At 48.7% G+C, this 119870-nt stretch overlaps 1 long non-coding RNA gene across 2 annotated transcripts; it reads right to left on the bottom strand.

Moving 5' to 3' along the window:
* Positions 1 to 17871: 17871 nt before the first annotated feature.
* On the bottom strand, positions 17872 to 62704 carry LOC147123032 (uncharacterized). Of its 2 annotated transcripts, none has more exons than XR_015073157.1 (4): positions 62066 to 62704; positions 35369 to 35511; positions 32634 to 32791; positions 17872 to 18227 (listed from the first exon to the last, which is right to left on the bottom strand). It is a non-coding gene; the product is annotated as an uncharacterized LOC147123032 (long non-coding RNA). The 2 variants fall into 2 exon arrangements; XR_015073156.1 differs by having other exon boundaries at positions 35369 to 35514.
* Between the last annotated feature and the right edge of the window lie 57166 nt (positions 62705 to 119870).

Consider the following 119870-nt stretch of genomic DNA (forward strand, 5'->3'; position numbering starts at 1 on the left):
CCCTTCCCTTTCAGCATTCCGAAGGGACCATTCCCTCCGCGACACCCTGGTCCATTCCTCTATCACCCCTAACACCCACTCCCCTTCCCACGGCACCTTCCCGTGCAAGTGCAGGAGATGCAACACCTGCCCTTTTACCTCCTCCCTTCCCACCATCCAGGGCCCGAAATACTCCTTCCAGGTGAAACAGCAATATATTTGTACTTCTTTCAAATTAGTATACTGTACTCGCTGCTCACAATGCGGTCTCCTCTACGTTGGGGAGATCAAACGCAGATTGGGTGACTGCTTTGCGGAACACCTCCATTCAGTCCCCAAGCTTTCGGACACCTGACATTTTAGTTCTCCGGGCCACGCCCACTTTGACCTCGGCCTCCTACCACTGTTCCGACGAAGCTCAACATAAGCTCCTGCCAGACATACTGCATTCCATAAGGTCTCTTTTGTGTACAGCGACGAATGCCACCTTTCATGAAAGGATGTTTAGTTTCCCAAGAAAAGCTACTAACGGAGTAATGTTACCCACATGGTTGACGACCACGGGCCCTGTGTTGTTGCGCAGACATGTGAGAGGCCACAAGACTGATCCACTGGTGGAGGAAGTCCAACTCCTCCATGCTAATCCCCAGTATGCGTATATTCAATATCCGGATGGGCAAGAGGATACGGTCTCTATTAAAGATCTTGCACCTGCTGGAGCTCGAAAAGAGTTCGACTCTGAGAGTAGAGTTTTCAATCGTGGTATTGGACCTTCAGAGACACAAACCCTCAGTGTGGAAAATACTGATGATTCTGGGAATTAGAATGAACCGGAGTTAGTACTCCGGGAAGAGCCTCAGCAAGAGTTACGTCATTCCCAGAGGATTATCAGACCTCCTGACAGACTGAATCTATAGCAGGGGGTGAATGTGATGAAATAACTCTGTGTTCTGGCATTTGTATTGTTGTTGTTGTACTTGTTAATGTCTGGAATGTTTCACCGGTGTAACCACTAATGCTCCTCCCTAGACCTGCCCCTCTTCTGGAATGTTCTACCAAGGGCTGGGTCGGTGATGACTGTGTTAACTTGATGCCATGTTCTTACTTAATAAAAGCCTTTAGTCTTAAGCTTTAACCTCATGGATTCAGGCAGTTATTTGGCACATCAGATGCAGGTAGTAGAAGTGCTTCCTGAAGGCCATAGGTGGGTAAGGCCTCCTGCCTGAGGGCCCCCCTACCCCCTCCTCCTCCTCCTCCTCCCTCTGTGAGCAGCTTGTCTTCATCTCCCTGTCATGTTGCAGTGCGTGGGGGTCTGCAACTAAAGCCCCCATGACTGGGAGCAAGTGGTGCACTCAGAGGCCTTCCAGTAGCAGCCAATGCCTTCCAAACATCCAGCGGCACTCCCTGCACACTTTAACAATGTTATAAATGTCTTCCAGCAATCCAGTATTCATATAAACTCTGTAAGAGCCAGTACAAGAGAAATAATCAACTTGCCTGCAAGTTGGATGTATCCCTTTTAAGTAGCGCTGGTGGGGGGTCCCTCGTGCAGCTGAACGCATGTTCATGTATGCATGTTTAGGAGCGGGCGTTGTTTGGAACAACGAAGTCGAAAATGGTAGGTCGTGCATCAAATTAGCGTTACACGTTGACTGATGTCACGATCTGCCGACTCTGCATACTACCGGCGCATGCACGTCCCGCCCGCGCTATCGCCCTCACTAAGATGGCGACCAGCACCGTAAGTGGGCAGAAACGAGACAGCTGTCATTTTCTCTCCACACTGGCCTTAACTGCCAGCACTAAGGTGCCGAATTTCGCGGTCAGTATCACAGGTGGTAACTGTTGGGAATTGCAGGCAACACAAACAGAACAGTGCCTCCTCTCCACTCCAACAGCTGCTCTGCCAGTTGGGTTATGTGTATCTATGAATGCTGCTCATTCTCCTTCCATTGCTCATTCTCTTCCTCATTCAAAAAAAAAATCACAAGATAACAATAGATGAGCAAGGCCATTTAGCTCGCCTTGAATCAAGTGTTGATCCCTCTTTGTGTGATATCATTTCTACATTTGAATCAATGTTTTCTCCTACACTAGTGATTCTCCTTGTGCCTTTTCTCTGCACTGGCCACAGCACATCAGTAGCTCCCTTATGCCTCAGTGACCAGCACTGCACAAGGGAGTGACAGTGTAGTCTGAGCAGCAGTCTGTTCACAACTTATTTTGACATAAAGGCCTGGACTTTCCTTCTGAAACCTGACCATTTCTGGGTGATGGTCTGGCAACACAGATTTGACCCAGAGTCATGTCTACTATGTTGAAACAGCTGTTTCTGAGCAGTCAAAGCTCTGGGATCCATCCAGTAATATCTGCTCTGTGTCAATAATACTGCCTCCCTGAATGGGTGCGTCTGAACTATTGCTTGAGTAAAGAAGATGCCATGACAGAATGGATGGATCAGGTGCAGGAAGGGTCCTTCGAGAGGCACCAGGTTGCTCAGATGCTTCTTTCTCTAAGCATTCAGCACCTTTCAGGGGTGCAAAGGACAACCAACTGACTTGTGCATCATAAGGTTGTGCTGCTCTTCAGCATCGCAGTGTTTCCCTGCACCTCATCGAGAGCTGACTGCTGCCATTGTAAAGCCTTTACTGTGATTCTCACAGAATTCTGACCTTTGCCCACCCAGAGGTGGGTGGTAATCGTTCAAGTGTGATGCACCAAGGTACGAAGAGAACTCAGTCAGAAGGCACAAAACTAGTTCTGTGGCCAGACAGAGGAGCAGTGCAGCAGCTATTTCCCTGGTTTGGGGATGACTAAACAGACAAGCAATTGAATGAAATAACAACAGAAAATGCTGGAAAAACTCAGCAGGCCAGGCAACATCCGTGGAGAGAAATTAAAAGTCGACGTTTCGGGTGAACCCCTTTTCAAAGCTGGAAAGGAAATAAAATAGATTGAAGCAATTGAATGAAGTAGCTATGAGGCCCGGCCCCACTCCATAGAGGGCTGCATGGCGCTAATTTGTGCTAGTCATTGTGAACCTGGAGTCACGCACGGCACATTATCAGCATGATCTGTAAAAACTCCCACAAACCTCCCGTCTGCTGGGGGAGTGAGGATTAGTCTTTAACCCTGATCATGTAATAAGCATGTGTAGTTCATCTAGGAGAAGCAAATATTCTTCGATACCCTCTGTAGCCAGCAGCAAGTCGTCTACATATTGGAGCAAACAATCAGACGTGAAAAAGGCTTGAGGGCCGCCGCCATTCTTTGTGAAATATAGGCGGGGTATTGTGGAAGCCCTGTGGCAAGCAGGTCCAGGTGTAGCTTTGGTCTGCAAAAGTAAAAGTGAATTTATACTGATCGTCTTTTCGAACTGGGATGCTCCAGAAGCAGTTGGAGATATCAAGAGTCGTGAAAACCTTGGAGTTAGTTGGGATTTGTGACAGCAGAGTAGGGGTTTCCCTTACTACCGGTGAGCAAGCTGGAGTTACTGAATTCAATTTTTGATAGTCAATGGTTAGCTTCCATCTGGCTTCTTTATGGGCCAGGCAGGTGTATTGGTTGTGAAAGTGGCAGGTCTAAGAACACACTGCTGAACAAGAGACTGAATCGTGTCTCGAATGTACGGGTGGCTTTCTCTCGGATAGTGTACTGTTTGGTGAAGGCGTGAGGGGACCCCTCTATTGATTCTTCCCCCTCCATTTTCCCACAGTTATGCTTGCTAGTGGCAAAAACTGCCAGGTACTTTTCAATAAGTCATGTGACACGCTCGTCCCCATGGTCGGGGGAGTCATAAACGGACGTTTGTTTGATAGCAAACACTGAATGAGCATCTGAGATCTCTACTGTCTCGCCCCCAATTCCTGACCCTATCCACACACAATCACGATTGTAGTCAATTATCGCCCCATACTGATTGAGTACTTCGGTCCCCAAAATACCTTTACCATCGGGAGTCGACATTAATATAGGTGAGGGAACCTTGCAGGTGAGACCTCCCATCTCAGTTCGGAGGCTTTCCCTGCGTAGGCAGCAGTGGTATCTCCATTAATGCCTTTAAGAAGCAAACAACCCTTGCCTGCCGTGGCTTGGCATTCAAGGTGTGGGGTGTGAATGATGGTAATGGCAGAGCCGCTAATCTGCTGCCGGCTCCTCTCCAAGACAGCGAGGACAACTGGATGCCCGTTATCGTCATGTCGGAACCCCACATCCAACCATTCTAAGGGGGTCAAACCCCTTCATGCGGAACCCTCATTGGAGTTCCCTTGTGGAGGTGCAGATGGTTGTGTGACTGAACATACTGTGGAGCTCTGACCTCCCATGGTTATTTGGGCCTGTATCAAGGAAATTAGCTTTGCCAATTGCTGCTCCATCCCAGAGAGCTTATAGTCGTCCCTTGGGGTGTATCGGAGCGGTGGTTCCCCCCAGAGATTGTGACGTCATCACCATGTATAGCACCCCGGACCCAAAATTGACTTTCGCACCCTGCAGCAGTGCCGGTCAAAAACACCAACAGCTGCAGGAGGCGTGCATCGGGTGGCAGCCACTTCAGGGGTGATAATTAAAGGCGAGGCGGCCGAGGTAAGTCAAAAAAACCCGTACCTTTCTTGTTGCAGTTTTTTCCACAGGTTCCTGACCGCGATCGATCAGCCCGGCACTCTGTTTGAATGCTGGGCTGATCGCGCAGGATTGAGGCTGCCTTGGTGGTCCAGGTAGGTACTTTTTATATTGCAGAGCCTGCAGCGATGGCCCTTCCCTTTAAGGGAGGGAAGGAGCCATTGAAAGCGGCTGTGCTGCACGGCCCAATGTGCAGCGCTGCTGAAGTCTCCGCCCCGTCTGCTGCCGATTGCGCTCCAAGAAGGAAGTGGAGCGCTTGATTTAGTGCTCCACTTCCTTCTTGGAGCGCAAAACCGAATTTTTTTAAAGTTTAGAAACATTAGCGCCTGGCGCTAATTTTCTCAACTTTTAAAGTGTTAGTGCCCCAAACGGGGCTCTCCCAAATTTCTCCCCCTATGTAACTCTGCAAAATCACATGAGGTTAACGCCCCAAGAGTCATGAAGATGCTATTAATACACCAGCCAACTAACCCCTGATTCAAGTCCTGATCAAAAAATCTGCTCCACGTTTCTTTCTGAATCCTTCTAATGTTGGGACTATTCCTCCAGTATTGAATTCGACAATGTTCACTAGATTGCTAAATAATTTTTAAAAATTTAACTTGTATTTATTCAAGGGGGTGAGGTGATGCAGGTGAGCCTGTGCCCCAACGGTTAGGGTCTGTTGGTGTCTGTTATGTTCCACCTTGTCCTGCAAGAGAAAGGGAATTGTGTCAGTGAGTGTGGTGTAATGTGTTTGGGTGGTTGAATAGCTGAAAGTGTGTTCAAGCTGTGAGATTTGGGTGAGTCTTGCAGTGGTAAGTGTGTGCAGGTGAGGTGAAGCTATGAATGTGAGGTATGTGTTGTGTTTGGTAGAGATTGTTGATAGGCAAGTGGTGCATTGAACAGTGTGTGAGGCTAGTGGTGCAAATGGTGGGATATGGCATTTGACAATGAATTCACTGACCTTGACCACTCATGTGAGGTCATTAAACTTCTTCCTGCATTGAGTCCAGGTCCTCGCCGGTATACTGCTGGCATTGACCACATTGGCTATCTGCTCCCACTGTGGTCTTTCTTGTCTGTTGCCTGGAGGGCCTCTTGACCCTCTGTGGGAAGAGGACCTCTCTCCTGGACTTGACCTCCTAGACCAATGCCTCCAGTGCTGCATCAGAGAATCTTGGAGCACTTTCTCTGGCCTGTTGAGCAATTACTGAGTCTTTTTTATGATAGTAACTCCACAAGAACATCCAGCAGCTGTTGCAGGCAGAAGGCAACTCCCCTTTAAGAGGTGTGTAGAGCCTTTACGTTGTGCAGGCTAGCTTTAATTGGTGCTAGCCTCGCACAAACGTGGGCCCCCTGCTGAGCGTTCAGCCACTCAGCATTTTACGTGCTGCCTGCGGTCCTCCGAACGGGCACGGATTGCTATCGCAGCTCGATCCCCGCGCCCATTTTCAGGGGATACTGTATTTCTAGGCCCCGGCTTCTTCTTAAACGAGCTCAGTGTCTGGCTTCATTTACACTTCCTGGCAACTGGTCCCAGCTGCTAATCATCCAGAACAACCCCAAAATAAAATCATAATTGGGCAAACTTCAATTATTATTTTATTTATTTATACAGAGCAATCAATTTAGCTACTAAACTGTTAGTTGAATTTCATGACTAATTTGATTCTTTGTTGATCATCTGTGACAAGTTATCAGACTCATTCCCAGCAAGCTTTATTTTGTTCACATCAGCAGATCTCATGCTGTTACTCATTGTGAGTCACTAACGTTGTCTCCCAAATGCTCTAACCTCTGTGAACACATTCCTCTGACAGGAACACATAGGATTACATAGGATGTACGGCACAGAAACAGGCCATTCGGCCCAACCAGTCAATGCCAGCGTTTATGCTCCACTCGAGCCTCCTCCCGTCTTTCCTCATCTAACTCTATCAGCATAAGCCTCTATTCCCTTTTCCCTCAGCTGCTTAACTAGCTTCCTGTTAAATGCATCGATACTATTCGCTTCAACCACTCCCTGTGGTAGCGAGTGCCACATTCTCACAAGCAGAAGTTTCTTTTGAATTCCCTGTTTGATTTCTTGGTGACTATCTTATATTGATGGCCTCTAGTTTTGCTCTTCCCCACAAGTGCAAACACTCTCTACTCTATCAAAACCTTTCATAATTTTAAAGACCTCAATTTAAAAAAATGCCCCAACCCATTCAATCTTTCCCGATAGCTGTAATTACTCAGTTCTGGTACCATCCTTGTAAATCTTCTTTGCACTTTCTCCAGTACTTCTATATCCTTTTTATAGTGTGGAGGCCAAAACTGCGCACAGTACTCCAAGTGTGGCCTGACCAGGGGCCTATAACAAGTTTAACATAACTTCACTACTTATGAATTCTATGCCCCTAGAAATAAATCCCACTGCTTCGTTAGCATTTTCACTTGCTTTGCTGACCTACGATGCTGCTTTTAATGATTTGTTCGAGCCATGGTCTTTGCATTATACCATTGTTGTCCTGAATACTTGCTCTTGTTGCTGTGTTTGCAGCAGGAGCGTGCAATTCAGGTACTCATTATTATCGTGCCCTCCCTGGAGAGTCAGAAGGGGAAAAAAAAGATGCAAACATCAGGATGGTTGTCAGAATGTTCGGGAAGTTTTCATCCAAAGACAATATCAGGTTCCACTTGTACGCTGATGACACTCAGGTCTACCTCACCACCACCTCTCTCGACCCCTCCACTGCCTCCAATTTGTCATGCTGCTTGCCTGACATCTAGTATTGGATGTGCAGAAAGTTCCTCCAATTAAATATTGGGAAGGCCAAAGCCATTATATATCTAATTCCCTTTTGAAAGTTAATATTGAATCTACTTCCACTACCCTTTCAGGCAGTGAATTCCAGATCATAACAATTCGCTGCATAAAAAATATTCTCATCTTGCTTCTGGTTCTTTTGCCAATTACCTTAAATCTGAGTCCTCTGGTTATCGACCCTTCTGCCAGTGGAAACAGTTTCTTCTTATTTACTCTATCAAAACACTTCATAATTTTGAACACCTCTATTAAATCGCCCCGGAACCTTCTCTGCTCCAAGAGAACAACCCCATCTCCTTTAGTCTCTCCACGTAACTGAAGTCCATCATCCCAGATACCATGCTAGTAAATTTCCGTTGCATCCTCTGTAAGCCCTTGACATCCTTCCTCAAATGTGGTGCCCGGAATTGGACACAATCCTCCAGCTGAGGCCTAACCAGTGATAATGTTTAGCATAATTTCCTTGCTTTTGCACTCCATTTTGGAAGGAGGCCTTTTCTATCCAATTTATTAAAGGCTGCATATAGTGACACCACAAGTCCCAGCCAGAATGGAGGAGATTGGATAATTCCCCCGTCAATCACGTCCAGAGACCATGCTGCTGTAACTGGGATTGATTTTATGCACATAGTTTCTATCCTCTACTCACTGCAGTTTATCCAGCTCTGCCTCCATCCAACTCATTGGCTGACACAGTGGTGTCACTATTAATATCATATATTAAATTATTGCGTTAGTGTGCACTTCCTGTTGTGTAACATTTACTTCCTGTAACTCATTTTTTTTCTGTCAAGGATGGATTTTTTCATCACACCTTTCCTGTCACACTTTGGCTCAAAGTAAACATAGAAGATAGGAGCAGGAGTAGGCCATTCGGCCCCTCAAGCCTGCTCCACCATTCAATGCGATCATGGCTGATCATCCAAATTCAGTACCCGGTCCCTGCTTTCTCCCCATACCCCTTGATCCCTTTAGCCTTAAGAAATATATCCAACTCCTTCTTGAATATATTTCATGAACTGGCCTCCACCACCTTCTGTGGTAGAGAGTTCCACAGGTTCACCACTCTCTGGGTGAAGAAATTCCTCCTAATTTCTGTCCTAAATGGCCTACCCTTTATCCTTAGACTGTGTCCCCTGGTTCTGGACTCCCTGACCATCGGGAACATCCTTCCTGCATCTAGTCTATCCAGTCCTGTCAGAATGTTATAAGTTTCGATGAGATCACCTCTCATTCTTCTAAACTCCAGCGAGTACAAGTCCAATAGACCCAATCTCTCCTCATACGTCATTCCTGCCATCCCAGGTATCCGCCTGGTGAATCTTCGCTGAACTCCTTCCATGGCAAGAATATCCTTCCTCAAATAAAGCGACCAAAACTGCACACAATACTCAAGATGTGGTCTCACCAAGGCCCTGTACAACTGCAGCAAGACATCCTTGTTCTTGTACTCAAACCCTCTCGCTACGAAGGCCAACATACCATTTGCCTTCTTAATCGCCTGCTGCACCTGCATGCTTACCTTCAGCGACTGGTGCACAAGGACATCCAGGTCTTGTTGCACTTCCCCTTCTCCCAATCTATTCCCATTTAGATAATAATCTGCCTTCTTGTTTTTGCCACCAAAGTGGATAACCTCACATTTATCCACGTTATATTGCATCTGCCATGTTTCTGCCCAATCACCCAACATGTCCAAATCATCCTGGAGTTTCTCGACATCCTCCTCACAGCACACACGCCCACCCAGCTTTGTGTCGTCTGCAAATTTGGAGATATTACATCTAGTTCCCTTGTCCAGATCATTTATATATATTGTGAATAGCTGGGGTCCAAGGACCGATCCCTGCAGTACCCTACTAGTCTCTGCCTGCCATTCAGAAAAAGACCTGTTTATTCCAACTCTTTGCTTTCTGTCTGCCAACCAGTTCTCTATCCAAGTCAATACCTTGCCCCCAATCCCATGTGCCTTAACTTTACACGCTTATCTCTTATGCGGGACCTTATCGAAGGCCTTCTGAAAGTCCAGATACACCACATCCACTGGTTCTCCCTTATCTATTTTACTAGTTACATCCTCAAAAAATTCCAGTAGATTAGTCAAGGACAATTTACCTTTTGTGAATCCATGTTGACTTTGTCCGATCCTGTCACTGTTTTCCAAGTGCTGTGCTATTACATCTTTTATAATGGACTCTAGCATTTTCCCCACTACCGATGTCAGGCTTACCGGTCTGTAATTCCCTGTTTTCTCTCTACCACCTTTTTTGAGTAGTGGGGTAACATTAGCTACCCTCCAATCCATGGGTACTGTTCCAGATTCTATCGAATGTTGGAAGATGATCAGCAATGCATCTACTATTTCTAGGGCCACTTCCTTAAGTACCCTAGGATGTAGATTATCAGGCCCTGGGGATTTATCGGCCTTCAAGCCCATCAATTTCCCTAACACCATTTCCCTACAAATACTGATTTCTTTCAGTTCCTCCCTTTCATCAGACCCTATGTTCCCCGACATCTCTGGGAGGTTATTTGTGTCCTCCTTTCTGAAGACAGAACCAAAATTTGTATTTAGTTGGTCTGCCACTTCTTTGTTCCCCATTATAAATTCCCCTGATTCTGACTGCAAGGGACCTACGCTTGACTTCACCAATCTTTTTCTCTTCACATATCTATAAAAGCTTTTACAGTCAGTTTTTATGTTCCCTGCAAGCTTACTCTCATATTCTATGTTCCCCTTCTTAATTAATCCCTTTGTCCTCGCTTGTTGAATCCTAAACTGCTCCCAATCCTCAGGATTATTGCTTTTTCTGGCAAATTTATATGTCCTCTCCTTGGATGTTATGCTAGCCCTAATTTTCCTTGTTAGCCATGGTTGAGTCACCACTTTTGTTTTATTTTTATGCCAAACTGGGATGAACAAATTCTGTAGTTCATCCATGCGGTCTTTGAATGTTTGCCATTGCCTATCCACCGTCAACCTTTTGAGTGACATTCCCCAATCAATCGTACCCAACTCGCGCCTCAGACCATCATAGTTTCCTTTATTTAAATTTAGGACCCTAGCCTCTGAGTCAACTACTTCATTCTCCATCTTAATGAAGAATTCGATCATATTATGATTGCTCCGACCCAAGGGGCCTCGTACAACAAGATTGCTAATTAATCCTTTCTCGTTACATAATACCCAGTCTAAGATGGCCTGATCTCTGGTTGGTTCCTCGACATATTGGTCCAGGAAACCATCCCGTAAACACTCCAGGAATTCCTCCTCCACAGTATTGTAAAACAGTAGCAAATCAGAACTGAAGAGGTAGGAAACATACAAGTGAGGAAATAACCTAAAGCGGACAACGGGAGAAACTACTAATAAAAGAACTGTGAACCAATGAATCACTAAAACATTTTTTGAAGTTAAAAACATCCACCATTAGTATTTGACATTCTAATGTCTAAAATAACGGGTTCAATTTTTCTCCTTCACCCTCCCCACTCAGATGGTGCATTTTTCAAACATATCTAATTTCACCAGCACTGGACCCAGCCAGTTTTCTGGGTTCAGCTAATTTGCATGTGTCAGTCGAGTGTATGTCAGGACTACTGCCCCGGAATGGACACTTACTAAAAATAGGGGGGGGAGGTACTTGTGTGTTACTTTGGCCTGGTGGCTGCTGTCAGAAATAGCAACCAAATAGCCTCCACCCATACAGTGCAGCCCTGCTGCAATAAAGAATTGGGAGGTTGCTCCTTTTCCAACCACAGTAAAGGCATCCCCCAGTCCCAAATGGGGTAAAGGCACAGTTTTACATGTTCCACTCCTAATGCCCAGAAACTGGCACACAAAGGGTGTTGGGAACAGGAAACTCACCCTAAGGTTTTAAACAAAAGAAAACATCAATAAATTATAAAGTTCACAACAATGTGATTAAATTTACCAACTGAATTATCTTTTGTATGCCACCGATGGGATCCAGGTCAGGCAAGAGGAACAAGAGGATCTCCATCGGTGGGATCCAGGCCAGCCAAGTGGCCTGAACCAGTGAAGCGTTCAAATTTTTCTCAGGGTGCCGATTGCCGGGACTAGAGAGAGACTTCAGCAATTCTCCTCTCCACAGGGGGAACAATAAAATAATACTTGTACTTTCCTTCCCCATGTTAATGAGCTGTCCTCCCACAGTCAGTGCTGGCGGGAACAGCTGGGCAAAATCTCAGTGAGTGCCAGGATCATGACATAGGAATTTTGGTGACACTGAAGATTGAATTCTCAAAGCTTTAGTTCAAGTGCCTCACATTTTAAATATAAACAATGACTCCCTTTTTATTATAAAAAACTCAATTTTTATGTCATGAGTCGTGATTTACCTAGACAGCCACCAGAGAGGAACCCAATAATTCAAATTCATCTTCCAGATAAGTTTCCACTGAGAAAAAGAAATGGTTTCTCAACTAAACAATCTGCATAGAATTTTCACCAGGATTCTCCTGATCTTTGGCAAATGATCGGTGGAAACCCCAGAGAAACAGTGTAAACAGCCTTTGACGCTGTTTCTCTGGGTTTCCAACAGACCCCAGCAAACTCCTCAATACTGCCAGAACATGGCCCCTCAAGACCTCTTCCCAAATCCTCCTCAACCCCATGCCCCAGGGCTTCCCTTCACCTGCTGCAATATCTCAGAACTCCCCCCTCTCAGTATTCACAATCCCATCCGCCACCCTCGCAACTGCTCCAAGAATCAAGCCAACCCCAATGCACCCAGACTCCAGGACTTTCCTCCCCTATGGCTCCAAGATCTGTGTTCCTCTCCTAGTGATCCTATATCCCAGACCTGCCCCAATGCTTCCAGAGCTCCTCCTTACAATGCGCCTAAATCCCTTCCCAAAGTTCTACTAGGGGTTGAGGAGTAACGGAAACAGGTTTGGCTTAGAACAGATTAGAACTATTTACTTGTGTGGAATGTAAACACCGTTGTGGACTGCTTGGGCCAAATCGCCTGCTTCTGTGCTGTAACTTCTATGTATTTCTATTTACCTTGTCTCATCCTTTCATAATTTTAAACACTTTTATCATATTGCCATGTAATCTGCATTGTTTTTTAACAAAACAAAAAAAACTTTTCAAGTCTCTCTTCATACTTGCAGTTCCTCATATCAGGCAGCATCCCAGTGAATCTAAGCTGTATTCTCTCTAAAGCCACAATAAAGCATTCATGTAATGTGGAGTCCAATATTGCATACAGTACTCTAACTGAGGCCTTATTAAGGTTTTATATAGGTTCACCATTGGCTATTATGTTCTATAGCTCTTGTGATAAAACCTAGAATTCCATTAGCTTTTATTATGGCCTTATCAACCTGAGGTGTTGCCTTTAATGTTCTGTGAACCTGTACCTCCAAATCCCTCTGCTCTTCCACAGTACCGAGCCTACTTCCATTCAGAGTATAATTACTGCTGTTTGTTTTACCAAAATGCATTACCTCACATTGAATTTTATCTGCCACTTAGCAGCCATTCTCCCATTCTTACCAATATCCCTTTGTACCTTCCTTTGGTCTTCTAAGAAATGAACTACACCCCCTACTACGGTATCATCTGCAAATTTCAACAACATTCCCTCTAGGCCTCGATCCAAATCATCGCTATGAGCAGAAATGGCCTAGAACTGAACCCTATGCAACGTCACCACCTACTACCAACCACACTGAAAAAGCTGTCCTTAACTCCTAAAGGCTGATTTAACTCATGTCAGGAAACAAGAGTGCGGGGGCCTAAGTGAGTGGTAAACCAGCCATGCCCTTAGAGCTTGGAGCCCGAGAGATTTTTTTTTGGTGGAGTGGGGGGTGGTTGTCAGGTCATCACAGGAGACCCACAGAAACAGTCCCTGGCAAAGTAAATACAGATCTGATTGGGGTGGGGGGACGTCTGCAATCAGGGAGCGGGTGAATCTTGGGGCGGGGTGGCCCATGGTAGCCTTGTGGGGCCCAGAGGACCACTCCTACTCCTCCTGGCGTACAAGGAACCTGTAAAAAGTTTTTTTTGAATTACTTACCTGGGCCTCCTGTGGCCAGGATCCTTGCCACTGCCAGCATTCGCTGAAGACTGTATGGGCTTCAGTCAGGCCTGTGGTTAAAATGGCATTGTGTGTAGGTGGTTTGCCTTGATGGTTCGAATCACCTCTCCTACTTAGTTCTAGACGACAGGAATTACGGTGAACAGGACTGGAACACAGACAAGCTTTTCGGACTCAACCGTACGGTGTTTAATAAGGTTAACACACACACACGCCTCCAGTACGTAAAATGCCTGGTGGTGTAAAACAAACAGTACAGCAATACAACTTGGCCCATCGAACAGGCCCGTCTCGTATTACGACACCTAAAATCACACTGTGTTGCTATACAGAGTATAACATGGGCTTGTCCCACAAACCCCGGAACATACACTATATAATACACACAGAACCTCCCCACTAAGCCCCTCTGGATTGGTTGGGACACACAACACCCCCTCACACAGTAACGGTGGTCTTAAGGATGCGTGGGCTTGGACAATGCTCACCCCGATTGTCCGTTTTCTTGCTCGCTGCTTCCCTCTGTAGAGCGTGTCTCCTGGTTCTGTATCCCCGATGCAGTATCCAAGCCCCAGTTTCGAGGTTCGTTCCTACAGTCGAAGAGCAAGGTGAGGTTCTTGTCCCTCGTGGTGGTTTCTTCTCTCTGTCCCGGACGGAGTGCTCGGTTCTTGGTTCAGAGGTGAGGGCACGCGAAGGCGAGAGCAAGCGAAAATGGCCAAAGCTGCCTTCTCTTATACCCTAAAAATTCATTAAGGACTGTGTATTGCAGTGATGTCTATTTAATCACCCTTCTTTGTCTGGTTTCCCGCCTTTCGGGGCTATCTCTTCTAGGTGCTGGTGTTAATGGCAGATGATGGGCCGCAGTTCTCACCCGATCCTGGGTTAAGTGGTTTCCCATTAATTTACAATAGCCCTCCATCTTCTGCCCGTTACCATGAGTCACCTACCCGGGCCCATTGTTTCCCAGAGAACTCTGCTCAGACATTCTCCCGTAATCAGTTTGTAGGCCTGGTTGGAATCTCCTGTCCATCACGAACACCTGGGCCCCTCCCATCTTCTCCAAACAGGCTGCTGGTCAATCAGCAGTAACAATCATACAAAATGTCCGATACAAAAATCCTTGGGGCCTGCGCTGATGCTTACAGGTGACCTGATGGCGTCATTGGGATGCGGCATTGACAATTTAAGTCAGGCCCCCCACTCCTCTGTGGCGGGCGGCCTTCCCGTGCCTGAATTCTGACCAAAAAAATGGTGGAGGGCGTGGGAACATGTTGTGAACATGGTGCGAACCGCCCCCCAACAGCCCCCACCCCTTCCCGCACACACCATTTCCGTCAGTCGGCGGAACGTTGACATTGACACTCTACTCTCTGGTTTCTCCATTCTAACTGATTTTGAATCCAGTTTTCTATCCTCCCCCCAATTCTATATCATCTTAATCTTCCCTAATAATCTCCCAAATTGTGCCTTTGCAAAGGCTTTCCTAAAACCCATGTACGCTATGCCCACTGTATTTCCCCCATTTACTTTCTGATGCGCTATCAATTACTCAAAAGACTGAGGTTAAGCGAGTAACTAACAGGCTTTTATTAACAAGAGAATGAAGGTGTGCCTCGAGTGGTCGACCAGTCCAGAATACAGAGGGACTGTGGAGCAGTCACCTTTATACCTGGACTCGTGGGAGGAGTCAGCCGAGGCATGTACAGACATGTACACAGTGGAATACAAACACCCACACAGGCAGGTATAACAGTGGTTTACCACATTCACCCCTTGTTTAAAAATGAGTCCGGCGGGGTGAAGTGTATTAAAAGTTTGTGTATTGGAGTCTCTCCGGAGGTCTTGTCTGCCGCTGTGATCGACGTGGCGACGGGAGGGGTAGTGAAGCTTCCGGCGTTGAGTCCCGCGTAGGCTGGGGCACTGGTGTGTAGTCCTCGTGGGTATCGAGCGGGTCGCGGGGCCCAGGCGTGCCGTCTGCTGGGGTTGGATATTGGATCGTGGGGGGGGGTGGTGGTAGTGGGTAGTGGGTTACTGGGGCCCCCGAGGGTGCGAGGTCTCGTATGGAGACTGTGTCCTCCCGCCCGTCCGGGTACGCAATGTAAGCATACTGGGGGTTGGCGTGGAGGAGGTCAACCCTCTCGACCAGGGGGTCCGTTTTATGGGTCCTCACGTGTCTTCTCAGTAGGACCGGCCCTGGGGACGTCAGCCATGGCGGTAGCGATGTCCCCGATGTGGACTTCCTTGGGAAGACAAACATTTTCTCATGAGGGGTGGCGTTAGTGGCAGTGCAGAGCAGTGACCGAATAGAGTGGAGCGCATCGGGGAGCACATCCTGCCAGCAGGAGGTCGGGAGGCCCCTAGACTTTAAGGCTAGCAGGGCGGCCTTCCAAACTGTCGCATTCTCTCTTTCCACCTGTCCGTTCCCCCGGGGGTTGTAACTGGTGGTCCTGCTTGTGGCAATACCCCTAGCGAGCAGGTACTGGCGGAGTTTGTCGCTCATAAACGATGAGCCCCGGTCGCCATGGATATAGCTGGGGAAACCGAACAGGGTGAAGAGGTCGTTCAGACATTTAATGACCGTGGCACTGGTCATGTCCGGGCAGGGGATGGCGAACGGGAAACGGGAGTACTCATCAATAATGTTGAGGAAGTACACATTGCGGTCGGAGGAGGGGAGAGGCCCTTTAAAATCAACGCTCAGGCGCTCGAAGGGCCGAGTGGCTTTTATCAGGTGAGCCCTGTCTGGTCTATAAAAGTGCGGTTTGCACTCAGCGCAGACTTGGCAGTTCCTGGTCATGGTCCTGACCTCCTCAATGGAGTAAGGCAGGTTGCGGGCCTTGATGACGTGGAAGAACCTGGTGACCCCCGAGTGGCAGAGGTCATTGTGCAGGGCCCGCAGTCTATCGATCTGCGCGCTGGCGCAGGTGCCACGCGATAGAGCATCCGGGGGCTCATTGAGCTTCCCGGGCCGGTACAAGATCTTGTAATTGTAGGTGGAAAGTTCGATTCTCCACCTCAAGATCTTGTCGTTTTTGATTTTGCCCCTCTGCTTGTTGTTAAACATAAAAGCAACTGAACGCTGGTCAGTGAGCAGGGTAAATCGTTTTCCGGCCAGGTAGTGCCTCCAATGACGCACAGCCTCCACAATAGCCTGGGCCTCCTTCTCAACAGCGGAGTGTCTGGTCTCCGGGCCCTGGAGGGTTTGTGAAAAGAAGGCCACGGGTCTCCCCGCCTGATTAAGGGTAGCGGCCAGGGCAAAGTCGAACGCGTCGCTTTCCACCTGGAAGGGGGTGGATTCGTCCACTGCGTGCATGGTGGCTTTGGCAATGTCTTCCTTGATACGGTGGAAGGCTAAGCGGGCCTCTGCCGTCAAGGGAAAAGAGGTGGACTTGATCAGCGGACGGGCCTTGTCCACATAGTAGGGGACCCACTGGGCGTAATAGGAGAAAAACCCTAGGCACCTCTTCAGGGCCTTGAGGCAGTGGGGCAGTGGGAGTTCCATAAGGGGACGCATCCGGTCGGGGTCGGGACCGATGACTCCGTGTTCCACAACACAGCCAAGGATGGCGAGGCGGGTTGTGCGGAATATGCACTTCTCCTTGTTATACGTCAGATTCTGGACTGGTCGACCACTCGAGGCACACCTTCATTCTCTTGTTAATAAAATTGATGCGCTATCAATTACTCAAAAGACTGAGGTTAAGCGAGTAACTAACAGGCTTTTATTAACAAGAGAATGAAGGTGTGCCTCGAGTGGTCGACCAGTCCAGAATACAGAGGGACTGTGGAGCAGTCACCTTTATACCTGGACTCGTGGGAGGAGTCAGCCGAGGCATGTACAGACATGTACACAGTGGAATACAAACACCCACACAGGCAGGTACAACAGTGGTTTACCACATTTTCTCAAAGAACTCTATGACGTTTGGCAAGTATAGCTGTCCATTTCTAAATGCCCTGCTGTTTACTTCTATCTATTTTGTTTTTACCCAATGGTAATTTCATTATAAATTAGTCTCTAAAATGTTTCCCCACCACAGATATTAAACACAGAGTAATAGCTTAGATTCCAGGTGACTACATTTTAAAGCAAGAGGTTGGTATAGGAAGAATAAAAAATACTTGCTCCTGCCTATGTAACAGCTACAAAAAATAGGTTTAAAAAAATCTCCTGTCTTATAACTGATGTTCTAATTGATGTCGATTTTGTTCAGCCCATACGTGCCAAACTAGAAAACTAGTAAAAGCTGATGCAGGCACAGAAAATCTGACAGCTAAAAAAAAAGCCCTGAAAATATTCCTTATGAAACATGAAGATAAGGAGTTGCACTGAAAGTGCAGTGGCATTTGGGAAGGTCATAACTTAAGCTCAGTGGTAGCACTCTTGCTTCTGAGTCAGAAGGCCATGGATTCAAGCTTAGAATTGGGTTTTAATGTGGAAAGTAGCCAAACATACAAAACAAAGTTACAACAGCAGCCGGTTCGGTTCAGAATCTGGAGCTTGAAGAGCTGCTCTGCCTCGAGATAGCTCGTCCTTCTCCAGTTGCACACATGAAGGTATCAAAAATCTAGAGCCAGCTCACTAAAGCTGTGTGTGTAGTTCACTTGTTTCCAGCAGTGTTACTCGCCTTCACTGTCTTTTTGTTTTGGGTGTCTTGTGACTATCCCCTCTATGGTTACTGGTGGGGATTCAATCCACTGTTGATTCTGCATTTCGAAAATCTTCGCCAGTCTCAGAGTGTTAATGGTTCTTTCGATTTCAATCGCTGGTAATAAAAAAAACTTTTCTAATTATATTTGAATATGTTCTCAGTATTGCTCATCAAGACTACTATTATTAGTCATTGGATATAAAGCTATCAATTATAATGTGAGTCAACACACCTCAAATAATATGAAAAGGTAAACTGGATGGACTTGAAATCAAATCCTGCATACTCAAAGAAACAATTTTCTCTTTAAAAAGTGTTTTACAAGGGAGGTGGGTTGGGGACGGGCAGGTTTCCCGCTGGCCCTGCCAACTTTAATGGCAGGGCCTGATTTGAAATTGAGGCCTCAGATTCCCACCTGCAGCCAGCCAGATTGAGAGGCTGGCTGGCTGCAGGCAGGTAGGCTTCAGATGTGAGGGGTCGGTCCAGGGGAGGGGTCGGCATGGTCGGGGATCTGGGGGTCGCTGGGAGGGGGTTCGGCCGGAGGAACAGTCGGGGGTCAGGAGGGTGTTGAGGATCGGGAGTGGGGTCGGTGATCGGGAGGGGGTCAGGGATCGGGAGGGGGTTGGAGGATCGGCTGAGGGGCGGGGATCGGGGGGTGTCGGGGATTGGCAGGGGGTCGGGGATCGGGAGGGCGTCGGTGATCGGGAAGGGGGGTTGGAGGATTGGGAGGGGGTCGGTGATCGGTGATCGGGAGGGGGTTGGAGGATTGGGAGGGGGTTGGGGATCGGGGATTGGGGGTGTCGGGGATCGGCAGGGGGGTCGGGGATCAGGTGGGCGTCGGTGATTGGGAGGGGGTCGGGGATCGGTGATCGGGAGGGGGTTGGAGGATCGGGAGGGGGTTGGAGGATCGGGAGGGGGTTGGGGATCGGGGATTGGGGGGTGTCGGGGATCAGGTGGGCGTCGGTGATCGGGAGGGGGTTGGTGATCGGGAGGGGGACAATTGGGAGGGGGTCGACAGGAGTGGGGGGGGGGGGTAGCGGAGAGGATTGGGGCCGGCCACCGGAGGACTGCGGCCAGCCTCAGCATATTCGGTGGGGTTGGGGGGAGGCCTCATGGTGGGGATCGGGGGCCTCGTGGTGGGGTCTCCGATCGTGGGGGGTAGGTTTGGTAGGGACCTTGGATCCAGGAGGTAGGTATGAAGCCACATAATTCCTGGGTCCAGCAATCGCTGCCTCGGTTTAACTGTCAGGTTTCCCGTCCACAGGCAGCTAAATTGAAAATGGAGGTGAAAAAAGAGACTGCCAGCCTCATTACAATATTTAAATTGACATACCGCCCCCTGGGTGCGGGTCGGTCGCCCGCCCCTGTACCAGCTCCATTAAAACCAGAAGTGGGTGGGCTGGAGGCGGGATCAGGTCCGGAATCCCATTTTTAACAATTTAACTGCCCCCACGATCCAAACCCACACTTTTCTTTTTAGGGGAAAATTCCGGCCTATGACTTGGTGACACAAATTGTGTCAAAATGATCGACTGCACTGCCAAGATGAAATTGTGCTCCTTAGGTGAGAGATTATAATGAAATAACCTGTAACTGTTTTCCACCACCAGGAATAAGGACAGTGCCTCTTTTAAAAAGAAAATCAGGCTAGCTAAGCCAAACCATCAGAGAATCCTCTTCTCCCATCTCCCGCATCACCACTTGGGAATTACTCTATCCCTTTTATGAACATATACCAAAGAGGACAGGAAAAAAAAGCTAGTCCATCAAGCCTGTCCTATCCTGACGTGGTGCAATCTACACACACCATCAACTCCATCTCCCCACGCTCTCCATACAGTCACACAATCTCCTGGGAAAGCCAAAAGAAAACAAAAAACAGTAGAAAGGTTTAGGAAAAAAGTTTGGGAAGTTCCTTACTGACCCTCGAAGGCAATCGAGCAAAGAGACTACAGCGACTGGTAACACTGGTCCCAGCAAACTCACCTACCTTCTATAACTCAGGATATCATCCACTTGCAGGAACTTGTCTAGTTCCCTTTTGAAGGCTTGTAATAAATCCACATTCACCACACGTACTGGCAACATATGAGAGCATGGGCCTTACACTAAACATCCGTAAGACAAAGGTCCTCGACCAACCTGCCCCCGCCACACAGTGCTGCCCCCCCCGATTATCAAAATCCACAACAAGGCCTTGGACAACGTGGACCACTTTCCATACCTCGGGAGCCTACTGTCAACAAGGGCAGATGTCGACGACGAAGTCCAACACCGCCTTCAGTGTGCCAGTGCAGCCTTCGGTCGCCTGAGGAAGAGAGTGTTTGAAGACCAGGACCTCAAACCCGGCACTAAGCTCATGGTCTACAGGGCAGCAGTGATACCTGCCCTGCTGTATGCCTCAGAGACATGGATCATGTACAGCAGGCACCTCAAAGCACTGGAGAGGTACCACCAACGCTGCCTCCACAAGATCCTGCAAATCCATTGGCAGGATAGGCGCACCAACGTCAGTGTTCTTGCTCAGGCCAACATCCCCAGCATCGAAGCTCTGACCACGCTCAATCAGCTCCGATGGACGGGTCACACTGTCTGCATGCCCGATACGAGACTCCCAAAACAAGCGCTCTACTCAGAGCTCCGGCACGGCAAGAGAGCCCCAGGTTGGCAGAGGAAACGCTTCAAGGACACCCACAAAGCCTCCTTGAAAAAGTGCAACATCCCCACCAACACCTGGGAATCCCTGGCCCAAGACCGCACAAAGTGGAGGAGAAGCATCCGGGAAGGCGCTGAACACCTCGAGTCTCTTCGCTGGGAGCAAGCGGAAGCCAAGCGCAGGCAGCGCAAGGAGCGCATGTCAATCCAAGCACCCCACCCACCCGCCCCTTCAACCACCGTCTGCCCCACCTGTGACAGAGACTGTAGGTCCCGCATTGGACTAATCAGTCACCTGCGAGCTCATTTTTAATGTGGAAGCAAGTCATCCTCGGTTCCGAGGGACTGCCTAAGAAAGAAAGAAGACATATACCTTAAATTGCTGTCTCAATTTTGATTCATGGGCACTGACACCAATACTGGGGATAGAGGGAGCTGTTCCATTGGGACGGTTTTTACTTAAACCAGGTTGGGAGCAGTGTCCTGAAGAATCGAATAACTAGGGCTGTAGATATGGCTTTAAACTAAAAGGGGGGGGGGGCTCAGGTGTGGGTAAATTTAGAACTCTAAAGAGAAAAGTGAAGGCAATAGAGCAATGTAGCGATTTGGGTAAAGATAAGCAGAGTGTGACAGGAAGGGACAGAGTTTAACAATAATAGTGCATCAGCGAATAAGGTGATTGCAGGGAATAATGGTAAAAAGTTCAAATTAAAGGCTCTTTATCTGAATGCACGAAGCATTCATAACATGATAGATGAATTAGTGGCACAAATACAGATAAATGGCTTTGATCTAGCAGCCATTACAGAGACATGGTTGCAAGGTGACCAAGGTTGGGAACTAAATATTCCAGGGTTCTAGACATTTTGAAAAGGCAGGCAGAATGGAAAAGGAAGGGGGTAGCCCTGATAATAAAGGGTGACATAAGGACAGTAGTGAGAGAGAATCTTGGTTTGGAAGATCAGGAAGTAGAATCCGTATGGGTGGAGATAAGAAATAACATGGCACAGAAAACACTGGTGGGAGGAGTTTATTGGCACCCAAACAGTAGCTATACTGTTGGATAGAGTATTAATCAACAAATAATTGGAGCTTGGAACAAAAGTAATACAATAATCATGGGGGACATTAATCTTCATATAGACTGGGCAAATAAAATTGGCAAAGGTAGTCTGGAGGACGCATTCATGGAATGCATTCGAGACAGTTTCCGAGAACAATATGTCATGGAACCAACCAGGGAACAGGTTATTTTAGATCTTGTATTGCATAATGAGATAGGATTAATTAGTAATCTCATAGTAAAGGATCCTCTGGGGAAGATTGATAATATGATGTATTTCACAGTGAAATTCTTTCAGTCCGAAACAAGTCTTAAAATTAAATAAAGCCAATTATATAGACATGATGGGGAGTGAGTTGGCTAAGGTAGATTGGGAAATTAGGTTAAAAGGTATGATGGTAGATAAGCAGTGGCAAACATTAAAAAAAAAATTCAAAATTCTCAATGAATATACATTCCATTGAGAAATAAAAACTCCACAGAAAAAGTGATCCATCCGTGGCTAACTAAAGAAGTTAAGGACAGTATTAGATTAAAAGAGGCTTATTTATGTTGTGACGAATAGCAGTAAGCCTGGGGATTAGGAGAGCTTTAGAAACCAGGAAACAATGCCCAAAAAATTGATTAAAGTGGGAGAAAATAGAATGAGTAAAGCAGCAAGAAATATAAAAACAGATTGTAAGAGCTTCTACAAGTATGAAAAAAAGAGTAGCAAAAGTAAGCATTGGTCCCTTAGAGGCTGAGACAGGTGTAATTATAATGGGGCATAAGGAAATGGCAGAGACTTTAAACAAATATTTTGTATCTGTCTTCACAGTAGAAGATACAAAAAGCAAACCAAAAAATAGTGATGAACCAAGGGGCTAATGAGTGTGACGAACGTAAAGTAATTAATATTAGCAGAGAAAAACTACTTGAGAAACTAATGGGACTAAAAGCAGACAAATCCCCTGGACCTGATGGTCTACATACTAGGGTTCTAAAAGAGGTGGCTGCAGAGATAGTGGATGCATTGGTTGTGATCTTCCATAATTCCCTAGATTCTAGAACAGTTCCAGCAGATTGAAAGGTAGCAAATGTAACCCCACTATTCAAGAAAGGAGGGAGGGAGAAAATAGGGAACTACAGGCCAGTTAGCCTGACATCAGTCAGCGGGAAAATGCTGGAATTCATTATTAAGTAAGTGGTAACAGGGAACTTAGAAAATCATAATATGATTAGGCAGAGTCAACATGGTTTTATGAAAGGAAAATTGTGTTTAACAAATTTATTAAAGTTTTTTGAGGATGTAACTAGCAGGGTAGATAAAGGGGAACCAGTGGATGTAGTATATTTGGATTTTCAAAAGGCATTCAATAAGGTGCCACATAAAAAGTTGCTATGCAAGATAAGGGCTCATAGGGTTGGGGGTAATATATTAGCATGGATAGAGGATTGGTTAACAGACAGAAAACAGAGAGTAGGGATAAACGGGTCATTTTCCAGTTGGCAGGTTGTAACTAGTGGGGTGCCGCAAGGATCAGTGCTTGGGCCAGAGTTATTTACAATCTATATTAATGACATAGATGAAGGGACCGAGTGCAATGTATCGAAGTTTGCTGATGATACAAAGCTAGGTGGGACAGTAAGCTGTGAGGAGGACACAAAGGGCTGGATTTTGTCAATGGGGACGTGATGGAGGCGGGACTCCAACTTTTTGGGTTGTAGTCCCGCCTCTGTCGACTTGTGGCCAACCCACACTATTTTTCCTTGATTGATCTTGTTAAGCCCACCCAGCGGGCTCAGCAGGCCAATTAAGAGACACCTGGTTACGTCAATGATTAACATTTCATCTGTCAAGAGCTTTTGACAGATGAAAAATCAGCATTTGACAGCTCTGTAAAGCTGTCAAACACTGACAATCTGTCTTCTAACTTGAGTCCTTCTACTCAGACTCAGTTAGAGATCTCTCCAGACCAGAAAGCAGAATGCTGCAGCTTTTGACAGTTCATGCGGCCATTCTGCTTTCTGCGCTGGTGAACTGAGGGACTCCCGAGAACTGAAGGAAGGAAGCCTGCAGGAGAAAGTAAAGGTAAGTAAAACTTATTAAAACACTTTACACTTACCTCTGCACACATGCACCCATCACTCACCTGCAGAACGGACATCTCGACCCCTCCAACCCCTTCAGACCGACGGTCCACCTCGCTAACTTGCCATGGTTCGGAGCCGTCAGGAAGCCCACACTTCAGGGCTAAAAATAGGGATTAGGCAAAAAACTGCTTGTTTACTACCTGTTAACAAACAGTTAATTGGCACTAATCCCCTTCCCGCCTCGGGGAGGCGGCTCCCAGCACAGGTCAGATACCCGCCTCCTGGGACATTGGCACAGAGGCGGGTTGGGGACGGGATGGGTTCTTGCCCCCCGATTCTGCAATTTTTCCACCACTCCCGCCTCCATGGGGCTTGGAAATTCGAGCCCAAAGAGTCTGCAAAGGGATATAGACAGGTTAAGTGAGTGGGTAATAAGGTGGCAGATGGAGTATAATGTGGGGAAATGTGAGGTTATTCACTTTGGTAGGAAGATTAGAAAAACAGATGTTGTGAAACTATTAAATGTTGGTGTTCAGAGAGATTTAGTTGTCCTCGTACAGGAAACACTAAGTTAACGTTGGGAACGGTAGCATAGTGGTTATGTTACTGGAGTAGTAATACAGAGACCCGAACTAATGATACCATGAGTTCAAATCCCACCATGGCTGCTGGGGAATTTAAATTCAGTTAATTAAATAAATCTGGAATTAAAAAGCAAGTATCAGTAATAGTGACCATAGAAACTATTCAATTGTTGTAAAAACTCATCTGCTTCACTAAATGTCCTTTAGGGAATTAAATCTACTGTCCTTACCTGGTCTGGCATATATGTGATTCCAGACATCTGAAATGGCCTAGCAAGCCACTCAGTTGTAACAAACAGCTACAGAAAAAAGGAGGGAGAGAGAAAACTGGGAACTACAGACCAGTTAGCCTAACATCAGTAGTAGGGAAAATGCTAGAGTCTACTATAAAGGATGTGATAACAGGACACTTAGAAAATATCAACAGGATTAGGCAAAGTCAACATGGATTTATGAAAGGGAAATCATGTTTAACAAACCTACTGGAGTTTTTTGGGGATGTAACTGGTAGAATAGATAAGGGAGAACCAGTGGATGTGGTGTATTTGGCTTTTCAGAAGGCCTTTGATAAAGTCCCACATAAGAGGTTAGTGTGCAAAATTAAAGCACATGGGATTGGAGGTAATATACTGGCATGGATTGAAAATTGGTTAACAGACAGGAAACAGAGAGTAGGAATAAATGGGTCTTTTTCGGGGTGGCAGGTGGTGGCTAGTGGGGTACTGCAGGGATCAGTGCTTGGGCCCCAGCTATTCACAATATATATCAATGATTTGGATGAGGGAACCAAATGTAATATTTCTAAGTTTGCTGATGACACAAAACTATTGTGAGTTGTGAGGAGGATGCAAAGAGGCTTCAAGGCGATTTAGACAAGTTGAGTGAGTGGGCAAATACATGGCAGATGCAGTATACCGTGGATAAATGTGAAGTTATCCATTTTGGTAGGAAAAACAGAAAGGTAGAGTATTATTTAAATGGTGATAGATTGGGAAATGCTGATGTACAAAGGGACCTGGGTGTCCTTGTATACCAGTCACTGAAAGCAAACATGCAGGTGCAGTAAGCAGTTAGGAAGGCAAATGGTATGTTGGCCTTCATTGCAAGAGGATTTGAGTACAGGAGCAAGGATGTCTTACTACAGTTGTACAGGGCCTTGGTGAGACCACACCTGGAGTACTGTGTGCAGTTTTGGTCTCCTTACCCAAGAAAGGATATACTTGCCATAGAGGGAGTGCAGCAAAGGTTCACCAGACTGATTCCTGGGATGGCAGGACTATCGTATGAGGAGAGATTGGGTCGACTAGGCCTGTATTCACTAGAGTTTAGAAAAATGAGGGGATCTCATTGAAACGTATAAAATTCTGACAGGGCTAGACAGACTGGATGCAGGGAAGATGTTTCTCCTGGCTGGGGGGTCTAGAACGAGGGGTCACAGTCTCAGGATTAGGGGTAGGACATTTAGGACTGAGATGAGGAGAAATTTCTTCACACAGAGGGTGGTGAACCTGTGGAATTCTCTACCACAGAAGGCTGTGGAGGCCAAGTCACTGAATATATTTAAGAAGGGGATAGATAGATTTCTAGACACAAAAGGCATCAAGGAGTATGGGGAGAGAGTGGGAATATGGTATTGAGATAAAGGATCAGCCATGATCATATTGAATGGTGGAGCAGGTTCGAAGGGCCGAATGGCCTACTCCTGCTTCTAGTTTTCTATGTTTCTAAAACAATAAGAATAAAACCGGACGGACCACCCGGCATCGACAATGGCACACCCAGTCCAGTCGTCCCTGCAAAGTCCTCCTCACTAACATCTGGGGACTTGTGTCAAAATGGGGAGAGCTGTCCCACAGACTGGTCAAGCAACAGCCTGACATAGTCATATTCACAGAATCATACCTTTCAGCCAATGTCCCAGGCTCCTCTATAACCATTCCCTGGGTATGTCCTGTCCCACTGACAGGACAGACCCACCAGTGGTTGTGGTACACAGTCGGGAGGGAGTGGCCCTGGGAGTCCTCAACATTGACTCCAGACCCCATGAAGTCTCATGGTTTCAGGTCAAACATGGGCAAGGAAACCTCCTGCTGATTACAACCTACTGCCCTCCCTCAGCTGATGAATCAGTACTCCTCCATGTTGAACACCACTTGGAAGAAGCAGTGAGAGTAGCAAGGGCACAGAATGTACTCTGGGTGGGGGACTTCAATGTCCATCACCAAGAGTGGCTCGGTAGCACCACTACTGACCGAGCTGGCCGAGTCATGAAGGACATAGCTGCCAGACTAGGCCTGCAGCAGGTGGTGAGAGAACCAACACGACGGAAAAACCTACTTGACCTCGTCCTCACCAATCTACCTGTCGCAGATGCATCTGCCCATGATAGCATTGGTAGCAGTGACCACCTGTCGCAGATGCATCTGCCCATGATAGCATTGGTAGCAGTGACCACCGCACAGTCATTGTGGAGATGAGGTCCCGTCATCACACTGAGGACACCCTCCATCATGTTGTGTGCCACTACCACCATGCTAAATGGAATTGATTCAGAACAGATCTAGCAGCTCAAAACTGGGCCATCAGCAGCAGAATTGTATTCCACCACAATCTGTAACCTCATGGCTCGGCAGATCCCTCGCTCTACCATTACCATCAAGCCAGGGAACCAACCCTGGTTCAAAGAGGAGTACAGAAGAGCATGCCAGAAGCAGCACCAGGCATACCTAAAAATGAGGTGCCAAACTGGAGAAGCTGCAACACAGGACTACATGTACACTAAACAATGGAAGCAGCATGCTATAGACAGAGCTAAGTGATGCCTCAATCAATGGATCAGATCAAAGTTCTGCAGTCCTGCCACACCCAGTCGTGAATGGTGGTGGACAATTAAACAACTAATGTAGGAGGAACCTCCATGAATATCCCCATCCTCAATGTTGGCGGAGCCCAGCACACGAATGCAAAAGGCTGAAATGTTTGCAACCATCTTCAGCCAGAAGTGCGGAGTCGATGATCCATATCAGCCTCCTCCTGACAGCCCCACCATCACAGAAGCCAGTCCTCAGTCAATTCGATACACTCCACGTGATATCAAGAAACAGCTGAGCGCACTGGATACAGCAAAGGCTTTGGGCCCTGACAAAATCCCAGCTGTCGTGCTGAAGACTTGTGCTCCAGAACTAGCCACGCCTCTAGCTAAGTTGTTCAAGTACAGCTACAAAACTGGCATCAACCCGACAATGTGGAAAACTGCCCAGGTATGTCCTGTCCACAAAAAGCAGGACAAATTCAATCCGGCCAATTACCGCCCCATCAGTCTACTCTCAATCATCAGCAAAGTGATAGAAGGTGTCTTTGACAGTGCTACAAAGCGGCACTTACTCACCAATAACCTGCTCACCGATGCTCAGTTTGCGTTCCGCCAGGACCACTCGGCTCCAGACTTCATTACAGCCTTGGTCCAAACATGGACAAAAGAGCTGAATTCCAGAGGCGAGATGAGAGTGACTGCCCTTGACATCAAGGCAGCATTTGACCGAGTGTGGCATCAAGGAGTACTAGTAAAATCAAAGTCAATGGGAATCAGGGGGAAAACTCGCCACTGGCTGGAGTCATACCTAGCACAAAGGAAGGTGGTTGTTGGTTGTCAATCATCTCAGCCCCAGGACATCCTTGCAGGAGTTCCTCAGGGCAGTGTCCTAGGCCCAACCATCTTCAGCTGCTTCATCAATGACCTTCCCTCCATCATAAGGGCAGAAATGGGCATAATTGCTAATGACTGCACAGTGTTCAGCATCATTCACAACTCTCCAGATAATGAGGCAGTCCATGTCCGCATGCAGCAAGACCTTGACGACATTCGGGCTTGGGCTGATAAGTGGCAGGTAACATTCGCACCACACATGTGCCAGGCAATGACCATCTCCAACAAGCAAGAGTCTAACCACTGCCCTTTGATATTCAACGGCAGTACCATCGCCGAATCCCCCACCATCAACATCCTGGGGGTCACCATTGACCAGAAACTTAACTGGAGCAGCCACATAAATATTGTGGCTACAAGAGCAGGTCAGAGGCTGGGTATTCTGCAGCAAGTGTCTCATCTCTTGGCTCCCCAAAGCCTTTCCACCATCTACAAGGCACAAGCCAGGAGCATGATGGAATACTCTCCACTTACCTGAATGAGTGCCGCTCCAACAACACTCAAGAAGCTCGCCACCATCCAGAACAAAGCAGCCCGCTTGATTGGCACCCATTCCACCACCTTAGACATTCACTTCCTCCATCACCAGCGTACCGTGGCTGCAGTGTGTACCATCTACAAGATGCACTGCAGCAACTCGCCAAGGCTTCTTCGGCAGCATCTCCCAAACCTGCGACCTCTACCACCTAGAAGGATAAGGGCAGTAGGCACATAGGAATACCATCACCTGCAAGTTCCCCTCCAAGTCACACACCATCCTGACTTGGAAATATATCGCTGTTCCTTCATAGTCGCTGGGTCAAAATCCAGGCCAACAACTCTGTGGGAGTACCTTCACCACACAGACTGCAGCGGTTCAAGAAGGTGGCTCACCACCACCTTCTCAGGGGCAAATAGGGAAGGGCAATAAATGCTGAGCTTGCCAGCGACGCCCACATCACAGGAACAAATAAAAAAATATGCAGGTATAGCAAGCAATTAGGAAGGCAAATGGCATGTTGACCTTTATTGCAAGGGAGTTGAAGTACAAGAGTAAAGAAGACTTACTACAATTATACAGGGCTTTGGTGAGACCACACCTGGAGCATTGTGCACAGTTTTGGTCTTATTATCTGAGAAAGGACATACGTGCCTTAGAGGCGGTGCAAAGAAGGTTCACTAGATTGATCCCTGGGATAAGAGGGTTGTCCTATGAGGAGAGATTGAGTAGATTGGGCCTATACTCTGTGGAATTTAGAATGACAGGTGATCTCATTGAAACGTATAAGATTCTGAGGGGGATTGACAGGGTAGATGCTGAGAGATTGTTTCCCCTGGCTGGAGAGTCTAGATCTAGGGGGCATAGTCTCAGGATAAGGGGTCGGCCATTTACGACTGCGATAAGGAGAAATTTCTTCATTCAGAGGGTTATGAATTTTTGGAATTCTCTACCCCAAAGGGCTGTGGATGCTGAGTCGTTGAGTATATTCAAGGCTGATATAGATAGTCTTTTTGACTCTAGGGGAATCAAGGACATGGGGATCGGGCAGGAACGTGGAATTGAGGTCGAAGATCAGCCATGATCTTATTGAATGGCGGACCAGGCTCGAAGGGCTGTATGGCCTACTCCTGTCCTACTTCTCATGTTCTCTCCTCCTTCACTTCAGTCTCTGTTTGTCTCTCTTTCACTTCGGTCCCTTTCAGCTTTCATTTCAGGCTTTCCTCCTTGACTTTCATCTCTCTCACTCCGCATTCATTTCGGTCTCTCTTCCTCTCTCTGTCTTCACTAAATCATAGAATCATACAGCACAGAAGGAAGCCATTCAGCCCATTGTGCCTGTGCCGGCTCTTTGGAAGAGCTATCCAATTTGTCCTACATCCCTGCAATGTTCCCACTAAGCTGTGCGGCCGTGCAGTCATCTGTAAGATCCCACGCAGGCCACTCACCGGGTTTTACATTGTAGATACTGCGCATGCACAAAAGTTTGAATGGGCCACGCATTGGGGGAGGCAGGCCACACAGGAAGCAGTGCAGAATTAACATTTTAGGTCGCTGATCTTTCCATCAGAACTGAAAGAAGTTAGAGATATAACAGTTTAAAAGCAAGTACAGAGCCAGGGAAAAGGGGCCGTAGAGTGGGGAGAGGAAAGAACAAAAGGGAAGGACTGTGATAGAGTGGAGAACAGGAGTGATTAAAATGACAAAGGGGATGAAGCTCAGGCTTTTGCTGAGGACTGATTGTTCGGGGTCAGAGAGGGGAAGGTCAGATGTGATAGTAAAAACACAACAAAGGGCGAGATTGAAAGGAGGGATGGAGTCAGGAAAATGAAGGGGAAAAGGATCTGGAGGGACGTTGATATCTAAGAGTTGTTGAAGCTTGCTGTCCTTGACACCTGGAAGGAAGAATAAAAGTTTTTTGTTAAAGCGTCAGATGAAGCGAAAGATGAAATGGAACTGCGGACCATGACAACTCTGAAATAGGGTGAGTTGATGCTGCTGAAGAGAGGACTCGAGAGCGTGCATGTGGTGCCGAATGGTGTTGTGCGTGGATCTCAGAAATCCCTTAATTACCCACAATGACAAATAATTGCACTTAGAGCTATTTGCTTGGACTATCAAGATCATAATTATAATTATGAAAAGAGTGTAAATGAAAGAGTGCTTAATTGTTTGAAGTTCCATCTTTCACATGAGATGTTAACCTATGGTTCTGTCTACCTAATCAGGTGAACAGTAATATTTCCATGGCAATACTTGAAAGAGAGTGGGAAATGTTTCCAGGGTCCTGCCCAACATTCATCCCTCAGCTAATACCACCGAAAACAGAGACTTGATTGAGTATTTAAAATGATGAAAGGACTAGACTGAACAGATTATTCCAAAGGGGACATGAGTATATGTTACGTAAGCATAGAACTAGCTTAGATGCCAGAGGGTCATTGACTTTGGAATAGTTGTCTGCTTTTGCAGTGGGTACAGATTTGTTGCAAATGTACAAAAGGGAGCTGGACAGGTTCCTGGAGGCTGATGTATGTCACTGTGCATAAAAGGTACTTGAGATGTTGAGTAATGTACCTCATGATCACAGCTATCTCCTGAAACTCATTTTTGATCAGCTTTGGGAGTCGGAGATGAATTTCCAAGATATCTTTTTTGCCTGAAATGGCCTAGTGTCTTTTTTGTATCTGTTATTTTTCCTGGGAGAGGAAATGGGGGTAGGAGAATATTCGGTGCTGCGTTGCCTTGTTGCAACAGGGCTGAATGGAATAGACTTGATGGACCAGGTAGTCTTTTTCATATTTTTTTAATTCGAGGGTCCGGGGATGGCGGGAGAACATGTCCTTCTTTTGAAGGGGTTGGATCCCTGTGGCCCGCTAGCAATGTGTTATGGCCAGTAAAGTGGCAGTTGAACACTGAGGGCAGCAAGAATCAGACCTGGGAGGTGGATCTCATGCTACTTGGAGGCCCAAGAGAATGGGAAGCGGGGCACCCATGCCAGTTCCAGGCCTGGGGGGCGAGAACAGTGAATTGGGGACAGGATGCATGATGGCTTCATGGGAGATTTGCCAGCATGTGGAGTAGCAAACCAACAAGAGCACAAACTTGTATAATTAGATAGGAGAGAAAATAAACCAGGCAAGATCATCAACTCCCCAACAGGACCACTGGTTAGGCCGCAAACAATTTTCTGACCGTTAGAATCATACAGCACAGCAGGAGGCCATTCGGCCTATTGTGTCTGCGCCAGCTCTTTCGAAGAGCAAGCCAGTTAGTCCAACTCTTTCACCATATTCCTGCAATTTTTTTCTCTTTCAAGTATTTATTAAATTCATTTTTGAAAGCTACTATTGAATTTGTATCCAGCACCCCATCAGGCAGTGCATTCCAAATCCTAATCACTTGTTGCATCAAAAAGTTTTTCCTCATGTCGCCTCTGGTTCTTTTGTCCTCACGTTATCAACCCATCAGCCTTTGGAAACAGTTTCTCTTAATTTACTTATCTAAACCCTTTATGATTTTAAATACCTCTATGAAATCTCCTCTTACCTTTCTCTGCTCTAAGGAGAACAACCCCAGCTTCTCCAGTCTATCCACATAACTGTAATCTCATATCCCTGGAACCATTCCAGTAAGTAGTTATCAAATCATGCAGAGCACATGCCTGAATTTCCGATAAGTGCTCCCAATGGGTGAGTCTCCCTACCAAGAGCGTGAAGTCGAAAATTATCCCATTGTCTCAACCTTCAAACATTCTTTGCCTCAGCAGTACGAAGAAACCTGATTATTCAATGTACTCTTGCTGCAAGGGCAGTGCAATCAACATGTACAATAGCTTCACAAAATATCTATTTATATATGTGAACTCTTGAAAATTTAATTTAGAAAAGAAAAATATAACATTGTTAATAAATACCAGGAACAATCCAAAAGAGGTATTCCAATAGTGTGTGTAACTTACTTTGTAAAGAAATCCTTGGTTTTTCCACACTTTCCACAAGTCTGAGTGAGCAATGATTAAAACATTTTATCTCATTCAGGAATTTTGACTCTTCCATCCTGGCCTTTTGTGCCTCTTTCAATGCCTTTGACATCATTATCAAATTCCAGGGATCCTGACTACAAGAAAATTGTACAGTCTAAATTACAGTTTCAGAAAATGTTAATCCAGCTTTACGGGGTATCAGTTAATTTTCAAGTGGGACATCAAAAATGTATTTTATTATTTACAGAATTACTAGCAAAGGGGAATAAAAGACAATTAGGTAAAAACAGGAAGAATAAAAAGATAAAACTCAACTTTAAACTACAGATGCATACAGGCTGAATTCTACTCAAAATGGGGCAGGATAGTGCCAAAGCGTGATGGAAAAATTCACCAGTGAGGTCTACCACTGCCTCACTACCTTACCAGCACTTCCCTCCTCTCACCCTTGCCAGAACCACCACTGGCTGCTCCTTCCTCGCCTGTAATGCAAATGGTGGTGCGGGGGACTGGACCAGATCCCTGACGAATTTCCCTATCACCCATGATACCGCCACTTCCCAGGGCCACCATGGGGCAGGTGACAGTCGGGGCTCGAGATACTGGATAGGGTAGTGTAGTGGTTATGTTACTGGACTAGTAATCCAGAGAATGTGAGTTGAAATTCCTCCATGGCAGTTTGAGAATATGAATTCAGATTTTTTTTAAATTAGGGAAGTAAAAGCTGGTATCAGTAAAAGTGACCATGAACCTGTCAGACTGTCATAAAAATTCAACTGGTTCACTAATGTTCTCTAAGGAATGAAAGCTGTCGCCCATACCTGGTCTGGTCAATATGTGGCTCCAGTCCCACAGCAAAGTGGTTGACTCTTAGCTGCCCTCTGAAGTGGCCTAGCAAGCCACTCAGTTGTATTGAACTACTTAACACTGTCAGCACACATAGATTGCAGCGGTTCAAGAAAAAAGCCCACCACCACCACCTTCTCAGACCAACTAGTATAGGCAATACCTTGCCAGTGACGCCCACATCCCAGGAATTATTATTCTTTTTTTTTTAAAAAGGCCTAGGAAGCAGCATTAACACTCCCTCCATAGAGACAGAGAGCTTTGTAGTGGCCTCAACTCCCACCACCTCACTGTAATTACCCTGCTAATATGCCAATTTTCTGGCACTTCTGCCCTTTTAACTGTCAGGCATGGCAGACTCCCACTTGGTGGCAGGGAACACATGGTGAAAACTAGATGAACTTCGATCTAGGAAACTGGGCTAGAGATAGAGTTGCCAACCATCCCGGATTGTCTGGAAGTCTCCCAGAATTAAGAATTGATTCACGTACACTGCCGTGAGCAACCTGGGAGAAATAAATTCAAGCTTGCCTGGTGACCACTGCAGTTTGTTCTTGCCTGTCTCCTTTCTGACTTGGGGCAGCTGCTCCCATAGCCAGCTTCTGTCCACACATGGCCACTCCGCTCACAGAATAGAGCAGTTTTAGCAGCGTGGGGAATTGTGGGAATCCGGTACCACTATTGCGACCTTGCTGTTTTTGGTGTAAGAAAGCACTGATCATTGCCTGTTGGCTCGCTCTAGCTGCAATCTCAGAAGCACAGGTACCATAGAAAGTAGACACTTTCATAAGCATTAGCAGTGTATAAATTCATGGTAGCAGGGATCCTCCTTCAATTCCATAGACAGGTCAGAAAGTATTTGCTTGTTGACTCAAAGGGCCCTATTTTCAGGCTGATGGGTTCTGAATTGTGTGATTACTGCTGATTTGATGAATTCCCATATCGCTGCTTTCAGTTTCTTTTCAGTTTGCCCATTACTAGGATTGCCTCCCCCAGTTATTAGTGCACAGGCAAATATTGCACAAAATCACAAGATCATTATGGGCAAAGAAGGCCGTTCACCTCATCTTAATTCACCCACTAATTAGAGTATAAAGTCTTTTATTTTACCAGTCAAGCACAACTATAATTACAACTGAAGAATATTAACAGAGTATCGCCACAAAGATAACTAGACTTCCACATTCTGTAGTCTGGCAAGACTGGATGAAATTACACATTGCAGGGTTGTCTACAGCAGGCAGGGTCAAATTACACATTCCAGACAAACTGTTGGATGGTCTTGACCTCCAAGGGGATCAATCAGAAATCTAATCTTGTCCTTCAAGGGGACCAATCAGAAATCTGGTGTTACAAATAGACGCAACCAACATATTTTACTGTATTTAGATAAAGATCCCACATAGTTTAATTATGACTTCTGCTTTGACACATCCCAATCAACTGCAGTGAGAAAGGTCATTTGCTGGTGAGCTGTGGAGATGATGTATGCTTGGTTGTTCTGCAAAGCTGAAATTTTGACTCTTAGTAGTGAGTGATACCATACAGCTTGCATTGATCTAAAACAGTTTTACCGTAGCGTAATTGGAGTATGAATTCATCCAAATAAAATTTAAGTGGTGTGAGACCACCTCAGAAGGTAAACTCGCACTGCTTCAACTTAACACTGACTGCAATAAAACTGCAACTGGTGCAAAATTTAGAAATGTCCAAGTGGTCCAGTGTTGACTCATTGCAGAAGTAATTGCCTCGATGTCCTACTTTCCTCAATAAACAGTATAAACTGATCAAGGACAATTCTCTTTTTTTCCTAGTCATATTCATTTTTTCTACATTTTCTATTTTCAATGGCATTTATTACTTACAATTTGAACTGATCAGATATACAAAGGACATGTTTTGGCCTAGATGGTTGAAAACCAACTGCATGATTCATTGTGTGACTGCAGCGCTGAATCTCGCTCTAATCACAGCCAGATAATGCTTGTTTCTGACTTTCTTCAGCCACCTGCTTTTTAAAGATATTAAAGACAAAGATTAGGAAATCTGCATTTCAACTTATTTTGTTAAATAACATAGAAGATTTATGATTAAAGAACCAAAGATATATTGCCCAAGTGGTAATTAACTTTGTACTTGAACTTCTTCATACACGGTTAGGAATTCGAGACAATCTCCTTTCCTTTCCTGATGGAGACTGCCATAGGCAGAAAGTGCAATGCACAAAACATTATTGCTGGTATTCTATACAGACTTTTTGACTGATATTGAAGTAGAGTTGCAGCTTCAATGGCCCTGATTTCCTATCATTTCTTTGGGTCTGGTCTGGTCCTGATTTTCAAGTGGAAAGACACGCTGCCCATATATATATATCTCTATCTATTCTATCTATCTATCTATCTATCTATATACATATAAATCGGTCCTTCTGTCTGTCCTTCTGTCTGTCTGTCTGCAGGTGCGCGTCTGGGCGGCTATGCGCTCGAAAGTTACAGGGCGTACCTTCGCGTGCGTTACGTCGAAAGAAAGCTTACCTTTCCAAAACGGTTTTAAGCGGATTTACGTTTCGGCCGAGCTAAAATCGCGCCCGCGGTATCCGAAAAACCTTAACGTTCCGCTCATTAGCATCTCATTATCCGCTCATTAGCGACAGAGTGACCTCGAGCTCGAACAATCGTACGCCGGGTTGCTGGCGTGTGCCGCCGGGCCAATCGGTGCGTGTGTGGGCGGGCCTTATCGTTCTGAACCGAGGTGAGTAGCCGCCATCTTGCTTCCATTCTTTTTCCTGCTTTCTGCGTCCTTCTTTTCAAATATACATTTCCAGCAATATAAAATTGAATTTATTAAATTGTTTTAAAATAAATCACTCATTTGTAAATATTTTATCTAACCTGAAGATTCTTTTTCCTACCTTTCCCCGTTTTTTTCTTAGGCCTGAAAGCCTGGGCCTTTCTTGCCCAGCCAGGCCCGAGCTAGGTAATTGGGCTGCTGCTAAGCTCCTCACCCCCACCCCCCCCGGTGTCACGTTACCCGGGGCAACGGCGTCAGCCACGAGGGTCAGGGTGCGCGCGCAGCAGGAGCAGGTGAGGCTCTGTTCCGCGCTCGGCTTGGGCGGGGGGGGGCGGGGCTCTCGAGAGTGCGGTTCTCGGCCTTGGTGAGCGGGAAGGGTTACCCCGGCAACGGGAGTGCGGGGCGGCTGGGGCTTGGAGAGCGGGGCGGGCTCGGAGAGCGGGGCTCTCGTGAGTGCGGGGCGGGGCGGCTGGGGCTTCGAGAGCGGGGCTCTCGAGAGTGCGGGGCGGCGCGGCAGGGTTACCCCGGCAACCGGGCGTGGCCGTCTCTCAGCCTCAAGCCCTCCCTTCCTCCCCCCCCCTTCCCCTCCCGGCCCTTTCCCCCCCCCCCGCCCTCCCTTCCCCCCCTCCCCCCCGCCCCGCCGCCCCTCCCACCCCGCTCCCCCGCCCCTCCCGCCCTCCGCCCCTCCCCCCGGCCCTCTCCCCCCCCGCCCTCTCCCCCGCCCCCCTCCCTCCCCACCTCCCCCCCTTTCCCCCCCACCCTCTCTTCCCCCCACCCTCTCTTCCCCCCAGTCGCTCTCTCTCTTCCCCCCAGTCGCTCTCTCTCTTCCCCCCAGTCGCTCTCTCTCTTCCCCCCCAGTCGCGCTCTCTCTTCCCCCCAGTCGCTCTCTCTCTTCCCCCCAGTCGCTCTCTCTCTTCCCCCCAGTCGCTCTCTCTCTTCCCCCCAGTCACTCTCTCTCTCTCTTCCAACAACAACATGCCCTCAAAAAAGCCTCGGCACCGCCGGGCACTCCAGCTAGTCTATATATATAAATCGGTCCTTCTGTCTGTCCTTCTGTCTGTCTGCACGTGTGCGTCTGGGCGGCTATGCGCTTGAAAGTTACAGGGCGTACCTACGCGTGTGTTACGTCGAAAGAAAGCTTACCTTTCCAAAACGGTTTTAAGCGTATTTACGTTTCGGCCGGGCTAAAATCGCGCCCGCGGTATCCGAAAAACCTTAACATTCCGCTCATTAGCATCTCATTATCCGCTCGAGCTCGACCAATCGTACGCCGGGTTGCTGGCGTGTGCCGCCGGGCCAATCGGTGCGTGTGTGGGCGGGCCTTATCCTTCTGAACCGAGGTGAGTGGCCGCCATCTTGCTTCCATTCTTTTTCCTGCTTTCTGCGTCTTTCTTTTCAAATATACATTTCCAGCAAAATAAAATTGAATTTATTAAATTGTTTTAAAAAAAACTTCATTCATTTGTAAATATTTTTTCTAACCTGAACATTCTTTTTCCTACCTTTCCCCGTTTTTTTGTTAGGCCTGAAAGCCTGGGCCTTTCTTGCCCAGCCAGGCCCGAGCTAGGGCTTCTGCTAAGCTCCTCACCCCCCTCCCGTCACGTTACCCAGGGCAACGGCGTCAGCCACGAGGGTCAGGGTGCGCGCGCAGCAGGAGCAGCTGAGACGCGGCGTCTCTCTGTTCCGCGCTCGGCTCGGGCGGGGGGCGGGTCTCTCAGCTGCAATCGGCGATCTGGAGGGCAGGGCTCCGGAAAGCGGGAGGGCAGGGCTCCGGAGAGTGGGATGCCGCTGCTTGGGAGGGCGGGGGGCGGGGCTCGGGACATCGGGGGAGCGGGAGGCGGGACATCGGGAGATCGCGGGCCCGGACTACAGATCGGGGAGGGGCGGGGCTCGGGAGATCGGGGGGGGCGACCCTCAGGTGGGGCGGGGCTCCGGAGATCGGAGGGGCGGGGCTCGGGGGGGCGGGGCTCGCGGGTCGGGGCTCCACAGATCGGGGGGCGGGGCTCGGGAGATCGGGGCTCCGGGGGGGGTGGGGCTCGGGATATCGGGGGGGGGGGGCTCGGGAGATGGGGGGGCGGGGCTCGGGTGATTGGGGGGGGGCGGGGCTCGGGGACTCTCCCCCCTCCCTCCCCCTTCCTCCCCGCCCCTTCCTCCCCTCTCCTTCCCCCCTCCCCCTCCCCTACCCCCTCTCCCACCCCCTCTCCCCCCTTCCCTTCCCCCCCTCCCCTTCCCCCCTCTTCCCCCCAGTCACTCTCTCTCTCCCCCCAGTCGCTCTCTCTCTTCCCCCCAGTCGCTCTCTCTCTTCCCCCCAGTCGCTCTCTCTCTTCCCCCAGTCGCTCTCTCTCTTCCCCCCAGTCGCTCTCTCTCTTCCCCCCAGTCGCTCTCTCTCTTCCCCCCAGTCGCTCTCTCTCTTCCCCCCAGTCGCTCTCTCTCTTCCCCCCAGTCGCTCTCTCTCCTCCCCCCAGTCGCTCTCTCTCTTCCCCCCAGTCGCTCTCTCTCTTCCCCCCAGTCGCTCTCTCTCTTCCCCCCAGTCGCTCTCTCTTCCCCCCAGTCGCTCTCTCTCTTCCCCCCAGTCGCTCTCTCTCTCTCTTTCAACAACAACATGCCCTCGAAAAAGCCTCGGCACCGCCGGGCACTTCAGCTAGTATATATATATACTAAATGTTGATGTGAAGTAGGCAATCCTCACCCAGTCAGCTGGTTTGAATGGCTTTAGACTATGTTGCTCCCAAAAAGTGCAGATGAGCTATCTATGTACTCTGTCAAACAGTGTGATAATATTCTCACATATAGGATTATCTTAATGCGCTTGTCTCCAGATTAAGGAAATGTTTTAAGTCTCCTAGAATTACAGGTTTTGTATATTTCTCAAGCCATTTCTATCTGCATTAGTCATAAAAGAAAGCTAAGTGTTTAGATTTCATGCAACAGCGAAACATTTTAATTGCCTCCTGTCTTGCAACTGAAGGAAGTTCCCTCGACATCCCGGCTGTCGTGCTAAAGACTTGTGCTCCAGAACTAGCCGCACCTCTAGCCAAGCTGTTCCAGTACAGCTACAACACTGGCATTTATCCGACAATGTGGAAAACTGCCCAGGTATGTCCTATCCACAAAAAGCAGGACAAATCCAATCCAGCCAATTACCGCCCCATCAGTCTACTCTCAATCATCAAAGTGATGGAAGGTGTCATTAACCGTGCTATCAAGCAGCACTTACTCACCAATAACCTGCTCACTGATGCCCAGTTTGGGTTCCGCCAGGACCACTCGGCTCCAGCCCTCATTACAGCCTTCGTCCAAACATGGACAAAAGAGCTGAATTCCAGAGGTGAGGTGAGAGTGACTGCCCTTGACATCAAGGCAGCTTTTGACCAAGTGTGGCATCAAGGAGCCCTAGTAAAACTGAAGTCAATGGGAATCGGGGAGAAAACACTCCACTGGCTGGAGACATACCTAGCACAAAGGAAGATGGTTGTGGTGGTTGGAGGTCAATTATCTCAGCCCCAGGACATCGTTGTAGGAGTTCCTCAGGGCAGTGTCTGAGGCCCAACCATCTTCAGCTGCTTCATCAATGACCTTCCCTCCAACATAAAGTCAGAAATGGGGATGTTTGCTGATGACTGCACAGTGTTAAGTGCCATTCGCAACTCCTCATATAATGGAGCAGTCTATGCCCGCATGCAACAAGACCTGGACGACATTCAGGCTTGGGCTGATAAGTGAGAGGTAACATTTGCGCCACACAAATGCCAGGCAATGACTATCTCCAACAAGCGAGAGTCTAACCACCGCCCCTTGACATTCAACGACATTACCATCGCCGAATCCCCCACCATCAACATCCTGGGGGGTCACCATTGACCAGAAACTTAACTGGACTAGTCACATAAATACTGTGGCAATAAGAGCAGGTCAGAGACTAGGTATTCTGCAGCGAGTGTCTCACCTCCTGACTCCCCAAAGCCTTTCCACCATCTATAAGGCACATAAATGCATAGTAAGGAGTGTGATGGAATATTCTCCACTTGCCTGGATGAGTGCAGCTCCAACAACACTCAAGAAGCTCGACACCATCCAGGACAAAGCAGCCCGCTTGATTGGCACCCCATCCACTACCTTAACCATTCACTCCCTCCACCACCAGCATACCGTGGCTGCAGTGTGTACCATCTACAAGATGCACTGCAGCAACTCGCCAAGGCTTCTTCAGTGGGAGGAGGCTCCATGAATATCCCCATCCTCAATGATGGTGGAGCCCAGCACATGAGTGCAAAAGACAAGGCTGTAGCGTTTGCAACTATCTTCAGCGAGAAGTACCGAGTGGCTGATCCATATCGGCCTACTCCTGAGATCCCCACCATCTCAGAAGCCAGTCTTCAGCCAATTCAATTCACTCCACGTGATATCAAGAAACGGCTGAGCGCACTGGATACAGCAAAGGCTTTGGGCCCCGACAACATCCCGGCTATCATGCTGAAGACTTGTGCTCCAGAACTAGTCACGCCTCTAGCCAAGCTGTTCCAGTACAGCTACAACATTGGCATCTATCCGACAGTGTGGAAAACTGCCCAGGTATGTCCTGTCCACAAAAAGCAGGACAAATCCAATCCAGCCAATTACCACCCCACCAGTCTACTCTCAATCATCAGCAAAGTGATGGAAGGTGTCATCGACAGTGCTATCAAGTAGCACTTACTCACCAATAACCTGCTCACTGATGCCCAGTTTGGGTTCCGCTCGGACCACTCGGCTCCCAACCTCATTACAGCCGTGGTCCAAACGTGGGCAAAAGAGCTGAATTCCAGAGGTGAGGCGAGAGTGACTGCCCTTGACATCAAGGCAGCATTTGACTGAGTGTGTTATCAAGAATCCCTAGTAAAATTGAAGTCAATGGGAAGCAAGGGGAAAACCCTCCACTGGCTGGAGTCATACCTAGCAGAAAGGAAGATGGTTGTGGTTGTTAGATGCCAATCATCTCAGTCCCAGGGCATCACTGCAGGAGTTCCTCAGGGCAGTGTCCTAGGCCCAAACATCTTCAGCTGCTTCATAAATGATCTTCCCTCAAACATAAGGTCAGAAGTGGGGATATTCACTGATGATTGCACAGTGTTCAGTTCCATTTGCAACTCCTCAGATAATGAAGCAGTCCATGCCCGCATACAGCAAGCCCTGGGCAATATTCAGGCTTCGGCTGATAAGTGGCAAGTAACATTCGCGCCACACAAGTCCCAGGCAATGGCCTCCCCAACAAGAGAAAGTTTAACCACTTCCCCTTGACATTCAACGGCATTACCATCGCCAAATTCCCCACCATCAACAACTTGGGGGGTCACCATTGACCGGAAACTTAACTGGACCAGCCACATAAATACTGTGGCAACAAGAGCAGGTCAGAGGCTAGGTATTCTGCGGCGAGTGTCTCACCTCCTGACTCTCCAAAGCCTTTCCACCATCTACAAGGCACAAGTCAGGAGTGTGATGGAATACTCTCCACTTGCCTGGATGAGTGCAGCTCCAACTACACTCAAGAAGCTTTACACCATCCAGGACAAAGCAGCCCACTTGATTAGCACCCCATCCACCATCTTAAACATTCACTCCCTCCGCCACCGGCGTACTGTGGCTGCAGTGTGTACCAACTACAAGATGCACTGCAGCAACTCGCCAAGCCTTCTTTGGCAGCAGCTCCCAAACCCGCGACCTCTACCACCTAGAAGGACAAGGGCAGCAGGCGCATGGGAACACCACCCCCTCCAAGTTCCCCTCCAAGTCACACACCATCCTGACTTGGAAATATATCGCCATTCCTTCATCGTCGCTGGGTCAAAATCCTGGAACTCCTTCCCTAACAGCACTATGGGAGTACCCTCACCACACGGACTGCAGCAGTTCAAGAAGGCGGCTCACCGCCACCTTCTCAAGGGCAACTAGGGATGGGCAATAAATGCTGGCCTTGCCAGCGATGCCCACATCCCATGAACAAATATTTTAAAAAGACTGAACGTGAGTATGAATTTCCATGGGGGTTCTCCCAATCATCTGTTGTAGCTCACTTTAAAGGGGTAGTAATGGCAGTGACAGAAAAAGCAGACCAATTGTTCACAATGTTACTGCAAAGACACATGGGCAACAACACTCCCTAAGATGTTGAGGATTTAGAGGTCCTGCTGCAGGAGGTACAAAGGAGTACCACTTTGAGGCTGACGACCATCCTCATAAATGCACAGGCTGCAGCTGTATGTTGGGAGGTCACTGACAGAGTCAATACAGGCACCTTTATCCCTGGCAGCAAATGAGAAAGACATTTGCTGATTTAAGGAGGAAAGCAAAACCGAGTGTGTTTCTCACTTTAGCACACATTCCTTGTGGGGCTCATGAAATATGGTACAAGCATATGGTTGGAACTCTCGCACTTTCTGGAAGATAGCACTTCAAATGTTGTGCACAACCATTGCTGTTTTGCTCACACTCTTTCATTGGGGGTGAATTTCCATGAGTGTTCTCGCAGCTGTCTGCTGTAGTTTTAGATGAAGAGCCGTGGAAACTCCGGAAAAAAAGAGAACCCCTGCGGTAATTCACCCCCATTGCATCTATGCCATATGGCACATTTTCCTAGCGATGGGGGCACCGGCCAAGCAACAGCAAATAGATGCTGAGGCGCTCCTCTGGTGTCAGAGGTTCCTCTTTGGGGTCAGCAGCCATAAATGCAGAGGATAGCTCTATTTCCTTAAGAGCCATCTACCCAGTGTTTCTACTCCTTCAAATAATGCAAGCACTATGGACTGTTCACACTGAAAGAATCCTGGCTTCTTCCTGGATAATGACCATTGATATGCATGATTATATTCCTATGACGAAATACCACCTGAATCTTAATTGAGTGCAACCCCTTTCCTTTGGCTTAGTGGCAGGATGCAGAGGGTGATGGTCGAAGGTTGTTTGTGACTGAAAGCCTGTGTCCAGTGGTGTACCACAGGGATCAGTGCTGGGTCCCTTGCTGTTTGTAGTGTACATTAATGATTTAGATATGAATGTAGGAGGTATGATCAGTAAGTTCGCAGATGACATGGAAACTGGTGGAGTGGTAAATAGCGAGGAGGGAAGCCTCAGGCTACAGGACGATATAGACGGGTTGGTCAGTTGGGCAGAACAGTGGCAAATGGAATTTAACCCTGAAAAGTGTGAGGTGATGCATTTTGGGAGGACTAACAAGGCAAGGGAATACACAATGAATGGTAGGACCCTAGGAAGGACAGAGGATCAGGGGGACCTTGGTGTGCATGTACATAGATCCCTGAAGGCAGCAGGACAGGTAGATAAGGTGGTTAAGAAGGCATATGGGATACTTAAATTCTATGCCTCGGCTAATGAAGGCAAGAGCAGGGAGGCTATGATGGAGCTGTACAAAACGCTAGTTAGGCCACAGCTGGAATACTGTGTGCAGTTCTGGTCGCCACACTATAGGAAGGATGTGATTGCATTGGGGAGGGTGCAGAGGAGATTCACCAGGATGTTACCTGGGCTGGAGCGCTTCAGCTATGAAGAGAGACAGGACAGGCTGGGGCTGTTTTCCTTAGAGCAGAGAAGGCTGAGGGGGGACCTGATTGAGGTGTACAAAATTATGAGGGGCATAGATAGGGTAGATAGAAAGGAACTTTTCCCCTTAGTAGAGGGGTCAATAACCAGGGGGTATAGTTTCAAGGTAAGGGGCAGGAGGTTTAGAGGGGATTTGAGGAAAAACTTTTTCACCCAGAGGGTGGTTGGAATCTGGAATTCATTGCCTGAAAGGGTGGTAGAGGCAGGAACCCTCACAACATTCAAGAAGCATTTAGATGAGCACTTGAAACCCCATAGTATACAAGGCTATGGACCAAGTGCTGGAAAATGGGATTAGAATAGATAGGGCTTGATGGTCAGCGCAGACACGATGGGCCAAAGGGCCTCTTTCTGTGCTGTATAACTCTATGACTATTCACGATGGCCTAAGGTTAATATGACAAGCACTGATGCCCATATAGGTAGCGTGTCCAATTTGTTTTTTACACTTGAGAAAATCCTGCCACCCACGGAAAGCTATGCATTCTGTCCAGCCGATGCCTCCTTTACACAAAACAAATTATGAAAGTGTTGCTCCTTACAGACGTAGTGGTTGGCACTTCCTTTGGTACAGATTTCCTGATGTAGCAGATGTCTCCTGGGTGGTTTGGGAAGCTCTAGCAGTAAGTACACTTCATGCTGTGGTAACTTTCTACAAGAACCACCATCCCTGATCCAATGTGCAGCAGATGATTCTGTGGCAGCCTGTGTTGCAAAGCAGATGTGACAGGGCCTCCTTTGACATGTCTAGGTAGTTCTTGGGGTAGTGATGGGTATGCGAAAACGCCTCAGGGGTTGTTGTACCTCACTTTGTTCGCCCTCAGGAATTCCTTTTCCTCATCTCAATTATGCAGCATGTTCGGAACCCCCAAAGAATTACCCATCCTCAATCCTTGTAAGGTGCAAAATTAAAGCCAGCAGTAACCAAGAATAATGAGGAAAAAATACTGACACAGCACAAGCTAACTAATATGCCTGGAGCAAAATGCAGAAAAAACCAACAATCTTAAAAACTTACCTTCTCCCTTTAAGAAGTGTGCTTCAACAGGCGGCGAGGCGCCCATTGTACATGTGAGTCTTGCACTGCAAGTGGAACCGTACCCAAATACGCAGGGAAATTGTGCCCAAAATGCACTTGAAATTGCTCTGTTTAGGTTAGGCTTCAAGTTACCGCATAATCACAAACATAAAATCTTCCATGAACCAGCGCAATCGGGCAGCGTAATGGAATGGAATTGTTTCTTTTTTTTCTTTCCATTAAAAAGTATTCCTTGATGTATTTGACAGTGGGAACCTGGTGCAGTTTTATCAGTACAGCTGAAATTGGATTTATCAGCAAAAATTAACATTTTTAATAAGGGTGTCTAGTCCACAACCTGTGAGTAACCTGATTTAAAATCACTGAAAATTACTTTAAAAAAATATACTGAACCATTTAATAAGTTTCATTGGTGTACACTAGTCAGTTTCTTAGTAAATTAAATGTTTTTTTAAAAACTGTGAAAAGGTGCCTACTGGTGACGGTGCGCCTAAGAAAATGAGCACAACCTGAAGCGCCTTCCCGAACCAGCGCAATTTTGACCGGGAGGGGGGGTGTGGCCAGTTTTATGGGCGCGGCCTGATTCGGCCAAATTAAATCTTAAACCAGCGTAAAAGATCGCGGAAAACACAAATGTAAGTGGTTTGGGGCGTAACTAACTTATATTTAAAATTCTCCGCTCTTTTGCGCAGGTTTGGTTGAACCACTCGGATTGCACTGATAAAACTAGCAGAAACTCAATGTCGTAAGGCTTACCAAAATAACAGAATGTTACATAGATACATAGATACATAGTAGGAGCAGGAGTAGGCCATTCGGCCCTTCGTGCCTGCTCCGCCATTCGATGAGATCATGGCTGATCCTTTAATTCAGTATCCCGTCCCCGCCTTCTCTCCGTAACCCTTAACCCCTTTTGCCCGTAGAAATATATCTAATTCCCTCTTAAATATATTTAATGAGCTGGCGTACACTGCCCTCTGTGGCAATGAGTTCCACAGGTTCACCACTCTCTGAGTGAAGAAATTCCCCCTCATCTCTGTCCTAAATGGTTTAGCCCTTATCCTTAAATTATGTCCTCTAGTTCTGTTCTCACCCGCCAAGGGAAACATTCCTTCTGCATCCAGTCTGTCTAGACCTGTCAGAATTTTATACACTTCTATGAGGTCCCCTCTCAATCTTCTAAACTCCAGTGTGTACATCCCTAAACTACATAGTCTCTCCTCATAGGTCATTCCCGCCATTCCTGGTATCAGCCTGGTGAATCGCCGCTGCACCCCCTCCATGGCAAGAACATCCTTCCTCAGATGAGGCGACCAAAACTGTACACAGTACTCGAGGTGTGGTCTCACCAGTGCCCTGTACAGCTGCAGCAAGGTATCCCTGTTCCTGTATTCTAACTCTTTTGCTATGAAGGCCAGCATACCGTTTGCCTTCTTGACCGCCTGTTGCACCTGCATGCTCGCCTTCAGTGACTGGTGTACAAGAACACCCAGGTCTCTCTGTACTTCCCCCTCTCCCAATCTATTGCCATTTAAATAATAATTTGCCCTCCCGTTCCTGCACCCAAGGTGGATAACTTCGCACTTGTCCACATTATAGTGCATCTGCCATTTATCCGCCCAATCGCCCAGTCTGTCCAAATCGCTCTGGAGCTTCCTGGTCTCTTCCTCTGAGCCCACCCCCCCTCCTAGTTTAGTGTCGTCTGCAAATTTGGAAATGCTGCATCCGACTCCCTGATCCAGGTCATTAATGTAAATTGTGAACAGCTGGGGGCCCAGGACAGATCCCTGTGGTACCCCACTTGTTACTGCCTGCCATTCAGAAAATGAGCCGTTTATTCCAACTCTCTGTTTTCTATCTGACAGCCAGTTCCCTATCCACGCCAAAACTTTCCCCTTTATCCCATGAGCCTCAATTTTCCATGCTAATCTTTTATGTGGGACCTTATCGAAGGCCTTTTGGAAGTCCAGGTACACCACATCTACTGGCTCTCCCCCATCTATTCTACCAGTTACTCCCTCAAAAAATTCCAATAGATTAGTCAAGCACGATTTACCCTTTGTAAATCCATGTTGACTCTGTCCTATCCTGTCCCCATTTGCTAAGTGCTCCGCTATTTCATCCTTAATGATGGACTCCAGCATTTTGCCCACAACTGATGTAAGGCTTACAGGTCTGTAATTACCTGCTTTTTCCCTACCCCCCTTTTTGAATAGTGGGGTAACGTTAGCTACCCTCCAATCCATCGGTACTGTTCCCGAGTCTAATGAATTCTGAAAAATCATCCTTAGTGCATCCGCTATCTCTAGGGCCACCTCCTTCAGTACCCTAGGATGCATGTTATCAGGCCCTGGGGATTTGTCCACCTTCAATCCCTTTAGCTTCCTTAACACCATATCCTTAGAGATATTGATTTGCGTCAGTTCCTCCTTTGCCAATGTCCCTATTTTTCCCGATATCCCAGGGAGGTTTTTTGTGTCTTCCTTCGTAAAGACTGACCCAAAGTATGCATTTAGTTGATCTGCCATTTCCTTATTTCCCATTATATATTCCCCCGTATCTGACTGCAATGGACCAACTTTGGTTTTCACCAGTCTTTTCCTTTTGATATACTTATAAAAGCTTTTGGAGTTAGTTTTTATATTTTCCGCCAGCTTGTTTTCGTAAGCTATTTTGCCCCTCTTGATTATGCCCTTTGCCCTCCTTTGCTCTATCTTAAACTGTTCCCAATCTTCCGCTCTGGCGCTTTTTTTGGCTATTTTATACGCCCTATCTTTGGATTTTATGCTGTCTCTAATTTCCCCTGTTATCCACGGTTGAGTCACCTTTTTAGATTTCCTTTTATGCCAGATTGGTATAAACAATTTTTGCAATTTTGTCATTCTATCTTTAAATGTTTGCCATTGTTTATCTACCTCCAGTCCTCCCAGGAACGTTGTCCACTCAGACCTACTCAGTTCCCGTCTCATGGCATCATAATTCCCCTTGTTTAAATTCAGGACCTTAGTCTCTGAGTCAATTTCTTCGCTCTCCATTTCGAGTGAGAAATCGATCATGTTATGATCGCTCTGACCCAAGGGTCCCCGTACAACAAGATTACTGATTAGTCCCTTCTCATTGCACAGTACCCAGTCCAATATAGCCTGTTCCCGAGTTGGTTCCTCGACATATTGATCCAGATAACCATCCCTCAAACACTCAAGGAATTCCTCCTCCTCATTATTTTTACTGATTAGGCTAGTCCAATCTATATGTAAGTTAAAGTCACCTATGATGACAGCTGTGCTCTTATTGCACGCTTCTCTAATTTCCCTCGTGATGCCCTCCCTAACCTCTATTTTACTATTTGGAGGCCTATATACCACTCCTATTAATGTTTTTCGCCCCTCGCTATTTCTTAGCTCCACCCATATAGATTCTGTATTAACTGAGTTAATATCCTTCCTTTCAATTGCATTTATCCCCTCTTTTACTAGCAATGCTACCCCTCCTCCCTTTCTTTTTTGTCGATCCTTCCTAAATACTGAATACCCCTGTATGTTAAGCTCCCAGCCCTGCTCACCCTGCAACCATGTTTCCGTAATCCCAATTAGATCATAATTATTAACCTCTATTTCCACAGCTAATTCATCTACCTTGTTCCTGATGCTTCTCGCATTAAGGTATAAAACCCTCAGGCTTTTTTTATGCTCACATTTTTTATGAATTAGTTTGGCCCTTTGTTTTTTGTTCCTCACCCTTTTATCATTTATTTCTGTCTGCCTTTCACTTTCCTCTATTTCACTACATAGGTTTCTAGCCCCCTGCCATACTAGTTTAAATGCTCCCGAACTGCTTTATCAAAAATTACCCCGAGAACATCAGTTCCATCTCTGCACAATAACAACTTGCATTTATGTAGTGCCTTTAACGTAGTAAAACGTCCCAAGGTGCTTCACAGGAGCGTTATAAAACAAAATTTTACACTGAGCCACATAAGGAGATACTAGAAAAGGTAGGTTTTAAGATTGTCTTAAAGGAGGAGACAGAGCTAGAGAGGCAGAGGGGTTTAGGGAGCGAATTCCAGAGCTCAGGGTTTACATGCAGAGACTAGAGAAACTGGTGTTTTTCTCCTTAAAGCAGAGAAGGTTAAGAAGAGATCATGAACAGTTTTGATAGACTAAATAAGGAGAAACTGTTTCCAGTGGCAGAAGGGTCAGTAACTAACAGAAAGCGGAGAGTTGGGATGAATGAGTGATTTTCCAGTTGGCAGGCTGTGGCTGGTGAGGTGCCGCAGGGATCAGTGCTGGGGCCTCAGCTATTTACAATCTGTATTAGTGACTTGGATGAGGGGACTGGATGTAGTGTAGCCAGGTTTGCTGCTGATACAAAGATGGGTGGGAAAGCAAGTTATGAGGAGGATGCAGAGAATCTGCAAAGGGATGTGGACAGGCTGGATGAGTGGGCAGGCATTTGGCAGATGGGGTATGGTGTGGGAAGGTGTGGGGGGTTGTCCACTTTGGTAGGAGAGATAGAAAAGCAGATTATTATTTAAATGGCGAGATTACAAAATGCTGCAGTGCAGAGGGACCTGGGGCTCCTTGTGCATGAAACACAAAGTGTTGGCTTGCGGGTGCAGCAGGTAGAATGTTGGCCTTTATTGCGAGGGGGTTGGAGTATAGGGGCAGGGAGGTCCTGCTGCAGCTGTACGGGGTATTGGTGGGACCGCACCTGGAGTGCTGCGTACAATTTTGATCTTGTTTGGGAAAGGATGTACTTGCGTTGGAGGCAGTTCGGAGAGGGTTCATGATGCACTATCAACAACACCAAAGACTACGAGTTGAACTTATACGAAGTAGGCTTTTATTGACTAAGAACTGGAGCATGCCTCTGCTAGTGGATCCATCCTAAGAGCTCCCAGGGGAAGGGTGGTGAGTCACCTTTATACCCGGGCTTAGGGGTGGAGCCAGGGGCGGAGACATGCCCGGACCTGTACAGAGTTAACAGTGGTTTACCACATTCACCCGTTTAAAAAAGAGTCCGGCGGGCTGAAGTGTTTCAAAAGTTCGTATACAAAAGTCTCTCCGGGGGTCTTGTCTGCCGTAATGATCTTCGTGGTGCCGGTTGCGGCGGTTCTTTGCCCGCGGCCGCTTCTCGCATGGGACGGAGCACTGGCGTGTCGTCCTCTCGGGGTAGGGATGGCACCGGCATGTCGTCAGTTCGTGGTAGACACCCCGGTGGTGCGTCGTGGGTAGTGGTGGTGGGTGGAGGTAGTGGATGGTGATCGATGGTGTTTCGGGTGGTACCTGAGGGTGCGAGGTCTCGAATTGAGACTGTGTCCTCCCGCCCGTCAGGATACGCCACGTAGGCGTACTGTGGGTTGGCGTGGAGGAGGTGAACCTTTTCGACCAGGGGGTCCGTCTTATGGCTCCTCACGTGTTTCCTGAGCAGGACGGGTCCCGGAGACGTCAGCCATGGCGGTAGTGATGTCCCCGAGGTGGATTTCCTGGGGAAGACGAACATCTTCTCGTGAGGGGTGGCGTTTGTGGCAGTACAGAGCAGTGATCGTATGGAGTGGAGCGCATCGGGGAGGACACCTTGCCAGCGGGAGATTGGGAGGCCCTTGGATTTTAGGGCGAGCATGGTGGTCTTCCACACCGTTGCGTTCTCCCTCTCTACCTGTCCGTTACCCCGGGGGTTGTAGCTGGTAGTCCTGCTCGTGGCTATGCCCTTCTCGAGCAGGTACTGGCGCAGCTCGTCGCTCATGAACGACGAGCCCCTGTCGCTGTGGATGTAATTGGGGAAGCCAAATATGGCGAACAGGTCGTTGAGGCACCTGATGACTGTGGCGCTGGTCATGTCCGGGCAGGGGATGGCGAAGGGGAAACGGGAGTACTCGTCAATAATATTGAGGAAGTACGTGTTGCGGTCAGAGGAGGGAAGGGGCCCCTTGAAATTGACGCTGAGACGTTCGAAGGGGCGGGTGGCTTTAATCAGGTGTGCCCTGTCTGGCCTATAAAAATGCGGTTTGCATTCGGCGCAGACCTGGCAGTTCCTGGTCATGGTCCTGACCTCCTCGATGGAGTAAGGCAGGTTGCGAGCTTTAATAAAATGGAAGAACCTGGTGACCCCCGGGTGGCAGAGATCATTGTGGAGGGTCCGTAGCCTATCGACTTGTGCGTTGGCACATGTCCCACGGGATAGGGCGTCTGGGGGCTCATTAAGTTTCCCGGGCCGGTATAAGATATCGTAGTTGTAGGTGGATAACTCGATCCTCCAACCGCAATATCTTATCATTTTTGATTTTCCCCCTTTGTCTGTTGTTAAACATAAATGCTACTGACCGTTGGTCAGTGAGCAGGGTGAAATATTTACCGGCCAGGTAATGCCTCCAGTGCCGTACCGCCTCCACTATCGCCTGCGCCTCCTTCTCGACTGAGGAGTGTCGAATTTCGGGGCCCTGGAGGGTCCGTGAAAAGAAGGCCACGGGTCTCCCCGCCTGGTTAAGGGTTGCGGCTAGGGCGAAGTCGGATGCATCGCTCTCCACTTGGAAAGGGATGGACTCATCCACTGCGTGCATTGTGGCCTTCGCAATGTCCTCTTTTATGAGGGTGAAGGCCGCACGGGCCTCTGCCGTCAGGGGGAAGGAGGTTGACTTGATGAGGGGCCGGGCTTTGTCCGCATAGTTGGGCACCCACTGGGCGTAGTAAGAGAAGAACCCTAGGCATCTCTTCAGGGCTTTTAGGCAGTGGGGGAGGGGTAGTTCCAGGAGGGGGCGCATTCGGTCGGGGTCGGGGCCGATGACTCCGTTTTCCACCAGGCAGCCAAGAATAGCGAGGCGCGTGGTGCGGAACATACATTTTTCTCTGTTGTATGTCAGATTCAGCCGTTGGGCCGTACGGAGGGATTTTTCTAGGTTGGCGTCGTGGTCATGCCGGTCATGGCCGCAGATGGTGACGTTGTCTAGATAGGGGAAGGTGGCCTGCAGCGCATTCTGGTCAACCATCTGGTCCATCTCCCTTTGGAAGACCGAGACCCCGTTGGTGACGCCGAAGGGGACTCGGAGGAAGTGGTAGAGGCGACCGTCAGCCTCGAAGGCCGTGTACTGGCGGTCCTCAGGCCTGATGGGGAGCTGGTGGTATGCCGACTTCAGATCAATTGTCGAGAATACCCGGTATTGTGCTATCTGGTTGACCATGTCAGATATGCGGGGAAGTGGGTATGCATCTAATTGCGCGTATCGATTGATCGTCTGGCTGTAATCAATAACCAGGCGCTGTTTTTCGCCGGTCTTCACTACCACCACTTGGGCTCGCCATGGGCTGGTGCTGCCCTCGATAATCCCTTCCCTCAGGAGTCTTTCTACTTCTGATTTAATAAAGCTCCTATCCCCGGCACTGTACCGCCTGCTTTTAGTAGCAATTGGCTTGCAGTCTTTGGCGAGGTTAGCGAACAACGGGGGGGGGGGGGGTTTGACCTTCAGGGTGGACAGGCTGCATACTTTGCACGGCGCCGTGTTTAAATTCTGCCGGCTGCAGACTGTAAGTGGGGGCAGGGGCCCGCCATATGCCATCGTGACGCTCTCCAGATGGCACTGGAAGTCTAATCCTAGCAGTACGGGAGCGCAGAGCTGTGGCAGGACGAGGAATTTAAAATCTCTGTACTCCACGCCGTTCACTGTCAGAGTCGCTACACAGTAGCCGCCGACGTCCACCGTATGGGACTTTGAGGCCATAAAGACCTGGTGGCGTGTGGGCATAACCGATAGGGAGTAGCGTCGCACTGTGTTGGGGTGGATGAAGCTCTCCGTGCTTCTGCAGTCGAAAAGGCAATTTGTGGCATGGCCATTTACCTTTACGTTCATCATGGACCTAGCTAGTTGATGAGGCCTAGATTGGTCCAGAGTGATGGAGGCCATTGTCGAGGTCGGTGGGTCGCTGTAGTATTCGCCCCCGCCGGGGGCCTGGTCCCGAAATGGTGTCCAAGATGGCGGCTCCCCCGCGGCTGGTGGTGCCCAAAATGGCGGCCCACACGGCTCACACGTGGGTGGGGTCCAAAATGGCGGCCTGCACGGTTCACACGCGGCGCTGCTGGAATTGGGGGTCGATTTCGTCCTGCACACTCTCGCGTAGTGGCCTTTCTTGCCGCATTTGGAGCAGGTCGCGTCCTTTGCTGGGCATTGCTGTCTGGGGTGCTTGGCCTGGCCGCAGAAGTAGCATTTCTGGCCTCTGGTCATTGCAGCTGTAGTTGGGCTGCTGGCGGCTTGTGGCCTTACCGGGTCCCAAGATGGCTGCTCCCGTGACATCCACGTGGCCATCCGGTCAGGGGGGTAGGCGTCCATGTTCTGGAGGGCCACGTCTAACGAGTTAGCGAGGGCCACCGTCTTCTGCAGGTCGAGCCCCCTCTGTTCCAGCAGCCTCTGCCGAGTATAGTTGGACCTGATGCCGGCTACGTAGGCGTCTCGGATCAGGTCTTCCGTGCATTCCTTGGCCGTCACCGCTTTGCAATTACAGGCCCGGCCGAGGACTCTCAGTGCCAGTAAATATTCGGCGCCCGATTCCCCGGGGCGCTGTTTTCGGGTAGCCAGGAGATGCCTGGCGTAGACCTCGTTAACAGGCCTCACGTATTGTTCCTTTAGCGTCGCGATGGCGGCCGCGTAAGTCGTGGCGTCTCGGATGATCGAGTAGACTCGGTGGCTCACCCGTGAGTTCAAGACAAGCCATTTCGCGTCATCTGTAGTGACGGTAGTGCTGGAGGCCTCCAGGAAGGCTTCGAAACAGCTCAGCCAGTGTTCAAAGTTATTGGCTGCATCTGCTGCTTGAGGTTCCAGGTCTAAACGTTCCGGCTTCAAGATTTGCTCCATGTCGAAAATTTAGTCAATAAAATTGATGCACTATCAACAACACCAAAGACTACGAGTTGAACTTATACGAAGTAGGCTTTTATTGGCTAAGAACTGGAGCATGCCTCTGCTAGTGGATCCATCCTAAGAGCTCCCGGGGGAAGGGTGGTGAGTCACCTTTATACCCGGGCTTAGGGGTGGAGCCAGGGGCGGAGACATGCCCGGACCTGTACGGAGTTAACAGTGGTTTACCACACAGACATGTACAGAGTTAGCAGTGGTTTACCACAGTTCACAAGGTTGATTCCTGGGATGAAGGGTTTGACGTATGAGGAGAGTTTGACCAGGTTGGGCCTATACTCATTGGAGTTTAGAAGAATGAGAGGTGAGCTTATTGAAACATATAAGATACTGAGGGGGCTCGACAAGTTAGATGCAAAGATGATGTTTCCCCTCATGGGGGAATCTAGAACTAGGGGGCATAGTTTCAGAATAAAGGGTTGCCCATTTAAAACAGAGATGAGGAGGAATTTCTTCTCTGAGGGTTGTAAATCTGTGGAATTCTCTGCCCCAGAGAGCTGTGGAGACTGGGTCATTAAATACAGTTAAGGTGGAGATAGACAGATTTTTGAACAATAAGGGAGTCAAGGGTTATGGGGAGCGGGCATGGAAATGGAGCTGCGCCCAAGATCAGATCAGCCATGATCTCATTAAATGGCAGAGCAGGCTCGAGGGGCTAAATGGCCTACTCCTGCTCCTATTTCTTATGTTCTTATGTTTAGGCAGCTGAAGGCATGGCCACCAGTGGTGGAGCAATTCAAATCTGGGATATGCAAGAGGCCAGAATTGGATTTATGCAAGTTCTTAGAGGGTTGTAGGGCTGGAGGAGATTACAGAGATAGGGAGGGGTGAAGCCATAAAGAGGTTTGAAAACAAAGATGTGAATTTTAAACGTCGCCGGACCAGGAGTCAATGTAGGTCAGCAAGCACAGGGATATGATGGGCAATGTTCCCTCTGTTGTGTATGTCCCTTTAAGGGAATAACTGGTCTTAGACTGCAGTACCAGCAGTGGCCACCCCTGTATAAAAGGCCCTAGCAGGCTTCTGTAGTTTCAGTTTCAAGCTGCCTCTTGTTCAGTAAAGTACCCGTTAAACTGTTCTCCCGAAGTCCGTGTATTATTGAGGCGCGGACTTTACAGTGGCGACGAGTAAGTTCGAACTCACCTGCAGTGTGGCATCATCTCACAGGGATCTCTCCTGAAAGGAAGGTCCTGGAAGGTCGTAGTCTGAGCAACGGGCGTCGACCGAGGGCAACCGCCCAAAGAATCCATCGGTGTTTGGAGAATTGCGGGAGAAACTGTGGTTCCAGCGAATCGTGCTGGTAGCAGGTAGCGCGCTGACCCTTCCGGACTGCGGCGGGCTCAAGCTCGATCGAGCGGCTCTACAAATCGGGCCGCGCAGCGTCGCCGGCAAAAGAAAACGAGAGAGGGTGGAGCGCACCCTCGAGAACAGGACAGCGGAGAGAAACTAAACGGGGGTGGGGGGGGAAGGAAAGCGAGACGCGCCGAAGCTGCGGGTCGCCACCATTACCCCGTAGAATGCTAGGAGCGGCGTGGCAGTAAGGGGAAAAAGAAAAGGCGCGGAGGCGCCATTTTATCCCGTTGGGGACGAAGTAAAAGTGCGGGAGGCGCCATTTTATCCCGTTGGGGAAGAAGCAAAAGCGCAGGAGGCGCCATTTTAAATCGGCCAAGATGCCGAAAAGTGGCAGTATCACTGCTTTCGACAACAAGGTAGAAGACTGGACCACGCATGTGGAAAGAATTGAAGTGTACTGCAAGGCAAATGAGGTGGCTGATGGAAAGAGGGCGTCGGTATTATTAAATCTGATGGGTGCGAGTACATACGGCCTATTGCAGAATTTAATTACCCCAGCTAAACCAATGGAGAAAAGTTTTGAGGAGATTGTTCATATCTTACAGGAACATCTAAGCCCTACACCACTGCTGATAGCAGAAAGATTCAAGTTCCATAAAAGAAACCAGCACAAAGATGAGAGCAATGCTGACTATCTTACGGAACTACGCAAGTTATCGAAGCACTGCCAGTTCGGAGCAGGACTGGCAGACACCTTACGGGATAAGTTTGTCTGCGGGCTCCAGAGTGAAGGAACCCAGAAACGACTACTTTCAAAAAAGGACCTGACGCTAGAACAGGCTTTCAGCGTGGCAGTATCCTACGAAGCAGCAGCACGGGGAGCTGCGGAAATACAACAGAAACCACAATACAGCGCTAACGAAATGGCGTATGGAGCCGAAAAGTGTTATCGCTGCGGCAGAACAACCCATGAGCAGAAGGACTGCTGGTTTAAAGACAAAATATGCAGGCAATGCGGGAAAATGGGACATATAGCAAGAGTCTGCAGGTCGGGAAAGAAGACCAACACGACAAGAACTACTAAGGAACAGTACAGGAAAGTAAAGAAACTGACAGATAGTAGTTCAGAAGATCAGGAGAGTGATAAGGACTCCGGGAGCAGGCGACTAAGTTGTTTAAAGTTACACAACGTGATCGCAAAAGAAGATCACCGAACCATTTGGGTCACCCTCATGATAGCAGGGTCCCCAGTGAAGATGGAATTGGACACAGGATCAGCCCTAACTGTCATGAATCGACGAGACTATGAGCGGCTATTCTCACACATACCCTTAAAGGACACGTCCATTGTATTGAAGACATACACGGGGCAAAAGGTCTACCCCAGAGGAAAAATAAGGGTGCCAGTTGAATATAACGGAAAGGAAACACAGAAACTATACATGTATATACTACGAGATGGAGGACCACCATTATTGGGACGTGAATGGATCCAAAGACTGCAATTGGATTGGCATTCCATTCTGGCACTATATGTGACTGACAAAAAAGATGATGACGTCGCACCTGGACGTCTGTCACAAATTCTATCTGACACGGAAGAGGTGTTCCAACAAGGACTTGGGACTCTAAAAGGAGTAAAGGCAACCATAAAGATTGAAGATAACGCAACCCCAAAGTTTTTCAAGGCCAGACCGGTGCCATACATGATCAGTTCAGCTTCCACAGCTGGGCGTGAGAGTCTGGAGCGTTCGGGGGTGCTGTCTAAGGTGGACTGGAGCGAGTGGGCCACACCCATCGTTCCTGTAATGAAGAAAGCATTGAACAGCACGCCTGGGGAGCCAAGGAAGGTTCGCATCTGTGGGGACTTCAAGGTGACTGTGAACCCAGTCCTGCACACAGTACAGTATCCGCTTCCGCGGATAGAAGATATTTTCACCTCACTATCTGGAGGGAAACGTTTTACAAAGATTGACCTGGCTCAAGCGTATCTACAAATGGAGGTGGAAGAAGCATCTAGGAAATACCTCACGATAAACACTCACAAAGGCCTTTACCAGTACAATCGACTGGTATTTGGGGTAGCATCGGCCCCGGCTATGTGGCAGAGGGCAATGGAACAAGTCCTGCAAGGGATCCCGGGGACCCAGTGTTATTTGGACGACATCCTGGTTACGGGCGAAAATGACAATGAACACCTTGCCAACCTGGAACAGGTGCTCACGAGATTGCAGGAATATGGGCTACGAGCCAACCGTCCCAAATGCGAGTTCTTCAGGAGACAAATCTCGTATTGTGGCCACATGATTGATGAGGAAGGGTTGCATAAGTCGCCGGACAAGATTGAGGCTGTAGTCAAGGCTCCAGCACCAGAAAATGTGTCGCAACTGAGGTCGTTCCTCAGGTTGGTGAACTACTACCATAGGTTCTTGCCGAATTTATCTACAATTCTGCACCCACTGAACGCCCTCCTTCAAACTGGTGTAACATGGAAATGGAGTGATGAGTGTAAGCGTGCCTTTCAGGAATGTAAATGCCAAATCACTTCAAAAGAAGTATTGGCCCACTACAACCCAACACTACCGATTCGGTTGGCATGTGATGCGTCACCTTACGGCATTGGAGCAGTGCTGTCACACAAATTCCGTGACGGTTCAGAGAGGCCAATAGCCTTTGCATTGCGCTCGCTAACCTCAGCCGAGCGTAACTACACCCAGATTGACAGGGAGGCCCTCAGCCTGGTGTGGGGGGTGAAGAAGTTCAATCACTATCTGCACGGGCAGAAATTCACCCTACTGACTGATCAACCACCCCTGGTCTCAATTTTTAACCCAAAGAAGGGCGGTCCGGTGATGACGGCGCAACGGCTGCAAAGATGGTCACTTTTTCTAGGGGCACATCAGTATGACATAGAGTACAAAGGTACGAAACAACATGGAAACGCTGATGGGCTGTCGCGCCTACCGTTGCCTACGGCGGAAGAAGCACCTGCAGTGGACCCGGTGGAGATATTCCATGCGACCATAGTCGAATGTTTGCCTGTTACAAACGCAAGTATTGAGAAGGAAACCCGAAATGACCCGACACTCTCTCGGGTCTATGATTTGACGGTGAAGGGATGGCCAGCATATGGCGACTCACTGTTGCCAGCATTCTCGCCAAGGAGGGAACAGCTGTCAGTGTGCCGGGGAACCTTGATGTGTGGATCCCGAGTGGTAATTCCACCCAAGTTGAGAGATAGAGTACTCAATGAGCTTCACGAGGGTCATCTGGGAGGGGTAAAAATGAAGAGCCTAGCCAGGGCGTTTGTGTGGTGGCCGGGAATCAATAAAGAAATCGAGGATATGACCAAGAGATGCACAGGATGCCAGAAGGTCCAAAACGCTCCACCACAGGCCCCGCTACATCCATGGGAGTGGCCCTCATCTCCATGGCAACAGGTACACATTGAGTCCATAAATGGACCAGCAAAATCAATGTTTCTAATCGCTGTGGACGCCCATTCGAAATGGCCAGAGGTCATTAAAATGTCCTCCACCACCACGGAGAAAACTATTGCAGTCCTAAGGACCATCTTCGCCAGGAATGGGTTGCCAGAACAGATCTGTTCCGACAATGGCCCGCAGTTTGTGTCTGAGGATTTCCGGAGGTTCCTGAAGAATAATGGGGTGAAACATTACACATCTGTCCCATATCATCCAGCCACAAATGGATTGGCTGAGAGGTTTGTTCAGACCTTTAAAAAGGCCATAAAGGCAATGTATAATGACGACATACCACTGCAACACAAGGTGGATAACTTCCTGTTTGCTTACCGGAATGCGACACATGCAGTAACCAACCAAACTCCAGCCGTACTGTTTTTCAACCGGAGACTAAGATGTCGCTTGGATTTGCTCAAACCAAACATAAGACGAGATGTTGAGGATAAGCAGTTCCAGCACATAAATGAGAAGCCAACCAGGAGCTTCAAGATAGGGCAACCAGTCTTGGCCCGCGATTTCCGAACAGAAAAATGGCAGCCAGGCACAATATGCACACAGCAGGGACCACTAATGTACACAGTGGACGTTGGAGAGAGCATCGTGAGACGCCATGCTGACCAGATTCTAGAGTCACAGGAACAAGCCAAACCTGTACCACAAGCATGTGCACCTGGTAATGAGCCCGAAGTACAGATTGCGTCTACCTCAGAAGCAGGGGTATTGGAAGCTGACGAACCAACCAATGACAATGAGCCAGAATTAACTCCACCGCCAGAACAGGATACTCGAGAAAGGCGCTATCCAGTCCGGATCAGGAAGCCTCCTCAAAGACTGAACTTATAAATGACTGTTCCAGTTGATGTATATATTACTGAGAAAATTGTAATTGTAATTAGTTATTATTTAGTTGTTAAATGAATGTTATGTACTGTTTATCTAAAAGGGGAGGAATTGTGTATGTACCTTTAAGGGAATAACTGGTCTTAGACTGCAGTACCGGCAGTGACCACCCCTGTATAAAAGGCCCTAGCAGGCTTCTGTAGTTTCAGTTTCAAGCTGCCTCTTGTTCAGTAAAGTACCTGTTAAACTGTTCTCCCGATGGCCGTGTATTATTGAGGCTTTACACCCTCTAATTTTGGTTTGGGTGCGCGGCCCATTCAAATTTCCGCGCATGCGCAGTTTTTCCATTTGAAAGCCGCTGTACAGCCTGCGCAGGACCTCCAGACTGCTGCATGGCCGGTCGGCCGCACAGCTTAACAGGAACATTGGTAATGGGTGACCAGGACTTGGTGCGAGTTAGGAGACGGGCAGCGGAGTTTTGGATGAGCTTAAGTTTATGGAGGGTGGAAGATGGGAAGCCAGCCAGGACTGCGATGGAATAGTCAAGTCTAGAGTAACAAAGGCATGGGTGAGGGTTTCAGCAGCAGATGAGCTGAGGCGGGGTGGAGTCAGGCAATGTTACAGAGGTGGAAATAAGGGTCTTAGTGCTGGCGTGGATATGTGGTCGGAAGGGTGGAAATATGACACCAAGGTTGCGAACAGTCTGGTTTAGCCTCAGACAGTTGCCAGGGAGAGGGATGGAGCCAGTGGCTAGGGAACCGAGTTTGTGGTGGGACCGAAGACAATAGTCATCCCAATATTTAGTTGGAGGAAATTTCTGCTCATCCAATACTAGTTGTCGGACAAGCAATCTGACAAGTTAGTGACAGTGGAACAGTTGAGCTGGGTGTCGTCAGTGTACATGTAGAACCCGGCGTTGTGTATGTCGCTGAGGGGCAGCATGTAAATGAGAAATAGGAGGGGGCCAAAGACAGACCTTTGGGGGACTTGAGGTAACGGTGCGGGAGCAGGAAGAGAAGCCATTGCAGGTGATTCTCTGGCTAAGACTGTATAGATAAGAATGGAACCAGGAGAGCGCAGTCCCACCCAGCTGGATGACGGAGGAGAGGAATGTGATGAGGATGGTGTGGTCAACCATGTCAAAGGCTGCAGACAGGTCGAGAAGGACAAGAAGGACGAGGGGGGATAGCTTACCATGGTCACAGTCACATAGGATGTCATTGTGACTGTGATAAGAGCCGTTTGACTACTGTGGCAGGGTTGGAAACCTGTTGTGTTTTGAACTTTTGGACTGGCCAATGGTCTCTATTAGGCCTGTACATGGCTAAATTCCAATCATCTCATATAACAAACAATCGAAAGAAAAGCTAGGTAAACTCCACACACCACTAACAAGGAAATGGAGAAACAGTAATGCTTCTTTTCCTTGAAATCCAGGGGTTTTCCAACAGTAACAGAAATCGAAAAAAATTGTCCGTGTGATAAAGTCCATGGAGAATAAATGGGATTTTATTTTTACACAATACAAGGTCAGATGGAAATGATTAACACAATAACTGAAGCCAAAGTTAGTCAATGGATAATCTTGCGCCAAATCAAAATGATTGCATTGCAACCTGCTGCAACAGCAAGGGAGGTATTCCTGGGATGCTGGTATCCATTGAAAGAAAGACTTGCATTTATATAGCGCCTTTCATGACCGGACGACCCAAAATGCTTGACAGCTTTTGGAGTGTAGTCACTGTTGTAATGTGGGAAACATGGCAGCCAATTTGCGCACAGCAAACTCTCACAAACAGCAATGTGATAATGACCAGATAATGTTTTTTGTTAACATTAATTGAAGGATAAATCTTGGCCAGGACACCAGGGATAATTCCCCTACACTCCTTTGAAATAGTGCCATGGGATCTTTTACGTCTACGATAGCAAAATACTGCAGATGTTGGAAATCCGAAATAACAACAGAAAATGCTGGAAAAACTCAGGTCAGGCAACATCCGTGGAGAAGGGAATCCCCCTTCATACTTTTTTAATCTCTTATGCTGGTAAAAGCAGGCCTTACACCTGCTTTTACCAGTTGTAAGATTTTTAAGTGATTTCAGCGGGTGGAGGTTCTGCAGAAAGCGGAACTCTCCACCCACAGAGGCCCTTCTCCAGGGCAGGCATCCGATCTTCTTGACAGATCGGAAATGCCAGTTTTCAGCGCATGCGCCTAAAACCGGCATTTCCGATGTCCCTATGGGCATCTCGTACACACCTGTAGGCATCGGAAAATACGGGCCATTAATACTTTGGCATCCATGGAAAATGCCCATTCCCAAAGTCAAGAAAGGGGAAAATAAATTAAGTTTATTAACAGAACTTGTTTTAACTCCTGTTTGCTGCCACACATTTCATGGCACCCAAGTTTATAAAGGTGGATTACAGAAGATGGTTAAAAGACCAACACCCCATCCCCCTCCCATTTTAGAGCCAAGAGCGACTCTGCAGCACCTGGCGGAATCGTGAAAAAAAACTGGTTTAGACATTATTCCATTTGAGTAGAAAGTAATTTAATAATCAGATAAGTAAATCGCTTCTTTCATTTAACTGCCGCTTTGGACGGAAGATCTACCTTCTCCCGGTGTTGGTCAGATGCGATCGAGGTGCGGCCTCCCAATTCTCGACAGGAAGCCTTGTATCGCTCTCCGGGGGCCGTCAGACGCGAATCTCTGTCCGATTTCCTCGGAGGATCAACAGGTCTTTCGCTCTTCTTGTTGACCTCTTCAATGCGCCCCTATGACGCTGGAAGATGGAAACGCTTTTGTTCCTGTATCTAAGCAACTTACGAAGTATTTGTAACATTTTCCAGAACTGACCTGCTCTTTGTACACGCGGGAACAAGCTTGGGACTGTAAGCTGGTGAAGTGGGCGGCTTCCGGTCACTAAAACTGGCCTCAGGTGGCAGAGGTTGTCAAAGGCAACGAAATAGGGCCGTGTCTGTGACGTTTCAAGGGGCAGCTGGTGCTGAGATTTAAAACAAAATATCTATAATGTTAAGCTCAAGGTAAGCTCGAGGAACAGCACCTCATCTTTCGATTGGGCACTTTGCAGTCTGTCGGACTCAACATTGAGTTCAACAATTTCAGATAATTATCCCTGCCCCCATTTTTCATGCAGTATGATTTTTGCCATTCCCATTTGCAACATTTTATCTTTCCTGCCTCTTACAAAAGTACAGGATATTCTTTCTATTTCTTCCTCCCCTCCTAACCCCCCCCCCAGTCTCTGCACCTGCTTAATATCTGTTACATCTCCAGCTTTTTCCAGTTCTGATGAAGGTTCCCAGACCTGAAACGTTAACTCTGTTTCTCTCTCCACAGATGCTGCCTGGCCTGCTGAGTATTTCCAGCATTTTCTGTTGTTATTTCAGATTTCCAGCATCCGCAGTATTTTGCAATTATATTAGTGTTTGGTTCACTGCCACCTCTCTTCTAGGAATGCCTACCTTGAAGAAGTTCTGCTCTTCTCTCCGACGGGAGTTCCATTTATCTATTCAACCTTGTTCATCTTCATTGCTTTCAGTTTCCCTTCTCATTTTTGACCAGGTATCTGCCAAGACTCGGTTTCACAGCCACATCTCTTTCCTCAGTAACTGTCTCCGGTTCAGAGTTATTCCACGTGGATTCCAACTAAACTTCCACCCTTCATGTTTTGGATCCACCCAGGATTACAAATATCTCCTCGATATTCATCGTTCTTCAAACTACTGCTCTCGCCGCATCTTGAGATCCACACTCAACGCCATGCGCCGCCACATGAACAATCTCGACCTCTCTCTTCAGCAGCACCGACGCACTCTATTTCAATGCTGTCCGGGTCCACAGTTCCATTTCATCCTTCGACTCATCCGACGCTTCAACAAAAAACTTTTTTTCTTCCTTTCTGATGTCAAGGATCGCAAGCTTCGTCAACTCGTGGACACCAACGCCCCCCCAGAACCTTCTTCCCCATTACTTTCCTCCGATCCGATCCCTTCTTCCAGTCTCACCCCCTGCCGTGTTTTCACTATTCCCTCTGACCTTCCCCTCTCTGACCCCGAATGTTCAGTCCTGAACAAAGGCCTGAGCTTCATCCCCTTACGCCCCCACCTGAATGAATTTCGAGCTCGGCACGATGCTGAGCTCTTCTTCCGTCGCCTTCGTCTCCGTGCCCACTTCTTTGGCCAGGAGTCTTCCCCCTGCATAGCTGATCCTTTCTCCCGCTTTCTAAATTCTCGTTCTACTTGGATCCCTCCCTCTGGCCTTCTACCCTCTCTAGATCTTTTCATTGCTAACTGCCGACATGACATCGGCCGTCTCCATTTCTCTGCTCCCCTCTTTCACTCCAACCTAACTCCCTCTGAACTTGCAGCACTCCATTCTCTCCGATCCAACCCTAACATTATCATTAAACCTGCTGATAAGGGTGGTGCTGTTGTTGTTTGGCGAACCGACCTCTACCGTGCGGAAGCTGAACGCCAACTCTCCAACACCTCCTCCTACCTCCGCCTGGACCATGGCCCCACTAGCAAACATCAAGCCATTGTTTCCAAGTGTGTCACTGACCTCATCTCCTCTGGAGATCTTCCCTCCATGGCCGCCAACCTCATAGTCCCCCAACCCCGCACAGCCCGCTTCTACCTCCTTCCCAAGATCCACAAACAGGACTGCCCTGGTAGACCCATCGTTTCAGCCTGTTCTTGCCCCACGGAACTTATCTCTTCCTATCTCGACTCTATTTTTTCTCCCCTTGTCCAGTCTCTTCCCACCTACATTCGCGACTCTTCCGACGCCCTCCGTCACTTTAACAGTTTCCAGTTTCCTGGCCCCAACCGTCTCCTTTTCACCATGGACGTCCAATCCCTCTACACCTCCATCCCCCACCAGGACGGCCTTTGGGCGCTCTGTTTCTTCCTTGAACAGAGGCCCAACCAGTCCCCATCCACCACCACCCTCCTCCGCCTGGCTGAACTTGTTCTCACATTGAACAACTTCTCCTTTGACTCCACTCACTTCCTCCAAATTAAAGGTGTTGCTATGGGAACCCGCATGTGCCCTAGCTATGCCTGCCTGTTCATGGGACATGTGGAACATTCTTTGTTCCAGTCCTACTCAGGTCCCCTCCCTCACCTCTTTTTCCGGTACATCGATGACTGTATTGGTGCCGTTTCCTGCTCTCGCCCTGAACTGGATAAGTTCATTCACTTTACTTCCAATTTCCACCCTGCCCTCACCTTCACATGGTCCACCTCCGACTCTTCCCTTCCCTTCCTTGACTTCTCCGTCTCCATTTCTGGCGATCGGCTTTCAACAAACATCCACTACAAGCCCACCGACTCCCACAGCTACCTGGACTACACTTCCTCCCACCCCGCTTCCTGTAAGGACTCTATTCCATTCTCCCAGTTTCTCCGTCTCCGCCGCGTCTGTTCTGATGATGCCACCTTCCATACTAGTGCTTCCGACATGTCTTCCTTTTTCCTGAACCGAGGATTCCCCTCTACCATGGTTGATACGGCCCTTGACCGTGTCCGTTCTATTTCCCGCACTCCTGCTCTCACCCCTGCCCCTCCCTCCCAGAACCACGATAGGGTTCCCCTTGTCCTCACCTTTCACCCCACCAGCCTCCACATTCAACGGATCATCCTCCGCCATTTCCGCCACCTCCAACGTGATCCCACCACCAAACACATCTTCTCCTCACCTCCCCTTTCAGCATTCCGTAGGGACCGCTCCCTCCGCAACACCCTGGTCCACTCCTCAATCACCCCCAACAGCCCTGCTCCTTCACCTGGCACCTTCCCGTGCAAGCGCAGGAGATGCAACACATGCCCTTTTACCTCCTCCCTTCCCACTGTCCAGGGCCCCAAACACCCCTTCCAGGTGAAACAGCGATTTATTTGTACTTCTTGCAATTTAATATACTGTATTCGCTGCTCACGATGTGGTCTCCTCTACATTGGGGAGACCAAGCGCAGATTGGGCGACCGCTTTGCGGAACACCTCCGTTCAGTCCGTACGGGTGACCCTGAGCTTCCGGTCGCCTGTCACTTTAATTCACCGCTTCACTCCTACTCTGACCTCTCTGTCCTCGGGCTATTGCATTGTTCCAATGAAGCTCAACGTAAGCTCGAGGAACAGCACCTCATCTTTCAATTGGGCACTTTGCAGTCTGCCGGACTCAACATTGAGTTCAACAATTTCAGATAATTATCCCTGCCCCCATTTTTCATGCAGTATGATTTTTGCCATTCCCATTGGCAACATTTTATCTTTCCTGCCTCTTACAAAAGTACAGGATGTTCTTTCTATTTCTTCCTCCCCTCCTAACCGCCGCGCCCCCCCCCCCCCCCCGCCCCCGTCTCTGCACCTGCTTAATATCTGTTACATCTCCAGCTTTTTCCAGTTCTGATGAAGGGTCCCAGACCTGAAACGTTAACTCTGTTTCTCTCTCCATGGATGCTGGCTGGCCTGCTGAGTATTTCCAGCATTTTCTGTTGTTACTATCTATAATGTATATATAGATATATACTGGATACATTTCTTTCACTTCAGGGAGTTTAGTGGAGTGCACTGTAGGGTTCTGTTTGTACGCGTTTTAGGCTTCATTGTAATCCAAACTTAAATGCAAAAGGTTGAAAACACCTTTATATTCAGCACTAATACAATAGCAAAATACTGCAGATGCTAGAAATCTGAAATAGCAGAAAATGCTGGAAACACTCAGCAGGTCAGGCAGCATCCTGGAGAGAGAAACAGAGTTAACGTTTCCAAGGTTAGAGATGTAACAGATTTTTATGCAAGAGTGGGGCGGGGACAGGGAGGTGGGGAGGAAAGAACAAAGGGAGGGAAGATCTGTGATAGGCTGTAAGGCAGGAGCGATTAAAAGACAAACGGGATGGTGGTGCAAGGTAGAAGGAGATGATAATGAGACAAGTTAAGAAACAAAAGGTGACTCTAGATTAGGTGTAAATGGTGATGGCAGAATCATCAATAGCTGCCATGTGTGAAAATAAAGGGAAAACAAATAGGGGCCGAGGTTATAGTCTGAAATTGTTGAACTCTCTGTTGAGTCCAGAAGGCTGAAAAGTGCCTAACCGAAAGATGAGGTGCTGTTCCTCAAGCTTACGTTGAGCTTCGTTGGAACAATTTAAGAGGCCGAGGATGGAGAGGTCAGAGTGGGAATGGAGCGGAGAATTAAAGTGACAGGCGACCGACTGGAAGCTCGGGGTTACGCTTACGGACTGAACGGAGGTGTTCCGCAAAGCGGTCACCTAATCTGCGTTTGGTCTCCCCAATGTAGAGGAGACCGCATCGTGAGCAGCGAATACAGTGTACTAAATTGTGAGAAGTACAAGTAAATCGCTGTTTCACCTGGAAGGAGTGTTTGGGGCAATGGCCAGATAATTGTTTTTGGTGGTGTTGGTTAAATAGAATTTACAGCACTGAAACAGGCCATTCAGCCCAACAGGCCTATGCTGGTGTTTATGCTCCACACGAGCCTCCTCCCACCTTACTTCCTCTCACCCTATCAACATATCCTTCTATTCCTTTCTCCCTCATATACTTATCTAGCTTCCTCTTAAATGCATCTATGCTATTTGCTTCAACTATTCCACTTGGTAGCAAATTCCACATTCTCACCACTCTCTGAGTAAAGAGGTTTCTCCTGAATTCCTTATTGGATTTATTAGTGACTATCTTATATCTATGGCTCCTAGTTTTGGACTTGCCCACAAGTAGAAATGTCTTCTCTATGTCTACCCATCAAACCCCTTCATAACCTCTCTGCCTTCTCTTTTCTAGAGAAAAGAACCCCAGCCTGTTCAGACTTTCCTGATAGTTGTTGTTAGAAATTAGAGGTACCTAAAATGGTGCCTTCAGACTAGTCTTAGAGCAGCTGGATAAATGCTTAAATAAATAACCATATTATAATGCTGAGTTGGGATTTTGACTCTGTTTAACAAAACTGCTTGCTAAGATGCGTAAGTTAACCAGTGTGTGGGAATAGAATCGAGGGTATCTTTGGGAATTTAATGATTCATTCCATCGGGGTCAACCCATTTATAGCCATCAGAGAGTAGACCACCAGAACTCCCCTGCCCTTCTTCAAATAATCTTTTACATCCTGCTGAATAGGTGGACAGGGTTTGGTTTAAAAACTCATCTGAAACTTAGCATCTCCAACAATACAGCACACCCTCAGTAATGCAATCATGTCCCAGCTTAGATTATGTGCTCAAATTTCTTTTGTGGGTGGGTGGTGGTGGTGGGATAGCTTGAACCCATGACCTTCTGACTCAGAGGCAAGAGTGCTACCACTGAGCCAAGGTTGACACCTAGATAACTTTGAATAGATTTAATCCAAAGTGTTTTGAGAAAACTATTTATTTTGCACTTGCACTGACCTGCTGCACTGCTTTGAAACCTGATCAAGAACACACCTAGAATCTATAGCCAAATGATTTTTAAATACAAACCAAGGGGCAGAAGTACTTTTCAAGGAGAAAAAAACCGAAGCAAACAAAAGATATTGAACGTTAAAAATCTACTTTTGCTCATGGTAGATTAACTTTATCTTATGCTGACCTTCGGCTAAAAATTGGAGAGCACTAAAAACCTGCTGGTGTCACCATGGGACGGAGTTAATGGCCGCTGAAATTAATGGTGCTGGCAGGACCGGGATATTGGTGCTGGTTGCTAATTAACATTAGCCCAGTGCTAAACTTACCGTGGAAGGCCATATTTGTGGTGTTAGTCCCAATAGGAGGCCCAATGTAGCATGGCTGTAGCACCATTGCAGCAAGAACAGCCTTCTCTTAAAGCAAGACTGTCATTTTAGAAAGCAGTGCGGTCTCTTAAAGGGAACTGCCTTCTAAAATGAAAAAAATTAAAATCATGTAAAAATAGGGGCCTAAAAATTCGGTGGCTTTGCGCCTCCTGTGGCGCAAAGCAACTAGCGCCCGAGCGCGGCGCCGCCAATGCCTCCCGCAAAATTCAGCGGGAGGTTAGCAGCGGCGGTAACCATTAGCCCCCCGCGGCACTGCGCCGCTGGCGATGATGTCATCGCCGCGCACAGCGCCCCGCTCGCACCCCAGCCGCGATCTTCTGTAGCGCTCCCTGACTTATGCTATGTCCGACGGGGTCAGGGGGGCCTACCTATGGCCAGGGCGGCACTAATTAAAGGGAAGGTGCCGGGCAGCCATTTTTGTTGCTGGCCGCCTGCCAGCACCTTCCCCCTCTGCCGTCCCCGGCCTCCTCGTTAGCCCCCCCGCGGAGTGCCGGCAGCGTTCTGTGAGTCCGGCACTTCTCTTGAGTGCCGGGCTCTTTTGACGGCACTTCGATCCCTGGTGGCCCAGCTGGGCCCCAGGTCGCGCTGCGCAAGGCCCCTCCCCTTTAAGAAGGGGAGGAAGGCCTGCAGTTCTGCAGCGTGACGTGGCGCTGCTGCACGTAGCACAGCGATATTCACTCGCAGTCCCCAAGAGGGAGACGGGGCGCTTCCAGTAGCACCCCGCTTCCCTCTTGGGGTGCTACTGATGAATTTCGGCCACAGGGGCGCTAATTTTTTCAGGGCACTGCGAAGTTAGCGCCCCAAAGGGGGCACGACTCAAATTTTCCCCCAGGCAGTTTTCAGTCCTTACAGCTCAACTGACGTCTGAAAAGAAATTAACATTAAAAAGAATTCCCAAATGGGAGTCTTCAGCTCTTAAAGCTGAATTGTCTTCCGCACCTTAAAAAAAAAGGAAAATTGCTTCAGCACTAACACAAATGGCTTAGCAAGCCAGGGAAGGGGCACCCAGGGTCTCGCACGCAACTCTCCAGCTTTGTGCAGGAGGTCAACACTGCAAGAGGGGTCCTCTACCCACAGGGGCCAGGAGGCCCTCCAGCAAGAAGCATGTTGGACCAGATCTCTGAGCCCAACACTGCCAGCAGTGTCACCCACCACCTGGCTCCAGTGCCCAAAGAAGCTTCATGACCTCAGACCAGTGGTCAAGGTCAGTGAATGCATCTTCAAAAGCCATCTCCCACCAACTGCATCACTAGCCTCACACACTTCTCAATGCATGCCCCCCAATCATTCACCTACCAACAATCTGCACCAATCATGAGGCACATCTCCCATTCCTAGCTTCACCTCATCCCCTTAGAGATGGTGCTAGCCATTCTTGGCAGGGGCATGGCTGAGCCCTTGGCCAGCAACAGGGCTGATAGCATATAAGATGCTGGTATCCTCCTTCTCGCATGCACCTCTTACTTTCCTGCCCTCCCATCACCACAGCTCCACACTTGTGCCTTCCTCATTTCACACACCTGTAAGATTAGGATCACAGGCCACACACAGATTACCCAAAAGGGTTTTAGAAGTTGCAAGGCTTTTATTAAGGAGCTACAGTTTTAAAGCATAATCAGATATTACATATGGTTTAAGCTGAGTATAATAGACATACAACCCGTGACAGTAGAGAGCGATCTACGACTCCCGAATCGGAATGCCACGACCAGACGGACGGGGAAGCAGTACGGTGGTCTCAGATTGGGTGGATTCCTGCAGTCGTCACTTCCGTTGGGTCATCTCTCAAGCTGTTGGAGGTGTTAGGCCGCCAGCCACCTCAGAGGCTAAACTTGACCAAGGTGTTAGGCCGTAGCCACCTCGGGGAAGCCTTCACCCTTGACTGCCTGATTTCCTCTCTCGGTCGTCTATATTTATAGTTATTTTGGTGGGCTGGTAATCACCTGGTGTCAATCATTTGATCCCCCATCCTATTGTCCAATTGTGAAGCGGGAAGGTAACCCTCGCCATCCCTTTCTGCATGACTGACAAGACCTCCCTCATCTTTCTGAGGAATGTTTTGTTATGTTTCTTTAAGGACATTTTATGACTTTTCAGCTCCATTTTTGTCTATTATCCCCTACCCTGTGTTGTTTTGCATTTTACGATTCCCTTATCACTTCTATTTGTCTTTTGATGCTTGATATTCGACCTTGCTGGCATTTCACAGAATCACAGAAACCTCACAGTGCAGATAGAGGCCATTTCGGCCCATCGAGCCTGCTATCTGTTCCCGGCTGCATGTTGTCAGTCTCTGTTCTAAGAATTAAAACTCATCTTTGAATCTAACAGCTATTTCTTACACACCTAAGAAATGCAGCCAGTGGTTGGCCAAGAAGAGGGAGAGGAGAATGAAGAAAAAGAAGAAACACCGTCACTCAATTTCACACTCACAGTCACCAGCTCCTCAAGGTCGACCAGCAAGGACATTTGCAGTGTCCCCCACTGAAAGTCAGCAGCCTTCCGCCAGCCATGCTGCAGCCACTGGGGTAGCACTGCGTGACATCAGTAGGATAGGCATAGGCACACACAAGACAGTCACTAAGGGAATGAATAAGGGTGATGAGTTGATTTCTTAATGTCATACTGGATGGATAGATGTATAAAGTTGGATTGTAAAGTTTGCTTTGTGGTGGCTTTTATTTCAGCATTGTGGCCAAGAAGACGCTGTGATGGTCAGTAACAAAGGGAAGGTAAGGTATGGGACAAATGTTGAAAGGGGAATTGGGGTTGTGGTCACTGGTACTGCAGGCGGAAGATTCCCTCCCAGATATCCCGGTCAGAAAGGGGCTGCTTCCTCCTCTTCTGCTTCTTCTGCATCTTCCTCTTCCCTCTGTGAGCGGATGCTGTAAATCTGAAATAAAAGAATAAAATGATGGAAATACTCAGCTGGTCAGGCAGCATCTTGACCTGAGACGTGAACTCTGTTTCTCTTTCCATGGATGATGCCTAACCTGCTGAGTATTTCCAGCATTTTCTGTCTTCTCAGAGGCCTTCCTTTATCATCCGAGGCATTGCCAGTGTCCAGCTTCACGCCCTGCACACTTTAAAAACTTTTAACATGTATTGCACCAAGCCACTACTTCAATAAAATATTAAAAGTCCAGTACAAAAGCTTAATTGCAAGCTTACCTGAAAGATGTGTGGCTTACCTGAAAGATGTGTGCCCCTTTAAGAAGTCTCTGTCAGTCTGCTGCACTCTCACTTTTCAGAGCGAGCTTAGGACCCAGCGCTAAACTAAGCACAAAGCTCCAAGTTCGCAGAGCGTAATGTTAAGTCGGTGTTGCACACCGACTGATGTTATGCTCTCCCTATTTGCATGTCCAGGGCCAGCGGTGCTATCAGCTGTGCTAAGGCCCTCACCAAAATGGTGGCCGCCGAGTCCCATGCCAGAGGCGGGCATTAGAGCAGCAGCTGTAGCTTTCAAAAGCTCTTATAATAATTTGTCCATGTCTGCACAAACCACTCTGGGTACAGGTATATTGTGTATCAGTAAAACAGTCCGTGACTACACAAACCACTCTGGGTACAGGTATATTGTGTATCAGTAAAACAGGTTTATTAAGCATTAAACACCCAGTACAAAGAAGTAATACTTAACAAGGAGATAGTCACAGTCTTGTTCGTTTGAACCTCGACGTTCCTTCCGAGTGACTGTGGCGTGATCTCTTTACTCTCTTGCTGTGTTCTGTTGACTGAAGCTCGCTTTTCTGGGTTCTTGCTGTGTTCTGTTGACTGAAGCTCCTTCAAATCTGATTCTTGGTTCGCGCTGCCTTCAGTGTTCAATATCTATCTTTATACACTTTCTCTTCCTTTGCCTACGTGACTGTAATCAGCTATCTGACACCTGCTACATGTTTTATGACCTTGTTGATTCCACTAGGTCTCGCTTTGTGCATATCAAAGTGCCCTTTATCTTTAGATGTTCTCTTTTCAAAGACCATTTCCCAAGATGTTGTCTAAACAGTCTGTCCATTTTATAGTAGTATCACTGAGGGGTGCCTTCAATTTCTACCTCTCTTCTCTAACTCTTATCTCTTTTCCATCACAATACTGAATACCATGTCCATGACAGTCTCCATAAACGTAGCACTACATTCCATTATTTCAGTAATTGAAAACAGAGCAGTTTTAGTCAGGTTGACATAATTTCCCATCCTGCTTTTCTCTCAGCCATTCGCCATTTTATACAGGCTTTTAGGCTTTTATCATACAATTTCACATATTATAGTTATACAAAAATGTTTACTAAACCATACAGATACACCCTATCCTACAAACCCCTACCTTGAGGGTGAGGCATTTGCCGAGCCCTCAAAACTAAAATCTTACATATGGATTAGTTCTCTTTCATTTGTGTAACTAAGTTATTTTGAGTTGTGATCATATTTAGGAACAGCTTCTTTCCCAGGGCTGTCATCCTACTGAACTCCACCAATAAACTCTAAAGCCTGCACATCTGCCAATGCACTTTATTATGGTTATGTTTATGTTAATGTATTACAAGCCAAATGAATGTTGAATGTTTAAATGTCTTAATCTAAATGTACACTCTTAGGAGCCGCAAGCCTACATTTCGTTGTACTGCACTTGTGCACTAACAATGACAATAAAGTTGATTATGATTATTATGATTATGATTTAAACGTGATTGGGTATTAGACATCAGGGGCTCGATTTTCATTGAGCCGTGGAGGCGGGCTTGGAGGCTTGCGGGAGGTTAAAATCGCAAAAACTGGCAGGCGAGACCCCCCCCCCCCCCCCCCAGTCTCGTTCCCAACTCCGAGCAATTTTAATGCAGTCGTGTCTGATGGTCCCGACTCCCACCCGCATCCAACAGGTGGGACTTGTCGTTAAGGCCCTTAACAACCAACTAAAAGGCCTCTATAATCCTATTTTGAAAGGCCCTTGCGAATTTAACCCTTTTCCCACATGAAACACGCCTGGTGGGAAACACGAATGTGAAACCTGGCGGGAGCACTGTTTGATTGCTGACTATCAACTGCAGGTCAACCATTAAACAGGAGATTTGATCAGCCATGATTTGCAGGTGGCAGGACTTAGTGGTCTCAGGTCTGGGGCAACTTTTAGAAGGCTTAACCACACCTGTGGAAGATTGGAGCCTCACACCCATCTCCAGTGTGACCTCCTGGGAAACCCCTCTCGCCACCTTCACTCAGCGCTTCCTCAACGGAGGCATATACCAAAGCATGAGAGCCATTTATTTCCTTCCCATCTGGGCATTAGAGGAGCTCGAGCACCAGCCACGGCAGCAGCAGAACCAGGAACAACAGCAGCAGCAGGAGCGCCAGGCTGCTGCTCACCCACCTGAAGCTGCACAGGCCAGAAGGGGCCAGCGCCTGGAAGTGGCTGGAGAGCACCTTGCTGCACAGCAGGGGGGCGATGGGAACCCGTATCTGCAATGGCAGTCCTACTCAGAAGGACTTCCATGAAGGTCTGGTTTCTCTGTTCAATAGATGCCCATCGCTCCTCAAGAGATGTCATTCTATTCTGAACAATGACCATATTTTCCATACCCTGGCGACTAAGCCCGTCCATGGCCGTAGCCATCCTCTCCTCTACGGTAGCCAGCCTTACCACAGAGGTAGCAATCCTTTCCATGGATGTAGCCATCCTTTCCATGGTGTTCTTGCGCCAATGACTCCACAAAGGCTCTGCTCATGTTCGCTATGGACTCCTCCATTCGCTCCACACTCGCAGCGACCCTAGAGACAAAACCTGCCAGAGACTCCTGCATCTGTGCCTGGAGTTCCATCACCTCTGATCTTATGGATGGACCCAGAGGCAGAGGGTCGACATGCTGCTGAGCCAAGCTGGCAGAGTCCTGCGCCCTCCGACTAGGAATCTCCACTGCTGTCCCTGTCTCCACAATCTGCTGATGCTCACTTGTGAGCTGTGATACACCAGGTGACAACACTACTCTATGTCCCGAAAGTCCCACCGAGGTGTGAGTGTCTTCGCTGGTGCTGGGTGCGCTGAATTCTGCTGACGCTGCGCCCTCAGAGATTGCAGCTTCCTCTGAGGAGTCTGGCTGCTCAGCCTCTTCTTCCTGGCTAGAGGGGACGGATGCTTGTGATGGTCCTGTGGGGGAGTAAAGGAAAGAGTCAGAGATGTGATGCAAAGGCTACATGCACATAGCTTTTTGCAGATGCTCGTAAGTCCATCTGTTAGAGCTTCACAATCATTATCAGCAACTCATGCAATGTCAAAGAGAGAGATGGGAAACTTTTCTGTCACCAGCTTGCTGTGTTGCACCCATCTGTCCGTCCCCCACATGCGCATCATCCTCCAGTCCCAAATCTTTCAAGTGCTGCCTCCTCCCAGGGGGTCAGGTGGACTATAGAGGTTGTCCCTCCTCCTGTCCTCACTCGCTCTCTTTTGTTGTGAACTCTCTTTTCCTGCAATGAGGGAGACAAGTGGAGGTTGAGTGAGAATGAAGGAGTGTAGAGATTACATAGCATACATACTTAGAAGGAGACAAAGATGGAGTGAGATGGCAAGACCAAGGGCCCTCCCTGTGTGTTGTCAGTTGTTTTCATAGCATGAGTGATAGGGAGTGTGAGGGCTGCATAGTCGAATAGTTATGTGAATGTGAGCATAGAGAGAGAGGGAATGGGTAAGGGTGCATGGATCTCAGTGTCAAGTGGGATGTGGAGGAAGAGATTGCTAAAGCTGAGTGCTGGTGAGGAAAGGCAATGGGGGTCAGATTGAGGGTGATGGGAAATTCATACTCACTTTTCCAGCGCGCTGAAGGTCATGAAATCTTTTCCGGCACTGAATCCAGGTTCGCCGTGAGACTCCCAAGGAGTTGCCCCCCTCAGCCACCTGCATCCACACTGCCTTAGTCTGCTTGGGAGGCCTCTTCCTCCCTGAAGAAGGGAAGAGCACCTCCCTGTTGGTCCTAACCCCATCCACTAATGCCTGCGGGGCCACCTCGTCGAAACGAGGAGCTGATCTGGGCCTCCCACTTGTCATCTTTCCTGCAGGTCCCTCTGACACCAAATGGAGAAAGCTTGGAAGCCTGCAGAAGAAGCAAGGCTTGCTGTGGACCTTAAATGCAAGCAGCAATGATGACACCATCGGAGGGGACTTTCAGACATGAAAAACCCATTTGCAAAGGCTTCCCACACGTTGGAAATCAATTGGCCACTTAAGTTAAAATTGCATCAATCTCCCACATCCATTTAGGTTTGTGTGAGAAACACGATATTCGGATAACACGACACCATCCCGCACCCGAGTTAAAATCCTGCCCATCAGGTGTTTCAGGTATCAGGCGTATAGTAGTAAGCATATTAGTACTATGAGTTGGGCTATGACCAGTACATGGGAAATTATTCTAATTCAAGGAGGAATTTCCATGTTTGTCCCTATGTTTAATTATTAGTCCTAACAATTTTTGATCCCTACCATGTGGTATTTGTGTTTAACTGGGTAGATCTTAATCAAACTTCTGAACTTACATAGTTCAAAGTCTTACTACATGGGTTACATATATCAAATACACTATCATTACAAGTTGGATAACTACCAGAGCATGTGAAATAATACGAATGTAAGGGTGTGCTGATGTATTAAGCCTAATAATATCCCACCAGTGTGAGTTGTCCCTTATGCTTTCAATTTCAATGGCCCAGAAATTCGGGTCGGAGGCTTCCCGCGGGTGCAAGCCTCCGACCTGCACTTACCTAGCGCGCCGGCCGTTGAGCTGTGGGCCCGTGTGGGATTCCGATCCTGGGCCTGCTCCAACTGCCGGCGCGCAGTGCTTGCGTATCCCAGGGGCGCAGTTAGTTCGATGCGTCCCCTGGATCACGTGGGCCATGGAGAGCCAATGGTAGCAGGAAATGCCCATTCATAAAAGTGACAGGAAGACCTGTCAAAACTATAAATACTATAAGCCCCAAAACATCACTAAAACTTCAAATAAATTTAAAAAAAACATCACATTTTTAAAATAACTATAAATTACATAAAATAACTATTTTAAACAATAATTTACATTTTTGAAAAAATTAATTACATTTTCTAACAGGGCTAAAAATAAACTTACCTTTCTTTAAAGTATTTAAAAATAATAAACCTGTGGAAAAAATGTTTTAATTTTAATTAATTCACCACTTACCTTGTTAAAAGCAGGCCTTGCACCTGCTTTTTACATGTGTAACTCCTGGAGACTTACCCTCCCGGAGAAACCTGCAAAAAAAACGTAAGTTCCATGCGCACGCGCTGCCTCTCCGGCATACGCGTTCGACCTCTGAACCCCTTCCTTTAAGGGAACGGAAGTTCCGGTTTCCCGCGCATGTGCAGTGCATGCACGAAACCGGCACTTCCGTTGGGCCTACGGGTGAGTACCCGTGCGTACTCACCCGTGGAGACCCGAATTTCTGGGCCATTTAATATCTATTCTTGAGTTGTCTTGCTCCAAAACATAAAAAATGCTTTAGGGAGGAGTTCAGTCACATCATGAGCTCACTGAAACCCTCAAACAACAGGGAAATGTCATATCCAAATTGTGCTACATAATTGTGCAGCTCATACTTATAAATGTGTTGGTTGATGGGACAGGTCCTGTTAGACCCGTAAAGCATGGTACAGTAGTTGCGGTTGTAGTGACACAGGAGGCACCACCAAAACCACCTCATATTGGATTCGTACTTGTTTTCCCCACGCTCTGTTACCTACAAAACACAATTATTACAGTCACAGTTAAATTCAGTCTTACAATCATTTCAAGCAACATTACAGTTTAACATCTAATCAACAAATGGGCTTAAAAGATTCTCCAGATCTCTCTTTTACTCGTATCCATCTTGTGGATAATTCTTACGAAACATGATTTCTCCTTAGCCCTCAATTGTCCCAATCCACATTCCATGTAACTCTCCACTTCAACTTCAATTTCAATCCCTCTAACAGGTACCAGTGTGTTTAACTCTATTCTGACTGTTTCATTAATTAGATAGTTTCTCGATGGAGTATGTGTCAATGCTTTAAAAGTTGTCTCGCTCTCCTGAGCCACATTAACCATTTCATGTCTTGCTGTTGTCAAGTAACTGAGCAGACTGAGATCCGTTCTTCAGTGCAGATTCACCATGCATTTGCGGATGGTAATTGCTTCATACGTAACAAATCACATTTGCACACTCATATCGGTATCTTAATATCATGCCACACGTGCCATCCGATACAAGCTATTCTCGGGCTTTCAGGTAACTTATCAAAAGATTGTAGTTGTCTGGAGATCTTTGCTCATCTTCCTCTGCATGGTCCCGACGTCTTGGGTAGTGGCCAGGCTATCAAATTCAGTTTTCTTAAAAGTTCATTATAGGCAGGGACACAAATGTCTCCAAGAGAAAGCTATCAATTTATTATTTATAGCTACACTTTCCTGACTTTCACTAGAAAGTTTTGAAAATTCCCATTCATTAGTGTAATTCTCCTGTTTCAATTTCACACCCTCAATCACTTTCCTTTAATTACCATTCATATCTCATTCATGAGTCCTGGAGGAACTTTACTGTCCAGCACAATATTTAAGATAGAAAACATAGATCAAACATTCTCATTTGGTTCAAGTTATTTTGTCATTTCAACCTTATCCCAAAATCCAAACAGCAGTATTGTTGGACTGACAGGTTTTATCAATGTTCACTTTCATTTCTATCAATTTATCTTATCAATTCCAATTTCAGAAACAAGTGATTTCCATCCTAGGTGGTTTACATGGTGTTTTAACATTAGAGACAGAAGTGCTACAATTAGTTTATGAGGTAATTTCCATATAACAAAAGAAAGAAGAGAATCCATTGTGACCATGCATAGAGCCCAAGGGGTTAATTTATCAAATCATAATTTTCCTTCTGTCACTGTGGGGAAATGTTAACTTAAAATTAAGAAACTTAAATTTAATAATGTCCAATATCTTTAAATTTCATTCAGCAATACTAAAGTTGTTGCTTGGTGAACTTAAACAGCTGTCAGTGGAAAGGGTTAACTCCTTTGCAGGTTTTAAGAAGGTGGAGCGAAGCATTATCAGGCGCACGCAATTGTGTCACTTGATGTAAATTTTAAAAACTTTCCCAATTGAAAAGACAGTTGTGTTTTCACACTTTAACTAAACATGAACAGAACAGATAAAACAAAACAAAATAGTACATGCTTGCAGAAAACAGTAAAGTACGTCATATTTCTTATTGTCCTTTCTTCAGATGCCTTTCCAAAATACTGTAAAAACATTGAATATAACTGGAGAAAAATTCGTTTTTCACATTTAAACAAATCAAATCAAACTGCTTTGGAAAATTTCACCATAGCAACCGCGACTCCAAGGTTAAATCTTAGACTGAAACTTAATCTTTAATTAAACAAACTTTTTGTTGTTCTTCTCAGTTTTTACACACCAGCTTAGCTTAAATTGTAGTTCAAAGTTTTTTTTCCAATTCTTGGGGCACAATCTTATTCGCACATTCTTAAAACTTCCAAAATCCAAGACAAGACAAAAGTTTAAAACGCTTTTAACACATGTAAGATTTGCAAAATTTCCACATTTCCTCCAAAGGTTATCTATATATATAAATCGGTCCTTCTGTCTGTCCTTCTGTCTGTCTGTCCTTCTGTCTGTCTGCACGTGTGCGTCTGGGCGGCTATGCGCTCGAAAGTTACAGGGCGTACCTACGCGTGCGTTACGTCGAAAGAAAGCTTACCTTTCCAAAACGGTTTTAAGCGTATTTACGTTTCGGCCGGGCTAAAATTGCGCCTGTGGTATCCGAAAAACCTTAACATTCCGCTCATTAGCATCTCATTATCCGCTCATTAGCGACAGAGTGACCTCGAGCTCGACCAATCGTACGCCGGGTTGCTGGCGTGTGCCGCCGGGCCAATCGGTGCGTGTGTGGGTGGGCCTTATCGTTCTGAACCGAGGTGAGTCGCCGCCATCTTGATTCCAAACTTTTCATTTCTTTTTCCCGCTTTTTCTGCGTCTTTAAAAAAAACGTTGCTTTTAAAACACATATTGTTTTTTTTTTAAATGATTTAGAAAGTCATTAACTTATCTAATCTCATTAATTTTCCTACCTTTCCCCGTTTTTCCAGGTCGGCCTCAAAGCCTCGGCCTCTCCTCCGCACCCACGCCTGAGCTAGGCACCTCCCGGCCCCACTCGAAGGCTGGAGGGGCGGGCCTCAGCCCAGCGCCGCTACCTTACTAAAGGGTGCGCGCGCAGCAGGAGCAGCTGAGACGCGGCGTCTCTCTCTCTCTGGCTCGGCTGGGGGGCGTCAAGGGTTACCCTGGCAACCGGGCCCGCCGGCCGTCTCGCACAGCCGCAATCTTGAAGCCAGCTCGGGAGGCCGGTGCTCAGAAGATCGCGCCTCCGGAGTTCGGTGCTTGGTTGGTGGGGGGGGGGGGGGGGGGGAGTCTCGGGGGGGCCAACCTCGGGAGTTCGGGGGGTGGGGATCAGGGGGCTCGGGAACTCTCCCCCTTCCCCTTCCCCTCCCCTCCCCCACTCCCTCCTCTCCCCCCCCTCCTCTCTCCTCCTCCCTCCCTCCTCCCCCCTCTCTCCCCCTCCCCTCCCCCCCGCCCTCCCCTCCCTCCCCCCCTCCCCCGCCCTCCCGTCCCCTCCCTCCCCTCGCCCCTCACTCCCCTCCACCCCCGCCCTCCCCGCCCCCTCCCCTCCCCCCAGTCGCTCTCTCTCTTCCCCCCAGTCGCTCTCTCTCTTCCCCCCCAGTCGCTCTCTCTCTTCCCCCCCAGTCACTCTCTCTCTTCCCCCCAGTCGCGCTCTCTCTTCCCCCCAGTCGCTCTCTCTCTTCCCCCCCAGTCTCTCTCTCTCTTCCCCCCCAGTCTCTCTCTCTCTTCCCCCCCAGTCTCTCTCTCTCTTCCCCCCCAGTCTCTCTCTCTCTTCCCCCCCAGTCTCTCTCTTCCCCCCCAGTCTCTCTCTCTCTTCCCCCCCAGTCTCTCTCTCTCTTCCCCCCCCAGTCTCTCTCTCTCTTCCCCCCCCAGTCTCTCTCTCTCTTCCCCCCCAGTCTCTCTCTCTCTTCCCCCCCAGTCTCTCTCTCTCTCTATATATATATAAATCGGTCGATCTGTCTGTCCTTCTGTTTGTCTGTCTGCACGTGTGCGTCTGGGCGGCTATGCGCTCGAAAGTTATAGAGCGTACCTACGCGTGCGTTACGTCGAAAGAAAGCTTACCTTTCCAAAACAGTCTTAAGCATATTTACGTTTCAGCCGGACAAAAATTGCGCCCGCGGTATCCGAAAAACCTTCAACATTCCGCTCATTAGCATCTCATTATCCGCTCATTAGCGACAGAGTGACCTCGAGGTCGACCAATCGTACGCTGGCTTGCTGCCGCGTGCGGCCGGGCCCTCCTATGGTCGAGTGACGGGACGATTGACCAATCCTACGCTTTGGTCACCTGACGGTCGACCAATCTGTGCGTGTGTGGGCGGGCCTTATCGTTCTGAACCGAGGTGAGTAGCCGCCATCTTGCTTCCATTCTTTTTCCTGCTTTCTACGTCTTTCTTTTCAAATATACATTTCCAGCAAAATAAAATTGAATTTATTAAATTGTTTTAAAAAAAATCACTCATTTGTAAATATTTTCTCTAACCTGAAGATTCTTTTTCCTACCTTTCCCCGTTTTTTTCTTAGGCCTGAAAGCCTGGGCCTTTCTTGCCCAGCCAGGCCCGAGCTAGGTAATTGGGCTTCTGCTAAGCTCCTCACCACCCTCCCCCCCCCCGCCCCCCCGTGTCACGTTACCCGGGGCAACGGCGTCAGCCACGAGGGTCAGGGTGCGCGCGCAGCAGGAGCAGGTGAGACGCGCCATCTCTCTCTGTTCCGCGCTCGGCTTGGGCGGGGCTCTCGAGAGTGCGGATCTCGGCCTTGGTGAGCGGGGCTCTCGGGAGTGCGGGGCGGGTGGCTGGGGCTTGGAGAGCGGGGCTCTCGGCCGGGGGGGGCGGGGCTCGGAGAGCGGGGCTCTCGGGAGTGCGGGGCGGGGCGGCTGGGGCTTCGAGAGCGGGGCTCTCGGGAGGGCGGGGCGGGGCGGCGCGGCAGGGTTACCCCGGCAACCGGTCGCGGCCGTCTCTCAGCCTCAAGCCCTCCCTTCCCCCCCCACCCCCCCTTCCCCCCCGCCCTCCCCCCCCACCGCCCCCCCCGCCCTCCCTTCCACCCCCCCCGCCCCCCCTTCCCCCCCGCCCTCCCTTGCCCCCCCGCCCTCCCTTGCCCCCCCGCCCTCTCTTCCCCCCACCCGCCCTCTCTTCCCCCAGTCTCTCTCTCTCTTCCCCCCAGTCGCTCTCTCTCTACCCCCCAGTCGCTCTCTCTCTTCCCCACCAGTCGCGCTCTCTCTCTCTCTCTCTGCCCCCGCCCCCCCCAGTCGCTCTCTCTCTTCCAACAACAACATGCCCTCGAAAAAGCCTCGGCACCGCCGGGCACTTCATCTAGTCTATATATATAAATGGATCGTTCTGTCTATCTGTCTGTCCTCACGTGTGCGTCTGTCCGGCTATGCGCTCGAAAGTTACAGCGTACCTACGCGTGCGTTACGTCGAAAGAAAGCTCACCGTTCCAAAACGGTCGTAAGCGCATTTACGTTTCGGCCGGACAAAAATTGCGCCCACGGTATCCGAAAAAACGGTCAAAATTCCGCTCATTAGCGACAGAGTGACTTCGAGGTCGACCAATCGTACGCCGGGTTCCTGGCGCGTGCGGGTGGGCCCTCCTACAGCCGAGTGACGGGACGATTGACCAATCCTACGCTTCGGTGACCTGACGGTCGACCAATCGGTGCGTGTGTGGGCGGGCCTTATCGTTCTGAACTGAGGTGAGTAGCTGCCATCTTGCTTCCATTCTTTTTCCCGCTTTCTGCGTCTTTCTTTTCAAATATACATTTCCAGCAAAAAAAAAATTGCTTTTATTAAATTGTTTTAAAAAAAACTTCATTCATTTGTAAATATTTTCTCTTACTTGAACATTCTTTTTCCTACCTTCCCCCGTTTTTGTAAGGCCTCAGAACCTAGGCTCAAAGCCTGGGCCTCTCCTGCCCAGCCACGCCTGAGCGAGATAATTGTCCCACGGCTTCTGCTAAGCTCCCCCGCGACCGCGGTGTCACGTTACCCAGGGCAACGGCGTCAGCCACGAGGGTCACGGGACATACAGGGTGCGCGCGCAGCAAGAGCAGCTGAGACGCGGCGTCTCTCTCTGTTCCCCGCTCGGCTCGGGCAGGGGGGCGGGGCTCTCGGGAGTGCGGATCTCGGGCGGGGCTTAGAGAGCGGCAAGGGTTACCCCGGCAACCGGGCCTGCCGGCCGGCTCTCACAGCCGCAATCGGTGGTCTTGTAGCCAGCTTGGGAGGGCTGGGCTCCGGAGAGCGGGAGGGCGGGGCTCCGGAGGGCGGGGCTCCGCAGAGCGGGACGCCGGTGCTCGGGAGGGCGGGGGGCGGGGCTCGGGACATCGGGAGACGGGAGATCGGGGGGGCGGGAGATCGGGGGGCGGGAGATCGGGAGATCGCGGAGCGGGACATCGGGAGATCGCGGGGCGGGACATTGGGAGATCGCGGGGCGGGACATCGGGAGATCGGGGGGGCGGGGCTAGGGAGATCGGAGGGGTGGGGCTCGGGAGATCGGGGGGGGCGGGGCGGGGCTCGGGAGATCGGGGGGGTGGGGCTCCGGAGATCGGGGGGGCGGGGCTCGGGTGATGGGGGGCGGGGCTCGGGAGATCGGGGGGCGGGGCTCGGGAGATCGGGGGCGGGGCTCGGGAGATCGGGGGCGGGGCTCGGGAGACTCGGGGACTCTCCCCCCCTCCCGCCCCCGTCCCCTCCCCCCCCCTTCCCCCTCCCCTTGCCCCCCTCCCCTTCCCTCCTCCCCTCCCCTTGCCCCCTTCTTCCCCCCTCCTCCCCTCCCCTTGCCCCCTTCTTCCCCCCTTCCCCCTCCCCTTCTTCCCCCCACCTTCCCCCCCCTCTTCCCCCCCTCTTCCCCCCACCTCTTTCCCCCCTTCCCCCCAGTCGCTCTCTCTCTTCCCCCCCAGTCGCTCTCTCTCTTCCCCCCCAGTCGCTCTCTCTCTTCCCCCCCAGTCGCTCTCTCTCTTCCCCCCCCAGTCGCTCTCTCTCTTCCCCCCCCAGTCACTCTCTCTCTTCCCCCCCAGTCGCTCTCTCTCTTCCCCCCCAGTCGCTCTCTCTCTTCCCCCCCAGTCGCTCTCTCTCTTCCCCCCCAGTCGCTCTCACTCTTCCCCCCCCCCCCAGTCGCTCTCTCTCTTCCCCCCCCCCCCCAGTCGCTCTCTCTCTTCCCCCCCCCCCCAGTCGCTCTCTCTCTTCCCCCCGGTCGCTCTCTCTCTTCCCCCCGGTCGCTCTCTCTCTTCCCCCCGGTCGCTCTCTCTCTTCCCCCCGGTCGCTCTCTCTCTCTCTTCCAACAACAACATGCCCTCAAAAGACCCTCGGCACCGCCGGGCACTTCAGCAAGTCTATATATATTAAAGGATACATCTGTCTGTCTGTCTGTCTGTCTGTCCTTCTGTCTGTCTGGCTATACACTCTAAAGTTATAGAGCGTACCTACACGTGCGTTACATCCAAAGAAAGCTTACGATTCCGGAACGGTCATAAGCGTATTTACGTTTCGGCGAGACAAAAATTGCGCCCGCGGTATCCAAAAAACGTTCAAAATTCCGCTCATTAGCATCTCATTATCCGCTCATTAGCAATAGAGTGACATAGAAACATAGAAGATAAGAGCAGGAGTAGGCCATTCGGCCCTTCGAGCCTGCTCCGCCATTCAATGTGATCATGGCTGATCATCCAAATTCAGTACCCTGTCCCTGCCTTTTCCCCATATCCCTTGATCCCTTTAGCCTCAAGAAATATATCCAACTCTTTCGTGAATATATTTAATGAACTAGCCTCCACCGCCCTCTGTGGCAGAGAATTCCACAGGTTCACCACTCTCTGGGTGAAGAAATTCCTCCTCATTTCAGTCCTAAATGGCTTACCCCTTATCCTTAGGCTATGACCCCTGGTTCTTGTTGTGTATGTAATATGTATGCTACTTTAACCCTATGGCCAGGGCAGCACTACTTTGTAGGGCGTAGTGATACCGTAGTACCACTCCTGGCCATAGGGGTATAAATAGTACTGCGGGTACTGATCTCCCCTCAGTTTCCGCCTGTGGGTATGAAGTAAAGACCTAAGTTAAACCCTTCCAAGCTGTCTCTTCCTTTTTGTATCAAGTATATGCGCATACTTTACACTGGCGACTAGGAACGTTCGAACTCACCAGTACAAGGTGCAACAAAGGATCGGTAGCAGTACGGGGAGAGAAGCTTCTTACCAGCCTGCAGAGTCCAGCGTCGACCGAAGGAGGCCACCCAGTTCAGGAGGAGCGGCAGCAACGGAGCGAGAGAGAGAGGTTCCAGCGAAGGCTGCGGCAGCTGAGAGAAGAGGCTGAACGGGCGTTCCAGCCACGGGGCAAAAGTCCACTCAGGGTCAGGTAAACTGCAATCCTTCCCGGGGAACGCGAGCTGCAAGGGCCAGAACAGGCAGGCGATCTGGGGAACAAACGGAGCCACGAGGACTAGCGGGCCACGAGAGGGGAAGGTCGTTGTAATAGCGGCGGTGGCAATAACGGGAGCTGCAAAAAAAAAAAAAATAACGAACCTGGAGAGACGTCGTTGACAGCAGAGGGAGAAAAGGCGGGAAAAGCGCCATCTAGTGGACAAAGGGGAAAAGTTTTTCTCTTCAGCAGTTTAAAATGAACAGCGCCATCTAGTGGACAAAAGGGGGAAAGTTTTTCTCTTAGGAAAAAAAAATAACAGCGCCATCTAGTGGAAAAAGGCGGGAAAACCTCTTCAGTAGTTTTAAAAATGGCTAAAGAAGCTCGGTTGTCAGAATTTGTTGCCGACATAGAAGATTGGGACGCATATGTAGAAAGGCATGAGCTTTATTGCATAGTAAACAAGGTGAAAGATGACGAAAAGGCAGCAACCTTATTAAATTCTATGGGGGCAAAAACATACGGTCTGCTGAGGAATCTTCTTACTCCAGAAAAGCCAGCAGACAAAACGTATGCCCAAATTGTTGATACGTTAAAGGAACATTTAAACCCTAAGCCACCATTTATAGCGGAAAGGTACCGCTTTTACAGACGCGACCAAAGGAATGATGAGTCGCAGGCAGCCTATTTGGCTGAGCTCAGACGGTTGTCCAAACATTGCCAGTTTGGAGCCTTTTTGGCGGAAGCGATCAGAGACAGATTTGTCTGTGGCATGTTAAATGAGAGTACACGAAAACGGTTGCTGGCCAAGAAACAGCTCAGCCTAGATCAGGCGATAGAAATAGCATTGGCACATGAAGCAGCAGCACAGGGTGCTGCCCAAATACGACAAAATACAACCGGCTATGACACCCATGAGGTGACATTTCACAAAGGTAAATGCTACCGTTGTGGCAAAACCACCCACGACCAAAGTAATTGTTGGTTTCGTGATAAAATATGCCGGCAGTGTGGGAAAAAGGGGCATATAGCGAAAGTTTGTCGGTCGGGTACGAAACCCAATAGTGGGGGCAATCCGAGCAGTACCAAGGCAAGGACAAAAATACATAAGATATCTGACAGTAGCTCAGACGAGTCACAGGAAGGCACAAAAGCAGAGCCTAAAGGTCTGGGATGTCTCAAGTTATATGGTGTAGACAAAACGGAGGACCACAGCACAATGTGGGTTAAAATGAAGGTAGCAGGCGTCGAAGTTAATATGGAGCTGGACACGGGTTCAGCCCTATCAGTAATTAATGAACAAGATTATAACAGGCTGTTCAAACGCATTCCCTTAAAGGATACCGAAATCAAATTAAAAACATATACGGGACAAAAAGTTTACCCGAAGGGAAAAATGCAAGTAACAGTTAAATACAATGGCAGAAAAGTGCCAGGACTTTATTTATACATCCTACCAAACGGCGGACCACCACTTTTGGGTAGGGAATGGATAAGAAAAATCCATTTCGACTGGAAGTCGATACACGAGATAAAAGTAGAGACCACCAAGGATGATACAACCATTACAAGCAGGCTGTCGAAACTATTGGCAAAAACGCCAGAGGTGTTCCAACAAGGGCTGGGGACCTTAAAGGACATTACAGCAAAAATAACTATTGCTCAAGACGCAAACCCCAAGTTTTGTAAGGCCAGACCGGTGCCTTACGCCATCCGGCCAGCTGTGGAAGCAGAACTGGATGCCTTAGAGAGTGCAGGTGTCCTTACAAAGATTGAGTGGAGCGAGTGGGCCACGCCCATCGTCCCAGTTATAAAGAAATCTGCAAATAACACGCCGGGGGAACCAAAGAAGGTTCGCATTTGCGGGGATTTTAAAATAACTATTAACCCAGTCCTGCACACGGTACAGTATCCGCTGCCGCGGATAGAGGACATATTCGCATCGTTAGCTGGGGGTAGACACTTTACGAAGATTGACCTTTGTCAAGCTTATTTACAGATGGAGGTGGAGCAGGACTCGAAAAAGCTCCTAACGATTAACACCCACAAGGGATTGTACCAGTACAATCGCCTGGTATTTGGTGTGGCGTCCGCCCCAGCCATATGGCAGAGGACCATGGAACAGGTCCTACAGGGCATTCCAGGAACGCAGTGCTACCTGGATGACATCCTGGTGACAGGACAAACGGATAACGACCACCTCGCTAACCTGGAGCGAGTACTTCTGCGGTTGCAACAATACGGACTCAGGGCGAACAAGCAGAAATGTGAGTTTTTCCAGGAACGTATCTCATACTGTGGTCACATTATAGATAAGGAAGGCCTGCATAAGTCCCCAGAAAAGATCGAGGCAGTAGTGAAGGCCCCGCCCCCTGAGAATGTATCTCAGTTACGATCATTCTTAGGCCTTATAAACTATTACCATAAGTTCCTCCCGAACTTATCGTCCATTTTACATCCACTAAATTCATTGCTGCAAAAGGGAGTCTCCTGGAATTGGGACGAAGCGTGTGAGGCTGCTTTTAAAAAGGGTAAACAACTCATTACATCAAAGGAAGTGCCCGCACACTTTGACCCAAAAATGCCAATGAGGTTGGCATGTGACGCCTCCCCGTATGGTATAGGGGCAGTGTTGTCACACAAATTTCCCAATGGGACGGAGAGGCCAATAGCATTTGCCTCAAGGTCGTTAACTACAGCCGAAAGAAACTATGCGCAAATCGACAGGGAGGCCCTCAGTCTGGTGTGGGGTGTAAAAAAATTCCACCACTATCTACATGGACAACGTTTCACACTACTGACGGATCATCAACCGTTGGTGTCCATATTTAATCCAACAAAAGGGGTGCCCCTGATGACGGCCCAAAGGCTACAGAGATGGTCACTGTTCTTAGGAGCACACCAGTACCTTATCGAATATAAGGGTACCAAACAGCATGGCAATGCGGATGGCCTGTCGCGGCTACCATTGCCTGCAGAGATCGAAGAGATAGTACAGGACCCCGTGGAAATATATCATACGGCGGTTATGGAACACTTGCCCATCACCAGCCAATGTATCGAGCGGGAAACACAGAATGACCCGACACTGGCAAGGGTTTACGAATTGACCGTGAAAGGCTGGCCGGCGCAGGGTGACGCATCATTGCCGGCGTTTTCGGCAAGGAAGGACCAGTTGTCCGTATGCCGGGGCACATTGATGTGCGGAGCCAGGGTGGTGGTCCCTCAAAAATTACAACATAAAGTGTTGCGGGACTTACACGAAGGTCATCTGGGGGGTGTCAAAATGAAAAGCCTCGCCAGAGCCTACGTCTGGTGGCCCGGCATTGACAGGGACATCGAGGAAGTAGCAAAAGCATGCCAAGGGTGCCAGATGGTACAGAACGTACCACCCCAAGCCCCACTACATCCGTGGGAGTGGCCCTCAACGCCGTGGCAAAGGATCCACGTGGACTTCGCTGGGCCCTTCATGGATGCGATGTTCCTTATTGTAGTGGACGCCCACTCAAAATGGCCGGAGGTCATAAAGATGTCATCAACGACAGCCGAAAAGACGGTCGCAGCCTTAAGGACCATTTTTGCCCGAAATGGGGTGCCCGAGCAAGTCTGTTCGGACAATGGGCCACAATTTGTGGCAGAAGAATTTCAAGCATTCCTAAAAAGGAATGGAGTGCGACATTATACGTCCGCACCATATCATCCGGCTACAAATGGGCTGGCAGAGCGATTTGTACAGACTTTTAAAAAGGCCATCAAGGCGATGGGGGAGGAAAGGTTGCCACTACAACACAAGGTGGACAATTTCCTATTCGCGTACCGTAATGCTGCACATACGGTGACCAACCAGGCCCCCGCCGTCATGTTCTTTAATAGAAGGTTAAGGTCTCGCCTCGAATTTGTTAAGTATGTGTATTGTATTGAACAATTAACACAAAGACTTAAACGTATAACTCAAACAGGTCTTTACTGGTTGGAGGTAGGGACTATACATAGGTCTTTACTTCATGCCCACAGGCGGGAACTGAGGGGAATCAGTACCCACAGTACTATTTATACCCCTATGGCCAGGAGTGGTACTGCGTATCACTACGCCCAACAAGTAGTGCAGTCCTGTCCATAGGTTCAAAGTAGCACACATATTACATACACAACATTCCTCCCTTCCTAGCTTTACAGTCATCTCCCCATTTAACATAACGTAATAACATATATACATATATAACTTCAGGTTTACATAACAGAATAACATAGATACATAGATAACTTCATGTCAAAAACAGATCACAGATTCAGTCTCTGCGGAAAACAGTTCACAGATTCAATCTCTGTGGTGTAGTCGGTTCACGTTGCTAGAGTGACTCATTCAATAGTCCTTCCATGGATTTACCAGTTTGAACTTCCGAACTGAATTGGCTCCGTTCGGAGGGACCACGTGTGTGATCTGGTAGAGGTGATAATGGTTCAGATGGGTCATCTTCTGTTTTTACTTTTCCTTTTCTGCTTCTTGGAGACTCTCTGGGCTCCATTGTCAGCTGCCACAGCTGCCAGCGCAGTTCCTCCTTCTCTTCCTCCTGTTTCCGTCGTAGAGCCAGCTTCTCCCGATGTTCCGTAGACTTTTGGTGCTCCTCCATGATTTCTGCACTTTGGGAGTCGAAGTTACAAGCTGGGCAGGACAGGACATCGTAATATTCGGTGTCGTCCTGAGCTAGACCAGTGAGAGGGTCGTCTATTTCCTCCATACCTAGCTGGACGTTAGCCAGCTCTTGTTCCAAATCCAGACATCTTTCCTGAAGAGACTTCTTCATGTGTACCTCTGCATCCAGCTTTTTCTGGGCTTTCAGCAAGTCGTTTACTAGTGACCTCATTTGTGATTTTAATACTTCAACTTCCTTTGGAGATTGATTGATCGGACTATGCAATCCCTCTACCGGAGCAGCTGTTTCAGCGGTCTGTTGTTCTACGTTGACGTGAGTCAGCGTACTTTTGGCATCCAAGGGCTGCTCTGTTGCAGTCATCTCAGTCTGTGTTGCCACCTCAGCTCTTCCAATAACCTTTGAGAGCTCCGAACCCCTTTCGTTTGAATATTGAAGTTCATGTTCAAGTTTTTCCCATTTCAGAGTCCTGTCCTTCAGCATATGCAGGAGTTGGCTGACCGTTAACTCCTCTGACATCAGACGTTTTGTGTGCTCCTGCTCCATTTTCTCCATCAGCTGCTTCTGTTGTCTTTCCAGATTCTCCAACTCTATATCAAAGAACTCTTTCGTTGCATTCAACTCTTGCTCAAAACGGCGAAGCATTTGTTCTAATTGCTGTTGTAGTTTGAAATGGAGTTGAGTTCGAGCCCGGTGTCCCTCAGAAATGGGCACATCAGTAGACTTGCCAGACTCAGAATCCACAGTTAAACTATGTTGTTGTTGCTCAGTGGAATTCTGTGCTGAAACTTTGTCTTTTGCACCTGAGTTGGGCTTACCATCATCCGTTCCAGAGTCTGGGCCGACTATCTTCACCGAGTTCTCACTCGTTATTGTTTGTAGGAAATGCCAGTCCATATTCATTTTCCTAATCCACTCCCGTCCTAGTAGTGGAGGACCTCCTTCAGATATCACATATAAGTCCATTATTTGACTGTCTTCGCCCTTGTGGGCCACTGCAACCTCTATTTTCCCGATGGGGTACACTCTTTGCCCCGTGTATGTTTTCAATATAATCCCCGTATCCTGTAGGGGAATATGTTGGAATAACTTTCCGTAATCTTTCTTATTTATGACCGTCAATGCCGATCCAGTGTCCAATTCCAGTTTTACTTGGACTCCTTCTATCTGAAGAGTGACCCAAATTGTCTGGAGGTCTGCACCCTTACCAGCGTTGAGTACTCTTAAGCTAGCCAGTTCATTACAGCTTAAGCTAGCCAGTTCATTACTGCTAGCGTCTGAATCGGACTCCTGTTCGGTCACCTTGTGTACCTTTGCGTATTTTCCTTGCGGTGACTTCTTGCTGCTGGTCTTCTTCCCTGACCTGCATACTCTAGCTATATGTCCAAGCCTACCACAAGTTCTACATTCTTGGTTTTTAAACCAACACTGGTTCTGATCATGCGTTGTCTTTCCACAACGATAACATTTGCCAGAACTCACACCCAATTTGTGTGCACTGAGCTCCGGTGACCGTAGCTGCATTACTGCCGTGCCTCTCGCTGCGGCTTCGTGTGCTGCTGCCATAGTGACCGCCTTCTCAAGCGTCAGCTCATTCTCCTCGAGCAGTCGCTTTTGTGTATCCTGTTTAAATAAACCACACACAAATTTGTCTCGTAGTGCATCTGTCAATCCCGTTCCAAACTGGCAATATTTCGCTAATTTACGCAATTCCAGCAAATATTCAGCATTGCTTTCATGCTGTAGCTGCCTTCTGTCGTAAAATTTAAATCGTTCCGCTAGCATCAGCGGCGTGGGGTTTAGATGATCTTTCAGGACAGTAACAATCTCATCGAACGTCTTATCCGCCGGTTCATCTGGTGATAACAGGTGTTTCAATTGCCCATACGTCTTCGCACCCATTAAATTTAATAATGTTAGAGCTTTATCTTGGTCACGAATTTTATTGGCCTTACAATAATTTTTTACTCTTTCAACATATATGGCCCAATCTTCGAGGTCACTATCAAAGGTGCTAATATTCCCGTGTTTAGGCATTGTAGATTTGCAATTTCTCAGATTTTATTTTCTTTACTTCTTATCAAAGATGGCGGCTTCCCGCTCTTGCCGTCGTCCTCCGCCCACAAAATGGCGGTTTTCCCGCGCTTGGCGGTCTTCACCCGTCCCCCGACGCCGTCTCCCTTCAGCCCTCGAGTGCGGCCCTTATCTTCGCCGCGATCGATAGCCCGCGCTGTGCACCGCGACTCTCGCACCTTGAGCTTCTGCAGCCGCCGCGCCTTTCAGTCCGAGTGCGGCTCTTATCTTTGGTCCCGATCGCTGGCCCGGCTGCGCCCCTCACTTCAAAGCGGCCCGGCCCTTATCTGCCGATCGCTATCGCCCTACCTCTCTCTCTTCCCCAGTCCTGTCTTTACTCCGGTTCACAAGCTGATGGAGGCTTCAGGGTCCTAATGCCTGTCTCTTCCAGTCGCTGGAAGCTGTCAGGATTTCTGCTGCCCTTCAGTTTTGAGTGGGGTGTTGAGGATTGAAACCTCTCTTCAACGTCCTGTCTTTGGACGAAGCCGCCTGGAATAACTGCCGCAGGGTAAGAGCCTGACTCGTCGCCAGTGTTAAGTATGTGTATTGTATTGAACAATTAACACAAAGACTTAAACGTATAACTCAAACAGGTCTTTACTGGTTGGAGGTAGGGACTATACATAGGTCTTTACTTCATGCCCACAGGCGGGAACTGAGGGGAATCAGTACCCACAGTACTATTTATACCCCTATGGCCAGGAGTGGTACTGCGTATCACTACGCCCAACAAGTAGTGCAGTCCTGTCCATAGGTTCAAAGTAGCACACATATTACATACACAACAGAATTGCTCAGACCAAACATCCGGAGAGATGTGGAAAACCGAGTATTTCGTAGGGCTCCTGACAGACAGACACGGAGCTTCGAGGTGGGGCAGCAAGTGTTGGCCCGTGATTATAGAAATGAAAAGTGGCGGTCTGGTACGATAAAGGCCCGCCAGGGACCTTTGATGTACACAGTGGATACTGGGGACGGCATAATCAGACGACATGCTGATCAACTTGTGGAGTCCAGAAACCCAACTGATTCACTACCTCAAACGTCTCAGCACATTGTTCCAGCGGAATCATGGCCCAGCTCGTCGCTACAGAAGTCTCAGGATGGCGAGGAGTTCAGCACTCCAGTGAGCTCCACGGCACAGGATGTGCCATCAGACACCGACGACTCCAGCGATGAAGTGGTGACGGAAGTACCGCCGCCTACACCGAGACCGACTAGAGAAAGACGTTATCCTAGTCGAGACAGGAGGCCTCCTCAGAGACTGAATCTATAACATGTTTCTTTTTATATATATATATAGGTAGACAACTCTGATGTAAATATGTTATGTATGTTGTGTTACCAAATGTTATTAGCCCTAGTTATGGTGCATCTGTTGACTTAATTGCACGGGTACGTTTTAATTAAAAGGGGAGGAATGTTGTGTATGTAATATGTATGCTACTTTAACCCTATGGCCAGGGCAGCACTACTTTGTAGGGCGTAGTGATACCGTAGTACCACTCCTGGCCATAGGGGTATAAATAGTACTGCGGGTACTGATCTCCCCTCAGTTTCCGCCTGTGGGTATGAAGTAAAGACCTAAGTTAAACCCTTCCAAGCTGTCTCTTCCTTTTTGTATCAAGTATATGCGCATACTTTACAGTTCTGGACTCCCCGGCCATCAGAAACATCCTTCCTGCATCTAGTCTGTCCAGACCTGACAGAATTTTACAGGTTTCGATGAAATCCCCTCTCAATCTTCTAAACTCCAGTGAGAAAAAGCCCAATCGACACAATCTCTCCTCATACGTCATTCCTGCCATCCCAGGTATCAGCCTGGTGAATCTTTGCTGCACTCCCTCCATAGCAAGAACGTCCATCCTCAGGTAAGGTGACCAAAACTGCACACAATACTCAAGGTGCGGTCTCACCAAGGCCCTGTACAACTGTAGCAAGACATCCTTGTTCCTGTACTCGAACACTCTTGCTATGAAGGCCAACATATCATTTGCCTTCTTAACCGCCTGCTGCACCTGCATGCTTACCTTCAGCGACTGGTGCACAAGGACACCCAGGTCTCTTTGCACTTCCCCTTCTCCCAATCTATTGCCATTCAAATAATAATCTGCCTTCCTGTTTTTGCCACCAAAGTGGATAACCTCACATTTATCCACATTATCGTGCATTTGCCATGTATCTGCCCAATCACCCAACCTGTCCAAATCGTACTGGAGTTTCCCGACATCCTCCTCGCAGCTTACCCTCCCGCCCAGCTTTGTGTCATCTGCAAATTTGGAGATATTACATCCAATTCCCTCGTCCAGATCATTAATATATATTGTGAACAGCTGGGGTCCTAGGACCGATCCTTGCGGTACCCCACTAGTCACTGCCTGCCACTCGGAAAACGACCCGTTTATTCCAACTCTTTGCTTTCTGTCCGCCAACGAGTTCTCTATCCAAGTCAATACCTTGCCCCCAATCCCATGTGCCTTAATTTTGCACGCTAATCTCTTATGTGGGACCTTATCGAAAGCCTTCTGAAAGTCCAAACACACCACATCCACTGGTTCTCCCTTATCTATTTTACCAGTTACAGCCTCAAAAAATTCCAGTAGATTAGTCAAGCATGATTTACCTTTTGTAAATCCATGTTGACTTTGTCCGATCCTGTCACTGCTTTCCAAGTGCTCTGCTGTTACATCTTTTATAATAGACTCTAGCATTTTCCCCACTACCGATGTCAGGCTTACCGGTCTATAATTCCCCGCTTTTTCTCTACCACCTTTTTTGAATAGTGGGGTAACATTAGCTACCCTCCAATCCATGGGTACCGTTCCAGAGTCTATCGAGTTCTGGAAGATGACCAGTAATGCATCTACTATCTCTAGGGCCACTTCCTTAAGAACCCTGGGATGTAGACCATCAGGCCCTGGGGATTTATCGGCCTTCAGTCCCATCAATTTTCCTAACACCATTTTCCTACAAATACTGATTTCTTTCAGTTCCTCTCTTTCATCAGACCCTATGTTCCCCGGCATCTCTGGGAGGTTATTTGTGTCCTCCTTTGTGAAGACAGAACCAAAGTATGTATTTAGTTGGTCTGCCATTTCCTTGTTTCCCATTATAAATTCCCCTGATTCTGACTCTAAGGGACCTACGCTTGACTTCACCAATCTTTTTCTCTTTATGTTCCCTGAAAGCTTACTCTCATATTCTATTTTCCCTTTCTTAATTAATCCCTTTGTCCTCCTTTGTTGACTCCTAAACTGCTCCCAATCCTCAGGATTATTGCTTTTTCTGGCCAATTTATATGTCCTCTCCTTGGATCTTATGTTATCCCTTATTTCCCTTGTTAGCCACGGTTGAGTCACCTTTTTTGTTTTATTTTTATGCCAAACTGGGATGAACAAATTCTGTAGCTCATCCATTCGGTCATTGAATGTTTGCCATTGCCTATCCACCGTCAACCCTTTGAGCGCCATTCCCCACTCAATCCTACCCAACTCGCTCCTCAGACCATCGTAGTTTCTTTTATTTAAATTGAGGACACTTGTCTCTGAGTCAACTACTTCATTCTCCATCTTAATGAAGAATTCGATCATATTATGATCGCTCCGACCCAAGGGGCCTCATACAACAAGATTGCTAATTAATCCTTTCTCGTTACATAATACCCAGTCTAAAATGGCCTGATCTCTGGTTGGTTCCTCGACATATTGGTCCAGGAAACCATCCCGTAAACACTCCAGGAATTCCTCCTCCACAGTATTGTTACTAATTTGGTTGCCCAATCTATATGTAGATTAAAGTCACCCATGATGACTGCTGTGCCCTTATTGCACGCTTCTTTAATTTCCCTTTTATTGCCATCCCCAACCTCCACCTTACTGTTTGGAGGTCTATATACCACTCCCACTAATGTTTTTTTCCCCTTAGTATTTCTCAATTCTACCCATACAGATTCCACATCATCAGAGCCAATATCCTTCATTACAATTTTATTAATCCGTTCTTTAACCAGTCATGCTACCCCACCTCCCTTTCCTTTTTGCCTATCTTTCCTGAATATCAAATACACCTGGATGTTGAGTTCCCAGTCTTGGCCATCCTTGAGCCACGTTTCTGTAATCCCAACCAAATCATATTCGTTTACCTCTATTTGCGCAGCCAATTCATCCACCTTATTACAAATGCTCCTCGCATTAAGACACAAAGCCTTCAGGCTTGTTTTTTTAACGCTCTTAGACCTATTAGAATTATTATTTACTGTGGCCACGTTTGATTTAAACCGTTGATTTCGCTGACTGCCACTTTTGTTTTTCTCCTTCCTATCTTTTGCTTTTATCTCTGTTTTCCTTTCCTCTGTCTCCCTGCTCAGGTTCCCAACCCCCTGCCATTTTAGTTTAAACCCCCCCGAACAGTGCTAGCAAACCTCCCCGCAAGGATATTTGTCCCGCTCTGGTTCAGGTGCAACCCATCCGACTTGTACAAGTCCCACCTTTCCCAGAAGCAGGCCCAGTGATCCAGGAAACTAAAGCCCTCCCTCCTGCACCAACTCTTTAGCCACGCATTCATCTGCTCTATCCTCCTATTCCTATACTCACTAGCACGTGGCACCGGGAGTAATCCAGAGCTTACAACCTTTGAGGTCCTGCTCTTTAATCTGCTACCTAGCTCCCTAAATTCTTGTTGCAGGACCTCATCCCTCTTCCTACCTATGTCGTTGGTCCCAATGTGAACCACGACCTCTGCCTGTTCACCCTCCCCCTTCAGAATGCCCTGCAGCCGTTCAGTGACATCCTTGACCCTGGCACCAGGGAGGCAACAAACCATCCTGGAGTCATGTCTACGGCCACAGAACCGTCTATCTGTTCCTCTTACGATAGAATCCCCTACCACTATTGCTCTCCCACTCTTTTTCCTCCCTTTCTGAGCAGCAGAAGTACCCCCGGTGCCAGGAAGTTGGCTGCTGCTGCCTTCCTCTGGTGGGTCATCCCCCTCAACAGTATCCAAATTGGTATACCTGTTTGAAAGGGGGATGGCCACAGGGGTCCCCTGCACTACCTGCCTGCTTCTACTGCTCCGCCTGGTGGTCACCCATTTCCCTTCTGCCTGTGCAGCCCTACCCTGCAGCGTGACCAACTCATCATACGTGTAATCCACGACCCTCTCAGCATTGTGAATGCTCCACAACCCATCCATCCGCAGCTCCAGCGCCTCAATACGGCCCGTTAGTAGCTGCAGCTGGATGCATTTCTGGCACACGTGATCATCAGGGACACTGGCAGCGTCCCTGAATTCCCACAGAGCAAGAGGAGCATAACACGGGGCTGGGCTCTCCTGGCATGACTTACCCCTTTAATTAATTTAAATTAATTCAATACCACCAGTTAAAGATATACTCTAGGGTGCTTATTTACCAACTGTCCCCACTACACCACAGAGACCCAAGAAATTATAAACCGCAGAATTTAACCTTGTAATAAAAGAAATACTCATCAACCAATCACTTACCTGCTTCCTGGTGACGTCACACTTGGATTACTTTTTACCTCTCTCCTCTGCTGTTGAATTGGTTGCCACCGCTTTTAACTGCCACCGGTCGCGCCTCTGCTCTCTCCCAGGTCCAAGCTCTCTGCTCGGGCCTCGTTCGCTGCCGGTTTTAACTGCAGCCGGTCGCGCCTCTGCTCTCTCCCAGGTCCAAGCTCTCTGGTTGGGCCTCGTTCGCCAGGCCGCTTTTAACTGCCGCCGGTCGCGCCTCTGCTCTCTCCCAGGTCCAAGCTCTCTGGTCGGGCCTCGTTTGCTGCCGCTGCTTTTAACTGCCGCCGGTCGCGCCTCTGCTCTCCCCTGGGTCCAAGCTCTCTGGTCGGGCCTCGTTCGCTGCCGCCGCTTTTAACTGCCGCCGGTCGCGCCTCTGCTCTCCCCCAGGGCAGCACGGTGGCATAGTGGTTAGCACTGTTGCCTCACAGCACTAGGGACCCGGGTTCGAATCCGGCCTCGGGCGACTGTCTGTGTGGAGTTTGCACATTCTCTCCGTGTTTGCGTGGGTTTCCTCTGGGTGCTCCGGTTTCCTCCCACAGTCCAAAGATGTGCGGGTTAGGTTGATTGGCTATGATAAATTGACCCTTAGTGATAGGGGGATTAAATACATGGGGTTACGGAGATAGGGTGGGATATGTGTTGGTGTAGGGGTTACGGGGATCGGGTGGGATATGTGTCGGTGCAGGCTCGATGGGCCGAAATGGCCTCTATCTGCACTGTGGGGTTTCTGTGATTTCTGTGTGATCTGTGAAGCTCTCTGGTCGGGCCTCGTTCGCTGCCGCCGCTTTTAACTGCCGCCAGTCGCGCCGCTGCACTCTCCCAGGTCCAAGGTTGACCAATCGTACGGTCGAGCGACCCGACGGTCGACCAATCGCTGCGTGGCGGGGGCGGGTTCCTGGCGCGCGCGGGCGGGCCCTCCTAGAGTCAAGTGACGGGACGATTGACCAATCCTACGCTTCGGTGACCTGACAGTCAACCAATCGGTGCGTGTGTGGGCGGGCTTTATCATTCTGAACCGAGGTGAGTCGCCACCATCTTGATTCCAAACTTTTCATTTCTTTTTCCCGCTTTATGCGTCTTTAAAAAAAAAAGTTGCTTTTAAAACACATAGGCCTAGAAATTCAGTTGCATGCGCCAGCCGTTAGCGCCTTAAGAGGAGTAGATTTCGAGCGCTAGGCGCTTAGCGCCCGGGCGCAGCGCGATCTGCGCCTGCCCCCAACTTCAGTAGACATTTAGCGCCGGCGCAAAGTATTTGTGCGCGCTCAGCTGCGCGCGCAGATCATGACGTCATTTCCTCGTGCAACGCCCTTTGTGCGCCCCAATCCGGAACTTCAGTCGCGCCCGCCCAATGTGGGCGTGGCAGCCCTAAGGACTGTGAAGTGGAACAGTTCACAGCTGATGCGGGCCGCGGGGAGCACAAATTAAAGGGCACTTACCCTGCACTATAAAGGGCAGCCATTTTGCAGCACTCACTCTTGTGAAATGGATTTTTGGAGAGAGACCAAGGTAGAGAGCTTACTGCTTTGGCCCAACACTAGCACAGGTATTTCTGGCTTCAGGCCACAGCTTTGCAATTCTCTTTGCCTTCATTGATATCTCATTGTTTGCCAGCATATTATGGGGGCTGTCAACGCTGGCTTTCAGCCTTACGTAGGAAGGGCTCACAGACGCCGTGAGAGAGTGGCAGCCCTGGCTAGACGCAGAGGGGGCAACAGGCGTCGGCAAGGGAGGCCTTACCCACCCGGGGTATACCGCCAGCAGTTCTCCTATCTCAACATGTCTGCCGCGCAGTGTGTTAGGAGGCTGCGATTCAGAAGGGAGGTGGTCACAGAGATCTGCCAGCTGCTTCACCATCTGCGTCCACAGCTGAGGTGCAGGACGTCTCTGTCGGTGGCAGTGAAGGTGACGGTGGCTCTGAATTTCTATGCCACCGGCTCCTTCCAATCCGCTGCTGGGGACATTGCTAACATCTCCCAGTTCGCCGTGCATTGCTGCATCTGCCAGGTGACCAATGCCCTTTTCAGAAGGAGACGTCAATTCATCTCTTTCCCCATGACCCTGGAGAAGCAGTAGCAGCGTGCAGTGGGATCTGCAAGAATAGCGGGCTTCCCCATGGTGCAGGGCGCCATTGACTGCACGCATGTGGCTTTGCGGGCACCTGTGGAGCATGCCAAGGATTACCGCAACCGGAAGGGCTACCATTCCCTCAACGTACAGCTGGTGTGTGACCACAGGCAGCGTATCCTAGCTGTCAATGCCCGCTTTCCAGGCAGCAGCCACGATGCCTTTATCCTGCGACAGACAACTGTGGCTGACATGTTCCAGGCACAGCCTCACCCAAGAGGATGGCTTATCGGGGACAAAGGCTATCCTTTGTGTACCTGGCTCATGACCCCGCTCCGCGCGCCCAGGACCCCTGCTGAAGAGGCATACAACGAGAGCCATCAAGCGACTAGGAACATCATAGAACAAACAATCGGCGTCCTGAAGCAGCGGTTCCGCTGCCTGGATCGCTCCGGTGGAGCCCTGCAGTATTCGCCGGAGCGAGTCTCCCATTTCGTTGTCGTCTGCTGCATGCTGCACAACCTGGCTATCCGCAGGACTCAGGCACTGCCACCTCAGGTTGGAGCACCACCTCAGGAGGAGGAGCAGGAGGAGCATGAGGAGGAGGACGAGGAGTACCAGCCCAGGAGGGAGGCAGAAGGTGCAAGGGCCGCCCGTCGGCGGCTTATTGAACGTAGGTTCTAGGCCCCCTGTCAGGGAATGGTTTGTGCCAATGAAAGAACATGAATGCAGCCGCTCCGCAAGCCCTCAGCCGGTTAAGGCAACAAACACTTCAAAGATCAAACATGGACAATCTGAATAAAGAAAATTGTTTATTGAACAAACTCAGGGCCCTTCCCACATGAAAAACAAAAACAGAAGAAACCCCCAAAAAACAGTCAAACACATTACTCGCTCCCACAACCTGGAGAGGATTAACAAAACAGTTAAACAAACATGGCCTTCATCCTCGGCCTTCAAAAAAACAAAACATTTGGCCACACCTTCTACTTCTTGTCCCGCGAGGGCGATGCCTTGTGCACACTTGTGCGGCCCCTGCCCGGCCTGCTGCTCCTCCTCAAGGTGAGCCCAGTGGCTGCTGCAAGGCTGGGGGAAGGCTCCTGAGGGGCACATGGCGTGACGGCAGATGCCCTTGGGGGTCGGCCTAGACGAGGTCTGGCCCTCGAGGGGCCGGCTGCTGACTGCTGCAGCTGTGGCTGGCCAGCATCAGTCTGACCAGCAGCTCGTGGCAGCTCCACTGGGGGAGTGGCATTGGCAGCTGGAGGAATGGGGGCAAGCTGGCTGATGGCAGGCGCTCGCTGGTCGCCTGACACACTGGCACTCGGCCGGGCCAGCACTGCAGCATGCGCAGCAATCTGCCGAGGGACAGACCGCTGTGCTGCTGCAGCACGGCGGGTGCCCTGGCGATGCCTGGCTGACGCAGCGAGTGTGGCAGCAGTTAGTGCCCGTGCTGCCCTGGTCTGCGCCCGCATCAGACCAGCCAGTGACTGGACGGCACCAGTGATCATCTGGCCAGTAGCTGCCTGAGCTGCCCCGAATTCCGCAAGACTCCTGGCCTGTAATGCCCCGAATTCACCCAGACTCCTGGCCTGTAATGCCCTGAATTCAGTGACACTCCTGGCCAGGGACTCGATGGCCTCAGGCATCCGTGCCACTGCCCCCATGAGCTCCGTGTGACGGCGCTCCGAGTCCACGGCCATTTCCTCGAGGAGGCGCACCTCCTCGGCGCTGACCGTCGCTGGACTGGAGGCCGCACTCTCCCTCTGGGGAGAAGGCCGCCGAGCTTTCCGATCCCTCCCGCGTTGCTGCACTCCGCTGGGCCCAGCAATTGGACTCCCCTCCGACCCTTCCCCCCTCTGGCGAGAAGGCCGCTGAGCTTCCCGACCCCTCCCGCGTTGCTGCAGGCTGCTGGTCCCAGGAGCTACACTCCCCTCCGACCCTTCCCCCAGGCTCCCCTCCAGGGAAGACGTGTCCCCTACATCGGCATGGGCTGCCGCGGCTGAGGGTTCCACTGATGGGCCGCCTTCCTCTTCCTCCTCCTCCTCCTCGGGGCTGTCACTGGGAGCTTCAGGGACCTCCTCCTCACCATCTGAAAGCAGTAAGGCACAAGAGTAGCTTTAGAGTGAGGATAGGGCGTCAGCGAGGGAGGCATGAGTGGTGGCATTCAGCGCATTGGTCGGACAGTGGCAAAGGATGTAGATCTGATGCGCAAGTGGAACGAGAGAGGTCCAAAAGGTGATGTCCTTACCATTGGTGCCCAGAACAGGGTCGGCATCTCCACTGGCGACGGGGCCAATCAGCCGGCCACCCATGATGCGCTCCACGCGCTGGTCCAGGTCGGTGAGCTCCTGGATCTGAGGGCCGCCTCCCCCGGTCTCAGTCCGGCTGCGCTTGTTGGTCGCCACCTTTGCCTGCAAGAGAAAGGACGGCCTCTAAGTACAGTGTGTCGCCCTGATCTTGTGTGCACTGCCTCCCATGGTGGAATAGCTTGGCCAGTGTGTCGCCCTGATCTTGTGTGCACTGCCTCCCATGGTCGAATAGCTTGGCCAGTGTGTAAAGTGCAGAATGTGCAATTGATGTTCATGCCAGTCCCATAGCTGCTGGATGAGGGCTGGCCATTAGGGCTTTCAGGTCCCTTTGCCCATAATGTGAGGTGCACATGCAAGGATGAGGAGGACACTGGAAAGGGTACTCACCCTGACAATCCTGGTGAGGTCATTGAACTTCTTGCGGCATTGAACAGGGTTCCTGGGCACCACACTGTTGGATGTCACCCTGTTGGAGACATCCCTCCAGGCTTTGCGGTAGACGGTGGTCGGCGGCTTCTTTCCATTCTCAGGGAACAGAATGTGGCGTCTTCGTTCCACAGCGCCAACCAGCACCCTCAGATCATGTTCTGAGAATCGCTGCGCTCTTTCCCGGGCCTTCTCCATTGTTTTGGGCGCTAATTGCGTGCAGCAGCAGTTCTCAGGCCTAGCTGGAGGGCTGCAGTGTCCAGGGCGTGGCAGCAAAACAAATCGACCCTTCCCCCTATAAGAGGTGGCCGGCGCCAGCATGTCTGCCGTCAATCAAGAAATGACCGCACCTGCGCTGCGCCCGGCCTCGGTGGTATCGCTCAGCACCGCCGGCTTAGCGCCTAAAGATAGTCGTGCATCGCCAGTTTTTGCGCTCCAGCAACCTCTTGGGCGATGCTACTGAATATCGGCGAAGTGGCCTCAACTTCGCGCCGAGCGCAAACTTTAGCGGCCGCCCGACTTTACCGCCCCAAAAGTGGCTATACTGAATTTCTAGCCCATATTGTTTTTTAAAAAAGTTAATTACTAAATCTTTTATCTAATCTCATTAATTTTCCTACCTTTCCCCGTTTTTGCAGGTAGGCCTCGAAGCCTGGGCATCTGTTGCCAGCCATGCTGGACCCTAGGCAATTGTTTTGTGGCAAGCTCCTCCCACCCCTCACACCCCACCCCGCCCCGCTGGGCCCGATTCCGAACCAGCAGCCAGCCATCTTGGTAAAGGCTGGCTGGGCTCACTGCAAGCTCCTCGTGCTTCATTCGGGGGGGGGGGTGGGGGGGGGGGGCTCGGGAGGGGAGGGGGAGCGGAGAGGGTTACCCCAGCAACCGGGCTCGCCAGCCGCAATCGGCCGCTCAGGCCCGGTCCCGGAGATCGGGAGGCGGAGAGGGGAGGAGGGTTACCAAGGCAACCGGGCCCGGCCAGCCACAATCGGCCGTCTCAGGCCCGGCCTCGGGGGGGCGGGGCTCGGGAGGGGAGGGGGAGTGGAGAGGGTTACCCCGGCAACTGGGCTCGCCAGCCGCAATCGGCCGCTCAGGCCCAGGCCCGGTCCCGGAGATCGGGAGGCGGAGAGGGGAGGAGGGTTACCAAGGCAAACGGGCCCGGCCAGCCGCAATCAGCCGTCTCAGGCCCGGCCTCAGGAGGGCGGGGCTCGGGCTCACCGGGGCGCTGCGCTCGGCATGTCAGTGCGTGGGGCGGCACGGAGCTCAGCGGAGCCATCGCCGGCAGAGGGGAGAGGGTCTGCTGGCTCCCGCCCTCCCTTTCTCCCCCCCTCCACCACCCCTCCCCTCTCCCACTCCCCTTCCCCTCCATTCTTCCCCCTTCCCCCTCCTTCTTTCCCCCCTTCCCCCCAGTCGCTCTCTCTCTTCCCTCCCAGTCGCTCTCTCTCTTCCCCCCGTCGCGCTCTTCCCCCCCGTCGCGCTCTCTCTCTTCCCCCCCAGTCGCTCTCTCTCTTCCCCCCCAGTCGCTCTCTCTCTTCCCCCCCCAGTCGCTCTCTCTCTTCCCCCCCCAGTCGCTCTCTCTCTTCCCCCCCCCCAGTCGCTCTCTCTCTTCCCCCCCAGTCGCTCTCTCTCTTCCCCCCAGTCGCTCTCTCTCTTCCCCCCCCAGTCGCTCTCTCTCTTCCCCCATAGTCGCTCTCTCTCTTCCCCCATAGTCGCTCTCTCTCTTCCCCCCCCAGTCGCTCTCTCTCTTCCCCCCCAGTCGCTCTCTCTCTTCCCCCCCAGTCGCTCTCTCTCTTCCCCCCCCAGTCGCTCTCTCTTCCCCCCCCAGTCGCTCTCTCTCTTCCCCCCCAGTCGCTCTCTCTTCCCCCCCAGTCGCTCTCTCTTCCCCCCCAGTCGCTCTCTCTCTTCCCCCCCAGTCGCTCTCTCTCTTCCCCCCCAGTCGCTCTCTCTCTTCCCCCCGAGCCGCTCTCTCTCTTCCCCCCCAGTCGCTCTCTCTTCCCCCCCAGTCGCTCTCTCTCTTCCCCCCCCCGTCGCTCTCTCTCTTCCCCCCCCGTCGCTCTCTCTCTTCCACCCCCGTCGCTCTCTCTCTTCCCCCCCCCCGTCGCTCTCTCTTCCCCCCCAGTCGCTCTCTCTCTTCCCCCCGTCGCTCTCTCTCTTCCCCCCCCGTCGCTCTCTCTCTTCCCCCCCCCCGTCGCTCTCTCTCTTCCACCCCCGTCGCTCTCTCTCTTCCCCCCCAGTCGCTCTCTCTCTTCCCCCCCAGTCGCTCTCTCTCTTCCCCCCCCAGTCGCTCTCTCTCTTCCCCCATAGTCGCTCTCTCTTCCCCCCCAGTCGCTCTCTCTCTTCCCCCCCAGTCGCTCTCTCTCTTCCCCCCCAGTCGCTCTCTCTCTTCCCCCCCAGTCGCTCTCTCTCTTCCCCCCCAGTCGCTCTCTCTCTTCCCCCCCAGTCGCTCTCTCTCTTCCCCCCCAGTCGCTCTCTCTCTTCCCCCCCAGTCGCTCTCTCTTCCCCCCCAGTCGCTCTCTCTCTTCCCCCCCAGTCGCTCTCTCTCTTCCCCCCCAGTCGCTCTCTCTCTTCCCCCCCAGTCGCTCTCTCTCTTCCCCCCCAGTCGCTCTCTCTCTTCCCCCCCAGTCGCTCTCTCTCTTCCCCCCCAGTCGCTCTCTCTCTTCCCCCCCCGTCGCTCTCTCTCTTCCCCCCCCCGTCGCTCTCTCTCTTCCCCTCCGTCGCTCTCTCTCTTCCCCCCCGTCGCTCTCTCTCCCCCCCAGTCGCTCTCTCTCTCCCCCCCCAGTCGCTCTCTCTCCCCCCCAGTCGCTCTCTCTCTTCCCCCCAGTCGCTCTCTCTCTTCCCCCCCGTCGCTCTCTCTCTTCCCCCCAGTCGCTCTCTCTCTTCCCCCCCAGTCGCTCTCTCTCCTCCCCCCCCCCCAGTCGCTCTCTCTCTTCCAACAACAACATGCCCTCGATAAAGCCTCGGCACCGCCGGGCACTCCAGTTAGTTATTAATAAAAGGGACCCTGCATGGACATTTTTAAAAAAAAGTTCCCAAAGATGGCATCCACACCTCGTGACCAAAAGCCTGCAAGATTTTAAAAGCTTGGACTCTGTGGCACAAGCAGCTTTTGGGGAAATCGAAACCTAAAATGCAGTTTCTGTGGAAAAGGACTTTGTATTCTGGAAAGCAGACACAGGACTTTGAATATGCATTAAGCCAGATCGTAGACAGATCAAAACCAGTTCGGCCTATACTTGAGGCCATCAAGTTGTCTGCATAAATAATCAGAAACAGCTTAAGGAAGCCATCGAGGCTGGACAGGCCGATTAGGATGCATTAATAACAATACAGCTCAGACATCAGGCCATTAGGTGCGATAAACGGCCATCTAAAAACAGTTAGTTTAGATTGCTACAATTATTTAAACTAGCCCGCCAAAATTGGAACCATGAACTAACCTGATTTGGCGCGCAGATAAGGGCTATCGTAAGGAGTATAACTGCAGGCCCCGGGTAGCAATCTCTCTCTGCTCTCTTGCTCTTGCCCTGGTCCCTGCTCTCGTGGCTCCGGCCTCTTGGGCTGCCACTCGTACTCGTGTGCTGGCCTCGTGGTGGTTTCTCTCCTCGCTCCCCGTAGCAGATTTTCAGTAACCAGTAACACCATACCAATCGCGGGGAAGGGGAACGAGACACAAGTCCATAGCCATCCGGGACACCCAGGCCGCAGAAAGGGGCGAGACGAAGTTGAGCAGGTAGCCCAGGACTTGTATAGTAGTCCGGCGAGACGAGACAAGTAGAGATGAAGAAGACGATAACAACTCGATAAGGGCAGAGCAGGGCAGCGAAAAACGTATCGATAAAGACCAAGCGCCTAGTTATAAGCTGGCGCTTGGGAAGACAAACATCTTGTTGAACACTGCGATAATGCAGGTGGCTACGCCACGGCGAATAGACTGGCGTTCTTAAGCTTGGGTAGGAAAATCTAGGCAGTTAAGACTGCCAACTGCCCTGTAGGCACAACATTGCCGCCGACGACCGCCCGAGGGAAAAGAAGAGGAGAACCCATCGAGATGACGACGGCAGCGGAGGAGAAGGTGCGTCGCAGTAACAGATCCAGCACCGCGCCCCTGAAGATCACGTGGCGACGGGGCACTTAGAAGGACCAAAGGCCAGACCTCAAAACTCGCACTCGTTAACTGTTGGCTTTATTTTGGATTGATGAGCATGAATTCTGGCCCCTCATAGCTTAATCTAGTTAGGTATAAGGGGTGGGATAAGGATAAGGGGATTGTTAAGATAGTTTGTTTTCCCTCGATGTGCCATGTGTTCCTCATTCCCTGTATAAGTATAGTTATTTTATATTTGCCTGTAATTTTATACTAGTAACTTCTTGTAAGACTGTTAATTTCTATTTTAATAAAATCTTGGTTTTCTTACATCCAAACCACCTGTCTACTCCAGTCTTTCTGTATCGCCGCCTGTACCTAAGTCCGGTGTCTAGAACCCAGGGGCGTGGGAGCGATTCGAACCGCTGACAGTCAGGGGCATAACTGACTGGGCACACGCGCCACACCCAACCACCACCCCCTACACACAGAGAAGTGGGTGGAGCTAAAACACACATAACAGAATCTTTCTTTCAAAGACAGACTTTTCAGACAAAAGAAATACTGTAACATCTTAAACATTTAGTCAGGAAAACTTTCATACTTTAACACACACTTTCACACAAACTAAAATTCCAGAATTTTTTTTTAAGGTTCCTTTCACTCAGCAAATCTTGTGTTTTATTTGTTTCGGCACAGACATTAATAACTTCCATGTCAGTACAACTTTAGGTTTCTCTCTTTTTTTTCCCTTTTTCTTTAAATCGGCGCCTCAGCAACTTAGGGGTTACTTGAGTTCTAGTTAGGACACAAACTGGTTTCTCAATGTATGCAGAACCGTCCAGCAGGGGTTTTTCCATGTCACTGTTGACATAGGCTATGGAGGCTGTCGTAGGAGGAGGTGGTAAGGGAGGATATCATTCTCCACTTACCTCCTTGCATTCTTTATCATAACTCACGGGGGGGGGGGGTCTACTCCAGTGACTGCCACTATTATAGCCCGTTGTTTACCCAACTGTTTCTCTAATTGTATAGTGATGTACATTGCCGATGGTCGGTCTCTCTTTGGGGGCGCTGAAGAGCCTCTCTCAGGGCCCCTCGTGAATCATTTAGTTGGCTGATCAGTCATTATCTTTTGTTAAGAAGGCTACTTGGCTTTTAGACTCCTCAAGATTCTGTATTGCAGCGCCGGCATGAACTGCATTAATACTCTGCTGTTGTATTATTGCTGTTGCAACACCAATTTGTCCTTGAAGGACTTCTTTATTGTTTAATTCTACAGCTTTTTCCCATTTTAATTTCTCACCCTGTAACAGATTCTCTTCAATAAGCCGTTCTAATTTTGATTTTTCACCCTGTAATGTTAATTCTCTTTTATAAGCCTTAGTTTGTCTTTTTCTAATTTATCCCGATCATCTTCCATCTCTAGGAGGGTTTCTTTATCTTGTTCTACGCAATACACTGCGGCATAGGCCATTAGCTGCGCTGCCCTGTCCGGCTTCCATTTCTTTTCCTTAACTTGTCTTTCAATGAACGCCACAACGTCCTCGAAAAGTACCTTTGCATTCTTTGTTAGACATTCTAACATCTGTAACTGTGCCTCATTGCACTTCTTCATTAACTTCGCCTTATAGTCCACAAGAAAATTCTCACTCGACATTCTTTTGTACGTTAAAGAGACACTATCTGTTAGAAAACCTAACTTTCCATGAGGATCCTCGTTGATCAGATGAAAATCCAAGCGAAAATCCAAACGCCTGCTTTATGCACAATAGACCTGGTTTCAGTTAATAGTCACAACCCCACTTGGGCGCCAATTTGTAGCTTTCAAAAGCTCTTATAATAATTTGTCCGTGACTACACAAACCACTCTGGGTACAGGTATGTTGGCCCAGAAATTAGGATCGGGGGCTTGCCGCGTGTGCAAGCCCCTGATGTGCACTCACCCGGCGCGCCGACATCTGAAGCCTGGGCCTGCTTGGAATTCCTGTCACTGGCCCGGTTCAGATGTCGGTGCGCTGTGCTTGCCTGATCCAGCGGCGTAGTTAGTGCGATGTGCCAGCTGGGATCAGGTGAGGACTGTGCAGCCAATCAGGGGAGGGAAACTTCATTCATGAGTTTGATAGTAAGAACTGTCAAACTCATGAAAAGTACGGGCGCCCAAAAGACTAGTTTAACTTTAAATAAAATTTTTAAAAACATCCCAAAAATTAAATAAACTATAAATAACTTTAAAAAACTATTTTAAACAATTAATCAAATTTTTGAAAAAAATAATTTTTTAAGAAATCGGGTCTAAAAATAAACTTACCTTACTGTAAAGTCCTTAAAAACAATAAAGCTGTGGAAAAATGTTATAATTTTAAATAATAGACCACTTACCTTAAAGAATCAAGTCCTTACGCCTCCTTTTTATATGTCTAAAAAGTTCAGGCCCTTGCACACGGGCGAACCTGTCAAAAAGAAGGAAGTTCAACGCGTGCGCGCAGGACTCTGAACCCCTTGGTGGAAATGCCGGTTTCCCGCGCATGCGTTGTGCATGCTGAAATCCGGCACTTCCAACGGGCCCACGTGTGAGTACACCGTCCGTACTCACGCGTTGGGACCAGAATTACTGGCCCATTGTGTATCAGTAAAACAGTCCGTGACTACACAAACCACTCTGGGTACAGGTATATTGTGTATCAGTAAAACAGGTTTATTAAGCATTAAACATCCAGTACAAAGAAGTAATACTTAACAAGGAGATAGTCACAGTCTTGTTTGTTTGAGCCTCGGCGTTCCTTCCGAGTGACTGTGGCTTATTCTCTTGCTGTGTTCTGTTGACTGAAGCTTGCTTCTCTGGGTTCTTGCTGTGTTCTGTTGACTGAAGCTCCTTCAAATCTGATTCTTGGTTCGCACTGCCTTCAGTGTTCAATATCTGTATCTTTATACACTTTCTCTTCCTTTGCCTACGTGACTGTAATCAGCTATCTGACACCTGGTACATGTTTTATGACCTTGTTGATTCCACTAGGTCTCGCTTTGTGCATATCAAAGTGCCCTTTATCTTTAGATGTTCTCTTTTCAAAGACCATTTCCCAAGCTGTTGTCTAAACAGTCTGTCCATTTTATAGTAGTATCACTGAGGGGTGCCTTCAATTTCTACCTCTCTTCTCTAACTCTTATCTCTTTTCCATCACATTACTGAATACCACATCCACGGCAGTCTCCATAAACTTAGCACTACATTCCATTACTTCAGTAGTTGAAAACAAAGCAGTTTCAGTCAGGTTGGCATAATTTCCCATCCTGCTTTTCTCTCAGCCATTCGCCATTTTATACAGGCTTTTAGGCTTTCAACATACAATTTCACATATTATAGTTATACAAAAATGTTTACTAAATCATACAGATACACCCTATCCTACATGGCCACCATCTTTTTCCAGGACTGCGGTGCAAACCAGTGGTGGTAAGTGGTCCAATTTCTGGGCCTTTATCTTTTCAGCCATGGCTCAGTGGTAGCACTCTTACCTCCGAATCAAAAGATTGTGGGTTCAAGTCCCGCTACGGAGACTTGAGCACATAATCTAGGCTGACACTTCAATGCAGTGCTAAGGGAGTGCAGCACTGTTGCAGGTGCTGCCTTTCAGATGAAATGTTAAACCATCTGCCCTCTCAGATTAGCATAAAAGATCTCATGGCACTTTTTGTAGAAGAGCAGGGGAATTCTCCAGGGGAGTACTGGCGAATATTTATCCCTCAACCAAAATCACTTAAAAAAGTAGATTATCTTATTTATCTCATTGCTGTTTGCTGTGCACAAATTGGCTGTTTTGTTTCCTACATTACAACAGTGACTACACTTCAAAAATACTTTGTTGGCTATAAAGCGCTTTGGGATGAAAGGAGCTATATAAATGCAAGTTCTTTCTTTATCTTCAACACATGTGGAAATTAAACAATTCCGCTTGTTACCAGCCATGTCAAGTATAGGACTCTTCACTTTACTTATATCTTCCTTCCTGGTATGAACAAGTGTCTTTCTACAAATAACCGAGGTCAGAGTTACAATACTGACGGTGTTTCTTTATCGATAGGCAGATAGCACCTGAGGCTCAGCAGCAGTGGGGGTGACAGTAATAGCAGAAGTGGGCGGAGACAGCTATCAGGGGAGCGGGCCAAACATAATGGCTGGAATTTGTGTTCGAAGGCGTACCTCCAGAGTACGCCTCTGACCCGGAAAAAAAATACCAACCTACCTGCTGGCTCCCAGGTTTCGGAGACTTTGGGCCCCGGGCCTCCAGGCGTACACCTGCGTAAAGGCCCACGGGTACCAGGGACGCCAGTGATTCGGAAGCGTCCCTAGGATCACGTGGGCCAGGTCCTCCTAGCCAGGCGAACCTTGACAGATTGTATGTTCCGGGCTTTCTCGCATGAGCAGTGCATGTGGAAACGCAGAACTTGCGGGGCCTTTTACAAGGCTTACGACGGCAAGCTGTCATTGGCAAAATCCAGGCTCCAGGCCAATATGGGGAAAGTGAGCGGAATGGCCTCAGGCCGCCAGAAACTGAAAATTTGAACATTTTAAAAGGTTGTAGACTAATTATTATACCTAAGTTATTGCACCTAAAGACACAAAAAAAAGTATATTATTTAAAAATAAAAAACCCTCAGAATTAAACATCTAATATAAAGCTTCACACTTATCTTCTGCAAATTTAAGAAAAAAACATGGCAGCTCAGCTGGAAAACATTTTCAAATGAGCCCTGCAGCCATCCGATTGCACAATAATCATGACAAGTTTACATAGCCAAACCCATTACAAATGTGGACATGGGAATTTATAATGGAAAAAACTTGACACAAAAAGTGAAAAAGGTGACAACAGAAAGTCAAGTGGTGTAGACCGAAAGTACGCACAGGTGTAAGATTTTTTATAAGGTGTGGATAGATAGATCTGGAGCATTATACTTTGAAAGCTCCTGAAGGTTTGAAAGTTAATAAAGGTAACTGGTCAAAGATGTATAGCATAGAATGTTAAATAGATATTCTGGAGTTTTTCTTGATTTCCTTTTGGGAAAGTCTGCAGAAACTCTGCAGATCTTGGCTTCAGGGGATTAAATAGGTAGGGAAGAGTCTACAGTGGGTGGATTGTACATGTTCTGTGAAAGTAACAGGTTTGATTGACCAACTGGCTTTTTTTCATTCCATCCTTTTTCAAATTCTTAAGCTTAACTGCACCCCCACCACTCCCCCCCCCCCCCCCCCCCCCAAGAAATGAGCGTCATGGTAAGCTGCAGATGGCGGACTCCAGCTATTAAATCAGCTGAGTTTTGCTGAAATGCTATTGTAGCATATGATAAATCTTGATACCGGCACTGAGCTGTTGCCGTCCCATCAAAACTGCCGGACAAACCAGCGCGAATGTTGAAACATACGGAGATTTTGAGCTCCGTATCTGGCAACAAACCCTGTTGCTTAGCTTCTAAACAGTCGGCCGTACCTTGCAAGCATCTCTGTAGCTTAGCAACAGCTTCAGCGAGACCTTGCAGAGCCTGACTAGTGAAAAAAAAGCAACGAAAAGAAAAAAAAACTAACAAAACGGCTCCTGATTTTTGCCGGTGGCTCGAGCATTCTGAACAGTTAACCTCCGGATAAACCAAAGTTTCCTGTACTGTAGTTTATTTCAATGGATATTACAGAGAGTTAGCATATCAAGTAGTTATTGTTAGACTGTATTGTAACTAATGGTTCTAATTCACTTTTATTTGTTATAACCTATAATATTTTTATAATTTGTATGTTATCAGATTCTTTTTTCAGTGTAATCCATGAAAAAGGGGTGGGTGGGGCAAGGGTGCTAGCATGAAGTGAGGAAGTGCAATAACTGTGTTGGAGGGGGACAAGGATGCCAGATTGAATTGACAAGAGGGAGAACAATGCCAGTATGAACTGGGACAGTTGGAGGAGAAGAGGAAGTTTCTTTGTAAAGAGTCAGGAGTTGGATGGTGCAGAGTGTCTCTGTGAACTGGGCCTGGAGTGAGTAGAGTGTCTCTGTGAGCTGGGCCTGGAGTGTGTAGAGGGTCTCTGTGAACTGGGCCTGGAGTGTGTAGAGTGTCTCTGTGAACTGGGCCTGGAGTGAGTAGAGTGTCTCTGTGAACTGGGCCTGGAGTGAGTAGAGTGTCTCTGTGAGCTGGGCCTGGAGTGAGTAGAGTGTCTCTGTGAGCTGGGCCTGGAGTGTGTAGAGTGTCTCTGTGAACTGGGCCTGAAGTGAGTAGAGTGTCTCTGTGAGCTGGGCCTGGAGTGAGTAGAGTGTCTCTGTGAGCTGGGCCTGGAGTGTGTAGAGTGTCTCTGTGAGCTGGGCCTGGAGTGTGTAGAGTGTCTCTGTGAGCTGGGCCTGGAGTGTGTAGAGTGTCTCTGTGAACTGGGCCTGGAATGAGTAGAGTGTCTCTGTGAGCTGGGCCTGGAGTGAGTAGAGTGTCTCTGTGAACAGGGCCTGGAGTGTGTAGAGTGTCTCTGTGAACTGGGCCTGGAGTGAGTAGAGTGTCTCTATGAACTGGGATATGAGACAGTGACTGTTGAGACAATTCTGGGGTAAGTGGTGACCTGGTTGGTCTCTTAAAAATAAATGCGTGGCTTTGTTTTTCTTTCTTTTCAGATTAAAATTCTATAAATTGTTATGTATTAAATGGCTTAAAGTTGATTCGAATGCACCACTTTTAATGTAAAGTTCAGGTCAGTCAGCATCTGCGGCAAGGACAGACAAGTTAACATTTTAGGTATATAACTTTCTTCAGAACCAGAAGATAGTACAGTTGAGAAATGTTTAAAATTCTTTGAGGGTTTGACAGGGTAGATGCTGAGAGGCTGTTTCCCCTGACTGGAGTGTCTAGAGCCAGGGGTCACAGTCTCAGGATAAGGGGTCAGCCATTTAAGACTGAGATGAGGAAAAATTTCTTCACTCAGAGGGTTGTGAATCTTTGGAATTCTCTACCCCAGAGGGCTGTGGATGCTCAGTCGTTGAGTATATTCAAGGCTGAGATGGATAGATTTTTGGACACTAAGGGAATCAAGGGATATGGAGATCGGGCGGGAAAGTGGATTTAATGTAGAAGATCAGCCATGATCTTATTGAATAGCGGAGCAGGCTCGAGGGGTCATATGGACTACTCCTGCTCATATTTCTTATGTTCTTATGAGCAGCATTATAGTAGAACAAAAGGAAGGGGGGTGGGAAACATATATACAAGAGAGGTGGATGTAGAATAACCTGTAAAGTGCTTAAAAGCAAAACCGGAGATGGTTAAATGGCTGTTGGTTAAATTACTATGTAGTAATATTGAGGACAAGTAAAGAAATATCATTTACTCTATAATAGAAAATACCCTTGGGCAATACTAGGAAGTAAAATCTAACTGGGCTTGCTAACCTCCAGCATACTCCTAACAATAATAGATCATGTTACAGACAAGTTACAATGGGAATTTTATACTTAAATTCTGGAACAACATCAGCGTGCACACTTCAGCTATAATAACTGACCACAAAAACAAAATCTAAACAGTTTCTGCATCTTACAACGTGCATAAGAGAGGTAATGCATTTTTTTGCAGAAAATTGAAAATAGAATGAACACAGCACGATTCGGCAATCATTCCTCCGTGACAGCACGGTGGCATAGTGGTTAGCACTGTTGCCTCACAGCGCCAGGGACCTGGGTTCGAATCCGGCCTCGGGTGACTGTCTGTGTGGAGTTTGCACATTCTCCCCGTGTTTGCGTGGGTTTTCTCCGGGTGCTCCGGTTTCCTCCCACAGTCCAAAGATGTGCGGGTTAGGATGATTGGCTATGATAAATTGACCCTTAGTGTTAGGGGGATTAAATATGTGGGGTTACGGGGATAGGGTGGGATATGTGTTGTTGTAGGGGTTTCCGGGGATCGGGTGGGATATGTGTCAGTGCAGGCTCGATGGGCCGAAATGGCCTCTATCTGCACTGTGGTGATTCTGTGATTAAGTCATTTTTTGGGGAATTATTTAATGGTTGATTTTTGCCTTTTACTAGTATTTTCAAAACAGTTTTGGTCTGGGCCCACCTCAGAGCTTGCTAGAAGACCTGGGGTTGGCTACACCCTTCTAGGGTTAGTGGAGAGTCGGGACTTCTGCCCGCCGCTGTGACTCCGGCATAATCCCAGCCCATTTTCCAGGATCAAGGTGCATCAGACTTGGCTAAGGTCTAAAAAGCTAAGGGTTTGAGGCCTAATGGAAAGGAGGTACCCACTTGTTTAGCCTCTCCTCTAAAAGGCGCATCAATAGGCCTTCCACTGTTGCCCTAGGGACAAACATTATCTCTTTTATGGCAGTCCCTGTGGTCGAAGATAGTAGCAGCACGTGGCAGGGAAATAGGGTGGCTTTCTCAGCCCCGCTTCCCCACCGTAATTTACATGTGGCTGGTGGGGAAGGGGCACCATCCCTGCAGGCCTCACTGCCCGATTTTGCTCCATTTTCTGCCATTTTCCCATCCTGGAGCATTTTGGATTCCTGGCATGTAAACAATTGCATGGGCTCCAATCTAAAATCCACATGCCTAACAATTCCCAGTTCCTCCAAATGTTCCTATCCTTCCAAATAGAGATTATTCTTCCACTTAGTCAATGCACAAACTGAAAAATTCCAGCGATTTATAAAAAGATTTCCACTTATATAGCGCCTTTCACAATCTCAGTACGTCCCAAAGCACTTTGCAGCCAATTAAGTACTTTTGAAGTCACTGTTGTAATGTAGGAAATGCAGCAGCCAATTTGCACAAGCAAGGTCCCACAAACAGCAATGTGACAATGACCAGATAATCTATTTTAGTGATGTTGGTTGAAGGATAAATATTGGCCAGGACTCCGGGGAGAACTCCCCTAATCTTCTTCGAAATAGTGCCATAGCCTCAATTACATCCACCTGAGAGGGCAGATAGGGCCTCGGTTTAATGTCTCATCCAAAAGACAGCACCTCTGGCCGTGCATCACTCCCTCAGTACTGCACTGGAGTGTCAGCCTAGATTTTGTGCTCAAGTCTCTGTGGGACTTGAACCCACCAACATTCTGACTCAGAGGCAAGAGTGATCCCCACTGAGCCACAGCTATAAGTTAATTAGTAAAAATGCTACTTGTGCATAGCATGAGATTGGCCCAGAAATTCGGGTCCCAACGCGCAAGTACACACGGGGTACTCACGCGTAGGCCCAACGAAAATGTCGGTTTCGTGCATGTACTGCGCATGCGCGGGAAACCGGCACTTCCGTTCCCCTGAAAGAACGGGTTGACAGGTGGAACACGTGCGCCGGAGAGACAGTGCGTGCGCATTGAACTTGCGTTTTTTTGCAGGTTTCTCCGAGAGGGCAAGTCTCCATTTTTGCCACAGGTTTATTATTTTTAAATACTTTAAAGGTAAGTTTATTTTTAGCCCTGTTAGAAAATGTAATTTTTTTCAAAAATTTAAATTATTGTTTAATAGTTATTTCATGTAATTTATAGTTATTTTAAAAATGTGATTTAAAAAAAAAATTATTTGAAGTCTTAGTGATGTTTTGGGGCTTATAGTATTTATAGGTTTGACAGATCTTCCTGTCAAACTTATGAATGAAGCATTCCCTGCTACCACTGGCTCTCCATGGCCCACGTGATCCCAGGGGACGCATTGAACTAACTGCGTCCCTGGGATACGCAAGCACTGCGCGCCGGCAGTTGGAGGAGGCCCAGGATCGGAATCCCACGCGGGCCCACAGCTCAACGGCCGGCGCACTAGGTAAGTGCAGGTCGGAGGCTTGCACCCGCGGGAAGCCTCCAACCCAAATTTCTGGGCCATGAAGTATTAAAAAAACTCACTGTGTATTAGTTTGATGGTACACTAAACTTACAGAACTGCCACTGGTAATAGCTCCAAGCTTGACGACAGTAATGCTGAAGGGATGGTTTCACCGGTCCTCCAGAGACAGCAGTGCCATGACACCAGGTGGCAATACAGTTTTCCACTTTCTGTCCATTTTAACCTCCCACAGTCATTGAGGAAGGTTTATCAACCAAAATAGCCAAAGTTGAAAATCATGACTTTAAAGTATCAGGAGCCATGCAATCTAAACTAGGCAGACTCCACAGCACCAGGAACCAGGTCTACAATATAGCTGCTTCTTCTTGAAGTAGGGTAGTAACATAAATACACTAAAGAGGAAGCAGACATTTCCGCTGATTCTGAAAACTGATCCTAGTATAAAGTGAGGTGGTTGTCTGGGACAGCAAGCACAAGTGTTGGCTTCGCTTGCAAATTGTGCAAAATTCATTCAGACACCTAAAGCAACATTACCTGTATGGTACAGCCACTTTATTTGTCACCAATTACCCTGCAGCTTTTTTTATTAACAGTTCAGATACCTAGAGTAAGTGCAAATTGACAATAGCCATGCAAATGATCAAGTTTAGACTTGTACTGTAATGTTGCACTGGTATAAATTCCCCGATCAGTCATGGGAATTGGAGATATATAAATGGTGAAATGTACACTGATCATATTTCAAACTGAAAACTCCCACTTCTCTGTGCTCTCTGCAGCTATAAAACATGTTTGTGCTAAACAGCCTAAAGTTCTCACATCACCAGGATTACTAAAACTACTTTGGCAACCTCAGAGTGGCAGACAAAGAAAGACAGACAAAAAAGGTCAAAGGTAGGAAAATGCCCTTCAAAAAGCTTTACAGCAGCTAAAAGAGGGTTTAACTCCCTCGCAGCTTCTTTCCTGCGCTGATATGGTGGTGAAGGGAGGTCATCTGCCTGCCACCCTAACGAATGCTGATTAATGGACTGTGGGAGATGATTCAATTTGTGGTAAAATGTGAGGCTGAAGCAGGAGAGAAGTGGAAGTTTTCAGTTTGAAATATGATCAGTGTACAACATTACAGTGCAAGTCTAAACTTGATCATTTGCATGGCTATTGTCAATTTGCACTTACTCTAGGATTTCTAGACCACAATTAGCCATGAAAATTCAAAGATTAACAGGAAAAGAACAAAACTCCATGCAGCCAAAACAATTCAGGTAAGGATGACAAAAAGAGCTAAACAGCATGTACAAGAATGGCTTGCTTCACCCCTGCAGGAGAAACAATAAATATCAGCACAAGCTGCCAGGGTCATCTGCCCTAAATCGGTATCAGGATCTAAATTTTCATATATAACGCGCATCTACAATATGGTGTAATAATGTACCAAGACACATTCTAGTCTAGCTGCAGAACATTTTGCAAAGATAATTCTCATCCCAGATAGATCAAGCAGTGCAAAGCAGGGAACTAAAATCCTCAGGTATCAATCCCCAGCTCTAATAAAGTCTGGGATTCCAAAGGCAAGTTTCAGCAGCCAAGATCAAAGACATGTACAAGGAAGTGGTAGAGCATGAAACCTAACATAAATCATCAGGGTCTCACACCAGTCAAGGTCTAAAACAATGCACATTGGAATTTTGATTTTCTTGATAGTTCGGTCATTAGAGATGGAGGGGGAAAAATTCGGTTGCTTAGCACCTCCCGTTAGCGCCTTCAGGGCGCTGGGAGCTTAGCGCCTGAGCATGGCGATTTTAGCGCCGCTCACAAAATTAACCAGACATTTTTGCGGCAGCACTAAACACTACCGCCACAATCTCCTGCACCCGCAGAACGTGACGTCAGTCGAGCGTGCAATGCCCCGGACCGGATATTGAGTGGCCCCCCTGCCTTTCCACCTGCCACTAGCAATGACAGGCAGAGGGGAATGTTTTGCAGTTGGGAAGGGGCTGGAGGAGCACTATTTAAAGGCAGCCGCTTCCTGCCTTTTCTTGTTGGCGAAGTTTTTGCACCACGCATGCTAAGAGGGAGAGAGAGACGTCTGGAGAAATTCAACGCTGTGCGAAGGAGTTTTGGGTACTGATCAGCACTTTGCAGGTTCATTTTTATTTCACCTTCATTCCAGCGATTTAGAAGAGACTATGGGGGCTGCACTGACTCGGGGCGTCGTCCTGCACCTGCAGAATCAGAGGCAGCAGAGGCGCAGAGCGAGAGTGGCAAACATGGCCAGAGGGAGGAGGGCCAACATGCCTCTGCACAGGAGACCTTGCCCTCCGAGGTTATTCAGGGAGCAGTTCTCATACCTTCATTTGTCTGAGGAGCAGTGTTTGCGCAGGTTGCGCTTCAGCAAGGAGGTGGTCATTGAGCTCTGCCACCACCAGATCTGCAGCCTCAACTGAGAACCAGGACGTCTCTGTCGGTGGCAGTGAAGGTGACAGTGGCTCTGAATTTTTATGCCAGCGGCTCCTTTCAAGCTTCTACTGGGGACATCGTCAATATCTCCCAGTTTGCTGTCCATTGTTGTATCCGGGAGGTGACAAATGCCCTGTATAAAAGGAGACACGAGTACATCTCTTTCCCCATGACCCAGGGCAAGCAGCATGAACGCGCATTGGGTTTTGCTAGGATAGCGGGCTTCCCCATGGTGCAGGGCACCATTGACTGCACGCATGTGGCATTGTGGGCACCGCATGAAAATGCAGAGGTTTTCTGAAACTGCAAGGGCTACCACTCCTTAAATGTGCAGTTGGTCTGTGACCACACACAGCTCATACTCGCCGTCAATGCCCGCTATCTTGGCAGCAGCCACGATGCTTTCATCCTGCGCCAGACTGGTGTGCCAGATGTTTTCCAGGCACCGCATCACCCAAGTGGATGGCTCCTCGGGGACAAGGGTTATCCACTCTGTACCTGGCTGATGACACCACTCCGTAACCCCAACACCCCTGCCAAGCTGCGGTATAATGAGAGCCATCTCGCTACAAGGAACATCGTTGATCAGACAATTGGCGTGCTCAAGCAACGGTTCCGCTGTCTGGACCGCTCAGGAGGAGCCCTGCAGTGCTCTCCTGAGGGGGTCTCTCTCTTCATAGTTGTGTGCTGCATGCTTCACAACCTCGCAATCCTGAGGACCCAGCCATTGCTGTAGTGTATGTACCTTTAAGAGGAACTATGTTTTTGAAGCCCCTGTATACTGTAGTACCAGTAGTGACCACTCGGGTATATAAGCCTGTGTAGCGTCTTGTGTAGTTAGTTCACCTCCAGACTTTGTTCAGTAAACACTTGTTAAATCAACTCCTGCATTCCGTGTCTCCATTAACACATGGATCTAACAGTGGCGACGAGTTAGAAACAAACTTACCTGCAATTCGGCAGCACCTCAAGGGGATCGATTCCTCAGACGAAGGTCGAAGCCAGAAGCAAGAAAAAAAAACTGTGGTTTCACCAGCTAAACGGGCTGGTGGCAGGTAGTGCACTGATCCTTCCTGGGCTGCGGCGGGCTAGAGCTCGATCGGGTGGCTCTGCAACGGGGTCGGGCAGCGAGTCGGGAAGCAGAAGCAAAGAGAGAGGATGGAGCACTCAGGGCGCGGCCGGTGCTGCAAAGCAGGTCGGCGTTCGGACCGAGCAGAGGGAGGGGAAAGTCCCAGAGGGTCCGCTCCACGACGGGAACGGTTCTCCAAGTAACGGAGAAACTATTGAAGCGATACATAAAAAAATAAAATAGAAATACCGCGAAAAGCTGCAGGTCGCAACAGGAACCGCGGAGAACAGCGTTGGCAGCAGCAGCAGCGGCGGGAAAGCGCGGGAGGCGCCATCTTAACTCGGCGGGGAAGAAAGAAAAGCGCGGGAGGCGCCATTTTGATCCATCGGGGACGGAGGAAAAGCGCGGGAAGCGCCATTTTAGATTTTCAAGATGCCGAAGACTGGCAATATTATTGCTTTCGATAGTGATATAGAAGATTGGACCACATATGTGGAAAGAGTGGAGGTATATTGCAAGGCGAATGAAGTAACGGATGATAAAAAGGCATCGGTACTTCTAAATCTGATGGGCGCAAGGACATACGGGCTGTTACGAAACTTGATCACTCCAGCCAAAC

Source organism: Somniosus microcephalus, chromosome 2, assembly GCF_052327205.1.
Source record: "Somniosus microcephalus isolate GS21.2 chromosome 2, FLI_Smic_1.0, whole genome shotgun sequence".
In the NCBI taxonomy this organism is placed as follows: Eukaryota; Metazoa; Chordata; class Chondrichthyes; order Squaliformes; family Somniosidae; genus Somniosus; species Somniosus microcephalus.